The sequence below is a fragment of the Pyrus communis genome, chromosome 5, assembly GCF_041283825.1.
Source record: "Pyrus communis isolate YQ-2024b chromosome 5, ASM4128382v1, whole genome shotgun sequence".
Lineage (NCBI taxonomy): Eukaryota > Viridiplantae > Streptophyta > Magnoliopsida > Rosales > Rosaceae > Pyrus > Pyrus communis.
The window spans coordinates 7029422-7146854 of record NC_142569.1 but is presented as its reverse complement, the minus strand read 5'-3'; the positions used below and the strand labels follow the sequence as shown (position 1 = coordinate 7146854).

The window sequence follows — 117433 nt, the reverse complement described above, 5'->3', positions numbered from 1 at the left end:
CAAAATCAATTCAATGTTGTAAAATCTCCTTTTGATTTTGGTTTTCTGTTGAATTTTACTTTGCGAAGACCCTCTATCACTCTCTTAACAAAGTCCCCAGGCAAGTAGTCACTCTTCTTCTTATGTTTCTGGTTTGATTTCTCTAATTTTTTTGCATCTCTGTTTCGGAAAATTAAAGCATACGAGTTCAACTGAGAAACCCTGTTGTTATATTATATACATTCCAGACATCTAGAAAAAGGGTTTATTGATTAGTATTGTGAAATCTCATTCCCGGATTACACTGTTATAATTTATGTATTCATATTATTGAGATTTTATATTATTTTTTGAGAAAATATACTAATTTATTTGAAACTAGACTTCAATTAAACTAGTTACGAAGAGTGAAGTTTGGAAAATTATCATTTACTCGTGGATCTTTTGAAGTCACAAGTAACGTTTTTGAATAGATCTCGAACCCACGAACGCATAGGCGAAAATTGTTTTCAAGTCCGAATTATAATGGTATAGTTACAGATGTTTGAAATTGTGAACTATAAATTGTGAGAACTATTTAATTCCCGCGTGTGGGTTAGAGGTTAAGTTAGTTTAATAAAAAGGGAACCAATCAGATTTTTAAGGAAGGGAAAACAGCCCAATCAGAGAAGGGCAAGGAGAGGGAAGGAGAGAGACCCGAGTTGGATCATTTTTGACCCGCGAAACTTCAAATTTGACCCGGCCATATCTCCTTCATCCGAACTCTGTTTTGAGTGATCTTGGTGTCTATAGAAAGCCTTTGATGAGCCCTACATCTTTGTAATGTTAGATTTCCCAATTTTCAAGGTCGAAGCCACAAACCCTCGGGTGTTCCAGCGGCTTTATCCCTTTTCCCGGTGGCTGCGGAAAGTTTCACCGTCCATGACCACCACCAAAACACTCCCCTCAACCCCAGGAACAAATCCCAAGTGATGTTGGAGGCGTCGGAGTCGATTGGAAGCCGAATTCGAAGCACACACACCTTAGGGTTCCAGCGGTTTGTGGCCAGTTTGGGATGTTTTCCGGCTAAATTGGCCTTGGCCGCAGGTATAAAGTTTACTCTACTCATTGAGATCTTCATTCCTGTAAATTTTGGTAATTTTTGGAAATAGTTGGATTTTTTCGGCGAATCGGGGCGACCAACAGCCACCCACGGCGGCGCGTGGCCAGGGGGCCGTCGATGTCATTCTTAGTAGATTCCCTGAGCTCATTTTTGGTAATTGTATGACATAAGTTGATGGTTGGAACCTAAATTCTCTACGATACGTTAATTGGTAAAAGTGTGAATCGACGATCCGACCGTTGGAACGTCACCAAACTTTAACATAGGTGATATGGTTATTATCTTAATTTCTTATATTAGTATCATTTGCGAATATGAATTGGCATTATAATTATGATTTCTATTGAAATGTGAATTTTATATATTTAGCCATAGACCTATGCTAATTAACTATGATTTGGCTTGTGTATTGATGTTGTGATATATATATATATATATATATGTTTGATTAACTTTTTAATAATGTGAATGATAATTATGATGAATGTTATGACAATTATGGGATCTAAATACTATTTGATAATTATTTGGATATGTTTGCCAACTGAATACCTATGTGAACTTGGCATTATTACCTAGCATGAGATGAAGATGGAAGTCAGAAGATGAGTTGGGTACTTTATTTGATTTTTAGTAGAATTAGTAATTAAGGGAATTCCTTGTGTTGTGCTCCATATAGTTGGATGATGGTTGATATGTGGAATCAATAGCAGTTATGCGTGTAATTATGTTAATGTGTGATGATGAGATTGCACCACGTAGTTGAGGTACATGAATGGTCTTGCTTGGTATATCCGTGATGGGGGACAATACGCATTCTAGAGGTGATGATGATTAGTTGTACATGGTACATTTTTAGGCGATCATATTTGGTTTGGTTCCGTTGAGTGGTCCGGAACCAAAGGTTGTTGAATTTCGTGGAGTGGACTAAAATCTCATTATTTGGAGAAGTAGGCTTGGCCTAACTATGTAACTCTACCCTTAGTTATATATATATTTGTGTCAATGGTTTCGAGAGTCTTGTGAATTGAGTTAGAAAAGATGTTGAACGTCTGAGTGACTCCTTCGGGAGTTTTCATGATTCGATTATGATCTCATAAGATATGAATTTAGAAGATATGAGAATGATTGTTATTACTTTGATCAAATTAATTAATTAATGCGGCTAGAGAATGATTTTGTGTTTCGTCGGTTCTTAAATATGATGTATGTTGTGAATTGTGATATCATGATGAGGCATAATGATTTATATGTTGGATGGGAGAGAAATCATGTTTTCATGGGGGTTGGTTATGTAGCCTGAGTCCAGGAATTACATGTTGTCAGGTATAATAAATGATTGAGGAATGCTATGTTTCTCTACTTGAACTTAGTAGAATAAACGTCTAGTTTTGTGGAAATGAACTACAAATGGCTTGATCCCTATTTGAGAGTACATAGGCAGTCTAACGAGGAGGTTAGATGAAGCCATAAGGTAAACGAAAGATTTCTTTGCAATTTGATTCTCGAATTGTGATTGCCATATTCCTAAGACGGGGTATGTGAGTTATACGAGTATTTGGGTGACGTCACGTGTCGATCCTAGACGTATGTCGGGATCGGGGCGTGACAAGTATACCTCCGATGCTGGTATAAGGTCAGGACTGTGGTCGTCCGTCTTCGGTTTGCCTGGGTTTTTATGTTTTTTTTTTGTTTGGTTTTGTGATGGAATGGATGAATCAAGATTCTTACAGTTGGAACCAAATTTATGCACCACCATTTATGATGGAAATGATCAGGCTTGTTAACCTGTAAAAGAACAAACCGGCGTAAGCAAGCCTAGGATCACTGAAGGGAAGTGTGTTGGTCAAAGCCCGGCAGTCAAGTGTGTAAGTAATGTTAAAACTCAAGCAATAGGTAAGAGAATAAGTATGCAGAGATTGCGTTATCAGAGATAACTCTAGAAGGTGTACTTATACCAATCGAGGAAAGAACCTTTTAGAATAGTAGAATCCTTATTAAACCGGAAGAATCCTAGAGGATATCTAGGAAGTGCAGATTACATCCTCTTAGAAGTGTGAGTACTTGTGGCGCTGAGTCTATGAACAAGATGATGGTGGCACTGCTAATCCATTTAGTCAGCTCTGCAATGGAGGTTGCTGAGTCAATGACTGGACTTCTGAAGTAGGCATAATCCAATCCGTCTTACTCTGGCCCTAAAAAAATTATGTCCCACCCTTACTTTATCAAGTAAAGATTAATAATTTTTTTTCCAAACTCTCAGACTGCTTACTAGGGCTTTCCTCCAAGTGTTTCCAAAAGAGGATACATGTTATAGAGTTTCTTGCAATGATACTGAGGAGGGGTGGTGATGAAAATTATGGAACTTACAAGATAGATGTACAGTGAAGAAAGTTCATCACTATGAAATTTGCTTGGAACATAAACTGTAAAAAAGATGATATGTGTGATGTATTATATACACGTTGCCTACTATGAGGAGGAAGACAGATTAGTCAGAAAATATGCATCATGAGTAGTGAAAAGGAGAGGAATGGAGGTCTCTATTTATAATTATGTATACATAAAGCTTTAGCTCCACACATAAACTCACTCTCACTTAATTCCTTCATGTGACTAGATAATCACTTTCCGGATTCAGCATAGAAGATTATATTTTGTAGGTTACCAGGTCTCTATTAAAATTGTATTTAATTATTAGAATCACTATTCAGACAACTTATAGCAATTGTATTGATCTCAATTTTTTATTTTTGTCTTTTTGAATAAGTGGTGTTCAATTTTCATTTTTGCTATTGAAATGATATTATGCATTCTTATATCTGTTTAGGTCATTATTTCTATAGTTATAGATAGTGTTCGTGAGCATTTATAATTTGCTTGGTTGGGATATAAGTTTAGTTTAAATAATATTGATTTTTATTATTTTTTTCAATTTAATGACCTTTTGTTTTTCCTCAATATAGACAACATTAACTTGGTCAGATTGCCTCAGTTGCTCTCAATGTTCCTTTTTGTGTGTGTTTAGCGCGGTTCATTTATGAATCTACCCCTAGTATGCATGTGTTGGCAATCGTGGAAGGCAGATGAATTGTCTCACTTTCAACTTCTCTGCTTCCATTCCTTTCCTTCTTTTCTCTTCCGATTCTCTCTCTCTGCGCGACATAGTTTGACTTTTTCGTTGAATTTGGGCACGACATAGTTCAAGATCACCACTACAAAGTGGTTTTTTTCCCGTCTTCAACTCGACCTCTTCCTGGTTGCAGCCGCCCCAAAAGCTGGACATCCGGCCGCGTCGCCCCTCTCCATCCGACTTCCCCCTGTTCTCTCGCTCAGTGGGTATGACGATACAGTAGGTATGGAAAAAAGTTTGGCACTTAATTGTTCTACTTAAAACTCACATTCACACAAAGCTGAACTGCCTTGAGACCTAAAGCCTCTGGGCAGAAAATTTGTTTTGACAAGTTCCTTTTTTTTTGTGTTCTCTCAACGCCATTTTTTGAAAATTTGATTGGCCAACCAACCTCTTGTATAAAGGTTGCTAGAATGTTTTGAATAATAAGTTCATAATGTAGATGGAAATTTTTGGATGATATTTTGACATGGCTACTTTGCATTATTTTGGTTGCAGCATACCAAGAATCCTTGTTTTTTTTTTTTTTTTTTTTTTTAATCAAATGATATGCGTGTCCAAATGCATTTAAAATTTTCTACATTTACTCAAACATTTATATTTTCTGATCTCCAAATACACTTTGGATGAACTTTAGATTTTTGATATGGATGCAAATAGAATTTTATATACTTCACACGTTTAATACAGTTTTAAAACCCAAGGCATCACCCGGGTTCAATTGCTAATTATAATACTAATAGGTAAATTAGTGTATCAAAAGAATTTACATATAGGTAAATCAGTTAAATGTTTTATATTGGTAGGTAATTAATATTTTTGGGGGTTTGCAAATGTAAATTAGACAAGTATAAACAAAATATTCGTTATCAACCAAAAAAAGAGCGAAAATACTATTTAATGTTCTATCACACAAAAAAATAAAAAATAAAAATTTATGGCTAGTAATGTAATTTTACAAAACCAAATTTTGCTTTTTTTATTGGCTTTTTATCCAAAATGGTCCTTGAGATTTGCATAACACATCACTTTGGTCCCTGAGATTGAAAATCAATAGAAATGGTCCCTGAGATTGTCCACCATCCATTAATTTGTCCTTCCGTTAAAAACTCCTTTAAGTGTCTTGGAGCTCTTGGTTGAAAGTTTGGGCAATTTTCAAAGCTTCATAACTCAATCATTTTTTAACCAAATTCGACCCATAATATATTAAAATGAAGATAGGAAAGTGTAGAACAAGATTAAACCATTTGGAAGCCCAATAGTTGTCAGAGATGGCCAGAAAATAGCCTAAAAGGTGACTGACCTGCAGGAAAACTGGAAAACTCGCCAGAAACTAAGTAAACTTTAAACGTTCATAACTTCTTCAATACTCAACAAAATCGAGTGATTCAAAAATGAAAATCATATTTCTCGACGAGATGAAGAGAATGGTACCTTCTTTTTTTTTTTTTTATGGCTAAATCGCCGTGGTTTGGCCAGAAAATGACTATCTTGGTCTCAAGTTAGCCACTTTCAAGCCATTTTTCAGCCAAGCCAAGGAGAATTAGCCATCAAGAGAGGTACCATTCTCTTTGTCTCGTTGAGAAGTATGATTTTTATCTTTGAATCACTCGATTTCGTTGAGTATTGAAGAAGTTATGAACATTTAAAATTTACCCAATTTCTAGTGAGTTTTCCAGTTTTTCCTTGGACCAGTCATCTTTCAGGCTATTTTTCAGCCGTCTCTAGCAACCATTGGGCTTCCAAATAGGTATAATCTTATTCTACACTTTCCTATCTTCATTTTGATATATTATGGGTCAAATTTGTTTAAGAAACGATTGAGTTATGAAGCTTTGAAAATTGCCTAAACTTCCGGCCAAGAGATCTGGGACACTTAACGGAATGACCAAAATAATGGATGGTGAACAATCTTAAGGACCATTTCTATTGATTTCAAAGTGATGTGTTATGCAAATTTCAGGGACCATTTTGGCTAAAAAGACTTTTTGATTTAAACCTACCTACATGTAATACTAGCATATATCTAATACTAAAAAAAAACAAAAAATAAAAGACAAAGACTTCTTTCCCAACTCCCACTCCCTTTCTCCATCCTTTTTTTTATATTAAACAAACGATATTATTTATATTAAGAGAGAGAAGAGTGGGCTTAGCCTTAATGTGATTCAAATTCGCTTTCGGCGAGAATCAAACCTAAGACCTCTCACTTACAAGTGAAGAGGAATACTATTAGACCGTAGTATTAAGTGGCTCCTATTTTAAAAACAAAAGTAAAAAATGTTCACACACACAAAGTGGGTAGGCATATGGTAGTATGAGTTATAATAGGCTTTTAGTTCTCATAATTAGAGTGGGTAACTAGAATATTTGACATAATCAGGATATTGTGGTATAAGTTAAAAATATTTTGCTATAATAATAGGTCAGTTATTTGTTTATATGGCAACATAATTAAATTTCAAATTTTATTTGGATGTTTAAATATAGATGATTTTGTATTTAAATAAAAAAGAAAGAAAAGAAAAGAGTTTTACGAGCCTATACTTAAAAAGTAATGGTAGGAAGGCTAAATTTGTAGATAATATTCACAAATTAAATAATGTGTCGCCAATAACAAATAAATACGTTTATCAACGCTTAAGTAATAATTCAATTATCAACTTCCATGTCATTTTATTTACAAAATTTTGTATATATATTTAGTCTCTCTCACATTACTCATATCTAAGTAACTTCTTCTAATGGTTCTCTCAACTCCCACTTAGAAAGCCCCATGTGCCTTTCATGTGTTGAGTCTCAACCACCTCAGACCAACAAAATTTGTATTATAGCCACCGGGTCTGACCTGAACAACATCTTCTCCCAGACTCTCCCCTCAGATCCTCCTCTTGAAGGTAACTAAAATCTTTTTTCATTTATTTAGGGTTACCCGGTTTGATAAGCATTACTCATATCTATGTAACTTCTCCTAATGGTTCTCTCAGCTCCCACTTAGAAAGCCCCACGTGCCATTCACGTGTTGAGTCTCAACCACCTCAGACTACCAAAATTTGTATTAAAGCCACCGGGTCTGACCTGAACAACATCTTCTCCCAGACTCTCCCCTCAGATCCTCCTCTTGAAGGTAACTAAATATTTTTTCATTTATTTTGGGTTAGCCGGTTTGATAATCATCTCAGTTTTCAATTTTCAGTTTTCAGTTTTCATATTTTGAAAAGTGAAAACTCGTTTGGTAACTGTTTATGGTCGTTGAAGCAAAACCAGTACAATTCTTTTTGGTCGGATTTCATCTGAGTTTTAATTGATTGTTTTGTTGATCGATTACTGTAGGTGTTCTTGTATTTTTCTTAAATTTATTCATTTGGTGATTGTGACTTGTTCAATACCTGTACAGAACTGGAAACCAAATATTGAAATATGAATAGGGTTAGCTAGAACTTTTTCAAGAAAAATTATTCAGTGCGTTCAGTATTGTTACGTAGATTATCGGTTGACTACGAAGAACAGAGAGTGTGCCTTAAGTTTCATCCAACTGTCCATTAGTCAGACTTGGAAGGGTAAAATTTTCCTTTCAGTTCTTATCAAGGTTTGACAATTTCGAGTTGTAGCTGGAATGGATTGAAGACAGTAGTACGATGATATATATATACTCGAAGTCATATAATTTTGAATCAAACGATAGGAAGGGAAACTGATTTCTTCGTGTGTTTGATTCTTCAGACTGCTATCCAATGGCTCAACCTATGGAGATATCACAATCCGGTGCATTTGTGAGAGCTCCTTCTGTTTTTCGGAACTTTATTTCACGGGACCCAAATTCGCAGTTTCCGGCAGAACCTGGGAGATATCATCTCTATATATCATATCTTTGCCCTTGGGCTTGTAGGTGCCTGGCATACTTGAAACTCAAAGGACTTGAGAAAGCCATCAGCTTTACGGTAGAGCACTTTATATTAGATTATTACTTATTAGGTTTTCATTGCAAGAGACAAGTTAATCTTGTATATCTGCTTGTTTTGCTCAGTCGGTCAAACCGAAATGGGAAAGAACAAAAGAAAGTGATGAGCATATGGGGTGGGTTTTTCCTGCTTCAGATACCGAGGTAGCTGGAGCTGAACCTGACCCTTTGAACGGAGCAAAAACTATTAGAGAACTTTACGAACTTGCAAGCACACATTATACCGGAAAGTACACAGTTCCAGTATGTTCACTCATAAGTGGCCCTTTCATTTTTCTTTCCTTTCGCTTTTGTTATTCTGGTTATTGCTCTCTTCTGGAACTAAGTGATTGATCTTTTCACTTTTGTAGGTTCTATGGGATAAAAAACTTAAAACAATTGTCAACAACGAGAGTTCAGAGATTATTCGTATGTTTAATACTGAATTCAACGACATAGCTGAAAACGCATCTTTGGACTTGTGTCCTCCTCACTTGCAATCTCAGATTGATCAGACGAATGAATGGATATATGACAAGATAAATAACGGTGTCTATAAATGTGGGTTTGCGAGGAAGCAGGAGCCTTATGACGAGGTATGTTTTGCAAGCTGTAATTAGTCTCGACTGTGTAGGTTCTGGTGTTTACATTCTCTTTAAGGACTATTTGTAATTAGTTTCACTGGTTAATCTCTCTCTTCTCAGGCTGTGAAAGAATTGTTCGAAGCTTTGGATAAATGCGAGGAGATACTTAGCAAGCAACGATACTTGTGTGGGAACACGTTGTCTGAAGCAGATATTCGGCTGTTTGTCACTCTTATCAGATTCGACGAGGTACTGATACTTGTTTCCTCGATCAAGATTTTATATTGTCAGAAAATCTGCCTGTTTCTTCTGTACCGATGTTGTTTCATTGTCTTTAACGATTCAATTTTTTCCCATTGATGGCAGGCTTACGCAGTCAACTTCAAGTGCAACAAGAAACTGCTACGAGAATACCCTAATTTGTTTAACTACACGAAAGATATCTTCCAAGTTCCTGGAGTGAGCAGCACAGTCAACATAGGTCACATAAAGCAAGGCTATTACAGCATTGCTGCTATCAATCCATTCGGAATAGTTCCTATCGGCCCAAATATCGACTACTCTTCTCCTCATGACAGAGACAGGTTTTCTACATAGTTTGTGTACGCTGCAGCTTGCAGATCAAACTACATATCGTTTGTGTGTTGAGGTTGTGCGTTTTGGTTCCATTTGTAACTCGTGCTTTTGTGTTTTTGAACCTTGCATCTTAACTTTTGTCAATAAAAATTGAGCTTTATCTAGTTATATATCATGCATTTCTCTCACTCAAAATACACGTTGCTGAATACCATTAACTATGTACTCTTCATATCCGTCTTTTTGAACGAGTTTGTCATACACTTAAATATGATGGATTAGAGTTTCTAATATAAGTTGTAATTAAGACTAAAGTAGCACATGATTGTTTGGTCCAGTGGCACTCAATACAAGTAAATAAGAGGAATGACTTAACTCTAAACTCAAATTTCGTAAGAGGTAAAAGGTGTTCCAACTTTTACCAGAGTTGAACAAGAATACGATCCACAACCACAATTTCTTTCTAATAAAATGTTAATGAACCCCTACTGATTCACCTAAACAAGAATATAATGTTATGTGTTAGCCCTAATTTAACATAATTGTTGGAGATGCTCTAAGTTTTCTACATAAGATTGCATGATGGGGAGCAACTTTCATGTCAAAGGTAATAATACAATAGCATCTTGTACTCAGAGTTTGGCCGGTCGAACTCGGTGCTCACCAAGAACATCACCTTTGCTATCTCCCTTATATCCCCTTCAAGGGCAATTTAATTGCTAGTTTGATGATTGATTACTGTAAGTTGTCTTGTTCTTCCTTAATTTGATGCATTCTTCAACACGCAGTCAAATGCATTTGTGACAACTGCTTCTGTTTTTCACAGCACCCAAATTCGTAATTTCCGGCAGAACCTGGGAGGGAGAAAGCCATTAGCTTTACAGTATAGCTGGATCTGAACCTGATATGGGAAAGACCAAAGCATATGGGTCAGGTTTTTCCTGCTTCAGATCCCGACCTAGTTGGATATGAACCTGATCCTTTGAACGAAGCGAGCTAGAGCTGAACCTCACCCTTCAAACGGTTCCTGGTCAACGGTGGAGCCGCTCCTATTCGATCTGAACTCGAGTCCATCCATCAGTCTAATACGGCCCGGTCCAATCGGTTCGACCATTTTTTTCCGCGTGTTTCACTCGATCCAATCCGATTATACCGATCTGACTTGGCCGGTCCGACCCGGTTTTACCGGTCTGACTCGGCCCGATCCATCCGGTTTGACCCAACTTAATCTGTCCGACTGTCTGATTAGATCCGGTCCGGCCGGTTTTACCCCAGTCCGATCCGGTTGAGTCGAATTGACCGGTTTCTGCAGATTTCCCCAAGGCTACGTTGCGCCGCCGTGCGTGCTTGTTTGAAGACTGGGCTTTGCTCTCGAGCTCGGGGCTTGAGGCGAGTCCAACGGTGGTGGCCTCGGGACATCTACCGTTTGTTCTATCAGTAAATGTCTTTTGTCAGACCATCTGTCGTCGTGCGAACTATTATTCAGGATCTTTTGATGAGATGGAGTTCTGAAAATGCGATCTTGATTCTCAGTAATTCAGTCACACACACAAAAAGAAAAGCTTAATCCAACAAATTACATTTTTTTTCCTTTTCTTAATCTTCTTTCTAACTACGAACAAATAATTAAATAACATTTCTTCTATTGATCTGCATTTGAGCTGAGTCGGTGTTGGTGCGACGAGAGGCAGACCGAGAGCGACAGCTGAGCCTCCTGGCACTGGCTCCGCTTCAGCCCCGTTCCTCCACTCCCGCACAGGCTCCGAACCGCTTCCCACTCTTCCGGGCACGCCACCGACACCAAGCACTCCGCCAATCCCCGGTTCAGGTGCCGGCACGCCGCCTCCCGACCCCGACCCGGCCCAATCCGCTTGTGACAATCCGTTAGCGCGCGCTGCAACCTATCGCACTCCCTCAATTTCGCCGTCGTTGTCGGTTGCTTCGCTTCTGACATCGTTCGTTATCGTGACGTTCGTTTCTCGCTCGTCTTCTCGTATCCCTGCCTCCTGCGTTTTGAGCTGAGCTTACTGTGTGGCAATCGTGCCACGTCATCGATTTGAGATGGGAGAATTTGGCCAAGTGGGCTGTTCGTTAATCTCTTCCAAGTTGTAATTGGGCCTATTTGGAAACAGAACCCAAATTACAAACCGAAGCATGTTTTATGGATTTTCCCAAAAATAATGCAAAACATGGAGATAATTTAGATTTAGGCATGTAAATCGGTGGAATTTTTTTTTTTAACAAACGATATTATCTATACTAAAGGGATAATGAGGATAGGTTAAGCCTTATAATGGACTAATAATAATGTGATTTAAATTCGCCTTCGACGATAATCAAACCTAAGATACTTAAAAGTGCAAAAGAAGATCACTAAACCGTAGTACTAAGTACATTTTTGGAATTTAGAGCTTCATTGGTGAATCTTGGTTAGGGCTGCCGCATTAAGACAACTTGTTTACAGTGCTTTTGTGAGTTTGATCTAATCATTTTGACTAGACTTTTCACCATGACCGAGTATTCTCGTTTAAATTTGTAATAAAATTTTGTGCGAGATATAGTATAGATTAAGTGGTCGAGTATTGATCCTCACAACCACAGTGAAAATTTCAGTGTCAGTTCTTGAAATCTTAGAACTTTTTACCTATTTTGAATTAAGGAAATAAAAGTTTGTTTGAATTTCTTTGTTAGGGATATCAGATATGTGGAAGGTCTTCTCCCAAAATGTCCCATGTAAGGGCCCCCATGACCAAGAGAAGGAAAACGATTACAAATTGTCAGAGCACCTCTTTTTTTTTTTTTTTTTTTTTTTTTTTTTTTTTAAAGGAAAACTAATGAAATGTTTAAAAACTTGAGTTTTAATGATAAAAACAAAATAAAGGGTAAAGTGAATAGTATCATAATTGACTTTTTAGTACAAAAATGTAATTTTTTGTTCAAGTGAACAGTACAAAAAATTTTCGTTAAAGTTCCATTTTTTCTATGCTTCTTCAATCCCCTTACAGTCTCATAGAGCAAATTTGAACCCACAGCCTTCTCTTTAAAAGGGAAATATCTCACCAACAGCCCACAACCATTTATCCACTCCTATTTACAACGCAACATTCTACTTTAACTTACGAGAGTGAGAATTTAAAAACATTAACCTGAACATCTGCGGATTTTTTCTTCATCTTAGTTTGATGATGAAGGCCAAATTTATAAGAAATTGAGTCACTTTTTGAAGGAGATGGGCCTATTAATTATGCAAAAGCAAAAGACAAAAAAGAAAAGAAAATATCATCGGAGCAAAGGACTCTCAATCTCAAGGACACACTGGCTGTGAGTGCTCCTACAATTAGCAAAATCGAAATTCCATTCTGAAAAAGAAAACAAGATCATTGTGGTGGGCCCATCTTTGTGGACATTAATCAAATAATTGCATTGTAGAAATTTTTCTTTGAGGATGACATCTTATTGGAGTCTTTTGATCCCTCTCTCTCTCTCTCTCTCTCTCTCTCTCTCTCTCATGGTTGGTTGGGATTGAGCTAGCCATGCGGGGCAAGTTCATATCTTTTGCCAAATGTAGACTACAAATAAATACATGACAAAAAAGCTGACATACCCAAAATGCAATCATCCAACTTCAAAGGGCCCCAAGCAGGCCAGAAAGTGATTGCAAACTTAGCTTGCTTTGTGCTATATAAACCTCATATAATATATAGAGTATACATACACATATATATACTGCAGAACTAGTATATATACACATATATATACTAATACATGCACATATGTGTGTGTATATCAAATTGCATATCACTATCAGTCTATCAGATTATCAATTAACTTGGAAGAAGTATTAAGTCAACATTAACTTGGTCAATTGCATATCACTATCAGTCTATCAGATATGTGTGTGCGCTATATAAACCTCATATAATATATAGAGTATATATACACATATATATACTGCAGAACTAGTATATATACACATATATATACTAATATATGCACATATGTGTGTGTGTATGTGTGTGTATATCAAATTGCATATCACTATCAGTCTATCAGATTATCAATTAACTTGGAAGAAGTATTAAGTCAACATTAACTTGGTCAATTGCATATCACTATCAGTCTATCAGATATGTGTGTGCGCTATATAAACCTCATATAATATATAGAGTATATATACACATATATATACTGCAGAACTAGTATATATACACATATATATACTAATATATGCACATATGTGTGTGTGTATGTGTGTGTATATCAAATTGCATATCACTATCAGTCTATCAGATTATCAATTAACTTGGAAGAAGTATTAAGTCAGAGCAGAGTAATTAATATTATCATTATATTATAATTGAATGACGAATGAAGAAGAGATAAGTTGGTGTGGTGCAGCAGAAAAGTTGAAGATAATGCAGCAAACAAGGCATTTTTGATTTGATGTAGGGAGATAGAGACATAAGGGTTTGTCTCCAACTCTCTCTCCCTCCCACCCACATGCCCCACATCTAATCATACCCTAATGTGTCTAATTATCTATTAACCCTTAATTAACCATGGCTTAAAAACAATAACCACACTTAAAACCCAAATGAATTAAGCAAGAATAACGGAGCTTAATGTGAATTGCAATTTCTAAAGAAAAATTGAATCTTTGCTTTCACTCACCCACTCTACCCCCAACCCTATAATAGAAGATAGAGTGTGCTACTTTTGGGGAGCAAATATGGAGTCGCCCTATTCCCCACCTCCAAATTAAATATCAATGGGATCCAAAAGATGAATTTTCCTTTCTCCCCCCCATCTCTCCTCCATTAAAACATCCCACCGAGAAAATGTGATGAGGTGCAAAAAAGGAGAAAGGAAAAAGAACGAAAAATAAAAGAAAAAAGGGGGAAAAGGGTACTAAACAAATACTCAGAAAAATGGTTCTTTGTATTATTTATGAAACAATACCAGATACTAGATATTATATGCTCTCTCTCTCTCTTTACAAAGTCCAAAGAGTGGAAAGTATAAACCTTCTCATTCTCTAAACTTCAAAGCTCCTGTTTTTATATAGTAAGCTCTGGTATGGTACTGAGGTGCTTTTGAAAAAAGTGGGTATAAAAAAAAGCTAGGAGTTTTTTTATGTTTGGTAAACATTCAACTTTAGTTTTTTTTCACAGTTTTGGGTGAAAAAAAAAAAGCCAGAAACACAAAGCTACAAAACCCAGCTTTGAAAAATCGACTTTTTTTGCTTGCTCAGCTTCTGCGCAAACCGATTTTGCAAGAGGCGCTGAGACCTTTAACGAAATTTTCCAATACCCAAAATGGCCTTTAGCAATTAAATAAATTATACATTATACATGTCGACTTCGTCGCCGACCCAGCCACGTCTCTCTTCCGTCCTTTCTGACTCTGAGCTTCTTGGGATTTCTGGGACAGGAGTGGCAGGAGGTTCGTCGGATTTCTGGGTTTTGTCGAAATTTGGGGCCTTTTCGTCGGATTTCTGGGCTTTGTCAAAATCTGGGTTGCACAAAGAATGCTAGATTTGCACCCTTCTGCTGACACCCAAAATCTCAACTGGAAAGCGTCAACGCCTTCGCCTCTAACGCAGACAGTAAGTCCTGAAATCGGAGTTCATCCATCTTCCGCGAATCGGTTGATGTGACCCAGCATTCCTTTCCCCACGACCTAGCCTTCCTTAGGATCAGGCAAAGAGAGACAGAGAAAGAAAGGGGAGAGAGGGAGTGAGCGTCGGAAGATAGAATATACAAAGGTTCTGCAAAAATAAAATAAGGACAAGGTAAAGAAGAAACGATTCTTAGAGAAAATAATAGAATAAAAAAATTATAAATATCTTAATAAAAAAAGGTGAAAGTACATTCTTCAAAGCTCACAACTGTTTATAAATAGTTTATACAAATCTTATAAATATCATGACAAAAGAAAAGATAAAAAAATTATTATACAATATTCAACATCATATCTTTTTTAGTCATTTTACTAGTCGTAGTGGTTTTACATAAAAATTTATCGAACATTTTAACACTGTTTTTTTTTGCTAAAAGCACTTTTACAAAAAAAGTTTACCAAACACTCTACTGCTTTATTTCACATCTGTTTATTCTCGCAGTATAACAGAAGCAGTTTTTTTTTCGGATTAGGATTCTCTCCCCTCCTCCTTCCATCCCCTTTCATCCCCTCCTCTTACATTCTCTATTTTGTCTTTCTCTTTTTATAAGAAAAAATTAATATAAAATATTAACATGAATTAACTGTGATAGTTCAAATATGAGAAAAGAAGAGAGGAGGAAAAAAAAAAAAAAAAAAACAGAATCCTACTACTTTTTTTTAATTTATTTTTATTAAGCACAACAATACCAAACCATCTGTAAATATAACAGCTCTTTTTTCTCACTCTCTATCACTTTTTCTGTGTTTGTGGAAAAAAAAAAATACTAATCCTTTTTGCTGGATGGTATTTAGATTATTTGATGGAGTGATTGTGGCACATAATCTTGATCTTTTAGATGATGGGTGTGGGGGAAATTCTTCATTAGGGCATGAAAGTCTTCAAAGGGCTTTGCTTTGAGGCCCTCCACACCTCCACCATTGTTGATCAGTGAGCTCTCTTCTCTCTAAGTATGGCTTTTAAATTTGTTGTTATCTTTTGGTTTTGATAAAAATTCTATCTGGGTTCTGAGCAAAGGTGTGAATTTGGGGTGTTTTGCTTTCTGGGTTCGGTCTCTTCTTCTCTCATTGTGAACAATATGAACAATCTAGGTCCTTTTTCTCAGTTTACTTGAACCTATATCGTGAAACGGTGTCTGGGTCTGGGTTTTGCTCTCTCTCTCTCTCTCTCTCTCTCTCTCTCTGTATATATGTGTGTGTGTGTGTGTATATATATATATATATTTATTTTTTTTATCTCTACATCTTTCTTCTGCTTGTGGCAAGCTACCCCACCGTTTCTCCCTTTTTTGCTTTAATTTTGCTTGTTATTTCTGCATAAGAAAGGGGTGTTTTCCTTCTCATGCGTATGCATTCATTAATTTTCTTATAGTTCCAATCTTTATCATGGGATTCATTTCCTCAGATGCAATTTGAAGAGTTTGTGAACCCTTGAGCTTTGAAACAGAGAGAGTAGCTGGTATTAAATGTTTAGCTGGCATTTTCATATATTGTGCTATCCTTAAGATGATTAAATGTAGGTAAAATTGACAATTTAGATAAGTGACAGCTTAAATGTGCACTCTGTGCCATTTTCCACTTGTTAATATTCAACATTTACTCATAGGATTTTGGTTCAGATTAGATTGATCTCATCGGTCTTTAAGAACTTGCATAGTTCTTTGGCATGCTGATTCTTTTCATTGTTCTAGCTATCTCAGAGTAGTCTCTTATCTTTCCTTTCTTTTCTGTCTTTATTTCTTTCTCCCCTTCTTGTCTACTATTTTCTTTCCGGGGTTTTCTATTGACGAGCGGTTCATAATTCTTTTGTGATTGCTTCTTTTCTTTTGAATCTCAATCTTTTAAGTGTCATTAAAGGCTGAACAAGAAGAAGAATGAAGTTGTAGGTTATCTTTATGATTTGGTGCCTCTTATCACAAATATGAATCTCCTGAGAGATGCATTTATATGACGTAGGAGAGCTGGAAGATGGACAGGAACAGATTAGATTTAAGATTCCATCATCACTCTGGATTAACACAGTCTGAGGAATCTGCTCTAGACTTGGAAAGGAATTACTGCAGTCATCATCCTTATCTACCTTCATTTAGTCCATCGGCCCTCCAGCCTTTTGCATCTGGTGGTCACTCTGAGAGCAATGCTGCCTACTTCTCATGGCCTACATTTAGTCGATTAAGTGATGCAGTGGAAGATAGAGCCAACTATTTCGGAAATCTTCAGAAGGAAGATCTTCCTGAAACTTTGGGCCGGTTGCCATCAGGGAAGCAGGCTACTACCTTACTTGAGCTGATGACCATCAGGGCATTCCATAGCAAGATCTTGCGCCGGTTTAGTCTTGGCACAGCAATTGGGTTTCGGATTCAGAAGGGTGTCTTAACAGACATTCCAGCCATTCTTGTCTTTGTTGCCCGTAAAGCTCACAGGCAATGGATCAGCCATGTACAATGTCTACCTGCTTACCTTGAGGTGGAAATTTTATTGTCTTATATATTCTGTTTTTTAGATTTTATTTTGTCAATGACATTGTACTTTGTCGTTAGCTGCATAATATTTGTTTAATCATAGTCAAGTTGTTTTCTTTATTTCACAGTAATCATGATGCTGGTCAGAATGATATGCTTGTGTATTTTTCTATTGGTTGAAACTATGCTGGTCAGAATGATAAGCTTGTCAGGATATTGATTTTTTTTTTTTTTTTTTTAATGCTAATTGGTTGTTTTGATCTTTGACTAGGTTCTTGTTTTGTTTGGTTTCTGCATTTAAAAAATGGTGCAGGGGCCAGGAGGTGTATGGTGTGATGTGGATGTTGTCGAATTTTCCTACTATGGTTCCCCGGCTTCAACTCCTAAAGAACAGCTGTACACAGTGCTCGCAGATGGCTTAAGGGGAAGTGATCCATGCATTGGTTCTGGTTCCCAGGTATTTTCTTGAGAAAATTGCTGTTATCTAATTGTTTTCTGTGGTGGTTGGTAATTTGGTGTGTTGATCTGCAAGTTCAGATAGTGACTAAATAATATAGATACCAAGTACCTATTAGGTTCAGATTACGGTTACATATGTTAATGTTTACTACTTTTCTTAATTTTAATGTGATATAAGGAAAACTATTATAGTATAACTATAATGCATAAAACTGCCATTGGGAGGGCAACAATAGCCGTGCCCATAGGCTGGTTAGCCAAGGTGGAATTGACTAGAAGAGGGGGTTACGCTAGTTAGCTAGTTGATAAGGTAATAATCTTATGAGTGGCTTGTCTAAGAAGATCATTACCTATATCGGAACTGGAACGTTGCCTAGGTGTTATTGAGGTCTTTACAGCTCCATTAAAAGACTATCCAATGATGACATAATGAATGGGTGAGGTACTTTGCAATATTAAATAGAGTTATCTTTGCTTCACTTGGCTTGCTTGAGTTCAAGCGAATGGGTTTCCAGGGATGATGCCTGTCATGTAATTGGTTTGGTTCATATCCTTAAACACTTAAGAGTATGAGACTGGATCTTCTCATTTGGCCAGTAATTGGTATGCTGGATTTGATATCAAACAAAATCAGTACATAAGATTTGGATGGGTCTTATTTGGCCAGTAATTTGCTCATTACTCTTAAAAAAAAAAAGGATTTATGGTTCACTATATGCTTTCCAATTCAAGAAACTGAAACTTTTGGGAACAGTGGTAAAGTGATGAAACTTGTCAGAGTATTAAAGCGGAAGATCTTGAGTTCATATCCATTCCAGTATAACCTCTCTATGTTGAGTTTTATGTGTTGGTCTCACTAGTGCTAGGGAAAAGCCCAACATGAGGGAGCGTATTAGAATATTGGCCTGCATCTGAAGATTCCCAACTGTTTAAGCTTTAGGAATATCAGTGAATTTACAAAACTTATCATATACCCTAAATATTAAATTGTTGATCAGAGATCTGTCTGTGCATTGTGTCTCAACTTTTTAAGTTTACATAATTGATTTTCTTCTTCTTTAGGTTGCTAGCCAGGAGACGTATGGAACTCTGGGTGCTATTGTTAAAAGCCGAACAGGAAATCGACAGGTTGGTTTTCTCACAAATCGGCATGTGGCAGTTGATTTAAACTATCCAAACCAGAAAATGTTTCATCCTTTGCCACCAAGCCTTGGACCTGGGGTGTATCTTGGCGCTGTGGAGAGGGCAACATCTTTTATCACAGATGATCTTTGGTACGGCATATTTGCTGGAACAAACCCAGGTAACGGAGTTTCAAATTTTGGCCATTAGAAAAGCTTGTGTGCATCTGCCGTTGCAAATAGTCAGTAGCTATTGTTTATGAGGTTGAAAGTGTTTCTTGAAAATAGGGGAAAATTAGATAAGGACAGTAGGCACATCTTGGTACGAAAGGTTTAAGGCACAAACATACAGTTGGTCTTGTTATAAGGTTGAGTTTGATCTTCTACATATTATTTGAGCAGCACTCTGGACAAGATAATTTGTAGTTTCTCATTTTCTGCAACTTCACACTTGCTCTATTGGGTTTCTCATCAAGTTCTGACCCCGACATGTGCCTATTATGATTTGGTGCCCCTGCAGAAACATTTGTGCGAGCTGATGGTGCCTTCATTCCTTTTGCCCAAGATTTCAACATGAACAATGTAATTACAACTGTAAGAGGCATAGGTGAGATTGGTGATGTCAACACCATAGACTTGCAGTCTCCAATCAACAGTCTTATTGGAAGGCAAGTAATCAAAGTTGGGAGAAGTTCAGGCTTGACAACTGGGACCATCATGGCGTATGCCCTAGAATACAATGATGAAAAAGGGATATGTTTCTTGACTGATTTTCTTGTTGTTGGAGAGAATCAGCAGAGTTTTGATCTTGAAGGCGATAGTGGAAGCCTCATTCTATTGACTGGTCAGAATGGGGAGAAGCCACGACCGGTTGGGATCATTTGGGGTGGGACAGCTAACCGTGGTCGCTTGAAACTAAAAATTGGCCAACCGCCTGAAAATTGGACCAGTGGAGTTGATCTTGGGCGTCTTCTTCAGCTCCTTGATCTTGATCTGATAACGACCAATGAAGGCTTTCAAGGTTTGTGTTTCTAAACCATCCCATTGTTTTTTTTTTTTTTCTCCATTTTTCCCTCTTTTTTGGTTCTGCTGATTTTAGTTGAACAGTGTGCATACTCTTAAAAAACAAGTAGAGTTTTATGTTTTTACTGACCTTGGCTTTGTTCAGCACATTTTCCTGACTCCTGTCTGCTTTATGTTAACATAGCTGCTATCCAAGAGCAACGAAATGCTTCAGCTGTGGGGATTGGTTCCACAGTTGGGAAGTCATCCCCAGCTGTCCGGGGCCCTTCTAAAGATAAGCTAGAAGATGACTTTGGACCTTTGGGTTTCAATCTTCAGAAAATTCCAATTGAAGGTGAGTCCTGTCAGGGACTGATTCGATCATTCATGCACGGTGACTTTCGCATAGAAAATGGTGTTGAAACTGCTCCTAATGTAGAACACCAATTCATTCCCAGTGCCACCAACAGATCTCCAATAAATCAAAGCAATCAAGAGGAACATCCGGTATCAAAAAACCTTTTGGCATTGCAGAGTAGCTCGGATGAAGAGATTTCTGTTTCGTTGCAGTTAGGTGAACCTGAATCGAAGAGAAGAAAAAACTGCAACTCTCTCTTTAGCAGTCAAGGAACCAATTGAAGTAGGAATGGTAAATTGTCACTCTTTTGTTGGAGTACCTGTCGTACGAGGGGTTGCTTCAAAGGCAGGACTTAAAATTCTCAGTTCACTTTATGCCAGATTGCAGCTGCAGTGAACTTCATTCATCAGTTCACTTTACATTAGGTCATATATGTGGAGCATACAATGTTTTTATATAGATGTTTAGGCGTTTACCTGTACTCGTTTTTACTTTTGATTTGTACCGCTGTAGTGAATATCCTTGTAGAATTAGCACCCTGAAGTGGGAGTATAAGCAGCTGTTGTAATCCGACATAATGTAAAATGTTACATACGGGTAGCGAGGTTAGTTGTTCAGAGCCTAATTGATGGAAGGTCGCTTTTTGATGGGTAGAAAGAGGTGGGAGCATGGTGGAGTACACCATTTGTTTGTATCTCGTTAAGTCTATTAGACTAGTAGTAGTCATAATTGAACTCACATTGTGGCTATATTTGTAGAATTGATATCTTCTCTGGATCACTCTGTCCGAAGCATTTGGACAGAGATTCAGATCACATAATTTCAATCCTACGGCCTCGATTAGTTCATCCTACCGGCTCACTCACAAATCAGGGATCCAAATCTCTTTCTATTCAACGGTTCAGATCTTCGAGTCCTTAAACTCCAAACATAGAGATCCAGAAAGGTCTTGATTCATTTGTAAATGCGGCTTCAATTGATACATTGTCTTATTTGTTTGGCAATGGCATGTCCTTTTCAATCAAGCTTCTCTTAAATGGATTTGGATCCACTCCTGAGCTTAGGAGGCTGATCCTCTTGAGCAAAGCATACAGACTGTTGGATTTTGATCCACCAACTACAATTATTATAACTTTTAAAGGGTCCTCCTGTTTGTAGTCGTTGGATCAAAATCTAACGGTCTGTGTGTTTTGCTCAGGAGGCTCAGCCTCCTAAGCTCATGAGAGGATCCAAATCCTTCTTAAATACCATGGAAACTCAAAATCCTTGGATGTTGAATCTTACACTGACATATGCTCTTACGTTATCTTTTTCAAATTTTCAGCAAATTGTGGTGGATTGGAAGTAAAGTGATCCTTGTCAGTAGTGGAAGAAATTAGTTTATCATGCCAAATATGCAACAAATGTATAACATCTGCATTATTGCTTGTAAAAAGCAGATGGGATTTTTCAACGATAGTAGAAATGTTTTCCTAGTCATCAAGTGATCAAAGAATATATGATCACTTACTTTTTAGATTTGATATCAAGGGTGGAAGATGAGTAAGTGTGCTTTTTAGCGTTTTAATTTCTATTTTTGATCGAATTTAAGGGCAAGATGACCACTATGTAACAAAAAAAATGGACTTTGAAGGACACATGCATGATATTAGTTTTCAATTGTTTGATTGCTTGCACTTTTTTTTTCTTTTTTATTTTATTAAAAAAAAAAAAAAAAAAGGAAAGAGTTATAGGGACATTTCAATCTTCCATGATCTATATTTCAATTCGATTAATCACATTAACACCCTGAGGTTTAAAAATTACATTAACACTTACTAAAGTTTTAATTCAATTTCACATTACCCCTTTTAGACAAATTTAATGAATATTATAGTTATACAAGTTTTTTATTTATTAAATAATTGACCATAAAGTAAATTTGTCCTTAAAGGGATAATGTGAAATTGAATTAAAACCTTATGGGATGTTAGTGTACTTTCTCAAACTCGAAGGAGTTTTGTGAATATACGAAAAACCTCATGAGGTGTTTAGTGTAATTAACCCATGAAACTCCATCTATGCATCCCCATTCAATATGTGCGCTAGTCACTTATTTTGTCAAGACGACTTCATCAACTACTTCTACATTTGCATAAAAATCTGATGCATTTACAGTTGAGTATTTTTATTTGTTAGAAAAAAACTGAGATAAGAGAGAATGGGAAGACAAGGAGGAGAAGAATTAGGGGTTGCCACTGCCTCCAAAGCGGACGGCTAGGGATATGTTTGTTGTTGTGTTTGTATCGAGAAAGACTTGAGTTCGTTAACTCGTGTCGTTTCCTCTTCCAACTTGATTTACCATTTTTTTTTATTTAAAAAAAAAAAAAAAGCAGAAAGAGCTCGCGTCTCTCTCTCTCTCTCTCTCTCTCTGTGAAAACTGGAAGCCCTAATTCATAAAAAATCCTGGATCAAATCAAATATTTAGGTTGGATGGAGGTATGTGTGATTATGTCGTGTTTTTTCTGCTTGAATATTCATCTTGTTTCAATTAAAAAAAAAAAAAAAATATTGATCTTGCACCAGAAAGAAGACAAAAGGAGGAAGAGATGGACTACATTTTCAGAAAACATGTGACTTTGGTGAGTTCTTCAACTTCTATAGGCATTTTCATTTGTATTTCACAGCCTTCTGAAATGCATGCAAGGGTAGCTAAAATATCAATATTTCTAATTAACCACTACAAATCCAAATGCTCACCAAAGAACTTGTGTAACCCTAGAAATGAAAATACGTGAATACTAGAACCGAAAGGAGTTGAAGATCTTCATTGGGGTTTTCAACCTAGCCCTTTCATTGAAGAAAGCAAGAAGAAGAAGAAGAATAAAAAAAAAAGTTGACATGGATGGGGTGGCAAGGTTTTGCTATTTCCTGGAACACAGTGTAGCAGGTTTTTACTGTTTTCAGAAGCCAACTGCAGTTCATTTCTTGATGCATGGTCCAAGGAAAAGAACTCCAAAAATGGGAAAGAGAGAGAAGAAATGGCAGTGGAAATTCGGCCAAAAAACATGTTACATATACAGAAGGATTAATGAGTCGTTGGAGCCTCTCCATTATTACCGTGCAGTTTAGGGGAAGCTAGCTTAATTGTTTAAAATTGTTTGATCTCTTTCACTAATAAATGGAGCCCCAATAAGAAGCAGAATTATGAGTCCCCATATGCAGGTGCTTTGAAGTATTCATTGAGAGAGAGAGAGAGAGAGAGAGAGAGGTCACAAGTGTTGGTTAAGGTACATTTTGCACTGCAAACTGGGCACGATGCCAAGAACTCGCCGGCTCATTCTGTACATTTCAGTGGCCAGAAGGCGGCTGGGAGAACCCTTCCCTCCCTTACCACATCCGAGTTGATTGCAAGAAATGTAACAGAGAGATTTTGGAAGTTGGTCATCTTCCATTGTATTTATGTGCAGGTATGATGAAGATGCCCAATATCATAGAGCCTTAACTGTAAGTTCTTGCTAGCTAGTTTAGTCCTTGAGTTTTATTTGTCTCTCACATATCTCTGCTTTTGCTAAGCAAAATGCATAAGAAGGGGAGGGAAACCAATCACTGATGAAGGAGAAGAAATGGCAGTGGTGGAGATGGAGATTGTTGGCCCTTTTCATGTGCTGTGCACAAGAAGATCAAGCTGTTCTACTTTTGGTGGATGTGCAGAAAGGTAGAATTCATAATAAGAAACCTTATAAGTTCTTTCTTTGTTAGTTTCTTTTCTTAGTAAATGTGCCAATATAGGGAATTACAGTAGTAATCTTCATTTCATATACGTGTCTACAATTTGTTTGAATTCCTCACTCCGTAAATTAGAGTAGTAGTATAAAATATCAATTTGTAATCCTTGCCTATATATATGTCACAGGATGATGGCAGTGGAGAACCTGTGGGGCCTTTTTGTGTGGGAAAAAGTGGAGACTGTGCATTTAGGGTTTTAGGCGACAAATCGGATGATGAAGGTGAAATTTTGGAAATCAAAGGGATCAAAGGATGGTTCCAGGTAACGCGCCATGGGAAGAAGAGGTGAAGGGACTCTGGATCAAGGAGGCTTCCAGGACTTCCTAGGCTTGATCCGATTCTGATCCAAGTTCGGAGGATTCAGATGATTAATTCAGGTGCATTGATACATGCTTTAGGAAGGCTGTAAATATATATATAGTCAGGATCTTGTGACCTACGCTTTTTTTACACTTACTTTGTAGGACTCACTTTGTAATGTATTACAACGATCTGAATCATCTATATTTTAGTACATTATTCATAGATCATCGTTGTAAAAAATTTGACAAATCCAAAATCACCAAAACATTCATTTGTAGTGAAAATTTTGACATATATGGTTCTGCAAAGAAACATTAAATTTAATCCAACGATCATATCATCAAATGAGCCACTGAGTTTCTGTAGCAGACCACAATCTTTGATTTTTATATGCCAAGGGATGTAACCCTGCACCAAACTTGAGAGAGAGAGAGAGAGAGAGAGAGAGAGAGAGAGAGAGAGAGAAGCCAATAAAGTGTTTTGCCACTTTGCAAAGCTAATACATGTAACTACAAATGGAAAGAAAGGCCTTTGGTAGAGAGGACTTCACAGGACTTCTATTGAAGTAACAAATTAAGCTTTTACTGACTATCAGATTAATGAACAAAAGTTTTTCCCAATCTTGAGAAGATAGTCCAGTGAAAGACAGACAGATTAGGGACTTGACGGGGACATAATGATGATTACTTTCCACTTAATCATTTTGGGCAAGGATGCATGTTCAGTCGTTTCAAAAAAACAAACAGCATGCATTTCTTTAGAGATGGTACTTAAATTATGATTGAATTATGAAGATACGATGCACAATAATCAACAACTGCTGCTTTCAATACCTTAGGACTTCAGATGATAGCTAGAACTCTTCTAAGTGGTGCACTACAAGCTCATTGTGGTGAAATGGAGGTACAGTACTGATCACTGTCTCAGGCTAAAAAAACAAGTGCCGACTTTTTTTCGCTAACTTAAAAACAAAATAAACAAATTTAAAAAAATAGAATCATTAGCAAGCTACTATTCTTCGTTGATAGATAAACTGTAATTATATATACATATACACACACACACACACACACACACATACTCTACATGCAAAAACTTATTCAAAACACTAAATGAACAACAAAACATGTAAGAAATTTGTATCTCAGTTGACTAAGACAATATAATTCACCTTGCACCAAAGATCTTGAGTTCATTTTCCCTAGCTTATATAAATGCTGCGTACAAGTTCCGGCTAGGATAATTGGGAAAGATCAAACAAATTTGAAGCGCTTACAAAATCAACCGATGGATTTTTGTAATTGTATATCTGGCTTATGGGATTAGGTACTTCTATATAATATCTACATTACAAACACAAAATCTAACAGATGAATGCCAAAATTTGAATACAAGATAACATTTTAATTCCAATATCAGACTAGTTAGTAATCCATTTGAAATAAGATGAATCATACTAGTGCTCTAATTAAATTACCAAAAGCATGCATCTTTTATATATTAGCTTTCTTGAAGAACACCTAACTCTATGATCTGATCTGATGACAGTACACTAAGATTATCGCCCCACCTAAAAAACAAGTTCAATATACACTCTTAAAATTCCTTGTTTAATTTATGTCTTAAAATATGAAATTTGTTCTGCATAGCTAATTCTACGATATATACTGGCACCATCCAAGACACAGAGAAAGAAGCAGAAATAAATACCTCAAACAAAGCTGTCCTTGGGATGAGAGTAATCCTTCACCACCAGAGACCTTGTGTTCTTAGCTCAGAAACATTTTCTATTGTTGATGAATGAGTGATTGAAGCTGCCAGATGACCTGGTTGAATATCCTATATATATGTGTGTGTTTGTGTGTTATATCTAACTAATTGAAAATATGAATACAAGATTTTAAAAACAGGCTTCTGATCAATCTGTATAATTTTTTTTATTGAAAAAGAAAAAGAAAAAATTGTAATTAGCAGGATGCCAATTACTCTCTTGGTTAATTGACTAAAAATTAAAAACCCTTTTATCCAAAAGCATGAAATAATCAAGATCTGTATATAATAAAAAATGGTGGTGCAAGATCTAAGGTATATACATGCGGAACACCATTGATATATATACATATATGTGATAGCTATAGTTATGTATACCAGATCATGCTGGCAGCTTCAAGCTCTCAAACCAACAAACCAGACAAGGGAAGAAAGATGAACCAAGAAGCTGCATAAAGGTTTGGCCTTCGTTGAACTTTTTAAGGAAACAGCTGAAGCTTTTCAGAATTTCACTCTCAGCTTAGCCTACATATAGAGAGGCGTGCATATTTTAGGTAAGAGAAAGAGGGAGGAGCCTCGTGACAATCCTCCTAGCTCTCTCTCTCTCTCTCTCTCTCTCTCTCTCTCTAGATTATTCTATCTAACTAGCTAGCTTCCCTCATCTCTATATAAATGATAGCTTTTATGCACCTCTAGCTATCCCTCATCCTCTATAGCAACTTAAATGGCATCGCACAAGTAAAGCGTCACTATGACATTTCGTGCCAATAATACAATGACATGTAAAGATAAAAATTTACACATAATACGTCACATAAAATGTTATCATTGATATAAGAGGTCATGTTAATAACTTACCTGTGTCATTTAAGTCTCACTTCCTCTGTATACTCTAGCATTAAGATATTGAGTTTTTATTTTTTGAGTTTCTTTGTCCTCCTTACAGCTATAGACCTGAACCCTCTCTCTCCATTATTAGTTTATAGCACATTATAAATGAATATATTTAAAGACTAAAAAAGGGACCACGATGTTCTGTTCACAAGTGTAATATTAAAACCCTATCTTCTTATATTTTTCTTGTTTTCCCAGATTATTTTTCAAGCTCAGAGAAAATTGATTCATTGTGTAGTCAAAACTCTTGACTTATGGGGCAATATATATTCTGCTGGTTAAAGGATTAACATATCAATTTTGTTCAAATTATAAAAGAAAGAAAATATTTCTGATCAAATTATTCACGATGATTATAGAGTCTTCAAAAGGAAAGATTATAGAGTCTTTAAAAGGAAAGAAAATATTTCTGATCAAATTATTCATGATGATTATACAGTCTTTATCAATATATATAGAATGCAGCTGCAGGGAGCCAGCGATAGATGTTATACTTTCAGATTAATATTTGAGCCAAAAGAGAAGTTTGAAAAGTTAAGCGTGCTTTTCTCTTGGTCTGAAAAGTTGACGAGCAAGCATGCTCGCTTTGTTAAATTAGGCGTGTCTTTTACTCAAAGCTTGGTGTAGGCTTTCTCCATCCATAACTAGTAGGATGGTGACAATTAATAGACCTTACTCATCTCAATACATTTCTATAATCACTACCAAGTTTGTGGCATGTATGAGAAACCCTTTAAGGGCCATTTGGATGGGGATAACAAATTTAAGGATTCAGATAAATGTTTTATGGTTAAATTTTCTGTTTGGAATATTACAATTCACAAATCGAAAATTAGAGTAAGAAGAAAGGGCAGACAAGACATAAATCAATTTCGAATGAGGAATGCTAGCAAACCTTCTCATTTGAATTTTCTCTGCTCTCCATCATATTTTTCAATGTCGCATGATGATCTAAACCGTCTATTTTCTAGGTCCTTTAAAGATCAACTTTACAAAAAAAAACAACCAAATATGACATTTTCAGCTGTCTAACAAATATAAGAACCATGCTATTCTTTTAAATATTGATTTTTTTACATCATTAATCAAACATTTGAACGATTTCTGATTTAATTTAATTTTTGTAGAGATGATTATTTTTAAGGATGAACTACAAAGAAGACGATTTTGGTCATGCAAGATGAGAAGAATAATAGAGAAGGAAAAACGAGAAGGTTTGACTGAGAAATTAGCTCATTTCAAATAAGTTATTGTATGCATATAGATATTTCAAATTCATGTTACATCTACATGCTTTCCAGTTTTTGTAAATAGCAAATTTAGCATTGTTATGAAATCCCAATCCTTTCTTTCAAGTCCTCCTTCAATTGATCCTCACAATAACCAAGACTTAGTTAATGGGGTTAATTACTGATCTTCATCATCAGTTTTAGCAGCTAGTAAGAGGAAATATGTGACCATGCATGTGCTTATAGCGGTCGCTTGGTCCCTACAACAATGCAATTTCAATATCTGTTGTTCAATATTTATTTATACGAAGGGCAAGAATTGGCCCCTGGTTGGTGGAATCAGTTGATCGATCGAGTGTCCTCCTTTTGTCTTTAGCTTTGGGTGGTTCCTCTGTCTTTGGTTGACAACTACAATGACATGCAGAGAGACAAGTCCTAATGGGAAGGAAGGACCACAGCTTTTTAATATAGTGTTTATTATGAATAGGGTCACTTTCTTTTCTTTCTTTTTTTTATAAATTTAGGCTCCAAGAGTTGGTATTACTGCTTTGGAGTTGGATTCTCTCCTTTTACTTTTCTCCTTCCCTCCCTCCTCTCTCTTTCCTCACCCTCCTCGTCTCGCAATTTTCTCTTCTTCTTTTTCTCTCTATAAAAAAGGTAAAACAAGATGATGATGTGGCTTAATCTTAAGCATTCAATTAGAAGGGAAGGAAAGAAAGGAAAAATGGGACGCGGGAGAATCCAGATCCGCCGCTTCATTTCATTAAGCTTCAGGCCCCAAAAAAAAAAAAAAAAAAAAAAAAAAAAAGCAATAAGGTAGATAGCAGTGGTGGTTGTAAAATATAAAAAGCAATATATTCCAAACTTAGGGTTTTATTTGCAACTTCTGTTGCCATTTTCATGACGGAGAAGTTGTTGCATGCAGATGCAGATGCAGATGGGTTTTGTTGGTTCCCTTTTTTCTATATTATTATTAGTTTCTCTCTTATTTATTAATTAAGAGTGGTGTAGAATCATTTTCTAGATTACATTATCTCGTCTATGTACTTGAAGGTGAAAATGCTTCACAAATTGGTATATATAAAGATTCAAGCCCTTGCTGCCATATAATTACGATCGTGCATGTTTTCCCATTGAAATTTGCCTTCTGTATGTACTCAACCATTTTATTAACTGAAAATTTGATATTACCCCTTGAAACTATATTTTCCTCTATTAAAACCCATCTTCTTTTGTTTTCTTAAATAAAGCCCATTGACTAGCCTCCAACTAAACAAATTCTTTAATTAAGTTTGACTTTTCAAATTGTGTATTTTTTGAATGCCTAAACTACCCCTATTAATACTTGGATGGGGTTTTTGGATCAGTTACTTGTTATATCCATTTAATTAATTTTATATATTTTACAAAATAATTCATGCCATTCATTGTATATTCAATGTATTAACTTTCAAATTGTTATAACGTGCCAATTGAAAAATAATAATACTAATTTCATAATTTTGTGCATTACATATATAAGTTAATTTACCTACCAACACAACAATAAACCTAAAACAGCTTCGGCTAATATTCCAATCCCTAATACACAAAACAAAAGCTATACGTTCCGCACAATTCTTACCTACAAAATAGTCTAATTTACCTATTACATCAAACCAGAATTTAAAGGGTCTAGTTTACTTTCAAAATGATCTAATTTACCTACATGATTTATGTGCATTAGATTAAAAGTTTATTTAATTGCCTACAAGCATAAAACCACAACATTCGAACATTATCTAATATTACTAATTTTTTTTTTTTTTTTGGAATAGGTAAATTAATTTAAATGTAGGTAAATTAGTATAATATTAATAAGTAGTTAAATTAGTATAATATTAATACGTAGGTAAATTAGTATAATATTTTATAAGTAGGTAAATTAATTTAAATGTAGGTAAATTAGTATAATATTTGTATGTAGGTAATTACATGATTCAAAATGCAGGTTTATTAGTATAATATTTTATAAGTAGGTAAATTAATTTGTATGTAGGTAATTACATAATTCAAACAATATTATTTTTTCCGTACAAGATTGTCTTTCTCTTTTAAATTTGGTAAATTAATTTATATATGTTGCTAATATTTATGATACAAGAAAGATAAAATATCCATATGGATTTAATTGCTCATCATAATTAGGATGAGTAATAACATTTATTGACCAAATTAGGATTCTATGGCATAAGTTGTAATTGTATTGTAATAGTTGGTCATATATTTGTCTACATGGTAGGCTATTTGAAATTTGAATTTTATTTGAATGTTTAAATTTAGATGGGTTTTTATTTGGAAAATAGGAGTTTTAAGGGTCTATATCCAAAGAACCCTTTTATTAATGTGTCCTCTTTTAATCTTTTCTGTAGAAAACTAGATAAACTTCAAAGTATATCCAAGACTTGAATCCAATGCGGAGCAAACCGTATGACTAAAACGGCACACATTATTAAAATTTAAGCATATAACCCAAAGCCAAGCAAAATAACTAAAATCTTAAGTTAATTAGAATTGATCGCATCTCGCCATAAAGAAGCTTTGGAACAATTGACCGATTTATGGACTATAACTTAGTCTCCAGCGATCCAAATACACATAAAAGCGAACAAATAGATTGTAAAATTTGGAGAAAACAAAAGATTACGAAATTGAAGTTGAAATTGTCATAAACGAGGAGTACTCTCATCTTATAATAATTGAATTTCATTTTTCCTAGTTGAAATGTGGATCATGATGAAATTTCCGTGCATGAGCCAAAATCAAGTGGCACTACATGTGAACAACAGGAGATGACATGCACACATCGAATATATATGACAGGTTGTGCCACCTATATTAGTTCTTTCGTTTGTATTCCTCTTTGACATTTCTGTTCATCTTATTCATTGGAAAAATGGATTATGTTGTCTTATCTACTGATCCTGATAGGACCATTTCTCATGATCATGCTTGGAATCTTTCTCCCTTAATTTTTTGTATTAAAAAGTAACAACAACTAAAAGAGGATTAGTGTGACTTGTTACCTGCATCACAGTGACCTCTATGACTTGAGTAGTTGCTATTAATTATATAACCAAGATTGTTTAGTGAGATGGAGAGCTTAACTAACCCATATATGTAGGCAGCGCTGTAGAACTTAATTAAAGTTTCAAAGCTCTTGAGATTTACAGTCTTGTTCTCTTAGACCCTACAGTCCAAGGAAATGGAGGTCACTCACCGCCTAACTTAGTTCAATGGTAAATGATCATTTAACTTTTGTTATTATACTTTTTTCTTCATTGTTGGATTAAAATCTAATGTGACTGCCCACTATTTCTTTGAACATTAAGTCTAGGAGAATGAGACTTTGAAGTATTTCATTTTTTTTCCTTGATCACCTTGGAACTTGGCAATGAGGTGGTGCAACTACTACTTAATTAATAATCTTCAGCCTAGCATATACTATTAGTTTCGGTAAAAATAATGTGCAGAGGACCATTCTATTAGACTAGCTAAGAGCTAGCTCAGCAGCAAATAAACTCATGTGAAGAGTACAATTAAGGATTATTATTCGTTAATACAACCATCACAGCAGTGAATATAAATCGAATCATCTTGTATATATCATAATAGTTTATGATCGACTTTTTATTTTTATTTTTAACCAATGATATTATCTATACTAAGGAGGAGGAGATGTGCTTAACCTCACAATAGGTTAGCAATAATGGAGTTCAAATTCGTCTTTGACGAGAATTGAATTCAAGACCTTTCAATTACAAGTAAAAAGAAATATCACTAGACCGTAATACTATGTTGCAATAGTTTATGGTTGATTTAAAATATTGTTACGATTGCATCTAAAAGCAATAATTAAATGTTAGATAACAATGCGTAATGATCTTTTTCTAACATTAAAAAAGAAATTTCATTAAACTGAGAGAGCTATTGTTTTAGATAGCCAGAGCTAGCTAGTTTGTTTACTTGCATAAGATCCAGTCGTTTGATCACACTTAAGTTTTATTTATTTATTTAATTTTGTTTGGTTAAATTAATCAGACATGGCAATTAGTTGGTGACGTTCCATGTGTTGGGGGGCACGTATAATGTGGTTACGTTTCCATGTTTGCTATGTTAAACATATCATCATTTTGGTAATGATGGTTTATATGAGTACCACCATGGCAAACATGTTTAGTCCAAACCAACGTATGAGGTAATTATTATTAAGTGCATTAATCAAAGTGACATGGTTCGGAATAATTTGATTGCACTGTCGTCTAGGATTCGTGTCAAAACCATATGTATGCTGCTGCAAACTTTTCAACTTAGTTAGGCACATCCCGTATTCTCGTTCACTAGCCTTCATGCACGCGCGGATTCTTATCAAAATCATATGTATGCTGCTGCAAACTTTTCAACTTAGTTAGGCACATCCCGTATTCTCATTCACTAGCCTTCACGCGTGTGTAGAAGGTATTTTTTAATCATGTCGTGTTACGCGCAATTTACACGTTTTAAATGTATTTATATGCGTAAATTGACAAAAGGAAAGTCAAATATTTGAAGTAAATGAATAGTCTTAGATCATGCTAGAAGATACCCCTCATAAACCAATTAAAGCAGCTGAATTCACATAATAAAATCGATCTCTATAGAATTTACATTAAGAATAGAGAAAATAATATTTAATAAACAATTGATTGAATCACATTATTGCTAGCTCATTGTGAGGCTAAACCCACCCCATTCCCGTAGTGTAGATAATATCGTTTGTTAAAAAAAAAAAAAATCATTTGATAACTAATTTAATCACATTATTATCCGTGTGCGAAAGACCTTTTTTATAACCGGCATTACACGTCTCTTAATATGTTTTGAACGTGTTTAAAAATATAGAAAATAATATTTAATAAACAACTGATTGAATCACATTATTGTTAACCTATTGTGAGGTTAAGCCCACCCCCTCTCCCTTAGCGTAGATAATATCATTTGTTAAAAAAAAAAAAAAAAAATCATTTGACAACTAATTTAATGTAATTTAATCACATTATTATCCGCGTGCAAAAAACTTTTTTTTATAACCAGCATTACACACTTCTTAAGATGTTTTGAACATGTTTAAAAAAAGAGAAAATAATATTTAATAAAAAACTGATTAAATCACATTATTGCTAGCCCATTGTGAGGCTAAACCCATCCCGTCTCCCTTAGTTAGATAATATCGTTTGTTAAGAAATAAAAAACAATCATTTGATAACTAATTTAATTACATTATTATCCGTGTGCGAAAGACTTTTTTTATAACCAGCATTACATGCCTCTTAAGATGTTTTGAACGTGTTTAAAATAGAGAAAATAATATTTAATAAACAACTGATTGAATCATATTATTGCTAGTCCATTGTGAGGCTAACCCCACCCCTTCCCCTTAGTGTAGATAATATCGTTTGTTAAAAAAAAAAAAAAAAAAAACAATCATTTGACAATTAATTTAATCACATTATTATCCGCGTGCGAATGACTTTTTTTATAACCAACATTACATGTTTCTTAAGATGTTTTGAACGTGTTTAAAAATAGAGAAATTGAATCACATTATTGCTAGCCTCTGTGAGGTACTAATTAAAAACAAAAAACAAAAAAAACAAAAAAAATTAATTATTAAAAAAAGCGTTGTTAAAATGACGAAAATATTCCTGCCTTATTTGATGCATTATTTTGGGATGTGAAGTTTTTTGTCTTGGGGGCAATTTTGTCCAAGTATTTTTGTTGAAGCTTGATGACACCAAAATCACTATTCACCTTTTTCATTGGCTTTATATATAGATTACACCAGATATATACCCAAAAATTTCAATTAGCTTCCTCCTTTTCACATTTATTTATCTATTTTCGTTTTGGGGTTTTCCTTCTTGTAGAATTAGCATTTCTCAACATTTTTAGTGGGAAATCCCTTTTTTTCTTTCACAAGTTAATTTTAGGTTAGTATCTTTTACGAGTATAATTTATATGAAAGAATAGACCATTACTTTAATATTTCTAGTAATGATACAACGTCATGTGAAGAGAAACTTACACATATCATTGTATTATTAATACGAAATGATGTTGTGACAATATATGTATTCCATTGAAGTCCTCATCTCTTACAAGAGAACAACTTAATTACAACACATCTCTAATCTCTTTGTCTACTTATCACTTGATGTGTGAGATGTAACACTAAGGGTATGAATCAAGAGTGATAAACGACAAATGATAACCACACACATCCTTTTTTTCTCCCACATACCCTTATTAAATCTTGCTCATTGTTTTGGTTAATTTACTTAAACCGATATCTAGAAGCAAAGAAAAGTGTGTCGGAAAATAAAAATGATGCGTGTTTATATTATTTTCAGTAAAACGTGATTATCATTGTCCTTGCTATGTATTTCAATGTCTTACAGGCTTGGGACTTTTTCGATCTTGCATAATTGGGGCACAAAAGATAACTTGGGTTGGATCATCCTCCACCACTCAAACCAAGCGCATATGACTAAAAAGACAAAACCCAACCCATTCAAGCCCTCTATTTGCATTTGACATTTAGCCCACCCCAATCATTTGCCCTTTCCTTTCCCACAAAATTGTATCATAACCAATCCAACAGAAATTTCTAGTATTACCCTTGGACCAACCCACATGATAATGCGTAATTGATTTCAATAATGTAAACATGACATCCCAAGTCAGGGACGTGAGTTGGATTTGATACCGCCAGCGTAGTACTCCAAGGGTGTGAGGAAGTCATTTTCCATGAGCTAGTGCCCAAAATTAAGTCATCTTCTACTTCAATGGAAGATGTTGCAGCACAGATTGATCAAGTTAAAACTAGCAAGAATACCAATAAACAAAAGGTGAAATGTGTTTGAGTGCAGATTATTCGCTGCAGTAGCAAAGCAGAAGCTACTCTTCCAACATTTTCCATGGTCCAATTTGGAAGCAGAGGTTCCAAAATATGATCCTTATGCCTTGACAACATACATGCTTTATTTCCTAGTATGACACATCATATTATTATTTAGCGATCGATTGAGCTCGAAAAATCAATATCTCCATAGAATTAACAGGTTGTAAGAAGACTGAATCAAAACAGTGCTCGCGCTAGATATCCGTTGAAATTCCATTACAGAACTTGCAAGGGCCTTGTTTCTCATCGATTCTTCACTACAAATAGATCAGCATTAACTTGAATTCTGTCAAACTTCGGATTATGTCTACTGGTGTTCATTTTTTAATAGTTGGCATAAAGCATTCAGATTGAAATCAAGAGTCTAATAGTATATGAAAATACTCTAAATTATATGTAGTGAACATGGCATAAAGGATAAACCAACAAAGATTTCATGCCCTGAATTAGTACTGATTGAATATATGCAACTACACAAAGAAGCACTTTACCAAAAACTTGAGTCGGCATTAATTGAATTCAGAAACTCATTTGTCTTCAATTAAAATGTTCGGCCAGTTTTGATCAGCCTGTAACTTAACAAACTCAGCCAAAATCTTTATCTCTTCATCCTGCAAACGGGCTCCAAAAGTGCACTGGCCCCTTGGCGCGCATTTCTCACCAAAACCCTGCAAATTCACAGAAGATACATACACCATCTTAAGTTAGGTGCAAACATATGACGGTTAGGAGGCAAAGTTTTCAAATTAGATTTAGAAAAACTTGCCGGCATTCTTCCCTTTCCAAAGTAAGTAACACGGTATATCTCCTCTTCTGTATCAACTCCGTTTCTAGAGAAGAAACATGCTCAAATTATCAATTAATTAATTTAAGAACGATGAAAATGATATCATATTATTGCACTTGATCAATATCAATTGGTTCAAACTCTGAAACAGGTCCAAGTTATGAAAGGTGATAACGTAAAACATGGCCTTTCTTTGTTTTTTTATTTCCTTAATCAAGATGACAGGGCTGGATCAAATTGCGCATAAATGCCTTGAAACAACATCAACATACAATATTCTCCAGTGTCGATTGCAGAGAATACAAATCAGTGACTCAAGGGGTTTTGAAAGCCGTATCAGTATTGCCTTATTCATCTTCATTTTTCAGAAGCTAATTAAATCTTGTTGAAATGCATGCATCTAACTAAACAATTGACGGAGGTTGTGCCGCCTTACCTCTGTAGGTCTTTAGTAAAGAGTGTTGCACCCTGGAAAGAAGACACAGTAAGAAATAACAAAGATTTTGAGCGATAACTATATACAAGATTTGTTGGTGAATGGTGGCTCACTGGTTGTATTATGTTTCCACCTGCATCATGACATCCAATGCAAGTTCTACGAAACAATGCAGCTCCTCTTTGAACATCAATGGCTTGCGCATGCGAGACTGCACAACAACAACAACAACAAAATTCGATAGAGTATTTTATTTTAAACCATAAAAAAGCCTCTACGAGTCCAACAAAGGCAATCTACACTAATTACAATCAAGGCTCCCAATGGCAGCACTCCTAAACCCTAAAAAACAAAAGTAAAACTATGAAACCATATTCACAAGATTTACTCGTTTCGATCTCTATCATTTTACCTGTAACAGGTATTGCGTTCGAATCCCTCTCTAACACAACTATCATTAAGTAAGCACACAACTTTACATTATTTCAAATGATTAACCATGTACTGCTATATTATCTGAGACCAACTACTACCTTATCCAAGACCAAAACATTACTGCACTGGAAAAAACATGGCATCTTGGAAATTTGAGGGAAATGCAGGAGTTATTAAAGTATATATGATTAATTGGAGGGATAAAACCTACAACAAGTGATAAGTACTGTTTGGTGGTCTGTGGTCACCACTACTTGGTACTTACCAGGGGTGATTGAGAGTGGAGATAAAGTCAGAACAGCAGCCATTAAAGGAGGAGCCAAGCTCTTGAGAAACTTCCATTCTTCTTGCTTTTGAGGAATTGGGTTGTGTCCTCCTCCTTGCTTCACTGCACCCTGTATATAAGAACACACTCTACTTTCTCAAAATTCAGAATTTTCATCTGCCAATTCGAGAGAGAGAGAGAGAGAGAGAGAGAGAGAGATTACCCTTGGGAGGCAAAAGGTACCATTAGGGCTATTAGACACCAGAGATGTAAGCTGCATTTCTCGCTCTAGTGGATGACAAAGTTGAAAGTGTAGTTGCAACTTGCAGCCACAAATGCAAAATACCACAAATATATATATATATATATATATATATATATATATATATATATATATATGCTTACTTTTTTCCCCCTCTTTTCCTATTAGAATTTTTCTAAGTTTGATGAATTTTTATCTTTTTTATTTGTTGGAATTCATATTAAAAATTTAAAGCTATACGCTACATTCTATAGGAAAATGGTTACCGCCAATATGATAAATTTCTTGGAAATAAAAATTAATGTCTTGCCACTTAATATTATGGTCTAGTGATATTTTTATTTACTTAGAAAGGAGAGATCTTAGGTTCAAATCTCGTAGATAATGAATTCGATACAAAATTAGGCTGCCCATTATGTGACTTAATCGAACTTCTCATTCTTTTAGTGTAAAAATATCAATGTACAAAAAAAAAAAAAAAAAAAAAAATTAATGTCTCAATATTCTTATTATGAATGTTATTGTCATACCGTTGCGTCACTATTCTTTTGTGGATTAAAATAAAGAGTATTAATAGTCTTTTTTTTAATTATTATTATAAAAACCAAAAAATTAAATCTTATATTTTGACATAATATTTTATAATACTTTAAGGTGTCAAACTGTAGTCCCCAGCATTTTTCTTTTTGAAATTTTTTCATATAGTTGAGAAGAGTAGATTTAAGTATTTTATTGGGACAAGAACTCACAAGTAGAAGTGTATAAGAAGTGAAATTATTTTCAAAATACATACAGACTAAACCCTGAATCCTGTCAACTTTTACTAATCGGTATGTCCACCTCATCCACATATGAACACTCAATGACCATGAGATGATCATCTTAGGATCATCCTTTTGTGACGGATGCTCCTATTGCACTTGTAATCTCTGAAGGATTAGAACCAATTATGTGACATCTATATCGAGAATTCAAATGTTATCTACGTTATTAGACTGATCCTTAGAGCAGTTCTTATTCTAGAAAAATGCGCCAGCACCCAGCTTATTTAATCCACTTAGTGAACAGTGATAGACCCCAATGAACAGTAATATACCAAATGCATCTCCACCCCTAACAAAAAATAACCTAATCAATTTTATTAAAATATTATTATTTTTATTATAAAATAATAAAAATAATAATTTTATTTTAAAAAAGGTAAGTCTGCAACCTCCCTGCATTTCTCTCTCCCTCTCTCTCCCCTTTCGGATTTGGAGGAGCTCTACACCAAGAACCCGAAATCAACCTCAGCCCCGAGGAGCTTTGCACCAAGAACCCGGAATCAACCTCCCCATTCAGATTTGGAAAAGCTTTGCACCTGGAACCCAGAATCTCCCTCTGCCCCATAATCAACCTCAGCCCCGAGGAGCTCTGCACCAAGAACCCGGAATCAACTTCAGCCTTGAGGAGCTCTGCACCAAGATCTCTCTGCGACGCATTGATCGTGTGGGAGGTTGATGGCCCGGTTGACGTCAGATGGCCCGGCATGTGGGTCTGTCGATTTTAGGCCGATCTCTTACCTGGCTTGGGCTGGGTGCCGGTCAAAATGCTGGGCTGGAGTGGATAGCCTAGATGTCGGGCTATTTTTTTGTCCGGTGCTGGCCTATCATTTCCCCGATGGAATTGCTCTTAGTAACTTCAAAACACATGCGTATTTGTATGACTAACTTCTTTTCTACAAGGTTGATTAGTAATTTTAATCTAAAATAACAAAATTTAATAATTTTATTACAAGTGATGTCATAGATAGGTTACTAGTGTTGTCAATGCCAGCTTTTATAGGTTTAAAGAGTTGTCAGTACACAAATTAATGAAAAGCTTATCCAACTTTATACGTCGTCGTGACTCGTGTGAGCGTAAATAGAAGGTGTTAAAGTAATTTTGCCACGTTGTCGTTTTGCGAGTTCCATATCTTTTTATCTTGTCATCGTCTTCCGTACTTATCGCGGAATTGCGTACCGTCCTAACGCTTTTGCTGTTCCCTTTAGCTTCGCGCCTCAGGAGCCCTAAATTTCCCAAGTTTCATCAAATTTCAGGCTCCAATTGAAAAATTCGACCTCTGAACAAATTGAAATTCGAAATTTAGCACTTTGATTGGGGGAAAATGGCGATGCTTTTGGAGGATATTCTGAAGTCGGTGGAGCTCTGGTTAAAGCTGATCAAGAAGCCCCAGCCTTACGTGGACCCCAATCTCGACCCGGTTCTGCTAGTTCCGGGCATCGCCGGTTCGGTCTTGAACGCCGTCGATGAAGAGAGTGGTGCGGAGGAGCGCGTTTGGGTTCGAATCCTCGGTGCCGACCACACGTTCCGGACCAAGCTTTGGTCTCGTTTCGATCCTTCAACAGGTAAAATCATTGAAAATTTTGAAATTTCTGGGAAGAAAATTTGGTGGCTTTGTGTTTGGTTGCTGAGGAAATTGTAGAATTAGGAGACCGAAAAATCTGCTATTTGTAATTAAATGATGAAGTTTCCTGTTATTGATCATGTATATGAGTTGTCACATAGTTCAATTTAGTTTCTGAAGCTGAATTGTGTATAGTGGTTAAATATTTAAGGTAGAAATATTGTTTCTTTTCGATTTACAAATACATAAAAAGGTCGCAAAAGTGAAATTTGAAGGCCAGCTCCGGCAATCTGTTGGTTAACTTTTAAGGAATGTCAATTCGATTTATGTGTGTCGCAATGCGCCCTTCCCGCAATGGTTTACGGCAGGGCACAAATACACATCAGCTCTAGCTCGAATGATATGAATGCATTGGTCATATAGTCATGTAGTAAGCATGCTTGCAGTCCCTCACGTGCATATAGGAAAGTCGGTTTTCGATTGGAATGATATGAATGCATTTTATATAGTTACGCATGAGTTTCTATGGAACAATAGAAATAATTATCTGTTTGTAGAACAGGTAAAACTGAGTCTATGGATCCAAACACAAGGATAGTGGTTCCTGAAGGTAGATGTGGACTTGAGGCAATCGACGCCTTGGACCCTGACATGGTATGAAGCATAACTACTTAAAGAAGCCAACTTCGATTTTTTTTTTAATTTTTTTTATGCATGATTTTTATTATAGATTTCTTTTGAGGTTTCCTTGTTTCTTCTCGCTTCCTCATTTATTGGTCAGCTGTACTGTTCATCATTTTAACTCCAAATTTTTTTGCTCCTTTCCTTGTTAATTTGCTACACCAAATGAAACTCCTTTTCTTCCCAACTAGAGTTTAGAACCTTCCAATAACCATCCACTGAGTCTGAGATTTCTTTGCTTTCTAGCAATTGTGGAAGCTCTTTCTTTGGCTACTTATTTCATAAGTAGATGATTCGGATCATGCCAAACTGATATAGTAGTGTGGTTTTAGTGAATAGTTATAATAATAATTGAAACTTATCAGAATTTGGTACAGTATTTAATGCTTATATTTCTTATTTTTGGAACTCTTATCTCATTGATTCTTGAGTAGTTTTCAGGAAGTGATTGAACCAATGATAAAGTTCTATTGACGGTTTGTCTCATGCAGGTCATTGGACAGGAGTGTGTATATTATTTCCATGACATGATTGTTGAATTGACCAAGTGGGGTTTCCAAGAGGGAACGACACTTTTTGGGTTTGGTTATGATTTCCGCCAAAGCAACAGGTATCTGGTTTATTTGAATGCCACTTAGAAGTCTAAAAGCTTTATTTGTGAAGGTTATGCTTTGTTTAGGTAATCACTGTGGTCAAGGTTTTCAATATGGTTATGCTTTGTTTTTGTTTAGGTTGCAGGAGACATTGGATCGCTTAGCTGCAAAACTAGAGGCAGTGTATAATGCTTCTGGAGGGAAAAAGATAACCATCATAACTCATTCTATGGGGGGCCTTCTAGTGAAATGTTTCATGTGCTTGCATAGTGATGTATGGCGTCTACCCCGCTTTTTGAGTAATAATTATTCTTGTATTTTTCTTATTTTGCTCAGGTCAACCCCTTTCCAATTTATTGAATCAAATACAGCTTAACAATATGGTCTAATTTGTGTGTTGCGAATTATATCCTATAATTTGATGCCATTTGTTTCACAGGTTTTTGAGAAATATGTGAACAAGTGGATTGCAATTGCTGCACCATTCCAGGGTAATTGATCATGTACACTTATCATTTGTATAACAAAATGTAAACTGAAGTTTAGTTTGAAGTCAACCTCTAATAGTTTGTATAATCTCAGTTATATGCTGCTCCCAGATTCCTTTGTAAAGGTTTAACTATTAAGGTGAAAAATTAAACAAAAGCTAATTTGTGACTTTTCATTGTTGTGCAGGTGCGCCTGGATACATCACATCTACTTTTTTAAATGGAATGTCATTTGTTGACGGGTGGGAACATAATTTTTTTATATCAAAATGGAGCATGCACCAACTGGTATGAGTCCATTTCTATGGGCAATTAACATTCTAGACCTTAAGCTCACACACCCCATTTTTGGAATTTGGAACAAAAATGTCATCTTTTTACGGGGTGAAGAAAGTTATATGTTAGAAGAGAGAATATTTTTAAATTAAAACAAAAAATAACATAAGATGGTAGAAGTATTTGATGGTAAAGCATTTCACAGACATTTATTTTTTCCTTTGCATCCATTTTTTTCTTACTGAGGTTTGTTGCAATGTTCCAGCTTATTGAGTGCCCATCAGTATATGAATTGATGGCTTGTCTTGATTTTCAATGGGAACATCCTCCGCTTCTGGAAATGTGGAGAGGTAGGCCAGATGGTGATGAGAAATCTCAAATTCTGCTAGAATCTTACCCCCTGGTAGAGAGCGTACAGATTTTTACGGAAGCTCTTGCAAATAATACGGTAAGCGCCACCATATGTATTTGGTGCTCTTTTAAAATGTAATTTAAAGTTAAAAAGTTTGCTTGCATGGTCTCTTCTCTCCTATGAGATGAGGTTGCTTGGTCTCCTCTCCTAGATATTATTTTTATTATTCTCTTGAGAAAGTAATAGTAACATCTTAAACTTACACTGCATGTTTTCATAATTTCAGGTCAATTATAACGGTGAAGATATTCCCCTACCATTTAATATGGAAATCTTGAAATGGGCTAATGAAACACGCAACATTATATCTCGGGCGAAACTTCCTCCTCAAGTTAAATTCTACAATATATATGGGATGAATCTTGAGACACCTCATAGTGTTTGGTAATCCTCCATGAAATCTTTAAAATCTCTCTTCTGCTTGCCTGCTATTTTAGATAATTCTCGGATAAAAGTTTCAAGTCATACTAAAAATGCTTCCAGATACGAATTTCTTTTATCATCGTGGCTTAATTTAACATCCAAGTCAACTACTCTGCAGCTATGGAAATGAGGAAACCCCTGTCACAGATCTACAACAGCTACGTTTTTTCCAGGTTATTATCTTTTAATGGAGGTGCTACCACGATATGTTGTACGATTTTTTCTAGGAGATTACAATCACAAGGCTAACTCATTTTTGCATTGAATCAGCCTAAGTATGTATGCGTCGATGGTGATGGGACAGTTCCAGTAGAATCAGCTAAGGTTTGTCGACTCCCCTGTCCATACTCTTAACCGGCCTTCCACTCATTCAAATTTGTTTCGGTCAATACGAGTTGCCAACGTTCATATTCTTCCCTTGTGAATTCCAGGCAGATGGTCTCGATGCTGTAGCAAGGGTTGGAGTCCCTGGCGATCACCGAGGAATTCTCTGCGAGCACCATGTGTTCCGGATACTCAAGCACTGGTTGAAGGCGGACCATGACCCGTACTACAACCCCGTAAACGACTACGTGATTCTACCCACTGCATTCGAAATGGAGAGGCACAAAGAAAAAGGTCGAGAAGTAACATCTGTAAAAGAGGAGTGGGAAATCATCTCCGAATGCCAGGACGCCGATGCAAAGCCTGTGGTGAGTTCCATATCGGTTTCGGACGCCCGAGCCGAGGCCCGCGCAACTCTCACTGTTCACCCTCGGAACGAGGGAAAGCAACATGTGGAGCTGAATGCTCGAAGCGTCTCAGTCGATGCATGAATATAAGAACAGAGCTGCATTGGATATTGCAGGTGCCTTTGTATATAAAACAAGATCTTAAATTATAATTAATCCTAAAAAATAATTTTAATTAGATATTAAACATCTCCTTAAATACTATGAAGTTGGCAAAAAACTAAAGGGGTGTATTCAATTGGGATTTTGAGAGATTTTAATTCTTTTAGGGGGTGTAGTCAAACTAATATGTTAAAGGATTTTAAAGGATTTTAAAGGATTTTAAAAGTGATAGATTTGATAGGATTTAAGAGGATTAAAGACTCCTACAAAATTCATGTGGATTTTAAAGAATTTGAATGAATTGTGGTGGATTGTGGTGGAAGGATTTGAAATCCTTGGGGGTAGGGTTGGATTCTTTTTACTCTTGGTTATATATATTTTTTACTCCCAAATTTCACAAAATCCACAACTTATTGAAATCCTCAAAATCTTAATTTTTTTAATACACTTAGATTTGGATAGATTTTAAAATACTTTAAAATCTTTTAATTGACTACATCTAGATTTGAATGGATTCTAAAATCTTTAAATTGACTATACCTAGATTTGAATGGATTATAAAATCTTTTAATTGACTATACTAGAATTTTAAAATTTTTTAAAATCTTCTCAAATCCGAGTTACTTTAAAATCCTCTCAAACCCGCCCTGGAGGAGGAGCACCGCCTTGTTCTGCTTCAGAAAACTCACCACTTTCAAAAGAAAAATGGCGGCTGCCCGGTGGAGGAGGAGCCATGTCGTAGCGATTAGGGTTTATATTATGTATGGTCTTAGGTTTTTTTGGGTCAAATAATATGAGCCTAAAAAGGGCCAAAATGCCTATGGCAGCAGAAGCCAGAAAAGCCCAAACGATGATATAGTACGGTCTCAGGTTTTTTTTAGAAATTTATTATTTTTATTTAAACACGTGATAAATATTGATTGGTTGGATGACAAATATTAATTGGTTGGGTGAGGCTGCTGGGATCATGCGTGGTTGCAAAAATGAATTTCTCCAACCCAAAGAGTCCAAAGGATCCTATATAGAAACATTCTAGTAACATTCACTATCATGTGATTATATCAATTTATTTATGTTAATATTGTCTATAAAACGTGAACTTATGCAATAGGGTTTTTTTTATTATTTTATTATTTTTTTAATTTTAACCAACAATATTATCAACATTAAAAAGGAAGGGGTGGGCTTAGCCACTATGGACTAGCAATAATGTGTTTTAAACTCGCATTTGACGATAATCGAATTTAAAAACTCTCACTTACAAGTGAAGAAGACCACTAGACTATGATACTAAGTGACAAAATTAATGGAATTAGTGTTGCTGTTTTTTTTGTAGCATCTTTGTGTTATTTTGGTAATTTTCTGCGCCACTTGACTTTGTCAATTGTGTCATCCTTACGATACTTAGACATTCTCTAACTCTGGGCTAAAACTTAAATTTCTACTTCCATTCCCCCTCAAAACTCAACCCAACCCAATGCTAAAATGTGGCATAAAACCTAAAACTCAAATGAAAACCAAATTTAGCTAGGATTGGCCCACCATATATGTATATTTTATTTAGTTCTATATTTATAAATACATTGAATTCAACAGTTAAGATCTAATTTGATGAAATTCAATGGTTAAAAAAAAAAAAAAAATTAACGGTCCAAATTTAAATCTAAAGGCTAAAGTAATTAATAAAAAATCTTTCATTTGTTTCATATTTTTTCACAGTGTTTAATGAGTTTCATGCTGTCAGTTAGTGATTTTTCAGTATTTGTCAGAATCTAAATATTTTTAGGTTAAAATGTTCATAAAATTAAATTAGGATAGTCTACATAATTTTTTTATTTTTAAAAAGTTAATTTAAGAAAAAAAATTAGTCTAAATTCATTCTTTAATAATCTGAGGCCAAAATTTTAGGTTAGAAGGGTTGGAGTAGAAAAACTTTTTCTGGGTTAAAACCTAAATTTTCTAGTCTAAAAATTTGAGATTTTAGACCAAGAGTTTGAGATGGTACATTGCAATTAGACACAAACTCAGACACCAAACTTGTGGTGGCCGAGTCCACATAATATTGCGATGCAACATACGAAATCTCGCAAACATTGGCATATGTATTTGTTGCATGTTAATTAACTATTGCAAATCTTTGCACATATGAGAATGTACTGCGGAATCAACATCGACAGAATTAAGGAAGTATTATTGAGGGACGGGTCGGTGCACGTACGAACCAGATACAAATCAAATATATAGTTACAAACAATTCATAATCTTCTGAAATTAAGATCAAACTACTGCGCAGGGCAAGCAGCACAGGTCGCAGAGGCAGCAGCAAAACATGGCAGAACAACTGCAGGATATACACATAAGAAATAGTTAGTTGCCAGAGAAATTAATTAATTAGGAGGATTAAGAGAGAATGTTTAATCACCATCCTGCCCAAAATCCACCACCTCTCTGTTGGTGATGAGATTTTGGTGGCTGTTGCTGCTGCTGATAGGGAGCTGCCTCTTGGGGGTATCCAGCTGGAGGTCCATCACTTTTCATAGGGTAATTAACTGGTGGTGCAACAACAACATACGGATCACCTTGAGTTCTAGTGCTGTATCCTTGCTGAACTTCTGGTGGCGGCGGGTACGACGGCGGCAGATGCCCTTGATATGCACCGGCCGGTGGCGGAAGGTATGAAGTGGGCGGAGCCTGATGATGATTGTAGTGACTCATGGTAAAGATTTTAAGAGAAAAATATATGAATTTAGGGTATTGAGAGAATGTTTATCTCTGCTCAATGAAAAATCTTTTCTTGATTAATTATGATTAGCTTACAACATATGGTTTTATGTATATATAAAACTGTTTTGTCCTTACAGATATTTTTTCAAACTTGGCGGGCCTTAAACGCGTGATTATCTGATGTTCAGTAGTTACCTCCGTTTCAGCACAACGTATGCAGTCTGTCTTGGAAAATATACCATCACTCCTTCAGTCTTATACAATGGGAAGATATCCATCCAGATCTCTCTCACCAAATTCTAGAGATTTGGAGATCCGGATCCTTAAAATTTGATCGAACGGTTATAAACAGGGAGCCTTTCTAAAAATTATAATACTTGTAGCCGTTAGATCAAATTTCAAAAGTTCGGATCTCCGGATCCCTAGAATTTAGTGGGAGAGATCCGGATAAGATCTCTTCCCCAAAACTCATGCAAACCTATCAGTTACCGACACATGGCATATTGACCAACTCCTTTGTTGGGTAGTTAGCTAGGTCAAAGAAGAAGCTTCTCTGCTTCATTTCAAAGTTCAAACTGTCAAGTCTTGAAGATGGTGGCGATTAAAACAAGCACTCTAGGAGACTATTTGCCACTTATAAATTTGCTCTTCTAGATGGACTGCAAGAAACATATGCTTAATATCTTATAGTTTATATATAATAGATAAAATCCTTAGGTATACTTTGCTCCTAGTTGGGTATTGATATATAGGATTTTCTAGTATCAACATTCAATCATCTAACCATTTATTACCCGTTGTATGTGATAATACCGGAGCATATAATATAGAATTTTTGTGATACATAACATCAAACAAATTCCCTAACTTAACGCTTCATGTCTAAAAGCAAAATTGACTATATTTAGAGCATCTATAATGAGTTCTCTGAATGAACTCCTAACTAGAATTTAGGGATGATTTCAGAAGAAAAAAAAAATCAACTCCAATTATGCTTCCTTTCCACCTTTTAATATAAGAATTCATCTAGGAGCTCTTAAATATAGGGAGGGAAGGGAGCTCCTAGTGGTTCTCTTAATTAATGTTAAATTGTTTTAATATTATTTTAAATAAATCATTAAATCTTATTGGCTTATTATTGATTCATAGCCATTATGACTCAAGTCATCGTTTACTGCGTATGGTGTGAGCGGAATAACCGTATCTTCAACAACTGTAGAAAATCTTTTGCTACAGTTCTTCATTTGATCACCAATATCATTTGGTGTCGATTGTGCACTTTGAAAGTTAAGCCTTCCACCATTAACATAAGGGTCTTCCATAACTAGAATGTCGGTGATAATTTATGATTGGTGCTGCATTGTTAGAACTCACACGACAAAACGTTTAAAATATAAGAAAGGCATAAGATTTTTTTTATATGCCAAAATTGGCAGCACACAATTTTTATGACAATTCACGTAGAATTGATATATCGAATAGAATTTTTATCTATCTTCAAATTACGTGACATTCTATTTAAAATTTAACATCTCTTTCAAAGACACTTTTAACTTATTTGGATTATATTTATATGAGAATTTTAATGAAAAATTTTCGGTACTGTTCACTTTAACGAAAAATCACATTTTTACACTAAAAAGTCAATCATGATACTACTCACTTTACACTTTATTTTTTCTTTATCGTTAAAATTCAAAATTTTTAAAATATTTTTATTAGTTTTTATTAGTTTTTATTATATTTAATGGTGAAAATTGAAGTATGCTCAAATAAATGTTACAAACCGATGTCAGCAAAAGAAAGAAAACGGTAAAAGTTGAAAAATGGGATGAACAAGTGTCCAAAGTGTGTGGAACACAAAAAGATGCTTCCCCCTTCATCACCGGTACCCTTGACCTTTAGCAAATTTCGTGGCAGACACCCACTGCAAAGTAATACTGACGAATAACAGCACCTAATCTTCATACAGTTCAAATGGGCAGGTCCCTGGTTTTCTCCACAAACGTTCCTCTCAGAATTTCTCAAATACCCAGATCAATTTTACCTCCCAATCGACCAAGTTACTCACTTTTTCTGAATCCAAAGCAAAAATTGCAATATGGGTTTCAAAGATTTGGACTTTCGATTGCCAAACCGACGAGAAAACTCTGCACAAAGGCCGTGTTGTCTGGAATTCCAAACCACGAGCTGTATGTGAAAGTTGGCGCCAAATCAACCGGACCAATTCCAATTGGTCAGCTCGTTGGAGTGGTTGAGAAGGCCGCTAAGACTGGCGCTGAGGTTTGCTCTTTAGCTCTGTTTTTGTAATTCTTTCAATGTGCCGGCATTGCGTAAAAAATTTAATTTGAAGAAGAATCCATGTGGAATTTGCTTTTGATTCTTGTGGGGAATGCTTGAATTTTGTCTGTTTTAAATCCTGTTGAGTATGGTAATTTGATTTTGGAAGCATTGTTGGCTTTTGGTCATGCCTTTGCTTACTCTGAGAGTGTGTTATTTTACTCTGGCAACGCCTTTTTTTCCCGCTTAATATATGTTTAGGGAATGAAAGTTGTTAAATTTCATCCTGATAGGAGTTGGCAACTACACATGGTCAAAATATTTTCACAAAAAAGAGGTATTAGAGGATAAAAACATTGCCGGTGTGATATAATATGATATAGTTTTGCTGCTAGAAAGTAGGTTGATTCGTCGCGTTATGTGTAACACTTGCCGTGTTGTCCATTACTGAATCATCATGAACTTCTTATAGCTTATGTTATCTCCGTCTCTTTTCAGGTTGTGATGAATGCTGTTAATAAGCCTCGGAATATCACCTATAAAGGAGTAGCGGACTTGGTCACTGAGTAAGAACTGAATCGACCTGCTTTCATTAGTGTGTATGTTTTGATGCTTCAATTGACTTGTAGTGATAACACTATCTAGAATGGCGTAGAAGTTTGACTCTTTACATGTAGAGGTTGAAACTTACATGTAAAGGTCGAACCTTTTACAAGCAAGGTTCACTAATCATGAAGGAATATTCACTTATCGTGTGTTCCATTCTCATTCTTAAAAAGTATAACAGCCTAGCATGAATTTTCATGTGATATGAAGACTATTTGCAGCACAGATAAAAAGAGTGAAGCCACAATTTTAGCAGTTCTGAGAAAGAACTTTGAAGATCACCTTATTCTTGGAGAGGAGGGTGGAATAACTGGGGATGCATCATCTGATTATATGTGGTGCATTGATCCTTTAGGTTAGTATCTTCTAAGGTGCAGTATAGCTGTGCTTGTGCATATTGGGTTTTTCAAGACTCCATCTAGTATGATATGGTTTCATGAAATTGGTGTTTCGGAACATGATTTACTGTAAAATTTTCAGCCTTCATAATTCTTGTCTCAATACTTTTGACTTTTACTTTTTCCATAACTAATAGTAGCAAAATTACTTAATTAGTAAATATATGTTTTTGTATATAGCCGGAAGTTCATATACTCATACATATAGGAATGTTTAGAGATGAACTTTCTGATGGCTGTTATGAAATTGGAATGAGCTATTAGGGTGGTGCTGGGGTAGCGTTTTATATCCAGATACCTTTTATAAGAGTAACCTGACAATTCTTAGTTTTGTCTTATCTAACCTCTGATATCTTTGTAGATGGAACAACAAATTTCGCACATGGTTATCCTAGCTTTGCAGTTTCTGTTGGAGTTTTATTTCGAGGAAAACCTGTTGCTGCTGCCGTGGTACTGATCACATATAGTAGATTTTATTGGACATGTTGCTTGCATGATTCCATGATATGTTAAGATGTCTATTTGATTTTCCAGTACTCCCCTTCACATGTGGGCCTCATTAGTAGAGTCAAAAGTGTCATCAACTTACATAGCAAGGTTGCTATGCAATGATTTGAGCTCAGGATCTCTTACTCTGTTGCCATGTTTACCATTATTTTCAAAAGCTTGAACTGTTAGGTTGTGGACCAAAAATCATCTAATACTATAATGTCTATGACTGACACAGTGGAAAATTAACATGTTGATTTTCCGTTTATATTTTCAGGTTGAGTTCGTTGGGGGCCCTATGTGTTGGAATACCCGCATTTTTTCTGCTAGTGCTGGTACGAAAGTTCTGTCTAAATAGTTGCCTTAGCCTTATTTGATTTTCTATCTGTCTAAATAGTTGCCTTAGGCTTATTTGATTTTCTAAGTGTACTATTGACGTTGAGCTTCGATTGATAATCTGTGTTATGATAGGAGGGGGAGCATTTTGTAATGGCCAAAAAATTCACGTGAGCCAAACTGATGAGGTTAGTATTTCTTTTATTAGAAGAAAAAAAATTTTAAAATCTATAACCATGCTGAATCATGTTACTTTCCATTGATGACTAAGTCTGATCTTATGGGATGCTAGAATATTTGCAGTGGTATCTTGATTAACACTTATTGCTATTCCTTCATACTAGAATGCAATAAATAAAAGTACAAAACCATAACATACCTTAGGCTGTGATTATTTTTACCCCCTTTTCTTCAGAAATTCCAACAACCACCAGAGTGTTAGGCATAAAGGTAGCAAGTTAGAAACTAGAAAAGGTATAATAGAGAAATATGAGCAATCTCATGTGTTTCGTATACTCTGTAAAGGAGAAACCATTTTATATTTTACTGAGGCTCATACTCTTCCATATTTTAGGTGGGACGGTCTCTTCTTGTTACTGGATTTGGTTATGAACATGATGACGTATGGATCACCAACATAGAGTTATTTAAAGAGTTCACCGACATCAGCAGGGTAATAACGTTTTTTTTATTTTAGTGCTAAGCAATTTTTATTTGAGCTTTAGCTTTAGGATTAATAAACTTCCTATATCCATCTCTCACTTCATGTTTATGACTTTTAACTCTTTTTCCCTCTTGGTTTTATCCCTACATTGTAATGGTTAGGGTGTTAGAAGGCTCGGTGCAGCTTCAGTAGACATGTGCCATGTAGCTCTTGGGATTGTAGAAGCTTACTGGGAATATCGACTAAAGCCATGGGATATGGCAGCTGGTGTTTTGGTAATATTTTGTTTTCTCACAAACTCATGTGTTAGGTATTTGTGTAATAATAATATTTGGAAGTCTATTGTTATAATACTCAATTGAATACCTTTCATGTTTTGTTTTTGTTGAAACATAATACATCGGCAGAGAATTTTGTATTCTCTCTCAATTTTAGTTTTTTTCCCCAAAGCAATTCTGTCTGATTTTTTATTTGCATTATATAATATATTGTTCTGGTTTTTCTTTTCAATATGTTTTTGTTTTTACTTAGTTACGAGAGCCTAACTAATAATTGATACTTTCTTACACATGGGTTAGTTCTTTTTAATTTTTCTAGTTGAACTTAATACTTGGAAAGAGTTGTGATAACTCAAAGTATCCATCGGAAATCAAGCACGTAACAAAATAATAAACCAATTGACAGTTCAGTTCCAGTATGAATAGTTTATACGGGAAGAACATACAAATAATAGACTTTCTGTCATTAGACATATCCTTTACGTTTGTATGGCAAGTATTTGGAAGTGCTGCTTCAGACAATCTTGTGACAAGATGCTTAAACTGATGCATGAAAATTATAGTTCACTTGTCTTTCAGCAGAATCATGGTGACCAGATGTGTGATTTCAATTATTCATAGAATTTGGTATTGCAATTTTGAGCAGATAGTTGAAGAGGCTGGAGGAAAGGTTACGTGCATGGATGGCGGAAAATTTTCTGTATTTGATAGATCTGTCTTGGTATCCAATGGTGTGCTGCATGGCAAGGTTAGTCTTCTGCTTTATCCAGAATCTAATTACAGAATCTCAAGTTTTAAGATCAAACCATGGTTACATATGCATGATCTTAACTTTTCATTGCCTTTCCATTACTACCACTAATCTTGTTCACTAGTTATATAACCATTAACGAAGAGTCAAGGGCTAATTCAGTTTACTTAACTTGATGTATGTTTCTACTAATGAAGTGGCAAGCTTTCCTTTCCCTTTCTCCAATTTTTGGGTTAGGGTAGGTCAGGGGGAGTGAGTAGTAGAGCAGATGCTTACTGTAAGTCTGTAACAGAGCTCTGAGTAGTACTATAGTTTCTTGTAAAAGATGACGTAGATTGTAATCATTTTAAATGTACTAGTGCTTTTAAATAAAAAAAATCTAGAAATTAATTCTTGTAAAATGCAGCTTTTAGAGAGGATTGCACCTGCAACAGAGAAGTTGAAGAGCAAAGAAATTGATTTCTCATTGTGGTACAAGCCCGAAGATTACACAACAGACATTTGATGCACCTCTCAGTTCTTTTTTCTTTGTTTTTGCCAATCATGCCAAGAACATATCTGCCACAGGATGGTGGTCTCTCATTGTTGCATTGGTGACGTTCGCTGTAAGTCACATTTCAAGCGCACATAATATAAATCATCGCAGCATGTCTTCCTTTACTGATATGAATATTGCTTCAGGGTTTTAATCACAGCATAGCATATTTTCCTATGTTGCTTTAGGCAAGTGGAATAGTTTTGAATTGATCTAATTCAGAAATAATCGTTGATAATGTTCATGGTTCGATCTTTTTCGTCAAGAATTGATCCTCTGTGAAGTCACTGCATTTACTCTACTGAAGCAGAAAGAAAAATGTGAATTTTGGGCTGTATTTAAAACTGTATCTTCCTTTCATTTTTCTGTTCCCATCATTTCTTACATATGCATTCCTTTAATTTTGCTTCTTAAAAAAAATAATAATAATAATAACTAGAACGTTATTTCTCTGCTCATAAGCAAAGTTGCCAAGTACTCTGCAACTTACTTTATAGTTTTAGGACGAATTTCGGCACCCTTGATAACAAGCCCTTTCTTCCACTGCCCACCAAGTTGACGGAGCGAAAAAATCATGTTGCCATACTGCTCAGGCGATGCTCTAAGTTCGCCGGCTGGGATCTCAACCCATTTTCCTCTCTGCTTTTGCATCAGATCAACATTACGAGTGTGCTTGTCACCAGCAGGGATTTTGAGAGTGAATTCGACTGGTTCTTCCCATCCATATTCTTTAGCATTCAGCTTGACCACAAATACAACTTCATAGAGAGTTTCGGGTGACAGGTATGCGGTATCAAGCTTTCCGTACATTTCTAGCCTACATACATCTAACAGTTCAGCAACATCAATAACCAATTGTGATATACGGATTGAAGTTTTTGATACCCGTCTTCTACGGTGTTCCAGCGCCAGTAACGATTGTCTCCGCTCCAAGTGATCGAGAAATCTCTTGCATACACCGTAAAACAGTTGTTGGAATTTTTATCAACCCAATATTTCTGCAATAACAATTTGTTCATATTTTCAAGTTGTACTAAGAGTTGATATTTTGCTATATTTAAGGCAATGATCTTCGCACACCCATTTTTTTCTTTTGCACACCCTGTTTTATTTATGTCCTTTGATTCCCCTTCGGTTGATACAAATATTCAAAGGCATTATAAACAAACAAGTGTGTCCAAGGGGAGAAAATGAGCGTGCAAAAATCATTTCTCGATGACTTGCAGCTTAAGTTTTGATCATTTGGAGCTACCCTTTACTAAGAATTAGAATAATTTCACGCAGTAACTGGAAAACAAAGAGGAAAAATAATTTAAAATTGTCAGAAAGTTGGATGCAGGAATTTCACCTTTTTCGTTTTGTCTTAGAAAATTCCTTTTTGGAGCTCCTTAAGGAGTTCTCTAGGGGAGGGCTTGTTGATAGGTGAGTGAATCTTTTACAATGGCTTTATGGTTATATGGGAGCTGCTTCACCTGCTGTGCTCTTGTGACTGCGAGGTTAGAGGGAGTTGGCTTTGCTTCTGGTGCGGTCGCGGGGTTAAGGGAAATTGGCTTTACTTCTGGTGAAGCCACAGGGTTAGGGGGAGTTAGCTTTGCTTTTGTTGCAACCGTGATGGTAGAGGGAGTCGACTTTGCTTTTGGTGCGGCCGCAGGGTTAAGGGGAGTTGACTTTGCTTCTAGTGTGGTTGCAAGGTTAGGGGGAGTCAGCTTTGCTTCTTGTTTGGTCGCGGGGTTAGAGGGAGTTGACTTCGCTTTTGGTTCGGTTGCAGGGTTAAGGGGAGTTGGCTTTTGGTTCGACTGCAGGGTTAGGGGGAGTCGGTTTCGCTTCTGGTTCAGACGAGGGGTTAGAGGGAGTCGGCTTGGCTTTTGGTGCAGGGCGGTGGTTAGGTGTGGGCGGAGGGTTAGAGGGAGTCGGCTTAGCTTCTGGTGCAGGCGGGGGGTGGAGGTGGGGGTGGGGGTGGGGGAGGCGGGGGCGGAGGGTTAGAGGGAGTCGGCTTAGCTTCTGGTGCAGGTGGGGGAGGCGGGGGCGGAGGTGGGGGTGGTGGCGGGGGCGAGGGTGGCGGTGGTGGGGGCGGTGGGCAAGAGTGTTGACGCCAAGAGCGCCTAGTCCCCATCTCTTTATGTAGTTATTCAATCATGTTTTAACTTTATATAGATAGGAAGTCAAGGCTAAACTAGTCAATTCCACAAGTCACCAAAGGACAAGATTGGCATGAACTCTCTTTCTTTTACTTTGGAATTTCGACCATGTGGGAAAGCATGATATCAAGCATGAATTCCTTTTCTTTGAATTTGGAATTTCGACCATGTGGGAAAGCACTAGATTGGACTAAGAATTTTTTGCTAAAGTTTTTGGATTCCCAACTTTTTGTATTTGATATGTATAAAAAGAATTTGTTAAATACATAAAAAAGTTTATTTCTACATTAAATATCATTAAAAATTAATATTAAAAAAAAGATATACAAATATTACTTAAATATTATCCATCTCACATTTTTTGACGCAAATGTACTAAGTGTTTGCAGTCATAAGTCTAAGATTGAATGTGAAATCCCGTTTCTAGATTTCACTGTTATAATCTACGTATTTGTATTATTGAGATTTTATATTATTTTTCGAGAATTTATATTAATTTATTTGAAATTAAATTTCAATTAAACTAGTTACGAAAAGTGAAGTTTGGAAAATTATTATTTACTCGTTGACCTTTCAAGGTCACAAGTAACATTTTCGAATACGTCTCGAAGCCACGAGCGCATAGGCGAAAGCCGTTTGCGAGTTCGGGTTATAACGGTATAGTTATAGACATCTGAAGTGGTGTTTCTAAACTATAGACTTTATTTTGCTTTAAAACCCCCACCGGTGGGAAGGGGAACCAATGTAAGGCTTGGTTTTTGGCCCAATCACTTAAGGAAGAAAGGAAGGACCAAGAGGGAAAAAAAAGAGAGGGATATTTTCCCCTCCATTCCCGTGGACCCATTTACTCGCGCTAACCTGGAGTGGTTTTTGGCCACTTCCACCATTCTTTCAGGTACAATTCAACTATACATCACCTGCAACCTCTTCCACCATCTCCCATCTTCCATTTCCACCCCAAGTTGAGGGTTTTTAGGTCCAAAACCATGTAAAAACCGTGTGGGTGACCCATGGAGCTTTGACGGCGATTCCGCCATTCCAGTGAGTTTCACCACCCACCACCACCCTTAGTCAGCTCCTCTTGGACCCAGGAACAAGACCCAACATGTTGTAGGGGCGTTGGGACACTGAGGAAGTCGAATTGAGAAACACCCACCTTAGGGTTCCGGCGGTTTGTGTCCAGTTTGGGGTGTTTTCCGGCCAAATTGGCCTTGGCCACAAGTATAAAGTTTACTCTACTTGTTGAGATCTTAATTCTTGTGAAATTTGAGAATTTTTGGAAAAAGTCGAATTTTCCGGTATGTAACATTTGATTTATGAAATGCTGTTGGTTGAGTATATTTTCGATAAGGTCCGCCGCTTGAATATTCTAACAATTGACGATCTTACCATTGAATTGACACCAAATTTTAGTATGCTATTGTAGATATGGTTTACGGACCTTAGGGTATTACTAGTGAAAATGTAGTGGGCTTATATTGGTTTGATAGCGACTTGAATATATGAGACATGATTATTATCTTAATTTCTTATATTAGTATCATTTGTGAATATGAATTGGTCTTATAATTATAATTTCTATTGAAATATGATTTTTATATATTTAGCCATAGACCTATGCTTATTAATTAGGATTTGGCTTGTGCATTGAAGATGTTTGGGACATATATGTGTTTAATTATCTTTTTAATAATGTGAATGATAATAATGATGAATGTTATGACAACTATGGGATCTAAGTATTGTTTGATAATTATTTGGTTATGCTTGCCAACTGAATACCTATTTGAACTTGGCATTACTACCTAGCATGAGATGGAGATGGAAGTCAAGAGATAAGTTAGGTACTTTATTAGATTTTTAGTAGAAATATTAATTAAGGGAATTCCTTATATTGTGCTCCATCTGACTTGATGCTGGTTGATATGTGGAATCGATGGCATGCATACGTATAATTATGTTTAATGTGTGATGATGAGATTGCACCACGTAGTTATGGTACATGGATGGTCTAGCTTGGTATATCCGCGATGGGGGGACCATATGTATTCAGGAGTGATCATGCTTGGTATATTCGCGATGGGTGATCACTGCCTGCACGATGAGTTTATGCCTATGGTCCTGCTTGGTATACCCGCGATGGGGGACCATACGCATTCTAGAGGTGATGATGACTAGTTGTACATGGTACATTTTTAGGCGATCATATTTGGTTTGGTTTCGTTGAGTGGTCCAGAACTCGGGGTTGTTGGATTTTGTAGAGTGGTCTGAAATCCCATTATTTGGAGAAGTAGGCTTGGCCTAACTGTGTCACTCTAGCCTTAGTTTTTTATATATTTGTGTCAATGGTTTCGAGAATCTTGTGAATTGAGTTAGAAAAGATGTTGAACGTCTGGGTGACTCGTTCGGAATTTTCTACGATTCGATTATGATTTCATAAGGTATGAATTTAGAATATATGAGAATGATTGTTATTACTTTGATCAAATTAATTAATTAATGTGGCTAGAGAATGGTTTTGTGTTTCATCGGTTCTTAAATATGATGTATGTTGTGAATTGTGATATCATGATGAGACGTAATGATTTATATGTTGGATGAGAGAGGAATCATGTTTTCATGGGGATTGGTTATGTAGCCTGAGTCCAGGAATTACATGTTGTCAGGTTATATTGAACGATTGAGGAATACTATGCTTTTCTGCTTGAACTTAGTGGAATAAATGTTTGATTTTGTGATAATGAACTACGAACGGCTTGATCCCTATTAAGGGTACGTATGCAGTCTAACGAGGAGGTTAGATGCAGCCATAAGGTAAACGAAAAAATTTCTTTGCAATTTGTTTCTCGAATTGTGATTTGCCATATCCCGGAGACGGGGTATGTGAGATATACGAGTATTTGGTGACGTCACGTGTCGATCCTGGACGTATGTCGGGATCGGGGCGTGACATTGAAAGTGCAAAGCAATAAAAACTTGATAATCAAGAGAATAAAGAACAATAAAACTTGATTGAAGAAAATAATAAATTCAACAACGTTAATGAGTTCTTTTATTATTATTATTATTATTATTATTATTATTATTATTATTATTATTAAGGAGGGGAGGGTTCAAAACTATTACAATAATTTAGGGGACGGGAGAAGTTTCGAACCCGAGGACAAGATTGGCATGAACTCTCTTTCTTTTACTGGAATTTCGACCATGTGGGAAAGTATGAATTCCTTTTCTTTTAATTTGGAATTTCGACCATGTGGGAAAGCATTAGATTGGCCTAAGAATTTTTTGCTAAAGTTTTTGGATCCCCAACTTTTTGTATTTGATATGTATAAAATGAATTTGTTAAATACATAAAAGTGCTTATTTCTACATTAAATATCATTAAAAATTAATATTAAAAAATGATATACAAATATTACTTAAATATTATCCATCTCACATTTTTATACGCAAATGTACTAAGTGTTTGCAGTCATAAGTTTACGATTGAGAGTGCATAGCAATAAAACTTGATAATCAAGAGAATAAAGAATAATAAAACTTGATTGAAGAAAATAATAAATTCAACAACGTTAATGAGTTCTCTTGATTTTTTATTTTTTTTTTATAAAAAAATTATTATTATTATTATTAAGGAGGGGAGGGTTCAAAACTATTACAATAATTTAGGGGACGAGAGAAGTTTTGAACCTGGGGGGCATGATTGGAAACCCAACACCCTATTCACTAGGATATTAGACCACATGCAATTAGTTATCTTGTTTTCTTTCTAAAATCAACACCAACCAACGAACTAAGTGTTAGAATAATCTAGCTGAATAATAAATTTTTGAATGCTACCTCAAATTACAATGTTCAAGACTTCAAAACCATGTGATTGTTGATTTAAACATTCAATAAAAATAAAAATATTGGGAAGCTAAAAGAAAAATAGATTGCAAAGAGACATAGGTTTTTGTAACTTTATATGTTGAGAAGAAAGAGGGAGAGAAGGGGGGGGGGGGGGGACGATTCCCACCGCACCAACAACTCGATTATGACATTTTTTTTTATTGGAAAGTACTTTCAAATGAAGCCGTTATTCTATATGCTAAAACTTTTGTTTATTTACCTTATATATTCCATTTAATAGCCTTCATTTTTTGATAAGACATCATATTCCATATATTATTCTCATTTATAAATTAATATTTAAATTTGTAAGAGATTATTGCATTAGTAAAAATTATTCGTCTTCAATTTTAATGAATTTGTATATATAAAATAATTAAACATCTTAATCGATGACCACACGTTTTAAGTGTGGGAGATTTGACCAATAAATTTTGGGATGTGATATCCACACATCCCATTTTACTTCTCACACACCTTTTTAATTTTCGGCTATCGGATCGGATGAATTGAAGAAGATCAACGGACAGAAATTATCAAAAAATACGTGAAAAGTAAAATAAAACGTGTGGATAGCACGTTCCTAAATTTTTGATGGTTAAGTCAGTTTTTCTGCTCAAATAAATGTTGCAAACCGATGGAAGCAAAAGAAAGAAAAGAAACAGGTAAAAATAAAAAAAATGGGATGAACAAGTGTCCGTAGTGTGTGGAACACAAAAAGATGCTTCCATCTTCATCACCCGATACCCTTAAGCAAATTTCGTGGCAGAAACACACTGCGAAATAATAAAACAGGAATACCAACACCTTAATCTTCATTCAGTTAAAATAGGCAGGTCCCTGGTTTCTCCACAAACGTTCTTCTCAGAATTTCTCAAATACCCAGATCAACTTTACCGCCCAATCGACCAAGTTTTGGACTTTTGATTGCCAAACCGACGAGAAGTCTCTGCACAAAGGCTGTGTTATCTGGAATTCCAAACCGGGAGGTGTATGTGAAAGTTGGCGCCAAATCAACCGGACCAATTCCAATTGGTCAGCTCGTTGGAGTGGTTGAGAGAAGGCCGCTAAGACTGGCGCTGAGGTTTGCTCTTTAGCTCTGCTTTTGTAATTCTTTGAATGTGCCGGCATTGCGTAAATAATGTAATTTGAAGAACAATCCAGATGGAATTTGCATTTGATTCTTGTGGGGTATGCTTGAATTTTTTTTTTCTTTTCTGTTTTTAATCCTGTTGAGTATGTTAATTTGGTTTTGGAAGCATTGTTGGCTTTTGGTCATGCCTTTGTTTACTTGAGATTTAAGGTGAGGAAGAGGAGGGCAGACTGAAGGTATGGGTTTTAGGTGAAACGAAATTAATGGGTGATAAGGATGTTTGTGGAAGTTGGGATGTAGGTCTGGCCATTAATGAGGTCTCGTGGAGGTTACGTTATGGGTCTGGGCATTAATGCTGATTGGGTAACGGAAGGGGAGGGGTAGATTATAGCTAGGGTGGGCACTTAGAACCGAAAACCGAAACCGAAACACGAACCAAATTGAACCGCATCGAACGGTTTGATTTTACGATTTTGAAACCGAACCGCAACATAAAAAACGGTTTGGTTTTGGCTTTTGAAAACCGTACCGAAATCGAATCGCATCGCAAATATTAATAAATATTTAATTAAATGTTCATATTAGATTTCATGTTTTAATTGGTTGTTTATTAGAATCTATACACTTAGTATGGACTCAACCATACTAGAATATCATCATTCATCACTTTTTTTCGTTCAATAACTTGAAGGACCTTTGTTATTTTATACCATCACACACACATATATGTACAAGGGTGGACTAATATTGTTAATTTAATGAAGTCCACTCATTTGAAGCATGATATCACATATTCTAGTATGAAAGTTTCACTTACGTTTAATGAATTCAAATTTATTCAACTTGTTTTATGATAAACATTGTAAGCAACACCCTTTTGTTGCACAAACATGTTTTAACATCACAACTGCATGTAACATGCTAATTATTTACATAACAAATATCTTTTTCCTATTGCTATTGGGAAATGCTTATTAATATGTTAAATTGCAAATTGTACATTTTTTCTTAAAAACCAAACTGAAACTGTTTGAAACCGCACCGAACCAAATCAAACGGTTTGGTTTCATTTTGGTTTTGGCTTCAAAACTGCACCGAACCGAACCGCAAAAAATTTCAGTTTCGGTTTCAGTTTCACTCAAAACCGCACCAAACCAAACCATGCCCATCCCTAATTATAGCTGATGACAGAAAGAGGTGAACCTTCACAGAGAAGGAAAGTTCACTCACAGGGGAGAGAGCTCTCACAGAGGAGAGAAAAAAAACTTTTTAAGTTCGAGGTTTGTTTTGCATTGATGGTTGGATACTTTAGACTAAAGTAAATTGGAAAAGAGGTATTGGTTGATTTTCCCTGTGAACTTGTATGGAGCTGCCAATTTCCTTATTGAACTTTAATTTTAGCCGTTTACCCCTTGAACTTTCTTAATTAGCCAATTTTCTCCTTGAACTTTAATTTTAGTTCAAGGGAGTAATCGGTTAAAATTAAAGTTTAGGAGGAAAATTGGCAACTCCATACAAGTTCAGGGACAAATCGACAAATATGCCCTTGGAAAAATTATGAGCATCTGAGCCACAAACTGATTAGTAGTGAATGATTATATCATACATCTTCAATTTAGTAGCACCTTTTGGTATCTCATCTTGCTCTTTAGTCCTACTCTTTTTTGGTCTTCTAGTTTGCTTGCGGTAATAAGGAGGCTTAATATTGTTGGTATTCTAAAGAGTTTGCTAACTCAATACCAAAATATGTGGGTGATAAGTTTACAAACTCTATCACACCTCTCACTTTCACTCTCAATAAAATTGGACAAGGAAAGAAATAGAGAAATAGAGAAATAGAGAAAGGAGGGAAGCAACAAGCTTTGGTAAAACACTTGCACTTAGATATATGAAAAGAGAGTTTACAAACTCAATAGCTTACAAGCTGAAATTAAATGAATGGGAAATGGGATTCGGATGGGATGCTCTAAAGCTTAGCAAGATGGCTTATTTATACAAAACAGAAATTAATAAACAATGCAACAACACATGCAATGAATGGGGTGTTTAACATCTTTACACCCTTTAAAACACATGCAGGAACTTTGGACAGTCTAGCACACATATGCAGCTATCTTTCCAGCTTGCAATCAACACTCTTTCGGCTAATACATCACATGGCAGCACACTGCTGTCTTGTAATCAGCTTTCGGCTAACAGATGGAGGGAGCAATGATCTTTGTAGTTGCTGGAAACAACCTGGAAAGAAACTAACAACTTGCTTTAACCATTAACAACCTGTTTTGATTTGATTTTCCAACACACCTCCTCAAATTAAAACGCCTTTATGCCTAGCATTTCACGTAGCAACTTGAATGGCTCAACTGGCAGTGGCTTTGTGAATATGTCAGCCACTTGTTCCTTGGTGTGGCAATAGACAAGCTCAATTGTCTTTTGCTTCACATGATCCCTCAAAAAATGGAACCTGGTATCGATGTGCTTACTCCTTCCATGTTGGACTGGATTCCTAGCAAGCTTGATAGCTGAGATGTTATCCACATGAATCACAGTCGATTCCACTTGTGGATGACACACTGACTTCAACAGATTTCTTAACCAAATTGCCTCACATACGGTTGAGGCTACAACAACGTACTCGGCTTCACACGATGACAAAGCAACAATTGATTGCTTCTTTGAAGTCCATGAGAAAGCTGTTGATCCTAGAAAAAACACATAGCCAGTTGTGCTTTTCCTTTCATCTTGGTCACCTCCCCAATCACTATCTGAATAACTAAATAATTTTGCATCTTCACCAAAATTATAAAATAGACCATAGTTTAGAGTACCTCTTATGTACCTCAAAATTCTCTTGGCGGCCAGCCAATGAGACTCCCTTGGTGTTTCCATGTATCGACTCACGAGTCCAACACCATAAACTATATCAGGTCTTGTGATTGTAAGGTACCTTAGGCTTCCAACCAAGCTTTTGTACACGGTTGAGTTTACAAACTCACCTTCTCCTTCCTTGGACAGCTTCAATCCAGTTGCAACTGGAGTGTTGACAATATTGCACTTATCCATATTGAATTTCTCCAATATATCTCTCATGTACTTTTGTTGAGAGATGTAGATACCGTCACTTTCTTGCTTCACCTCTATGCCAAGAAAGTATGACATTAATCCATTGTCAGTCATCTCGAATTCACTGAACATGGATTGCTTGAACTCACAGAACATTGCTTCATTATTTCCTGTAAACAACAAGTCATCTACATAGAGACAAATAATTAAGAACTCCCCTTTTGCACCATTCTTCATGTAAACTGAATGCTCGTATGGACATTTCTGAAATCCATTTTGGTGAAGGTAGTTATCAATCCTTGAGTTCCAAGCTCGTGGTGCTTGCTTAAGGCCATACAAAGCTTTCTTCAAACGATACACCTTATCTTCTTTTCCTTGTACTTGGAAGCCTTCTGGTTGTTCCACGTACACTTCTTCCTCAAGAACTCCATTAAGGAAGGTTGACTTGACATTTAGTTGATAAATTTTCCATTTATGATGAGCGGCAAGAGAGATTAGCAATCTTACCGTGTCAAGTCTTGCAACTGGAGCATAGACTTCATCATAGTCCACTCCATACTTCTGTTTGTAGCCCTTTGCTACAAGCCTTGATTTGTACCGATCTACACTCCCATCTGCAGTGCGTTTGATCTTGTACACCCACTTAACACCAATAGCCTTCTGATTTGGTGGAAGCTTTGTCAACTTCCAAGTGTCATTTTTCTCGATAGCATGGATTTCTTCCTCCATGGCTATTCTCCAACGATCTTCTTCCACAACTTCATTGAATGAGAGAGGCTCGTGGTCTGCATACAAGCAGAAAAAATTGGTTTCTTCTTCTTCTTGTCCATAAATCTCTGTGAGACTCCTTAACCTCACTGGAGTTGATGAGCTGCTTTCTTCACTCGATGTAGGACCATTCCTTGCAATTCTGTGCACTGGAGTTGTTGTGATTGTTTGAGCAGGCTGTTGCTCAATAGGTGGTACAACTTCTGGTTCTTCAAAATCAGTGGAGACGATCTTCTCTTTACTGACTTCTTTGTTGTTCCACTTCCATGTCTCTTCCTCACTGAAGATGACATCTCTACTAACCACTAGTTTGCCAGTTAGTGGGTTGTAGAGCTTGTATGCCTTGGACTCTTCACTATAGCCCACAAACACACACTTCTCACCTCTATCATCAAGTTTCCTCCTCTTGGCTTCTGGAACTTGAGCATATGCAACACACCCAAAAACTCTTAGGTGTGCAACATTCGGCTTGTACCCACTCCAAGCCTCTTGTGGTGTCATCCTCTTGACACTCTTTGTTGGACATCGATTCAACAAATAAATCGAACAAGCTACAGCTTCTGCCCACAATTCTTTTGGCAAATTCTTCTCCTTAAGCATGTACCTTGTCATGTCAAGGATGGTTCGATTCTTTCTTTCGGCTATCCCATTTTGTTGTGGGGTATAGGCAGCAGTAAGTTGATGCCTAATTCCTTGCTCATTGCAGTATGCTTGGAAAGCATTGGAGGTGTACTCTCCACCTCTATCTGATCTCACAGCCACAAGCCTTTCAGCCTCTGTGAGTGCCTTGAACTCCTTGAAGATTTTTAGGGCAGCCGACTTCTCCTTGAGAAAATAAACCCAAGTCTTCCTACTAAAATCATCAATGAAAGTAATAAAATACCTATTACCTCCATAAGACATGGGATCCAATGGACCACATATATCTGTGTGCACCAACTGCAGTGGTGCCTTTGCTCTCCATGTATCACCAACAGGGAACGATAGTCGTGCTTGCTTGCCAAGCACACAACCTTCACATACTTGGCGTGTGGCTTCAATTTGGGGTAGACCACGAACCATTCCTCCACTTGACAGCAACTTTAGGCCATTGAAATGAAGATGGCCAAATCGAAGATGCCATTTCCATGACTCATCTTCCATTACACCGATGTTGCAGCTTCCAATCTTTGTGTTCAACTTCAACGGGAACATTCGGTTTTTTGACATTTGAACACGTGCAATAAGCTTTCTTCTTGCATTCCTGAGAGTGAGAAACATATCCTCCATATGTATAACATACCCTTTCTGGAGCAGTTGACCAATGCTCAAAATGTTGCTCTTCATACCTGGTATGTAGTAGGTATCGGAGATGTATTCTTCTTTACCATCCTTCTGGATGATTTTGATCTTTCCTTTTCCTTCAACTGGAAACTTTGAGGAGTCACCAAGACTCACAGATCCATAAGGCCCATCTTTGAGTTCGGCAAAAAACTCTTTCTTTCCACACATGTGGTTGCTTGCACCAGAGTCTAAATACCAGACATCTTGTTGGCTACTGATATCATGGTGTGCTAGTAAGACTGTAAGTTTTTCACCAGCATTTCCACTTGATTCTGCCATGTTGACATGCTCACCATTTTTATGTGAACATTCATTGGCATAATGTCCATATTGTTTACAGTTGTGACACTGGATATGCGCATTTCCTCGAGTAGATCTCCACTCCTGAGACTGACCTTGATTTTGTGCATAGCCTCGACCTCTTCCTCGGGCTCGTCCTCGGCTACGGTTGGATGAACTCCCACGACGTGAGTTCCACTGCCCACGACCTCCATTTGGTTTGTCAATATTCAACCTTGACTCCAAAGCTTGCTCTAGCGTTGTGGGGCTTGCATTCTTCTGAATGCGTTGCTCGTGAACTATGAGGGATCCTAGTAGCTCCTCTGCGCTCATCGCCTCCAAATCCTTGGATTCCTCAATGGCAGTCACCACATGCTCAAACTTAGATGTGAGTGACCGGAGTATCTTCTCCACAACTCGTACTTCATCGAGTCTCTTGCCATTTCTCCTCATCTGATTTACTATCACAATGAGCCTTGAGTGATAGTCGGAGATGCTCTCTCCTTCATTCATGTGAGCAGTTTCAAAATCTGCTCGAAGTGACTGTAATCTCACTTTCTTGACCCGATCTACTCCTTTGTAGATTGTACTGAGTGTGTCCCATACTTGCTTGCTCGTTGTTGCTTCTGCAACCTTCTCGAACGTTGAATCTTCTAATCCTTGATAAAGAAGATACAACGCCTTCTGGTCCTTCTTTCGTAAATCCTTGAGAGTGTTCCTTTGATCTGCAGTATATGTGGCTTCTTGCTCGGTAGTGGGTACAACATACCCATTACTGACAACTTCCCATAGCTCTTGTGATCCAAACAATGCTTTGAATTGGATGCACCATCTTTCATAATTTTCTTTCTTCAATGTGGGAACTTGGAGCTGCACTAAGTTGGATGCCATAACTGCTGCACTTGCCAGAATGGTATTCTGGCTCTGATACCAATTGTTGGTATTCTAAAGAGTTTGCTAACTCAATACCAAAATATGTGGGTGATAAGTTTACAAACTCTATCACACCTCTCACTTTCACTCTCAATAAAATTGGACAAGGAAAGAAATAGAGAAATAGAGAAATAGAGAAAGGAGGGAAGCAACAAGCTTTGGTAAAACACTTGCACTTAGATATATGAAAAGAGAGTTTACAAACTCAATAGCTTACAAGCTGAAATTAAATGAATGGGAAATGGGATTCGGATGGGATGCTCTAAAGCTTAGCAAGATGGCCTATTTATACAAAACAGAAATTAATAAACAATGCAACAACACATGCAATGAATGGGGTGTTTAACATCTTTACACCCTTTAAAACACATGCAGGAACTTTGGACAGTCTAGCACACATATGCAGCTATCTTTCCAGCTTGCAATCAACACTCTTTCGGCTAATACATCACATGGCAGCACACTGCTGTCTTGTAATCAGCTTTCGGCTAACAGATGGAGGGAGCAATGATCTTTGTAGTTGCTGGAAACAACCTGGAAAGAAACTAACAGCTTGCTTTAACCATTAACAACCTGTTTTGATTTGATTTTCCAACAAATATGTCTATTACCATTTTTTTTCCCGCAAATCTTGGCCAGGCACTGGGGAGATAAATTTCCCATAAGCTCTGTACTATGCTTCTCTTTTGTATACTGGGTTTACATAGTCGATCGGACTCCTCTGTTGTCTTGTAATTGCGGCCAAGGCATGACAACAAGGAATACCACATAGATCTCATTTTCTGCATGAGCATGAATGTCTATTTAAATCCACTGCATATTGCGCCCCGTACATGTGTGTCACTTGAAACTTGCCTCCCCGGCATTTTGAGCAAGGCATGATCCACTCTCTTGAGCAATCTTTTCCAAAATCTAAACAATTTTAGGTCCAACCTTCCGATGCCATTTATCTTCTCTCTTTACATCAAGTAACTATGAATTTTCTGTAGCATTATCAATATAGGCATGTTCCTTGCTTCTAGAGTTTTAGAATTGAAGCATTACACAAATTATTTAGCAAAATACCACACTTAGAACCTATGGAGAAGTGTGACCTGCTCCAATTTTTAGCTGGCCTTTTTACCAACCAGTTATGTGCACTTTCAGATAGCACCAAGATCTTATCCATCTTTGCTTGCCGTGTAGGAACAGTAGTGGCCCTAGCTGCAGCCCCTAGCCTTTGTTTTAGTGCCTAATACAATGTCTATCCTCTGCATTAGAGATTAAGTTCTCAATAGCTAGTCCCAAGCCCTTCTGCTTGTCTGTAATAAATATCCATCCATTTCCATGCAATATGCCAACATCTTCAAAAAAAAAAAAAAAAAAAAAGAAAAATCAAGAAACCAAGTCCAGGTCTCTTGATGTTGCAGCCATCACACCCAACCACAGTCCTACACTCTTCTATGAATCCCTTCCTGCAAGCATCGTAGCATATATACATCCTCTAAAAGGCAGGATCATCACCCCTCAATGCTTCCTTGTATTTTTGCAGTAGCAAATGACTTAGCCTTGTAAACTTGATCCTAAGACTGGCGCTGAGGTTTGCTCTTTAGCTCTGTCTTTGTAATTCTTTGGATGTGTCGGCATTGCGTAAATAATGTAATTTGAAGAAGAATCCAGATGGAACTTGCATTTGATTCTTGTGGGGAATGCTTGAATTTTGGGCAGTAGTTAAAACTATATCTTCCTTTCATTGTTCTGGTCCCATCATTTCTTACATATGCATTCCTCTAATTTTGCTTCATTAATTAAAAAAAAAAAAAAACCTAGAACGTTATTTCGCTGCTCATAAGCAAAGTTGCCGAGTACTATGCATCTTATTTTTCAGTTTTAGGACGAATTTCGGCACCCTTGATAACAAGCCCTTTCTTCCACTGCCCACCAAGTTGACGGAGCGAAAAAATCATGTTGCCATACTGCTCAGGCGATGCTCTAAATTCGCCGGCTGGGATCTCAACCCATTTTCCTCTCTGCTTTTGCATCAGATCAACATTACGAGTGTTCTTGTCACCAGCTGGGGTTTCGAGAGTGAATTCGACTGGTTCTTCCCATCCATATTCTATAGCATTCAGCTTGAGCACAAATACAACTTCATAGAGAGTTCCGGGTGACAGGTATGCGGTATCAAGCTTTCCGTACACTTCTAGCCTACATACATCTAACAGTTCAGCAACATCAATGCGGTCACCACTGCATTTAAACCCTAAGTTAGGACCGATTACTATATAGCAGTTATCAACAACCAATTGTGATATACGGATTGAAGTTTTTGATACCCGTCTTCTACGGTGTTCCAGCGCCAGTAACGGCTGTCTCCGCTCCAAGTGATCGAGAGGTCTCTTGCATACACCGTAAAACAATTGTTGGAATTCTTATCAACCCAATATTTCTGCAGTAGGAATTGGAACAATTTCATGCAGTAACTGGAAAACAAAGAGGAAATAGAATTTAAAATTGTAGGAAAGTTGGATGCATGGATTTCACCTTTTTCATTTCGTCTAAGAAAATTCCTTTTTGAAGCTCCTCAAGGAGTTCTGTAGGGGAGGGCTCCTTGATAGGTGAGTCAGAATCCTTTATAATGGCTTTATAGTTATGTGGGAGCTGCTTCACTTGCTGTGCTCCTGTGGCAGCGGGGTTAGAGGGCGTCGATGCGGGCGGGGGGCTAGAGGGAGTCGATGGGGGCGGGGGGCTAGAGGGAATCGATGCAGGCGGGGGGTTAGATGGGGGTGGGGGATTAGAGGGAGTAGATGGGGGCGGGGGGTTAGTGGGAGTATATGCGGGCGGGGGGTCAGAGGGAGTCGATGCAGGCGGGGGATTAGAGGGAGTCGATGCGGGCGGGGGGCTAGACGGGGGCGGGGGTTTAGAGGGAGTCGATGCGGGCGGGGGGCTAGACGGGGGCGGGGGTTTAGAGGGTCTCGATGCGGGCGGGGGGTTATAGGGAGTCGATGCGGGCGGGGGGTTAGAGGGTCGACTGCGAGATTTCTTTTGCCCCATCTCTTTTATGTGGTTCTTTAATTTTGTTTTTACTTTATATAGATAGACAGAGATAAAGAGATGGGGGCTGTAAATATTTTAACCACGTGGGAAAGCATGAATTCCTTTTCTTTTACTTTGGAATTTCGACCATGAGGGAAAGCACTAGATTGGCCTAAGAATTTTTTGCTAAAGTTTTTGGATTCCCGACTTTTTGTATTTGATATGTATAAAAAGTATTTGTTAATTACTTTTGTTTGTTTATCGTATATATTCCATTTAATAGCCTTCATTCTCAGATAAGACATCACATCCCATATATTATTCTCATTTATAAAGTAATATTTAAATTTGTAAGTGATTATTGCATTAGCAAAAATCATTCGTCTTCAGTTTTGATGAATTTGCATATACAAAATAATCAAACACCTAAATCAATGACCATACGCCCAAAAAGGTTTTTTTTTTTTTTTTTTTTTTTTAATTATTTTTGTTTTTAATCCTGTTGGGTATGTTAATTTGGTTTTGGAAGCATTGTTGGCGATCATGCCTTTGTTTACTCTGAGAGTGTTAGTTTACTCCGGCAACGCCTTTTTTTTCCGTTAAATATATGTTTAGGGAATGAAAGTTGTTAAATTTCATCCTGATAGGAGTTGGCAACTACACATGGTCAAAATATTTTCACAAAAAAGAGGTATTAAAGGAGAAATTTTTTGCCGGTGTTATATAATGATATTGTTTTGCTGCTAGAAAGCATGTTTTCATTGCGTTATGTGTAATACTTGCCGTGTCTCCCATTACTGAATCATCATGAACTTCATATAGCTTATCTGCGTCTCTTTCCAGGTTGTGATGTATGCTGTTAAGAAGCCTCGGAATATCACCCATAAAGGACTAACGGACTTGGTCACTGAGTAAGAACTGAATCGACATGCTTTCACTAGTGTGTGTTTATGACGCTTCAATTGACTTGTAGTGGTAACACTTTCTAGAATGGAGTAGAAGTTTGACTCTCTACATGTAGAGGTTGAAAGTTACATGTAAAGGTCGAACCTTTTACAAGCAAGATTCACTAATCATGAAGGAAAATTCACTTATCATGTGTTCCGTTCTCATTCTTAAAAAGTATAACAGCCTAGCATGAATTTTCATGTGATATGAAAACTATTTGCAGCACAGATAAAAAGAGTGAAGCACAATTTTAGAAGTTGTGAGAAAGAACTTCGTATATCACCTTATTCTTGGAGAGGAGGGTGGAATAACTGGAGATGTATCATCTAATTATATGTGGTGCATTGATCCTATCTGGGGTGTGATATCCACACACCCTATTTTACTTCTCACACACCTTTTTAATTTTCGGTTGTCGGATCAGATAAATTGAAGAAGATCAACGAACATAAATTATCAAGGGGTGTGTGAGAAGTAAAATGGGATGTGTGGATAGCACACCCCTATCTTCTAAGGTGCACTATAGGTGTGCTTGTGCATATTGGGTTTTTCCAATACTCCATCAAGTATGATATGGTTTCATGATATTAGTGTTTCGGAACATGATTTACTGTAAATTTTTCAGCCTTCATAATTCTCACCTCAATACTTTTGACTTTGACATTTTCAGAACCAATGGTAGCAATAATTAGTAAATATTATGTTTATGTATATAGCCGGAAGTTCATATACTCATATATATATATATATATATATATATATGAATGTTTAGAGACGAACTTTCTGATGGCTGATATGAAATTGGAAAGAGCTATTAGGGTGGTAGCTGGGGTAGCGTTTTATATCCCCACCTTTTTAGAGTAACCTGACAATTCTTTGTTTTGTCTTATCTAACCTCTGATATCTTCGTAGATGGAGCAACAAATTTTGCACATGGTTATACTAGCTTTGCTGTTTCTGTTGGAGTTTTATTTTGAGGAAAACCTGTTGCTGCTGCAGTGGTGCTGATCACATATAGTAGATTTTATTTGACATGTTGCTTGCATGATTCCATGATATGTTAAGATGTCTATTTGATTTTCCAGTACTCCCCTTCACATGTGGGCCTCATTATTAGCGTCAAAGTGTCTTCAATTTATAGAGCAAGGTTACGATGCAATGATTTGAGCTTAAGATCTCTTACTCTGTTACCGTGATAAATATTATTGATTTACCATTATTTTCAAAAGCTTGAAACTGTTAGGATGTGGACCAAAAATCATCTTATACCGTACATCCATGAATGATATAGTGGGGAAATAACATGTTGGCTTTCCATCTATATTTTCAGGTCGAGTTCGTTGGGGGCCCTATGTGTTGGAATACCCGCATTTTTTCTGCTAGTGCTGGTATGGAAGTTCGGTCTATATAGTTGCTTCTGCCTTAAATGATTTTCTAAGTTTACTATTGACGTTGAGCTTCAATTGATAATCTGTGTTATATTAGGAGGGGGAGCATTTTGTAATGGCCAAAAAATTCATGTGAGCCAAACTGATGAGGTTAGTATTTCTTATACTAGAAGAAAAAGAAAAAGAAAATTGAAATCTATAACTATGCCGAATCATGTTATTTTCGGTCGATGACTGAGTCTGATCTTATGGGATGCTAGAATATTTGCAGTGGTATCTTGATTAACACTTATTGTTTTTCCTTCATATTAATATACAGACTTTCATATTAACACTTATTTGCAGTATGAATAGTTTACGCGGGAAGAATATACATAGACTTTCTGTCATAAGACTCATCCTTTACGTTTTTATGGCAAGTATTTGAAAGGGTTGCTTCCGGCAATCTCTTATGACAAGGTGCTTAAACTGATGCATGAAAATTGTAGTTCACTTTTCTCTCAGCAAAATCCTGGTGATCAGATGTGTGATTTCCATTATTCATAGAATTTGGTATTGCAATTTTGAACAGATAATTGAAGAGGCTGGAGGAAAGGTTATATGCATGGATGGCGGAAAATTTTCTGTATTTGATAGATCTGTCTTGGTATCCAATGATGTGCTGCACGGCAAGGTTAGTTTTCTGCTTTATCCAGAATCCAATTACAAAACCTTATGTGTTAAGATCGAACCACGGTTCTATAACGCATGATCTTAACTTTTCATTGCCTTTCCGTTACTGCCACTAATCTTGTTCACAATTTATATAACCATTTACGAAGAGTCAAAAGCCAATTCAGTTCCCCTAACTTGATGTATGTTTCTACTCATGAAGTGGCAAGATTTCCTTTCCCCTTCCATTTTTTTCGCTCCAATTTTTGTGTTAGGGTAGGTTGAGGCGAGTGAGTAGAGCAGATGGTATTGTAAGTCCGTAACAGAGCTCAAAGTAATGCTATGATTTCCTGTAAAAGACGCCGTAGATTGTAATCATATTAAATGCACTAATGGTTTAAAATGAATAATTCTTGAATTTCATTTTTGTAAAATGCAGCTTTTAGAGAGGATTGCACCTGCAACAGAGAAATTGAAGAGCAAAGGAACAAGCCCGAAGGTTACACAACAGACATTTGATGCACCTGACGGTTCTTTTTTCTTTGTTTTTGCCAATCGTGCTGAGAACATATCTTCCACCGGAAGATGGTCTCTCATTGTTTCATTGGTGACGTTCACTGTAAAGTACATTTCAAGCGCACGTGATATATGTTGTAAAATCGACGATGTGTGTACAGTGGAATAAATAAAACAAGACACAAAATTTACGAGGTTCCTCTACAGTCAGTGTGACTGGAGTACGTCCTCGGGCAGCAGTGATGCTTTTATTATAATTTGGAATAATAGGAGTACAAAGATAACTCTATGTATTCTCTCCTCTTCTCTTCCTCTCTTTCTTTTTCTGCTCTCTTTCTCTGTGTTCTATCTTCAAAGCATACGGAGTGCTCTATTTATAGAGCAACTCCAAGCACACATCTTTGACAATATAATCTCCACATATCAATATTCTGCCAAAGTTTTCAACCCTTTGGCAATGTTTTCAATGTTGTGGCAGGTATTCAATACTGTGGGCATTCATTACCCACTAGTATTTTCAACACTCCCCCTTGGATGCCCACATATCAACATTAGTTGCCTCGTTAAAATCTTGATCTATTTTTGGATGCTCCCCCTTGATGAGTTTCTCCCCCTGATTTCAAATTCTTTAGGCTGATCATTGATCCTGCTGCTTTAGTCATTTAGCGGTGATAGTTGCCGAATGAGGTGTTTCACTTGTTGTTAACTTTCCACAGACTTGTTCTTGAACTGGGTTTGAGGGCCTTCTGCTAGACTTCCTCCAAATGTCTGAATTTACCTATTTTATCTGGAGCTGAATTTGATTCAAGGGTGGTGGACACTTAATCTTGAATCGGACTTGTGATTTCTTCAAAGGCCGTCTAGGCTTGATCTTGAATGAAATTGGACCATGAGAAGCTTCATGTGACAAGTGATCTTAGGCTTTGTCGGGGATGAACTGACATGTGTTTGTTGTGGTTGTCTCCACATACTTCAATGTATCATTTTCACTTGCCTTACTTGCTCATTTTGCAGAAGTGGTATTTTCCTTATGCAGGTTTGACATCTTCTCGTGTAGTATTTGTCATCTGATACAGGAGTGGGATGCAAACCTTGTATTTGAATGGACCATCACTTCTTGGTGGCAGCGAAAGTTTGAGTGGAGGTTCCGACATATTGTTTTCTTTGTCCTTGTCTTGGTAGGTAAGAACAAGGACAAAGAAAATGACAGGGAGATTGCATGATATGAGATACTCTTCCTCTCGTCCCTGATGATATGAGATACTCTTACTCTGGTATGACTTGTTTGTAGAGGTATTCTTGGAGAGGAAGAAAACTGAGTATTTCGAGATACTTTGTGAAAGATGCATTCTCGGAGATGAGGAAGAGTTAGATATTTTTCAGTTCTGCCTTGCCATGGAGGACATAGGTTGACATATATATGGATTTCCCAATAGCAGGTAGTAGTGCTGTGCCTTTACTCTTGTCAGCAACTGTGGTGTAATTAGAACAGTAAGATTCACGCGTTTTCAACTTTATCAGAGATCTTTGACAAAGTTGCACGTGATATCCAAGAGCTGAGATTGCGTCTGAGAAATGTTGACAGAAGTCATGCAGGGAAATCCGGCTTTTGAAATTCGAAAATCGGTGTCTCTTCGATTTTTGAATAAGTGGTCCTGTTGCCCCTCCTTTTATAGAGATATCAATTTTGTTCAGAAACACTCAGAAATTGTTGCTTGTAGAAATTTTCCTTTCTTGCACTTCTGAGATTTTATCTGACTTCCTTCATCATTTCTGAAAATGGCTTGCCCATCTAACATTTGCTTAGATTTGAGTCTCAGGATTGATACAGACGAGCAGCGTCAGGATAACATATGGCGCCCGTCCTTCTCATCTTCTAATGGTCCTCTTACGGTTGGGGACTCTGTGATGAAGGATAACATAACTGCTACAGTGGTAGCCAGGAATCTTCTCACTCCAAAGGACAACAAAATCCTTTCAAACCGGTCTGATGAGGCGGCCGTTCAAGACTCATTGGCTCTCAGTGTTCAATGTGCGGGCTCTGTATCCAATATGGGCCAGCGCTTACTTGCTCGAACTCACCAAGTTGAATCATTAATGGCTGAGGTGGCAAGTCTTAAACAAGAGATTAGAGGGCTTAAACATGAGAATAAAGTGTTACACATGCTTACAAATAATTACTCTACGAGCATGAAAAGAAAGCTCGACCAGCTACTGGAATCCGAAGGTCGGACTCAAAATGACAATCGGGGGTTCGAGTCTTTATTCCAAAGACATCCATTGTCTTAACTGTCTGGAGTTTTACCAAGTATTGAGACTTCAAATAATCAACTTCTGGTGTCTTCCCCTTCTGGGGTACTTCCGAGTACTGAGGCTTCACATGAGCAACCTTTGTGAAGGTTCCCTTTTGTTTGTTTTAACTCATGTGTCTGTAATTTCTCGGAGATATTAATATATAAGCTTTATTTCATTCAGTGTATTGTGTTAAATACAATAAAGCATATATTTCACTAAGATGTGGTACTTCTGGACCAAATATCAATTTATCTTTACCCCTCGCGAAGATAAATGATTATTCTCAGTGTCTAAATCATTTGAGTATTCAACTCATAATCTTCAATCCATATAATTCTTTAATGTCATAAACATCATGGATAAGATTCGTGTTGGCATATTGTTCGATTCTGCAGTTCGAGACAATATTTCTCTCAACACTTTATAATCTTTCTTGACTCTTCAGGACTCCCAATTTAATATCATCAACTCTTGCAAGAGATTTTAGTATGTTGCAACAATATCATAATGGAAGTACTTACTAAGGCAATTTATACCATCCATTGGTATTGAGTACATATTTCATGCTTTACCCTTCCGGGGCTTACTTCAAGCAATTTAAATCATTCAGGGATTTTCTACACTTCATGGCACATTTTCCCTTAGAATTTATACAGAGCAATTCGCTTCCATGTATATTTGAGGGATTTACTTATGGAGATATGATGTGGGCGACTCATAACCCTTCGTATATAATTCTCCATTTATACGAACTCGTTTCCAACCTTGTGCCATATCATGTGAGTGTATTTCACAGTATTACAAATGCTCATATGTAACCTTTTAGGTTCAACATCTTTTGGCTATTTGTATTGTATCCAAGTATATAGGTCTATTTTTCTACGTTCTTACAAAATTATAATGGAATTTGCCTTTCTCCATTTTTGGCCCATAATTTTGTTGATGAAAAAAAACGGGACTCAATATCACCACAGCTCATTGATGAATTTAGTAGCTACTGGTAAAAACCAAAATTACCATTGGTTATCATCAATCTGTGATCCCATATTCTCATGTGCATGCGCATGCATAAAAGCTTTTCATTTCTTTTGGATATCCATTGCCTCTTCAAGGGCATTACACTATCTCTTCCAGGATAGTTATAATTTAGAGAATGCGGATCATAACCTCATTTTGAGCGTTATAGAGCTTGGATTTTAATATCCACTTCGGGAGTTGAGTCATTGGAACCTATACGTCTATCATGCTTCATGCATGAGACATCAATATTCCCATGTCCGCGGATTGACCTTTTCGGGACAAGTATCCTTGCAACAACTGTCATGCGTCTGGCATGCGACAGTTATGCAATAGTTCAGTAGTGCCATATTCTTCTTCTTTCGAAGGACTGAACCTTTTGAGTCTGAGGGTCTGCCACGCTTCAGGCGTGCAACAGATAAATCATTTGCTGCCATATTATTTTGTCCAACAGGGACATTAATTCTTGTAGGCACATTTGCAGCAAGCATATGTGATTTTATCACTTTCGTTTCATCATTAAATGCATCATTCAATTATTCTCACTTTGTTTGTATATTGATTGCTTCATGAATCAAAATAAGACAAATTCTCTTCGTTCTTCTGGAACGGTTTTTTCTTATCATTCTTCTGGAATGATATTTGTTCATCGTTCTTCTGAAACGAAGTTATTTTCTCCCCCTAACGGCGGGAAAATTGTCTTATCAAAATGACAGTCCGCAAACCACGCGGTAAATATATCCCCAGTCAAGGGTTTTAAATATTGAATGATAGATGATGTCCAACATCAATGCCTAATCCGCAATGATGCTTCATTTCAGTATGTTGTGGCAGTGCAATAGGCACATAGATAACACAACCAAAAACTCGTAAATGTATAATGTTTGGCTGGTTCCCAAACACGAGTTGTACTAAGAAGTATTGATGGTTGTCAACAGGTCTCAACCAAATCAATAATGTATCATGTAAAATGACATGTACCCATGTAAAAACTGGCAATTTTATTTTCATCAGCAAAACGCGGGTAATCAATTTCATCCGTTTAATAAATGCTTTTGCTAAACCATTTTTGAGTATGGACATAAGGAACTTCTGGTCCTTATTTAATAGTCTGCAGACTGAGACTCTTATGACTTTTATTGCAATTAAGTTGAGGCACTGCGACACTTCAAACTTAAGGTACTTATCAAGGAACTTCATGTCCTGATCTTTTTGTTTGATGGAACTTTAGGTCCAATCATTTTTATTTGATGAGGATCAAGAAATTGCAGGTTCTGATCTGATCAAGGAACTTCGGGTCCAGTATGTACTCATCGTAACAAAAAGAAGTACAATAAATAAATTAAAACAATAGGCGGTAATTCCAGCCAGAATGAATAAATTGCATTTAAGTAAATAAAGCTTGTGACAATGGCTTTAATTTAGCACCATTCACATAAATCAAAACTTAAAACGGTAGGCGGTAAAACCGTCCATGATAAATAAATTGCTTTAAAGGAAATAGAACTTGTGAAAGGGTTTTAAACCAACACCAATTCACATAAATAACAAGAAGTATCATACCTCCTTTTATTTATTATTTTTCTTTCTTTTTTGTCAGCACTTATTCAAACCTTACTTTTCTTATTTCTGTAGCATGGTGCCATGCACCAACAGAAACCATTTATATCATTTTGACTAAATGGTGTCATGCACCATTCTGCACCATTCAAATCCTTTATATATATATATATATATATATATATATATATATATATATATATATATATATATATTTTTTTTTTTCTTAGGTTGCAGTCAACATCTCCCTTTTTTTTTCTTCTCCACATGTGCCTTGCCATTCCATCAATCCCCCTTTTCTATTATTTTTCTTCCTTCTCTGTCTCTGCCAGTCTCGAAACAAAAAGCCAGCTGGGTAGTTATGGAGGTTGCCCAAATTCAATTCAGAGACTGGCGTTGTTCTTGCATGACCCAGGGAACATGGCATCGTTAAGCAAGAACCTCCTTACAGAGACATAGATGACAGTGGGGTTGACGAAGGCACAAGAGAGGGAGGCCTGTGTGGATTCATTCTTGCCATCACCATCTCAAACAACCAAGTATTCATGGGAGTTTTCAAGATCCGTCGAAAACAACGTGATCTGGGTTTCCAAGTCTGATGAGATTCTTCTGGATCTCTGGAAACCAGTTGTCAAGTACGAGTTTTCTCATCTCGTGACGACTTCAGGTCGTAAATTTCAATTCTCACTGGAATTCGGTGGGGCGCTTCTGGCGCAGTGGGAGAGACGAAAAATAGACATACCATTTATTCTGTGAGATTTTAGATGACTGAAGTGAGAGGTGGATAGTGCTTCACCGGATTTATGGCGTTGTGCTTTCCACTGACATGAGAGCTTCTCGTGCTGATAACGTGTTGTAAAATCGACGATGTGTGTACAGTGGAATAAATAAAACAAGACACAAAATTTACGAGGTTCCTCTACAGTCAGTGTGACTGGAGTACGTCCTCGGGCAGCAGTGATGCTTTTATTATAATTTGGAATAATAGGAGTACAAAGATAACTCTATGTATTCTCTCCTCTTCTCTTCCTCTCTTTCTTTTTCTGCTCTCTTTCTCTGTGTTCTATCTTCAAAGCATACGGAGTGCTCTATTTATAGAGCAACTCCAAGCACACATCTTTGACAATATAATCTCCACATATCAATATTCTGCCAAGGTTTTCAACCCTTTGGCAATATTTTCAATGTTGTGGCAGGTATTCAATACTGTGGGCATTCATTACCCACTAGTATTTTCAACAATATATATATTATAGGGTAAATTACATTTTTTTCAAACTTGACATCAATTTTAATTTTTTACAACATTTTTAAAACATTTTAATTTCATTTCATATATTTACTTGTCATTTTATTTCAATTTCATACAACAGTTAAAAAATTTGTTACGTTAACCGTTGAGTGATGACGTGGCAAATATATGGTCCCTATTTATGTTGATGTTACTGCTATATTTGTGACACGTGGCTAAACATTTAATAAAAAAAATTAAAAATTAAAAAAAAATAATTAAAGAAAAGTATTTATAAAAAAAAACCCTGAACCGCTTCATCTTCCCGACCCGAGCAGCCCTCCACCCCACCATCCCCTCCACGGCTCCACCCCTCTCTTCGGGCATGTTATGTGCAACCTGGCAGCAAGCAATGCAAGCTCTCGCCTTTACCTCTCTTCTGCAACACCAACACCATCCTCATCTTCTTCCTCCTTTTCACTCCCATTTTCTTCAATTCCAAACCTCCTAACCCCACAAATCCCCCAACTGGGTCTCCCCATTCCCATTCAATCCCCAATTCTCCCCCCAAAAGTCCCAATCTTTCTCCACCACTGATTGAAAATTTCAGAGAGATTTGAACCACCCCAATTGGGTTCCCAAAGGAACCAAATATCCCACACAATGTAAGAACCTTTGAAAACCCAGTGCTGCAAAACCTCTGATTTTTTTCTTCAATCAACAGAGTGCAGCGAAAGGCGTTGAGCTTTGAGGGAGAGAGGGACTTCGAGAGAAAAATGAAAGGGAGCCAGAAAGATCAAGACAAAGTGATTTGGATCTCAGATGCGGAGCTCCACAGGGACCCCAATTCCTGGACCCGACTCCCAATCTCAAGCCACCCCTAAACTCCTCGTCTAGTTCCTCCTCTTCGTCCCTCTCACTTACATTGTCTACACTCTCAAGGTCGTCTCCACCTCACGCGCCGCCCGCTCCGACGACAACGACCCTTTCACCCCTCTCCGCCTCTCTTCCTCCTCCTCCACCGGCAACACCACTACCGCCCAAGCTCGGACTTCCCAGATGCTCCACCTCAAAACCCAACAACCGGATAAAGCAAACCAGCCGACGGGGATAAACGACATCGTTTTCGGCATTGCCGCCTCCGCCAAGCTCTGGAAACAGAGGAAGAACTACATCAAGCTCTGGTACAAGCCCAAGTCGATGCGCGGGATAATCTGGCTGGACCGCGAAGTAGAGGATAAAAACCCGGAAGACGACGGTCTCCGGCGACACCTCCGGGTTCGCCTACACGAACAAACAGGGCCACCGGTCCGCGATTCGAATATCCCGGATCGTGAGCGAAACGGGTGGGGAATTCGAAGGGGTTTGGGTTTTGGTTTTTTTTTTTTTTTTTCTAATATTTTTCTTTAATTAATTATTTTAATATTTTAAATTTTTTTATTAAGTTTTTAGTCACGTGACACAAATGTAGCAGTCATGTCAGCACAAATGAGGATCACATATTTGTCACATCATCATTAAACAGTTAACTTAATAGATTTTTTAACGGTCGTATGAAATTAAAATAAAATGATAAGTAAATGTATGAAATTAAAATGTTTTAAAGATATTGTAAGAAATTGAAATCGAACACAAACCTAATACGGTAAAATGTAATTTAGCCTATATTATATCTCAGCATGTGTTCCCTTACTGACATGAATATTGCTTTAGGGGTTTAATTACAGCATAGCATGTTTTCCTATGTTGCTTTAGGCAAATGGAATAGGTTTGAATTGTTCTAATTCAGAAATAATCGTCGATAATGATCATCATCGATCTTTCTCGTCAAGAATTGATCCTGTCTGGAGTCACCGTACTCACTTTACTGAAGCAGAAAGAAAAATGCGGAATTTGGGCAGTAGTTAAAAGTGGATCATCGTTTCATTATTCTGTTCGGACCATTTCTTACATAAGCACTTCTCTCATTTCTGCTTTATTAGAAAGAAAAAAAAAAAACCGGAACTTTATTTCTCAGCTCGTAAGCGAAGTTGCTGAGTACTGTGCAACTTGGTTTTTAGGACGAATGACGACACCCTTGATAACAAGCCCTTTCTTCCAGTTCCCGCTGTCATATTCATACATCGAAAACTCCATGTCGCCAGATTTCTCAGGCGATGCTTTAAACTCGCCAACTGGGATCTCGACCCATTGTCCTCTTGGGGTTTGCATCAGATTAACTTTACGGCACTGCCTGGTACCATCAGGGAGAGTGAGCCTGAAATTGACTGGAACTTCCCATCCATAATCTGCAGCATTCAGCTTGACCACAAATGCAACTTCATAAAGAGTTCCGGGTGACAGGTTTGCGGTTTCAAACTTCCCGTGCACTTCTAGCCAACATACATTCAACAGTTCAGCAGCATCAATGAAGACGTCACTGCAATTAAACCCTAAGTTAGGACCGATTTCTATATATATATAGCAGTAACCAACAATCAATTGTGATATACGGATTGAAGATTTTGCTACCTGGTTTCTTGCAGGGAGTACCAGTGCCAGTAACGATTGTCTTCGGCCCAAGTGATTGAGAGATCTCTTGCATACACCATAAAACAGTTGTTGGACTTTTTATCAACCCAATACTTCTGCAATAACAATTAAATTGCTAATGATAGTCAAGAAAAAAAATGGATAAACATGATTGTTGATATTTCAAGTCCTATTAAGAGTTGATCTTTTGATATATTTAAGGAAATGGTTTCCGCACACCCGTTTACTTCTTTTGCACACCCTGTTTATTGCTGCCCTTGAAGTGATTCTCCTTTGGTTTATACAAATAGTCAAATGCTATAAACAAACACGAGTGTCCAGAGGGAGAAAAGCAGTGTGCAAAAATCATTTCCAGATAAGTTGCTTTAGTTTTGATCATTTGGAGTTAAATTTCAGTAAGAATTAGAACAATTTCACATTTCTGAAGCATGTTTGATAATTTCACACAATAACTGAAAAAAAAATAGGAAAAATAATTTAAAATTGTCAGAAAGTTAGATGCAGGGATTTCACCTTTTTCTTTTGGTTTAAGACAACTCCTGCTTGGAGCTGCTGAAAGAGGTTTTCAATTGAGGACTTGTTTATTGGTGTGTCAGCATCTTTCACAAGGGCTTCATAGTTATGTGGGAACTGCTGCTGCCTAACTTGCTGTGCTGCTGTCCTTTTCTCTATTTCCTTGACTTCTTTCGCTGCTGCGGCTACCTGGTTGTTATTCGCCGAGGGCTTGGCCTGATGATCAGCAGCTGTTCTCTCTACCACTGTGGGTTTAGAGACAGTCGGCTTTGCTTCTGTTTCTTTCTCTGCCGCTACCTTATTATTAGTCGGTTGCTCACTAGGCGGCTGCGACCGTGACTGTGAGGCCTCATCTTGTGACCACCCAGTCCCCATATCTGCATGCAGTTCTTCAAACCGGTGATGTTTTTACTTTATATATATAGATAGCAAGGCGGCTAAACAAGTAATTTCCACGAGTCACCGCAACGTGCGGACGAGAACGAGAGTTGTAGCTTGAAACCCAAGAAAGATGCCTTGCGAACCTTTTATTCTCTAGTTTTCGGTTATGTTGATATAAAGCATGAATTAGCAAGCAATGGCTTGGAAACTTTGGAATTTCGAACATGTAGGAAAGCACTATATCGGAAAGCACTTTTGGAAAAAGTTTTTATGCCAATAAGTAAAACTTTTGTTTGTTTATCAAAATATATTCCATTCTGTAGAAAAATAGCTTTATTCTCAAATAAGGCATCACATCCGATGTATTATTCCCGTTTATAAAGTAATCTTTGAATTTGCAACCGATCACGATTGTCTTAAATTCTTGTTTTACTTTAGAAAATCGATTTGAGTAAATCCCGTTTCTAAAGTAATCTTCAAATTTGCAACCGATCACGATCATCTTAAATTCTTGTTTTACTTTGGAAAATCGATTTGAGAAGCTTCCTTTACTGGTTTACAATATGTTTGAAAGCCATCTTCTTTTCTTTCCTACGCATTATAGAAGTTGGAAATCTACCCTCTAGAATTTAAATTGAAGACCACCAAAGGTCCGGAACAACCTTCAACGTGACGAAAAAATTTCCTAGGTGACTGGCACATTAGCTTACGTGGAGTTCCCAACCAATGAAACATTATCATGTGTCAATGTTATTGTTGAAAATAAAAAATTTGCCACGTTTTGTTATTTATGATAGGCATTAAATAAATTGGTCAATAAAATTCCTAATATACCCCTAACATAATAGTTGAAAGAGAAAGACGTCAGAAAACTCTTCGACTTCCTCCTTCCCCGCCGACCACCCACCCTATCAGAAATCACTCACCCCCATCACCGCCCTGTGATTCCACCGGCGACACCTTTCTTCCTCTTTTTGTTTCTCCTCTTCTCTCTCGCTGAGGTGTGTGTTCCAATTACATGGAAAATTTTCTCCAAAATGACCCCAATTTCTACAGTCAGTATCTCTCTTTTTGGAGGTGAGTTTTTGGGTTAGGGATTTGCTGTCCCTAAATTTGTGTCTCCTTTCATGTCCTTTAATTTAACTTGTAATTCAACAGTGTCATGTTTGATAAGGGTTTTTTTTTTCGTCAAAATAATAAGGTTAAATAAATAAAAACTAAAAGTTAAAAAATTAAAACCAACAGCCACTCAAATTCCCATCAACACCAATTCGACAGCCAACAACACCGGTCTGTCATCGGAGAACTCCACGGCTGGCGAAACCTCCTTTTCTCTCTGTTCGCCATTATTTTCTCCGTTCAAATACCCAATCATGATCGACTCAGCCCGTCAAACATCAAATTTTATGTAAATTTTGGTTTGAGGAAGCAAGGAAGAAATCTGGTCAATCTATACAAACGAGATTTGAATCGACTCGATGACAATAAACGGCGAGATCATAATATACGGGAAGGTTCGCCTCAATCATCCTACGGGACTTTGCTGGGGAGATATAGAAGGAGAGAGTGAAATGGAAGCTTCAACAGCCGTGTGAATTGCCGCCAACTGAGATTGGAGGGAGTTGCAGACTTTCGGACTTCCAGTTGGGATTTGCTTTCTTTTTGTTCTGATTTTCAATTTTCTTTAGTGAATCAGTTTTTGTATTTAAATAAATATTAATTAAGAAAAGTTGACACCGTTAAATTGGGAGTTAAGTTAATGGCATAATTAGAAGGAGACATGGCAGGAGACGCAAAGTTCGGGACAGCAGATCCCTGGCCGAGTTTTTGCTCCCGCAGTTGGAAGGTTGTCGCTAAGTTCCTTTCTTGTTAGTGACTCAGAATTCACAAAGGACCGAAAGGGTTACGATAATCATGCGAACTTATGAACCTGAGTTCTATAGATGTTTAAAATGAGTTTTCTTTAGTTAACTACATAATCATGATTTATCGTATGTAAACTCACTTTTGTTCAGTACCGAGAAGAAGATAAACGGCCTCTATATCTGTCCTAATTAACGAATAACATTACACAGAAACTGGGAATTAATTGCAGCTTCAACACATCTGTATGTAAGTATAGTTCCCATAGCTCATAAGAACGTGCGCTATATGTTTAAATTCGGTGAGAAGCGATTGATTGCCTTGATGGAATTTCAGCCTTCTGAGTTCTGAGTGTTTTAGTGCATCCCCTTGAAAATTTGGAGATAAAACTGCCCACATATACTTGTGTGCGTATAGACATATACGCATTTCATTAATTGGCTCTCAATATATATATAAGAAAGAATTTATTCATTTTTGAGATACAAATACATGCTGTAGTAGCAAATACTTCATATATGGTATACAAATCATCTTATATGAGACCTGTTCTCATTATTAAATAGTCACATATATAAAACCCAACGACGTAGAAAATATTTCAATACATACGTGTACTGTATACATAGAAAATACCGCGTGAACCGTACGTGGACTAATTAAGTTATTTCGGAGTTACATCTTTCACAAATGCTTGATGAATTTTCAAGCCCCCCTTCCATTTTCCACTCCAGACTTCATACAGACCAAAATGAAGCGTGTTATCCGGAGCATTCTGCGGAACTTCAATTCTCATTCGCGGGCCGTTGTCATCAGGAATTGTGAATCTACTGTCTTTTGGATCCTGTGCTGCAACTTTAACTTTGGTCCAAGTGTACTTACCCTTTTTCCCTACCTTGGCCATCAAGAAAGCTTGTATGTCTCTCCAACCAAATGCATCAGGTGCCAGTTCTACGTCGAAACTAATTTCATATTTTTTCGCAGGTGTTAAACCATATGAGCCGGTTACTTCCAGCCAAGAAACCTGTATCAGCTCCGCAGGTTCAGTAGGTTCATCCTTAGATTGCCTGCAAAATGTATAGTATGTAGTAAATTATTCATATAGGCGAAGCCGAACATAATTCAATGCATCTTCTATTCACACTCTGAATATGTCATTCTGCACTCTAAAATCATTATTTTGTTATTCTATTAAACCTTAACAAGTGCAAAATAACAAACTGAGACTGTCTAAACATTACATTTACCAAAAACACGTATCTCAGAAGGCAGAACAAGCACGCATAAGTGGAGTAGCCGTGTAGATTCCATACTTATGAGAAATGAGATGAGCATTTATGGCATATTTCTCTTTTACCGGTTGTAAACAACCGATTACATCTAAGGTAACCGATTATATCTAAGGTTTTCCACGTAGTTCAGATAATTGATTCCTTACTTCTTGTTAGGTAACTTCCAGTAGCGTTCATCATTGCCCCATACAATGCTAAGTCCCCGTGGTCTGAAGATGTAATTATTTCCCTGTAAACACGAATATACAGTTAATCTCTTTTTTACAGAAACGAATTAGATATATGCGAAAGATTGTTTTCCGATGTTAACAAGACATTTAGCAATGAATTAAGCAATTTGTGAGGCCTTATAACATGAATAATCACCTCCTGTTTTATTTCATCTTGCTCTGCTTGGAAATGAGGTTTAGTTGTCATAGACATTTCGAAACCTAACTGGGTTTTCTTCTTCTTCTTCTTCTTCTTTCTTCTTCTGCTGCAATTATGTTCTCTTGTTTTCTGTCTCTATGTTTCTCTTGGCGCAGTTTTGAAGATAGAGAACCTCTAGTCTAACCTAGCCTTTTTATAAATCCATGATCCATTGGGAAGAAAAGAATCTAATGCCTACCACAAAACAAAACAAATTGATAATAAAATTGAATTATGTATAGAGAATAAAGTGATTGCTTTGGACTTATGCTGAAGGTTCTTTGCCTTTTATTTTGGCAAAAAGGTTCCTTATTAGCTTTTTAAAAGAAGAATATATGTGTGTGTCTGTGTGTGTGTGTCAGATTGCTAGTAAATGGTATTAAATGTTCCAACGTGAGACATGTTCATAAAAATTTGTCAATTTATTTTCTTCGATTACTATGTAAAATATAAATTAGTATTAGAATTAAGCATTGATATTTATGGGATAAAGGCCAATTGCAAGATCTGAGACGACCCATAAAGCATTTGATCATGATCAATTCTGTAAGCCTACTTGAGTACTAAAAACATATATAACTCCAAGGCATAAATAAGGGTCAATAAGGGTTACTGGCTACTAACAAACGCGCGCGGTGTGGAATCGCAATTGGCTTTGCATGCATGCTACGTACGTGCAGCTGGCTTTTGCCAAACAAGTCCACTCACATTGACACGTCACATATATAGAGGGAACCGGATCCCCTCCTAAGCTTAGGAGGCTAAGCCTCCTGAGTAAAGGACATGGACAGTCTAAAGATTTTTGAGGCCCGGGGCGACGTCAAAAAAATGTGCCTTCATTTCATATAAAAAAAATATTTGTTTTCACAAGTAAGACATCGATAAAATTATATTTAGAAAAACACTTCAAACTCAATAATTTATAAACACAGAATAATTAATTTATTTTGTATCAAGAGAAGAAACTAAAAAACTTCGGACTTTCAAGTAGATAGATTATGAGTTTTGCTTTCCATCTGAACTTTTAAAGTGTTTTTGTATAAATCGTGAGTTATTTTTTCTTATTTACTAGCCTCGTCAATATAAGACTGAAAAAATATTAATGATTTTGAGTCTTTAAGGATATGTATAAGTAATGAATGAACACTAAATTAAACATTTTGATGACACGTAATATTATTTGCAAATTTGGTCTACGCATTATTCTTTGTAGAAGATTAGACTTGAATTGGAATGGATATTTAAAAATAGCAACGCACATAGCTACTAGCTAGTAAATAAATTAACAACCAAACAAAAATTTGTAAAAATTGAAAACAATAAACATGCACATAGCATTTTGAACTTCGGACCTCTAGTTAATTTTAGGGGCTTTTAGATCCAGGTCCAAAAATATAGATGGTTTTTAGGAGTGAGTCAAATTACCTAATTATATGTATTTATTTTTTTTAATGCTCATTTATATTTTCTAAAAATATTAAAAATCAATTAAAATCTTCTAATATTATGCATTTTCAACCCCAAAAAATATAATTAATATCTTATAACAAAAAAAAATATATATTGACATAAATCTATCTGCAAATCATTCTACCCTAAGTCAAGTAACAAATATATGAATGTATATCATACCTATAAGTAATATATGAAACCTAACTAAAAGGTAGAAAAAACATAATATATCTAAAAGCAAGACACATGAATCTTACTTGATTATAAAAAGAATCTGTCATATAGGTAGATAAATATAATTAACCTGTGATATAGGTTGATTATAATAAAAATAAAAAATAAAATCTATAAATGAGGTTTAAAACGCGATAAAGAACAAGAAAGAACAAAAATAAATAAATAATCAAAGAGATAATTAGGAAGAAATTTGATTTTTATAATAAATCTTATCGTTGAAGAAATAATTATTGATAATAAAATAATAAGATTTAAGGAATTGGACTTATTTAATAAATTGGACTATTCTTACTATTGGCTCAAAAAATTGGACCTATATCAAGTTTCTCCTTAATTTTAAACATAAAAAATCATTGCTTCTAATTAAACTTCTTAATCATTTAGCCAAATTTTATAAATTTATATTGTTATGAAAAGAATTTGTAAAAATTGGAATGTAAATAAGCACACATGGTGTTTTGAACCTAAGACCTCCTTATTCATTTTAAACAACAAAACCATTAGTTCTCGTTAAATTTCTTTGTCATCAAACCAAATTTTATAAATTTATACTCTTATAAAAACATATATAAATATACCACCCTAATAATTTTGGTACCCCCAATTTTTTTGGGCCCCGGACCGTCGCCCTGCCCGCACTGGGCCTGGGCCGGGCCTGGTAAATGATCTGAGCCGTTGAAATTTGATCCAATGGCTACAAATATGGAATCCCTCTAAAAGTTATAATAATTATAACCGTTTGATCAAATTTCAACGGCTCAGATCATTTGCTCAGTAGGCTCAGCCTCCTAAGCTCAGGAGGGGATCCGGTTCCTATATAGAGCTTATCTTGATCAACTTGATCTCAATGTTCATTGGTAGCCTCCACTTCATCAAGAAACGGACATCCATAACAAGTACGTACAAGAATAATTTTAAGAATAGATTGTTTCGTAGCTTTCATTGCCTTTACGCTTTCGGGAAGTTACCACGAAACGCATAATTGTGACAGAAGAGAAACTGGAATAATTCTTCCCTTAACGACGCCCCGCCCGCGCGCCCACCACCCCCCCCCAAAACCCCAACCCCAACGGCTATTGGTTAATTCTTTTCCAAGGGTATATGTTTTGCAACTTATGTACACTTTTGGTGACGCAAACCACTTTGAAATGGATTCCCTCAAATATCAATCTCTAGGTGCCAACCGCATCGCGGAAGAATTCAAATTTGGAACCTCGTGTTATATTATATGGTGCACTGAATTTAGCGTAACGTATAAATATTGCCAATAGTGAAGGTCAATGAGTTAAAGAATGGTCAAACATCAAACTTATAAGTGGAGAAAACTACCATTAAACTGTAGTTCTGGTATTGCTAATAGTTGTAAACTTTTAAACTATTTATTATATGAAGGAAAGTGAAAGCAAAGTTAAACTTCTTTCAAGCACACATTAGTGATATTACATGAAGGTCGGCACTCATTGGTCGATTGGAATCCAATATGCAATTTGGGTTTCATTCTTTGATGTTATATCTGTGTCCAGCTAGAAAGACGTCATATTCCCTTGTGATTTTTCTAATTCCCAAATGTGCAAGGATTTTCAGCCATGTCAAACTAAGGTATTAAATTTTGGTGGTGACAAAAACATCGCCCGTAGAAAGTAAGAAAACGGCAGTTTATTCGTTTTTATTTTTATTCTTTCGAATTTCTTCCAACTAAAATAGCAACTTTCTGATTTTGTGTAAGCTGTAACAAAAAACGTCGAATGCTAATAACGTATTATATTAGCAAAATTTCAAGTGCTTCTGCAAAAAATCAAGGTAACACTGCTCTACATGTTACAGGAGACCTTGACCTATATTCCAAATTATTTTTTGTAATGTAAACTTTGACTATACCCTTGTTTTCCTATATCTCTCAGCTCTTTCATTGCTCCCTACGAGATTTACAAAATAGTATAGACTGGCTTTCCGGAAAATGAGACCAACTCTGTTTCAAGAGCTGCCATATTGTAATTGATTCTTAGTTATGAAAATTATTTGGTTCCTCTTCCTGTTAACAAGTTAATTCATAAGGGGCAGGGGGAATAAATTGGTTACGAACATATACGAGATTCGAACCTAAAACCGTTCACTTATAAATGAAGAAAAATGTCACTAAACTGTAGTAGCAAGTGACTAATAGATGGACCTTTAACATCCACATAAGAAATTCTTGCCCGAGAAGACATGAATTGCGAGCATGTCAGATGCCCCACGCACATATTGTTGTTTCGTTAAACACACAATGAAAATTTCCATGATGTATCACTGTCCAAAAGAATGAATATGTTATGAAATATAGTTACCTAACAATCACACTTATCCAGCAAACTAGTGTATTAATATGAAATACATGTAAAGTCCACATGAATTGCTCCACTTTTATTCATAGTGATTGAGATTTTTACCACAAGTAAATAGGGTTAAAATCACTGAAAATACTTGCAAGAATACAAGGTAATTGTAGTATAATTGCTCATGCAAGGTCATTGTCCACAAAGATTGTTTGATTATTAATTCATAATTAAATCAACTCTTAATTAACTATTGAAACAGATTTTTATCAAAGATTTGAGATTTTTGAGTTTGAAAATGTTGAATTAACAATTAAAGAACCTAGAAGTTAGAAAATAAAGGCAGCAAACATAAAAACGTTTTTTAATTAAAACAATTTAGGGAAAGACTAGGGTTAAACCGTCACCGTTACAATCCTATGCAATTCTATCAATTACTTATAAATTTCCACATCCACGCTTTGAATGTTAGGTTTTCCTAACGCATATTTTCCTTTTGATGTTTAAGCGAAAACGTATATCTAACATGCAATCCGTCTGTGATGTTCAGATTAAATATAAACATGCAAGACTCATTAAACTTCGTGAAAACCCTTTGAAAAACCATGCAACCCTTAAGAGCGTGATGTTCGTCTTAAGTGAACTTACAATTACTAATCACAAGAAGCCCTCCTCAATTTCAGGGTGATGTTCCAACAAAAATTGCATCAAATAACTTGTCTAAATACCCTAATGGTGATCAATCATTAAAATATATAGATAGATTTAATCGTGATGATTAATAATTCAAAGCAAACATGCATCCATTCATAAGCAAATTAATAAAATTACATATTCATGCTACGGTTCATGGCCTAACCCTAGCAAAAGAATTAGTTACGCATACTCATAATAAAAATCAAAGGAAATATCATTCAAATGAGTCAAAGGAATGAAAACACCTTAAAGTAGAAAATATCCACGAAGCCCCGCAATCACTCTTTTTCTCCCCATTTTATTTAAGAACGGCCAAGCAATATAATTGCTGAGCCCCCCCTACAAACCCTAAAACATAGGTCTCTTATTCCAACTAGGGAAGTAAATAATAAAAATAAAATACTTAGAAAATAAAATCCTAATTAAACTAGGAAAAACTGCAAGGGAACTGTCCAGCCACGTTTTAGCCTTAGAAATTCTCCAAATCCGGCCCATAAGAGCTTGTTTTAAAGATCGGGACGTTCTGAACACATCTCCAAAGGGCCACAAACCCATCCAAGGTCATCTTGGACTTCAAAAATGCAATTCAAGCCCAAAACGTCACAATTCCAGCACTGCGCATTGCTCATTTATTTTATCGCCAGAAAATAACCACTTGGTAGAAAATTCTGATATTTTGATACAATCAAGCCAAGTGACTCACGAACATTCTCCAACTAGAATTACTCCAAAATTCGTCCATTTAATTATGTTTTTCTCCAGAGGAAGTCGAAAGTCCTAAATTAGAAATACAATTCAAAGTATCAAAATTCTTTCAAAATATTAACCAAAATATACCAAGAATAGGGTTAAATATATACTCTCATCAGTCTTGTTACTCGATTTAAGATATTATATTTACTGTCTTTCATCTTCCAGATGCACTAATATAGAGGGTGTCGTTGGACGGTCAACAAATTTTCTAGACTTGAATGCACGTTGGCAATTAGAGTTGATGATGGATAGTGGCTAGTTGCTTCGAGATCAAATCTTATGCACCTAAAGTGGATGTGGCCTTTTCCCCAATAAATATCTAACACATATTAAATTTATGACAACAAAATTAAGAAAAGTTAAGATAATGAATACGTGTCAGACATTTATTGGGGTCACAGAGAGGCCACATCTATTTTGGATGCAGAAGATTTGATATCAGTTGCTTCGGCCACAACCTAGTCAGCAACCATCCATGAATTTAATTGGCAACTTACATTCAAGTGTAAAAGGTTTGCTGGCCATGTTATAGTTCGTCCAACGGTACTCCCAAGATTGGACAAATGTAAGACGACGGATGAGACATCTTGAATTACGTAACCTCTCGACAATGTTCTCCGATAAATGAAGGGTGTGGTATCCACACTCTTTTTTATTTTTCACACATCCTGTTAATTTTCGATCATCAGATCAGATGAATTGAAGAATATCAAATGACATAAATTAACGAGGGGTGTGTGAGAAGTAAAAAAGGGTGTGTGGACAGCACACCCCTAAATGAATTAGGTAGTTTGCACAAATATTTACTTTAACGTTAATCTAAATTGATTACTTGTCGACCCTTGTTTTTGGAATCCAATATGCAATTTGAGTTTCATTCTTTGGTGATTACTTGTCGACCCTTGTTTTTAGAATCCAATATACAATTTGAGTTTCATTCTTTGGTGATATGTATATGTCCAGCTAGAAGGGATCTTATTCCTTAATGATAGACATTAGATATTCTCATTGATAGAAACATATACCGGTGCGGAAGGGAGAAAAAGGGAGTTTCAGTATGTTCGTTTTTGCTTTGACTTTTAGAATTCTTCCCGACTAAGATAGCAAAGTTATGATCTTTTTTGACTTCGCATTCAAGGCTGCAGAAGAACAAAAAAGTTTATCAAGCCTTGCTACTCACAATGTGTCTGTTCAGACGAAAAAAAGAACCGAGTTATCCCAAATTAATTAAAAAGAATCTTGCCTAGCATACACAGAAACATGTGTTCCGTCTCGCAAGCGTATACTTCACTTGTAAGTGTATTCAGTAGCTAATGTAATCAAGCTTCAATTTCAAGATGAGGTTCATCAAACTTTCAAGGACAAGTTAAATTAGATTTCAACCGCCAATACAACATATATTAATTATGTTACAAACCTACAAGTATTCAAAATACAAAGATGCTAATTTCTACCAGGAGAGAGTTATAAGTACTTTGAGATTTTTGGCTTTTTTTTTTAGTACAAAGAACACGAGGGGAAAGAGTAATCAGTTCATCTTTTCCAAAGCAGCTGCTGCAGAAACCAAATCTTCGGCCGTTGCTGGTTTGTGCATCTGCAGCCATAAGCAAATATCTGGTGTAAAGTGACCGGAAGAACAGGTGATTACCCTTCAAATAGTAAACTAGTAATATTTTTCAACAAGATCCAAAAGCCAATAAGAAAAGGGGGGGATTTCAGTTTTTAAAAAGCAAAAGACTTCGTGGAAACGTAAATATTGGAAGCTAATCATAACTATTCCAGATTAAATATGTACTGATCGATCAACAATAATACATGAAAACGAAACCATGCCAAGTTGCCAACAGACAAAACACATGGCCATAGAGTAATGTAACAAAGATTCATGAACCACCATATTGTCGAGCACAAACTTACAGATTTTGCCACAGAAAGCCAGTGAAAACAACGCAAGAATGCATCATCCTGTGAAGGAAGGCTGTCGTGATTCCAATATGTGATGCTTTTATATTTCGCATTCATCTCCCAACAGTTCGAGCTCCCATCAGAATTATCGGAAAGATTTCTCTTGCCAAGACTCTTCTTCCCTAGAACAAATCCTGCAAAGAAATTACTACAGAGGAACTCTTAGAAAATTGAAAGTGAATTTAGTCATTTACATCATTCGAAAACAACATACAAAGAGAGCCCTTCTGTTGTCACACATATATACAACACCACCATGTTGAATTAACAAGGGTATCTCCCTTCCCATGAAATTGTAGCCTCTCCCGACCACACCTGTCTCCAAGCCCCTAAGAAATCTATTTCGTTTTGCTGAAGAAAAATTTGGTAGATGGAGGTGGTAACTGCTGACATACAACTCAATGGGTGGGATCAGTTATAGGACACAACAAAAGTCAACACTATCAAAACAAGAAACGATTGCTCGCCATTTCTCTGTTATATTGAAGTCCCAAAGGTCAGCTCACAATATCAAATGGTTAAAAAACCATGATTTGGTTATTGGCCTGTGGAGTCACTGATTAAAAAGGGTAATGTTTACAATTTAAGGTAAGTTAGCTTTCCGAAAATCTCAGACCTAAAGTCAGAATCTTTATTCGGTGCTATAAAATCCCAACTCTAAACATCAATACAGAAGCACCGAGGTCTAAATAAGCCGGAAAATGATGAAGAAATCGATAAAGATAAGGCGTCAACAACCAGAACTCATACAATACAATAAAAAGGTACTGAATTTACTGACTGAAACTGCAATGATATACCAGAATACCCATCTGGAACCGAAATCGAAGCTCCTTGCAACTTCCTTCCTCTGAAACAAGCTTCCTGCGTCCTTAAACCCTCCGATTCGATTCCTTCAACTCCAAGAAAAATCCCATTACTCAATTACGCCATGTAAATTGTATGTAAGAAAAAAGGGCAGATTCTTTACCAGTTGGTTTGGGATTGAAGTATTGGGAGACATTGGAAGGGCCATTGAATTTGATGGAGCGGGGGAGGAGGTGCACCTGACCACTCAAGTCCACCACTCTTTCTTCGCCTTCCTGTGACTCTTCCCTTCCATGTCTTCTCACAACTATGTTGCCTTGGGTGCCCTGCTCCATTTGATTTGCCCCCAATTTTGTTCAGGTAAAAACCCTAATTTCTGTATCAATGTTTCAGTCTCTCTCTCCCTCGTTTTGCTTTCTTCAAATTTGGCCACGTATTGGCCACCTTTCCCGCCCTTTTTTATATCTTAGTTTACGATTTGGTCCAAGGTGATTATATATAGGCCTAGCCCAACCTCATATCTTGGGTTCTTTTTTTTTTTTTTTTTTTTTTTTTTCTCTTTCTTCTTCTTCTTCTTCTTTTGGGAAACTACATATCTTGGGTCTTTAGTGTAGGGCTATTTAGTCCATTTTCATATTTTATTTTGTGATACAAGCAACCGTGGGAGGAAGAAGAATCTAACTTAAGACCTTATGTGCTGACATGCATGCTTCCAACGACTTGAGCTAAGCTCTAGTAATTTCCAACATTCTTTTCAACATCCAAAATTCAATAAGAAACTCCCATAAATACCTCTCACATGAGGTTATTTACTTTTATTCAAGCAATATTCTAACTTAATTCTAGCTCCATCTTTGAAAGAGATTCACCGATTAAGGTTGTGATTCTTTAATCTAATTATATATATAGCAATTGGAAAGGATAACCAATGGATACCCCTGAAGCTCCCCAATCAAAATGACAAATTGGTCACGAGACAACGCGGAAACGGGTGCTGCAACTCCTTTCTCTTGTTGGAAAATATTAGTATTTTATGATTATTTGGATTTTCTTGTTAGTTTAAGTATATGGGCTTAGCCCATATGAATTAGGGTTTATAGGTTCTGCTTTATGTAAATATAACTTATAGTTTAATATGAATAATAAGCTAGTAGTCTCTTTGGATTTTGTAGACGTCTCGGCAATCTTGTTTCTTGTTTATTAAATATATGCTTATTATTTTGGAATCCGGATCCTTGTCGGATCCTCTTTGTAAGGATCCCGGGAATCTGTGAATCGTGTCTGTTTGTCATACAACGTGCGATCAGAAATCATTTTAAATAGTTTTATTTAAAAATAAACATAAACAGTACTTGACAAAAGCTGACCGCACGATGTACGATGAACGGACACGATTCACAGATCCCTAGGATTCTCATCGAAAGGATCCAGAGAGGATCCTGTTGGATTATTTTGTAGTCTTGTTTATTGTGCACTCTGATGTTTCTCTTGGACCAGATAAAGAGTTGGAAGGGGCTGCTCATTTGTTAGAATTTATTAGAGACGGACAGGATTCATATCTAGAAGTTCAATCTTTCAGTGAGTCGTGTGGCTAAAGATGAGGAGGTACTCCGATGTGCACCAACGTCCAACTTCCATATGTATCATAATGAACTGCACGCATAGATATTGGTGTTCGAAAAGGAAAAACTCTTGTTTACAACATCCAAACCTGAGCACATGGTCAAAAATTGCCAAAACTTCTTCCGGCTACTCCATTAGATTGCATTCCTCCTCCACAGTGTGTATGCATGAAATGCCTCCCGAGTCCCAACGACTCTTGGCCACCCAAGAAACACTCACCAATACATTAGAAAGTCATATACCTCTTGTGACAATCACGAGATCCTTCTTGAAAGGTTCCTTAACCCAGAGCCAACACACCTAAGTATAACGGTCCCTGTAGATGGGTCGGGCTTAATGACAAATTTAACTCCGAGAAAGTCTTTGATGTTTCTGAGTGTTTCTATTCCGTGAGGGGAGAGCTTTCCAACACGAACCTTTGAAACATCTTGTGGACATAGTGCACAGAGAAGAAACAACAAGCCCTACAAGCCAAAATGACAGCAAACTATGAGGAGATAGACAAAATTCATAAAGGGACAAAAACGGAACCTGTAACCAAATACTGTATCTATTTCTTATAAGAATGCCTTTTAGTAATTTTACCACTGTCATAGCACAAGCTGTTAACAAAATTGAAAAAAGGAGACAATAGTCATCATACTTGCATCATTCGATTTTTAGGACTACATTTAAATCAACATTAAATCGTATTTCGGGAATACTATATGAATCAAGATCACAAAATCCGTCTATAAACAAAACCCAAGTTTCCTTTTCTTGCTTTACAAAAAAAGAATTCCATGTGAAATTGCATTCACAACCAACATGATAATGTGTCAAACTCAGCCAGTAAGGAAGTAAAATACATCCACGAACCTGATGTGTTGAATCTACCACTCCACCCTGCTCAATCTCCCCAAGCAGAACATTAGCAATTTGCACACCAACATCCTCTGGAGGCATAAGCTCTTTCTTCCCCTCATCTTCAAGCTCAGCTGTATTTTCCCCTCGAGAATAATAAATTGCTGTATCAGCAGAGATACAGCAACCAGAAGTTGTTTCTGCAACCAGTGAAATTCCATAACCAGGTGAACTGCCACAAAATCATTATTGTCTATATGAGCCTAAGTGACCACTTTAATATGACCAAACCTCAAAACAAAATAAAGAAAACTTCAAACTTCTAAAATGTCTCTCTACAAAAAAAAAAATAATGATATTTGGTAAAAATTGAGAACATACTGTCCAGCTTGTGGGCCACTTCTATGGTCTGTAAATATGTGAACATCTGGGAGTAAGAGATTAAAGATTCCACGAGCGGCATACACCATGGTATTTTCAAACTGTGTGGACACTCTTGTTGAGAATGTAATCCCTCTAATCCTCTTAACCATCCCTTCATCAGTCCAGTTGACTGCCTATAGAGCAAAACATAAAACAATAATGGATCCAAAACTGAAAAAAATGGTGAAAAACATATATAGTATCCCAAAAGTCTCAGAAACTCACAGTTAGACTTTGAACAATTGGAATTGACAAGAACACTTCGCCACCACCTTGAGGAGCAGATCCACGACTCTGTATTTTGAGGTCTAGCCCTTCTGAGGGAACTCCAAAGTGTTTTAACATGGGCAAAGTAGCAGACCGGAATGTATCAACAGATGGGTCCTCGGAATCATTTGTAATTCCTAACAGAAAAATATGAAACACTCATAAAGTGGAAGCACCTTCTTAAAGCTCAAATGGACACCCACGAAAGATTTACTGTGCTCTATCCACCTTGATATGGGGAGAGCCCCTTTTCGGTTACTGATTGGGGTCAGGTCATTTGTTCATAAGTAGTAAGGTAATTAGTCGGAATACGAAACAGAATAGAGATATTTTAGAACTATCAGAAATTAGCTTTTCTGTTCCCATGTTAATCTGTGAAACAATATTAAGACCAGTACCATAAACATCAAGGAATTGTCTTGAATTCAATAGGCAACTTTCGCGACCGGGAGATTGTTGATAAAAGAAAATAACGATGTTACATCATGAAAATGTTATAAATTTATGTTCCTTACTCGGATCAAAACCAGAACCATAAATTTGAGGCTTTTAATTCTACAAGAACACCAATAGAAAACAACAACTAAACGAAAATAAAAGTGCGGAGAAGATTAGCAACAACGAAAGCAGTTACCTTTAAGCGTAATGGTAAGCGGCTTTTTGGCAAAGAGACCAAGCACAATCAATGGCTCCAAGAAATACCCAACCGCCCGACTGAGCCCGCAATCGTGCACCAAATTCCTCCCACCCATCACTATCCCCGGCTTGAACTTCAATTTTGTACCTGCTCACAAACCCAAAACACAATCTCTCAAAAACCCTAAACCCCGAAGCAAAATTGGAACTTCAATTTTTCGCTAAATTCGAAAAAAGGCGAGTGCCTTTGTGTTTGGAAACAGCTAGTAGGAGTACCAGTCTCGTTGATTTCGACGACGCAGTCATCGGAGACCTTCTCGAGCAGGCGGAGGAAGGAGACCTCGTGGGGGCGGAGGCCGGGCCATGTCTCCTCTGCGCGAATGTCCTCGATAAGAACCGGTGTGGACGCAACCGCCGCCAGTACGAGCCGTTGCCTTAGGTTTTGGCTTCCGGTTAACCTCTTGTAGCATGCTTTCCCCATTTTCGCTTCTCTCTGGTCTGTCAGTTTCTCTGCGCTCGGTGGCGGGGACGGGGGTTTTGCAAATTGCTTGCAGGGCAGCAATCAAATTTTTTATTTTTACCTTCTTGGGTTTTATTACAAATGGTTTTTTTATCTTATGCTAAGTCATGATTTTAGTCGTCATTTAGTTTACTGTTTAGTAGTATTTATCTTTACTTAATTTGGAGGTTTTCAATTATCATAAAAAACAATTTGAATCACATTATTGTAAGTTCATTGTAAGACTTAACTCAGTCTCTCATCATAAATAATATTATTTGTTAAAACAAAATAAAAAATCATAATTTTGATCTTTTTATGTTTTAAACATTTCATTCTTCATCTATTAAATCACTCAACAATGTGGTCTTCAATTTCGTTAGACAACTTAATTAGTGTGCTAACGTAAGAGAAATTTTTCAGTATCTTCAAAATATTAATATACCACATGTCTTTAAATAAATGGAGGGACACTTGAAAAATAAAATTTTCCTTTACTCATGTAATGACATTTGGTATACACCACGTATTCCGGCACACCAAAAAATTTATGAAGCCACAAAACCAATCACAAAAGGAGAATGCTAGGAAGCGATGATTGAATTATTACTTTTAAAAGCTGATTAACGTGCTTATCTCTTATTGGTGACATATCTTTAATTTAAAAATTTAATCTACATAACATTACTCCTATGTTGAAAAAAAAAAAAACCATTGATATATGGCTAATTAGTACAGATTTTATTGCTCTTTACCTAAATAACCTTTATATTAAATGCTTTGTGTATATTTGATTATATATATATATATATTAAATTGTGAAAATTTCCTTAAATCGTTTACTATGTACTTGTATCTGCATTGACCTTTATATTGGGAGGATAATAAGCACTATCCTTATTGGGACTCCCTCTCTCTCTCCCGTGCGTCCCTTCCTCTCCTTTTACTAGGGTTACAAAATGGTTTACTTACAAGTAATTCACAACTACATCTTTTTAACAAGCACAAGACCAAACCTTTTCCCCTATGAAAAATGTTTGAACTGTTCAGATTTTTGGTACGTTTCAGGCTACTCACTCGGACTTCTCTTTCTCTTTCTACATCGATTTGATATTCTATCGTGTTCATACCTCTCATTTCCTTAAACTCGTGACTATAATTCTTTCTTGTGCAGGAAGGAAGCTAAATGCAAGCCTTCTTTTTTTTTGGGGCTACGACCTTGTGTCTGGATATAGCTAGGTATTGATGTCTTCTTTTGAAGGTGGAAATCGTTCAACGATGACAAGCGACCAACTTTATACGCCCCGATTTCAACCCAACGACCAAGAAATAGTTACATATTTTCTGAACAAAAAAAATCTCTGGCGATCCTCTGCTGGTGAACGGGATCATTGAAGAATTGAAGTTTTATGACTACAGCCCTATGCAACCCTCCGGTGAATTATCTTGTTTTGGTTTCTTTTTTCAATTTATGTGGTATCTTTTATCTTTCTTCTTTTGCAGTTTCGATTCGCATTTAAAGTTTGTCATAGGAGTGTAGGAAGTAGGATGACATCAATGCCTTGAATATGATTTTTTTCTTTCTCGAACCCTAGGGATGTATGGATTAGCAGACCAAAAAGATTTGTATTTCTTCACCCGTCGAAACTGTGTCCCAAAGCGTAAAGCCGGCAATGGGTATTGGAAATCAATTAGATCATATGAAGGAATCAAACAGGGAATGAGATAATTGGATACAAAAAACTGTTACGATTTTGCCAAAGGAGCAGTCGAAAAAGTTCAACAACTACTGACTGGTATATGATCGAGTACAAGAGTGGTGTAATGGCACCATAAGCAACTGGGGCTGTAAGCAACTTTTTTCTTCATTCCTTACTCATGTAGTACTTTAATATGGATTCGAATTTATGGTTATGTGGTTTTAATTCTTCTGCGCAGTTGCATGCCTGGGTTTTGTGTAGAGTGCATGAAAATATGACGAATGCTAAGAACGTATTTTATTCCCAAGATCAAGGCAACGGTGCTCTACATGTTACAGGAGACTTTCACCTACATGTAAGTTTCTCTAATAAGTACTTTGCACAAATATTTGCTTCAACACTAATGCAAAATTATTTGTTCTTATTAATGTGAGACAGAAACCTAGTTATATTCATTGGTTTAAGTTCTTTCTTGTCAAATCAGCTAGCATTCTTCCTATATGTTACAAACTTAAAAGTTATAACATTCTGCAGAAATCTCAAAAAATGACATCAGATCTTCCCATTGAAATCGTCGCTGAGATTTTGAGCTGGTTGCCTGTAAAGTCTTTGATGAGGTTCAAGGGTGTGTCCAAGCAATGGTGTTTCTTTATAGATCAAGACAGCAAGTTTAAAGCAAAGCATTACGACCAAGCCAGTCCTCTGGAATTTTCTTACATATACGTGTGGGAAACTAACAGTAAAGCGGCCAACACGATTTTTGATGAAAATTTCATGTATTACTCAAATTTCAGTGGCTTGTTTCTTGAGAAGAATCGTACTAGGTCACAAGTTTTCCAGGTCAGAAATCCTGCAATGCACCAAGAACTTTACTTGCCTGATACACATGAGGGTATCAGAGGAATAGACTTTGCTCTTAATTTATTCACCGGTGAGTGCAAAGCGGCATGCTTTTACATGAAAAATGTGACTTTTTTGGCACTGAAGTAGGTTTTGAAGTTATAACTATTGGAAAGGATGACCGATGGAGACCCTTGAAGCTCCCCAAGCAAAATGGCAAATTGGAGCAGGGAAAACGTGGGAAACATGTGCTTCGAAGACGTACTTTTGGACCAGATAAGTTGAAGGGGGGGCTCATTTGGTAGAAGTTATTTGGGATGGACATCAATCGTACCTAGAAGTTCAATTTTTTGATGTATGGAGTGAATGTTTCACTGTTACTACTCTGCCCCCGGGAGTTTTCTCAGACTTAACAAAAGTTTTTTCTCTTCGTTGGAATCATTTTCTAGCTGTTGCTGATATAACAGACGAAACACGTAACGCCTTGGTTCTCAAAAACTTCAAGGAGCACAAGTGGAGTAAAAAAAAGATCGTCGTTCCCTTGAAGTTCTTAAAGGAAAAGCCACATTTGAAGGGTCGAATTAGGCCTTGGGCAGGTGAACATCATTGTGAAGGCAAGTTGCACAATGGAGTGGAATATATAACTTTCTTTGAGCAAGATAATGGATACTTTTTTTATGATATAAACACGGAGGAAATAGGGGCGCTCGCTAAACAGCATTATGAGGGGAAATCAATTACAAATTACAAGAAGACAAGCCTGATAACTCTTAAGGGAATGATAAGAGAAAATGTTTAAGACTTAAGAATGAAGACGAGCAATTTCAATTTCCGTTGCATACATCATGTCTTTTATAGTGTACTACAGAGAAATTTGAACTTTTGGTTATCCTTATTTTACCAGATGCTGCACGGCATCTTATATGCGAATTTTTTGATTAGACTTTTGTTGGATCCGGCTTCTCTTCTAATCTATTTTTGTGGAGGTGTTGTTCAATATGTATGTGAAGTATGAGCACTCTAGCTATCACCTAATGAGTGAGATTTGAATCTTTTTGAGTTCATTTTCCTTTCAAAAATCATAAATGTCTGGTTTCAAGCTTAATCCTTTGAAATCCAGAAAGTGGAGGCGGAAGAACTCATGACTAATTTGGTACATAATTTAATCTCAAAAGTCTTCCAAAGTTGACAAAACTCAATCAAATTTTTTAATACTTGTACACACCTAGAGTGTTTAATCTGTTCAGAAGAAAATTTGAACAACGATGCAAGACGGTGTGCACAAGGCCTTGACCATTTAGCCTAACTCATCCACATTAATCTTTATATTGGGATCCTGCTTCTTATCTTCTTGATTCTTTCTCTCCAAAGCTTTCCTAAAGATCCAATCCCTGGACCTTGAATAAGACTTCTCTTTTTACGGAATAAAATCTTGTCATTTGATCTTTTTTAATTCAGTCGATTTGACAGCAAGAGCGTGTGTATGAAGTAAAAAATGGTGTGTGGATAGCACACCTTTTTTTTCCTTTCTTGTTAATAGGGATGGGTATTTCTTCACCCGTCGAATGTGTACAAATTCTAAGGATTAACTTGCATTTTTACTAAGAATTGGTTCTAAAAATATTTTTTGTAAAACCGCTTTCAATTATTTAGCAGCACTTCCCAAATGAGCCCTGTATCTTGAGGAAGTAAATGATTAAAGAGGGATGTAAATCTTACCAGTATCATCAAAGTACCTTCAACAAATAAATTATGCAGTAGTCTTTTGAGATCCCTCTTCAATTAATACACCCTCTAAAGATACAGTCACACAGTTGACGTTACTTAACTATATATAAGTCACTCCTTCAAGACCGCTTGCTACCTCACCGATGCGGTAAGCTTTATAGGCAGCTCCATTTCCATCCTCCCCGAGTATTTCGTGGGACGCCTCCTGACTCACAACAAGAACCATTCCAATGCCCATGTTAAAAGTTCGTCTCATCTCAGCATCTTTAACCCTTCCGGCTTCTTGGATCCATTTGAAAACAGGTGGGACTTCCCATGAATCTTTATAAATGACAGCTCCTAGGCCTTTCGGGAACACTCGAGGTATATTTTCTGTGAGACCACCCCCTGTGATATGAGCTACTCCTTTGACGCCTCCCTTCCTTATTAAGTCGAGCACCTGCACTGCATGTTTTTAGTGCAACGCAATAATAAAGAGCGCCTCAATGAAGGGAACACTTTCATTTTCAGCAGCTAGTTAATTAGTTAAACACAACAAGAGAATGAACATACGCACACACACATATATAACAAAATGGACAAGCAAGGTTTGATCGATGCCAACCTACCTGCTTAACGTATATCACAGTTGGGACCATCAAAGCTTCACCTAATGTGATAGCTTCTCCACCAGGTAGTTGGTCCTTGAGAGAAAGCCCACTATCAGCCAGAACCCTATAAGATATATAGAAACATCAATAGTACGGTAGGAAGTTTTCCATGAGTAGTCAAGAGATATAAAATTTAATTGCATAAATTGCAAGGAATTTGCATCTATTACATTATAAATCAGAAGTTAACGTTTCTTTAAGCAGCTACAACCAACCTTCTCACAAGAGAGAAACCATTAGAATGAACCCCACTAGACGGTAGGCCAATGAGAACATCTCCAGCAACAATGTTTTTCCCATCAATGATAGATCCCTTTTTCACAACTCCAACAGCAGAGCCACCCAGGTCATACTCGCCATCCTTATAAAAACCTGGCATCTCGGCAGTCTGAAAACATACGAAAACATTATGAAACAACATTGTGTCTGTAAAGAAAAAACTAACCAGGCATAAGATAGAATATTCACATATCATAGGGCAGTGAGAGTTCAAAACAACTAATTAGTTTAGAATACCTCTCCGCCCGAAAGTTTACAGCCAGATTGTTTGCAACCATTACGAATACCTTTTATAACCTAAAAAGAACAAAAGAAAAACAAATAAGCTATGCTGTAGAGGTATCTGTCTATGCAATCCAAGAAGCTCAGGCATACTGAACTCTACCTTTGCAGCAATATCAACATCAAGGCGGCCTGTAGCAAAGTAATCTTGAAAAGATACTGGCTTGGCCCCAAGAGTAACAATATCATTGACATTCATGGCAACCTGAGAGTTCAATGAGTGAACAAACCTCGTAGGAAAAGCAATTATCTAAATTCAAGTAAAAATCATATTTTTGAAACAAATGCTAGAAATATTACCAAATCAATACCAATGGTTTCATGATTTCCAGTCTCAAATGCAAGCTTAAGTTTCGTTCCAACACCGTCTGTACCATGAACAAGGCATACATCATCTGTTGATCACCATACAGTTAATTAAATTGATGAGCCCAAATAATGATATCAGACAACCATATATAAATATAGCACAACCACACAAAAAATATATAAACACAAATTAGTTAATTGTCACATATTATATATGTAGTCCTTCTACTTTGCAATTAACTGCACTTGACGACACAGGTTCAAAGACATAATATTGACAACCATATATCAATCACATTTTTCCAACGGTGTCACATTTTCTTCATGTTGATATGATTTCTATATCATACATATGTAATCATACCGAGAATCTCGTCTTGGACAATACCCCCAAATGACCCAATTTCAGGATCCTCCTGTTTAATTATATCAACAAGTGCCATCCCAGCATCTATATCTACACCAGCATCCTTGTACGTCCAACTGTCATCACCACGTCGGCTAGCGCTAAAATCATTGGAGGACTCGTTGTTCTTCGACACTGACATTACGCGTCTGCTCTGTGAAATATTACCGGCCGAAGTCAGAGAGAGACCGGAGGAGAAGTTGTTGAAGGGAAGTCCGATTGGCAGTCTGCATAGTTGGGCTTCATTAGGGTTGGCTTTGGAGGAGGAGGGTCTTAGCGAAGATTTAACACAACGAGACAACTCTGTGTTTGCCTTGAAGGCGGTGGTCATGGCATTGGCAGCCATTGAAACCCTAAAACACGAGCAACGCAAGGTCTCTCACTCCTCACAATCACAAATCAGAAACCCTATGTAATGTGCAGCTGGCCCTACTGGTGGACGAGAGTTAGGGTTCAAGTCGAACACAGCTTGCATAAATTTGTGATAAACTTGGAAACTATGTATTATCTGCGGGCATGACCATGGTTAGAACCGGTGTGCACGCCACCGCAGCCAATATGTGTCCAAAGCTAAAATATAATTTAGAAGCGATCCTAGGTGTTGCAATTTTACTGGGTTTAACACTTTGGATGTGTTTGTGTCTTTACTGTAAGTTTTCCTAGTTACTAGATACCCTTAAAGGCTTAAACCCAAAACCCTATGCCCTAAAAATAAACGTTACTCACTCACGCGTTCTTCTTGCCTTCTACTTTGATTAGTTATATAACTCTTCCTTGTGAAGAATGCAAGGTTATTCCAATTTCCTTTTAGGGCTGAAGTTCATGAAACCCTAAACTTCTTTTGTAAAACCCTAAATTTAACCTTTTGACCTGGCGTGCAAGCCTGTGAGTCTGTGACTTTACATTAGGGCTATAAATATACAATGAGGTAGAGACCTAGAAGGAGTCTTAATACCTAACAAAATTACAACGGATAACAAGATACAAATATTTGGAATTTCAAATATGAAACAGCAACCCTTATCCGAGAGCAACAGCCATTATCTTCTCTTATCAACAATGCCTAATATATGCCCCCGTGCTAGGTGCTGGTGGCTTCGTCACGACGCTCTGGGAAGACTCATAGAGGTACTTTAGCTTCCCATTGTACCATCGTGCGATCAATGTTTGAAATATCCTAGATATGTTCGATATTTCCACGGAAATATCCAAAAATTCAAGGAACGATATGGAAAGGGGGGTGAAGTCTAAACTTCACTCCATACCCACAATATTTCCAGAAATCAGTCAATTTCTTTTATATTTTCGATATTTTCAGGAAATATCCAGTCTTTGTAGATGATTTGCAAAAAGTTTGCAGGAAATATCCATGAGCCTATGTATTCTTTATTTTTTTTTAAATTTATTTCTTTAAGGTATTAGTTTACTTCAATAAAACTTATGTTGCTTTCTTGACAAAAATTTCAATTAAGATATGTATAATTTATTTTTTCTAGTGAAATGCTTTATTTTATTACTTGTCATTATAAGGAGTTTTTCTTCTCAGATATCACTTACTTATTGTTTACACAGTATCTAATCATTAATTCTTGAATTCTTGATTCATACGTGTGTTGTGGCTTCATATGACATTCCTAAAAATTAATTTAAAATTTCCATGTTTTTGAGCAAATTTCCATCATTTCCATCGAAGGCAATTGATATCGATATATGATACATCCATTGATATTTCTACAAATTTGCCTATCAATATTTCCACCGATACAGATATTTGAAACACTGCATGTGGTTCACCAGCGTCAGAAATCGAACTCAGGATGTGTCGTGTAAAGTACATATCTGAAATTCGTTCCCAACCATTGGGCCACCCCGTGGTAGTTGATAGTTTATTCTTCTGTTAAGTGTTGTGTCTGATCATATTATTTATATATATTTGGGACGTGAAGTTTGGTAAGTGGTGTAGGTCACATGGATGCAGCTGCGTCCTTTCACCAAACAACACAATGGGTTCTATATAAACCCAAACAAATTCTACCGTACAGGAGAGGAGAGGCTTTGCCAGTTAATATAGAACCCAAATAAAAGGATTACGGCGACAAGCACGAAGATTAGAATTTGATTTGAACATTGTAATCTTTAAACCAGAAGTTAAACTGCATCTTTTATGTGCTAAAGCTCAGAATTGCTTTATAAGACAAATAACATATCTTATGGATTAGGATTCCTGTTCCATTTGGTTATACTGCTAACATCACAACGTCTTGAGCTAATGTAGGATCTGCTTCTGCTCAAGAACCTACCTGGCTTAGCTCAAAATCTCGTGCGTTACCGGACTGGAGAAGATCATTTTTGGAAGAACGATGACTCACTACTGAGCAGCTCTAGCCAGGGCGAAGGGAAACGAACGTAATCTAGCCTACCATGAGTTGCATAGTTGTAATGCCTAAGAAGATTGGCTCCGGTTATGCCGGTGATACTAAAGCTACGGATTAGGCCCCTGGGAAGAATTCAAACAGCCCTACTCTTAGCGACATGCTTGAGGGTCTGTGACCTGCTTTTCATATATCAATACTACAATGTACACTAATTTTAATAATTTCATAACGCTACAAGAACATTGTCAACATACTTCCTACAAAACAACCTCCCTTTTTATTGTTTCCTTCTGATGGGCGGGAAAAAGTTTTCAACCCTCTGAATCGTCGAAATGCTTTGGACTGTCAAGTTCACCCATAGTTGCAGAGGCAAAAGACTCTGAAGAATCTATACTTGAAAGGGAAGAGACAGAATCATTTGAATCCAATACAATGTCATCATGAAGAGCGATGTTATCTTCATCAATCTCGGATGTCTCTGACCCCTCTGCTCCCAAAAGTAGTTTGTTTATCGCCGACTTTGCAGTTTCAACAAACCACTCATCCTCGGAGAGTGCACTATTAAACCAGAAGAATTTTAGTTGTGGATTGTGTTGGATAAAAAAGGAAAAATACGCCCACCCACATGTACACAACTTACCTTTGTACTTCTATGCCTCTAGCAGAAAAAGCCCTTATAGCACGAGCAATTATAGCTGATGCAATCTGGTGCACGTGCCTTGATGGGTAACCCGCAAAACGTGCAATTTCAACAGTGAAGTGCATATCAAGAATTAACTGCAACAACAAAGTTGATTATCCGCTAACTGTGAAGTTAAATTGTGAATATAGAAAGTATGGAATGGAAGGATATAAGTACCTGCTGCAACCCAAGTGGCTGAAGTGGACCTGTATCATCCTCAAACACAGCCCAAAACTCTTGTTCATCGGACAACCACATTACAACTGTCTCAGTTATCCTAGCAAGCAAAATTTTCTGAATTCTCTCTTTTCCAAGTAACACATCTCCAGCCACGGTTGCTAATTGCTGCAGCTTTGCAAATAATGCCTGCAACGATAGGACAATCTCATTACTTGTACCACAAAATATCCAGCAACAAGATGTGCATATACTGTGGAGAAAGTCATGTCTAAATGCACGGCCATGACCATTTTGGACAGTACATACCACATTGAGGAAAATAAACTCAACTTTCTAGCAAGTTCCTCAAACCTTTTTCTAAACTGTGTAAAGACGGCCAAATGAACAACAGGGTGCGTCCAGACAGCCAAACAACCCAGATTAAACATACTACGACAAAGCAATATTTGGAAATATAAAATCAAGCAATTTAGAGTGAAGGGTTTAAAATACTCAGAATACCATAGGGCAATAAGTTCCATAAACCAAACGTACAGGCATCAAGCAATCACGCAGATAGCAATCATAAGTTTTGAAAAAGATTTAGACATAAAATTTAAAATAAATAATATGATTACATAAAAACCGTGTACATGGAGAGCATATAGAGGAAGAAACAAGACCTGAAATGGAAGCGAAGGCAAAGGGGCTGAGTCCCAATACAAATCATCACCATTCCCATTTAAATATATTTGGGCATCCAGTCGTGTCTGTCCTTCTCTTGAATAAATGAAGCTCAAGACATACTGCCGACAGAAATGGTCTCTTAGCTTGTCAAATGAATGCTGAAGACGACGCCTCCAATCCTTTAACTCTGTAGAAGTACTTGGAATAGGTGTGACATTTTCAGCAAGTCCACTTTTTGGTTCCCCACTTTCAGTCTGCTGCTTCCAGAGGGTCATTACAGCATTCGGCAGTAGTTCATCCAAGATGGTAAATGCAATTCCCAAAAGGGTAAGCTGTTCTGAATCTGTTTCAGCTCTAAAAGATACAAACTCCTTCAGCTCAGTAAGACTGTCATCATCAGATGGACCTGGTAGGGCTTTAATTAAAGCATCCATGTATTTATCAAAAAGTTGTCCGATCCTACTCAGTATGTTTCCACCAAAATGCAAAATGGTCAAGGGGGTCAACTGTTCCAATATATCCTGTGAAATTTTTACCAATATAGCATTATGAACTGATAGTTGAGTCATTACTTGCAAATTAGTAACATCGATAAACTTGGCATTACTAATTTACTAGTGAACAATACGTATTCAAAATTTCAAATGCACATGCACAGACAGACGTAGAAAAGTATTCTGCAGAAACTAATTGCTTACTTATCAGGTGTGCCCATATCACATGAAAGCACACACAGAAAAGTAGAAGGCACCTGCATACTTAATTACATTGGAAGTGTGTGTATAATTGTATAATTATATTTACCTCAATATTTATCACACATCCAAAACTCCTCAAGTCCAGCTGAGCGTAAGGGAAACCTTTCCCAAGAAAATAATGAAGACATAATTTGGAGAATTTTAAAATTTTTGTTCTCAGAGTAGTTAGAATAAAGGCTTGTTAAATCGACTTAATATAAGTTCAAGCATTCTATGGCATATTCAGAATAGGTCTGAAATCTTGCTATCATCCTAATTTCTCAAGTTCAATCCTCAACATAAAACCTAACAAGTCCAGCATAAGTTAATATAATGCTTGTATCAGTACAAAGACATGAAAATAAAAATTATTTGTAGAAAGATTAGAATGGTCCTAACTTACTTCAACAATGCACATAAATCTTATCCCACTATCAGCAATCAAACTATGTGATGATGTTGTGAATGCAGACAGAGGAGGTGCAAAGCTAGGTGAAAATGGCATGCACTCATCAGCTTCTACCAAGTCAAGGACAACTTTTCTTGCCCGTCTAAATTTCAACTCTAAAACTTCTTCAATAAAAGGCCGCAACAACACCAGAATCAATTTTGACAGTTTCAGCCCTTGTCGTTCCAGCATCAAAGAGTAGTTGAGACTAGCCTGAACACAAATGCTAGCTGCACGTAAAGCAGACACTGTGTCAGAAGATGGTGCATTCTCTTTCACCAACCGTACAAAGTATTCGATTTCCCACTCTGCCCATTGGACTACTCTATTGGTATAAACACGATCATCACCAAATATTAAACCAGACTTCGTCGTTGCCAGTGAGATTGTTGAAAATACAAGCTTAGACAATGTTGCTGGATATGTCTTTGGACAGATAGAAGAAGAAGGAAATAGAACTTCGGTGCTCTTCTCAATATGGGACCCATAAAATTTGAGCAGTAACTGGTGTGCCAAAGGACCTTTTCCAAGCTTTATTAGCCCACTTAAGGCCTTCTTCAACTCAACAAAACTAATAAAAGGCTGTCCAGTAATCTCAACCAGCTGATCCTCGAGCAGTGCTTTTCTTTTCAAGAAATCGGATCTGTATGAGGATCCATCAGTTGTTGAAGTATCTCCCGAGCTTTTCAGCTCTGGAGAGTTTCTCTCTTCAGCATCTAGAGCCTCTAATGCTTCTTCTACTTTATGTTCAGCTAAGAGAACATCAACTTTCTCCAAAAAAATCTTGTGATCGTCTGTTTCAATTGGCAATGGATCTTGAAGTTCACAAATATCACGGTTTGGCTCGACTTCACTTGTAGACCGATTCCACTGTTCCAATTGATGGCATACACCAGTCATCAAATCCTGCACAAGAATCCCTTGAGCTGAAATATGCTTTCGGAGCTCAACCAACTCGTGCTCCATTTCTACAGCCTCCTCAGATATCCTGCAATTAGCAGTAACATTAGACCATACATGCATGGATAAGCAGGATTAATGAACTTATTGAAATTAACTGAAATTCAAAACAGTTTACACCTGTTCAGAAAGCAAAACAGCTTTGGGCCATTTTGGGACCACGTTTCAGGGTTCGGGATGGCAAAAACCCAAATAGACCTCAAAAGATGTTTTTCTTGACATAGAGGATTTCAAGATAATCAATGAACCATAGGAGAGATATCAAAGATGCATAGTTTTGAGAAATAAAAACATAGGTTAATAAGAATCGTTCATGCCCTTCTGGGGTTTCAAACAGTGTTTCTCCAGAAAATTGAGGTGGGACACTTGACCAGTCCTGTAAAACCCTTCAGGGCTATGTTGGAGAAGCTCCCACACATGGCATGCAATTATCAAAAAGGAAAATGGTAGGGATGCATGTTAACTTCTGTTCAGTCAATAAACCGTTACCACGCACATACAGAGACATTGACACAAATTTCCTGTTACATTAAATTATGCTAGCATCTTCCTGCCCAAGAATCATGCCTATGAAACATTTTGCTCGAAATGGTATGATGGTCGCAGCAATGATTAAAACACAATTTTTATCATTATGAGGTGAAATATTTCAATGTTATATGTGCAAAAGTTTTCTAAGCTTCGAGTTATAAATCTACAAAGCAGTTGAGCTTTCACATCCCCTTCATGACCGCCAGTACTTCAAGTTGTCAAACTTGTTGGCCTAGTAACATAATCAAACTAAGTAGTTTCGCTTCCCAAAAAGTTTTTCTTACATGCAGTTAATATGTTTCTATTACTGCTTTAGTCTTTATGAAATTCTCATCAAGGGATCACTGATCGATGTTCTTGTCGTGCATAATACAAAGAAATTTTCATGTGGCAGACTGTTCCTTAATCTTTTTCCTGTATTCTCTTCCCCTGTGCCCAAAAGTTCAAATAGTAGATCATAAGCATGAACCATTTCAAACTTGCGAACTTCTTGCATGAACAAATTTGTATAGTTTTTATCTTTTCAGGTAGGAAACTAATCATATATACACTTATTAATGCTTTATTGTTTAACAAACACACAAATGATTCGGTATTATTGACTTACCTCAAAAAAGCCAAATACTTTGTTCTCATATTCCCACATAAGTTCTCCACTGCATCCTTTAAATCTAACAGCTCGCAGCATAGCTTTCTAATTCCCTGCATAATCAACATATATGTATTAAGTTATAGGAATGTCGTTATCGTCCTTCACAGATATATGTATGGTTCAAAGTGATAGTAACCATAACAATTGCTTTCTGAAACAATACAAAAGAAGCGTCGTCAATAAAGTCTATAAGAATCTCAACAGTAATACAATTCTTGCAGCTGCCAATCTGAGACAGAAACTACTGTCCCAATGGTGGCGAAGTCCATAGTTTTTTTACCCCAAACAAGCTTACAAAAAACATATGGATTACTACATGTTCCCAAGAAGTGCATACATTAATCATTTTTATATCAATATATGATTCGCTTCTAATGAGCATTGTGCCCCTCGCATCATATGTCTCCATTAAAAGGTATATGTATGACCCTCGCATCATATGTCTCCATTAAAAGGTAGATCTACCACACATATGGACAATGTCAACATACTATTACATTTTTCGAAGAGAGTATAATTCTAAACAGATTGCAATGAGCCATTCCTATTGCCAGATATTAATACTATTGTAACCAAACTCTTAACTGTTAACCACCTTAACTAAAAACCCTTAAGGGCTCGTAAACTTAAGGCCTACGAGAATGCATTCGGAAAGCAAACACAAGTACAAATGCACCAACCTACAACGTAAAATCCATTGCAGTAATCTTTTCAGTAAATGTAATCATTTTTATATGCAATTGATAAAAATTAGAAGAAAGATGAGCCCTTTTGGTGTTGGATTGCAACAGGGAACAATCCAATCACTAAGTACAAATCGATCAATAACGCGAAATCGTCACTGTGCATGAAATTGCTGGCCAATGACGTTTTTTTTTTTTTTTTGCAAATTCGGTCTTTTACAGCATTAAATAGACCTTAACCCAGATGGGAAATAAAACAACTGTTCACTCAAATTGTACATAAGAAAGTGAAAATCCAGATCAAAAAGATACAAATTCAGGTAATAATGTATGAAAAATCATAATTACACTCAAAAGTATTGATTAATTTGGAATGGGCAATTCTCAATGGTCGAATAAACGGGCAAATGGCGGAGGAAGAAGAAGAAGAAGAAACCTTTTCAGAGCGGGATTGGTGAAGAGAGTCGACTTTGGACTGGGGAGTGATGCTCTCGATCGATGGAAAGTCGTCGTCTTCTTCGCTGCTCTCCATTTTCGACTGATCTCTGCGTTTGCCTTTGCTCTCTCTGCCGGCTTCACCCTCAGTTTACTGAAGTAGATGTTAGAGACAGCTTGTCCGAGAGAGAGAGAGAGAGAGAGAGAGAGAGAGAGAGCGGGAGAGAGAGAGACGGCAAAAGGTCGAAAAGACAGGTAGTAAAGGAATAGTAAATCGTAAATTTATTTTTTCTTTTATTTTTTATGTTGCACAAAAAATGCTATTTTTCATATCAATTTTTTTTAGCAAATTACATTAAATACCTTAATTATAAGTTGTACCACTTAACATTTTTCAAATTACAATGTCATACCTTATCTTACAAATTTATTACAATATTAAACCTTTGTCAGTTTATCGATTAATTTATCTGTTAAATGATGACGTAGCTTGAGACCAATTCTTAACCCAATTTTGAATAAAAATATTAATTAAATATTTAAAAATAATAACAAACTTTTATTAATTTTTTGTCCATGTGGCTCAAACATGATATCCGTATCAACAAAGTATAGGGTCTACATCTATCACATCATCATTTAATAGAAAAATTAACAGAGATATTGCATTACAATAAATTCTTAAGTTAACATATGACATTACAGTGTTTAAAAAATAAGGTATGAAATTGTTATGCGACACAAAGTTAAAGTCATAAAATATAATTTACTCTTTTTCTAACTTACTATTCAAAAACATAGTATTAATCGGTAATTTTCAAAATGTCATATAGATCCATACACTTCTATTAGTTGTCATTTAAATTAAAATTTTAAGCAATCATTTTTTATGTTAACTTTCTAAAATCATTAATTTACCACATACCCTTGACTCCGTTAGATTTCCATCCACTTTAGCTCGGAAAGCTCCACCGTTTGAAAGACGTTTATAAGAAAAGAGGCATTCCATATCAAAACATTGTACAACAGCGTAACATCAAGTATCCAGAAGCAGCATCAGCTCATACATGGTAATTAAAACGCTATAACATTAACATTACACGCGCTCGAATTAGTACATAGCATTCCTTTCCCTTCCGAAAAAAGGGAAGAGATGAAGGTGATAGAATTACACCCCGGACTTCTGCTCTGTCACTGCGGTATCCTTCAAATCGTAAGCAGCATCCGCGGAAGAGGTGTCAATGTCATTCAGACCCAATTCTTCGTTTTGCTCCCATGACCTCTCGTATTCCTCAACTGTATTCGGCCAGCACCGAAGAAAATAACGTCAAGCATAAGAAAGAAATAACTAGCGTCGTCGTAATCAGGTAAAGGAATGAACAAGCAGTATAATATAAGGAACTCGTTAACGAAAATTAAAATCAAATGCTAAGGAAAAGAACTGGTAAAGATAAGAGGTCTGCTTGTCACGCAAGCATTTACCAGAGATATATGACTTGACAAGCATTATCGCACTCGAAGATTATAATAGAGAGTAATACAATTCTATGAAGTCCAAGATAATACTTTCTTCCATACAAATTTCCGTTAAAGTTTCAATTCCATCAGATTTTATCATTATTACACTCGTAGGTTATCTGCAAGAACTGTAAAATCGGCCAGAAACAGATAACCGATTTCATTGGTGGTGGACAAGGGAGCTAAAACTGCTTAACTGCATACCAGGTAAGGTTTGTGGGACACCACACAACCTGAGATGCATACAGCGACACAGAACTGATGTAGTTCTAAGAAAGTATCTTGCAAAGAATATGTAGTGACAATGTAGAAAATCAACTCAATTACATAGACGTTGCGGAATCTAGATGAACAGACAAAAATATCCTCTCTTAACCCAACTAAGGAATAAAAAAGATCGCTTATTGGTAAAACCCAATTTCCCTCAAACACAGTCTTGATGGTCAGCAATCATCCTCTACTAATGTAACGTTAACTATGGCATTTTCTCTCAGGCAAAAATACGAGGAACCATGAATTTTTAAAGTACACTTGAGATGAAAGAAAGAAGTCTTACACATCAACTGATGGTCATCTTTTATATCGTCAGTTGCCGGTGCAATAAAAGAATTAGCCAATGCATCATCAAGAATTAAAGTCCAAGGCTCTTCTAAACAAAGAAGCTGCAGCAAAGGGAGAGATGTTAAGGGAAAAAATGATAATTGTCTGTGGAAAAAGTAAAAGCCACCATAATTATACATAAAAAGACAACCAAAATAAAAGATAGAATAAAGCGAACTAATTTTCCGCAGCCGTTACGAAAAGAAAAAAAAAAACAACCATATTTATAAATTTTTGCCATCTTTACAATGTTCAAAATAAATTTCTTGCACGTATATTTTTTTTTCCATCTATGTTACATGCACAAATGAAAAAGAATATTACAGAAATTAAAAGCTCAGACCGCATATTTCTTTTCTATATTCCAGTTAGAGGCCATCTAGTACCTTTTTCAGGCTTGTATGGAACTTTAGCCACTTGCTTCTCTTATTCTCGTCAAGACTGTCCCCAAAACTAAATCCATGCACTCTTTCAAGACCTGCAAAACCAATGATAAAGGCACTCTCTCAAAACCATAACACAGGTGAGCCATATCAATTCCGGGTAATTAGAAGAAATAGCGAAATACCAATGTTAAATTCCACTCTCTGAGAGGTAGGTACTCAAAAGGAATTAAACAAATCATATACTAGAAATCACAGCATGTCATAGACGGCAGAGGCGGAAATATCAGCACTTACTTTCACTAAGTTTCATTATCAAGCCTTCAATAGTTGTAACAACCCCTCCCAGAGTGCCACTAGCCAGCTCCAACTCAATTTCTGGAATTATCACGCTCGCTGTATCGGACTGATCCAGCATGATAGTTTGTTAGACTACGGTTGGAACTTTATAATAAAAATAAAGGTAAGATCTCATGGACGCGCAATCAACACACATTTATTCCCATCCAAGTTGTCATCCTCCACATTCAGGATGCTTGTTTGTATACAACTATATGAACAGGCAAAACAGAACAAACAAACAAAAATCTTTTCCTTCCCAAAAAGAAAAATACACTTTTTGTCACATTCTTATGGTATATATCTGTACATCACTTAGCACTACAAGCAACAGCAAAACAAAACTACAGAATTGATAAACCAATAAACCAGTCCAGACTCCCCATCCCTTTCACAATTTTCTGTCTGATGGAAATCTAAAGTTCCATATTCTTGTGCATTTGTGCAGAAATTGCAGCAAAATTTTTTCTCTAATATTAAGCCAACAACCACTCTAATCAGAACCATTAGAACAAGTCAACTTTAGGAAAGCAATGTCAAGTGCTACATGTTACTGGTATGAGGGAAAATGGAAGTAGTATATCAACAGATAATAAGATAAAGACAAGAAATGATTGTAATAACATCATCAGATAAAGACAAGATATGATAAAAACAGGGTTATAGACCTTTATTACATCACGACTAAGATCCTTAACATTCTTCACACGAAGAATAATTTTCTTCCCTTTCTCAGGAACTCGTCCACCAGGCTTCAACTGCACAAGAGAGCATAATTTAACAACAAAGCATGGAAGAGAAAAAACAAATCTACAAAATAAGAAGATTAGTACATACCTCAGAATTGCGGTAACCACAGGCATCACAAGTGGATGCCATAACAATTACTTCTTGAAAGTATGGAATGTCTGTAAATGGTTAAGAAGAAAAAGATATTGCATAAAGAAGTTCTAGAGGTAAAGGGGACTTCTAGTTGCACGTCCTAAGTTTCTTTAACAACCAACTGGATTGTTTTAATACTTGCTTTGGATGTGTTCTTTTCTAGTTATTGTCGGATCTACAGATAGGCCATTGTGATATATGTAAAGCAGAAGGTTCATTTTCACAAGATTAAAAACAGTTCCAGGTCAGCTGTAAAAGAGAGCCAACTTATTGACTTAAATATCTGAAGACTGATAACAGACGCAAAGGGATACTGGTGACAAACATTCGAGTTTCACACCTAGCAGTACAAACTCCGCATGTCGATGGGAAAGTCATCACCTGTCAAACAGTAGAAATATTCACTAAATATTTCAAAATCTATAAATGTGGATAATGCATAGAGTAATTAATAAATGTGTACCTCCTCTGGAGCTGTGTATCGAAACAAAGATTCAGCAATTTCAGCACTATTACTCTGAGCAATGGCCCGATGACCAGCTGCTGCTCCAATTGAGCCATGTGGGACTCTTTGTACTTGGTCAGAAGTGCTAACTGCTTCTGTCGATGCTGCATCAACAACATACCCTAATGCTGTTTGTTGCTCTGGAGTTCGCTCATAGAACTTTATACTCAATGATGGATCAGGGGATGGAGCAAACCTGCACACATAATATTCTTTACCCTCTGTCAGTGAAAAGTCCAAACAAAAAGCAAATTAAGTTTCAAATTATAGCGACAAGAAATGAAGACAAATTCAAAGTCCAACACAAATGTAAGTCACTTATGAGACATTAGCTGCATTCCTTTTAAAAGTGACTCCAACTTAAACAGTA

The 117433-nt window shown here is 36.6% G+C and overlaps 14 protein-coding genes and 4 pseudogenes across 22 annotated transcripts in view; 6 read left to right on the top strand and 12 right to left on the bottom strand.

The window, feature by feature from the left end:
- The first annotated feature begins 7180 nt into the window (after positions 1 to 7180).
- Positions 7181 to 9482, top strand: LOC137726491 (uncharacterized). Its single transcript, XM_088694000.1, has 6 exons — positions 7181 to 7341; positions 7938 to 8155; positions 8242 to 8418; positions 8526 to 8750; positions 8859 to 8987; positions 9105 to 9482. The coding sequence occupies exons 2-6, from the start codon at positions 7949 to 7951 to the stop codon at positions 9333 to 9335; spliced, it is 969 nt and encodes a 322-aa protein (XP_088550126.1). The 5' UTR covers positions 7181 to 7341; positions 7938 to 7948; the 3' UTR covers positions 9336 to 9482.
- A 1338-nt stretch (positions 9483 to 10820) lies between these two features.
- Positions 10821 to 11415, bottom strand: LOC137723638 (uncharacterized). Its single transcript, XM_068462838.2, has one exon. The coding sequence runs from the start codon at positions 11266 to 11268 to the stop codon at positions 10957 to 10959; it is 312 nt and encodes a 103-aa protein (XP_068318939.2). The 5' UTR covers positions 11269 to 11415; the 3' UTR covers positions 10821 to 10956.
- A 4266-nt stretch (positions 11416 to 15681) lies between these two features.
- LOC137725638 (protein NARROW LEAF 1) lies at positions 15682 to 21243 on the top strand. 5 transcript variants are annotated; one of them, XM_068464392.2, is made up of 6 exons: positions 15682 to 15924; positions 16950 to 17459; positions 17769 to 17912; positions 18977 to 19217; positions 19556 to 20056; positions 20243 to 21243. In XM_068464392.2, exons 2-6 carry the CDS (start codon positions 16962 to 16964, stop codon positions 20674 to 20676), a joined length of 1818 nt encoding a protein of 605 aa, XP_068320493.2. In that variant the 5' UTR covers positions 15682 to 15924; positions 16950 to 16961; the 3' UTR covers positions 20677 to 21243. The 5 variants fall into 5 exon arrangements, with proteins under 5 accessions (XP_068320493.2, XP_088550123.1, XP_088550124.1 ...); XM_088693997.1 differs by having other exon boundaries at positions 15690 to 15924; positions 16840 to 17459; XM_088693998.1 differs by having other exon boundaries at positions 15729 to 15924; positions 16851 to 17459.
- Positions 21244 to 23581: 2338 nt separating this feature from the next.
- LOC148696646 (uncharacterized) lies at positions 23582 to 26878 on the top strand (annotated as a pseudogene). Its single transcript, XR_015962124.1, has 4 exons — positions 23582 to 23599; positions 23730 to 23844; positions 23951 to 24092; positions 24291 to 26878. The product of XR_015962124.1 is annotated as an uncharacterized LOC148696646 (transcript).
- An 8878-nt stretch (positions 26879 to 35756) lies between these two features.
- Positions 35757 to 37599, bottom strand: LOC137726562 (cytochrome c6, chloroplastic). Of its 2 annotated transcripts, none has more exons than XM_088693996.1 (6): positions 37485 to 37599; positions 37262 to 37410; positions 36675 to 36772; positions 36562 to 36593; positions 36105 to 36168; positions 35757 to 36006 (listed from the first exon to the last, which is right to left on the bottom strand). In XM_088693996.1, the coding sequence occupies exons 1-6, from the start codon at positions 37505 to 37507 to the stop codon at positions 35866 to 35868; spliced, it is 507 nt and encodes a 168-aa protein (XP_088550122.1). In that variant the 5' UTR covers positions 37508 to 37599; the 3' UTR covers positions 35757 to 35865. The 2 variants fall into 2 exon arrangements, with proteins under 2 accessions (XP_088550122.1, XP_068321598.2); XM_068465497.2 differs by having other exon boundaries at positions 37262 to 37391.
- A 1908-nt stretch (positions 37600 to 39507) lies between these two features.
- Positions 39508 to 43700, top strand: LOC137725752 (lecithin-cholesterol acyltransferase-like 4). The gene is made up of 11 exons (XM_068464530.2): positions 39508 to 39910; positions 40472 to 40563; positions 41082 to 41200; positions 41322 to 41457; positions 41623 to 41674; positions 41859 to 41959; positions 42213 to 42395; positions 42586 to 42743; positions 42901 to 42955; positions 43053 to 43106; positions 43214 to 43700. The coding sequence occupies exons 1-11, from the start codon at positions 39670 to 39672 to the stop codon at positions 43595 to 43597; spliced, it is 1575 nt and encodes a 524-aa protein (XP_068320631.2). The 5' UTR covers positions 39508 to 39669; the 3' UTR covers positions 43598 to 43700.
- A 4480-nt stretch (positions 43701 to 48180) lies between these two features.
- Positions 48181 to 53732, top strand: LOC137725766 (phosphatase IMPL1, chloroplastic). 2 transcript variants are annotated; one of them, XR_015962442.1, is made up of 11 exons: positions 48185 to 48622; positions 49118 to 49185; positions 49447 to 49580; positions 49985 to 50073; positions 50390 to 50447; positions 50584 to 50636; positions 51023 to 51121; positions 51274 to 51387; positions 52037 to 52138; positions 52548 to 52746; positions 53180 to 53732. XR_015962442.1 is itself a non-coding variant. In XM_088693994.1 (10 exons), the coding sequence occupies exons 1-10, from the start codon at positions 48317 to 48319 to the stop codon at positions 52644 to 52646; spliced, it is 1122 nt and encodes a 373-aa protein (XP_088550120.1). In that variant the 5' UTR covers positions 48181 to 48316; the 3' UTR covers positions 52647 to 52801. The 2 variants fall into 2 exon arrangements, 1 of the variants encoding a protein (XP_088550120.1); XM_088693994.1 differs by lacking the exon at positions 53180 to 53732 and having other exon boundaries at positions 48181 to 48622; positions 52548 to 52801.
- Positions 53010 to 53695, bottom strand: LOC148696645 (protein PHLOEM PROTEIN 2-LIKE A2-like; annotated as a pseudogene).
- A 384-nt stretch (positions 53733 to 54116) lies between the features above and the next one.
- On the top strand, positions 54117 to 80696 carry LOC137724657 (uncharacterized; annotated as a pseudogene).
- Positions 66322 to 67517, bottom strand: LOC148696644 (uncharacterized; annotated as a pseudogene).
- LOC137726784 (lectin) lies at positions 67874 to 69200 on the bottom strand. Its single transcript, XM_068465744.2, has 3 exons — positions 68691 to 69200; positions 68483 to 68595; positions 67874 to 68396 (listed from the first exon to the last, which is right to left on the bottom strand). Exons 1-3 carry the CDS (start codon positions 69198 to 69200, stop codon positions 68024 to 68026), a joined length of 996 nt encoding a protein of 331 aa, XP_068321845.2. The 3' UTR covers positions 67874 to 68023.
- On the bottom strand, positions 80690 to 82239 carry LOC137726288 (protein PHLOEM PROTEIN 2-LIKE A1). Its single transcript, XM_068465196.2, has 3 exons — positions 81834 to 82239; positions 81300 to 81415; positions 80690 to 81207 (listed from the first exon to the last, which is right to left on the bottom strand). Exons 1-3 carry the CDS (start codon positions 82206 to 82208, stop codon positions 80802 to 80804), a joined length of 897 nt encoding a protein of 298 aa, XP_068321297.2. The 5' UTR covers positions 82209 to 82239; the 3' UTR covers positions 80690 to 80801.
- A 2288-nt stretch (positions 82240 to 84527) lies between these two features.
- Positions 84528 to 85984, bottom strand: LOC137726509 (protein PHLOEM PROTEIN 2-LIKE A9). Its single transcript, XM_068465443.2, has 3 exons — positions 85736 to 85984; positions 85516 to 85598; positions 84528 to 85144 (listed from the first exon to the last, which is right to left on the bottom strand). Exons 1-3 carry the CDS (start codon positions 85790 to 85792, stop codon positions 84742 to 84744), a joined length of 543 nt encoding a protein of 180 aa, XP_068321544.2. The 5' UTR covers positions 85793 to 85984; the 3' UTR covers positions 84528 to 84741.
- A 6622-nt stretch (positions 85985 to 92606) lies between these two features.
- Positions 92607 to 94484, bottom strand: LOC137724375 (uncharacterized). Its single transcript, XM_088693240.1, has 4 exons — positions 94166 to 94484; positions 93996 to 94088; positions 93148 to 93329; positions 92607 to 92824 (listed from the first exon to the last, which is right to left on the bottom strand). Exons 1-4 carry the CDS (start codon positions 94335 to 94337, stop codon positions 92759 to 92761), a joined length of 513 nt encoding a protein of 170 aa, XP_088549366.1. The 5' UTR covers positions 94338 to 94484; the 3' UTR covers positions 92607 to 92758.
- Positions 94485 to 95618: 1134 nt separating this feature from the next.
- On the bottom strand, positions 95619 to 98376 carry LOC137726568 (putative RNA 3'-terminal phosphate cyclase-like protein). Of its 2 annotated transcripts, none has more exons than XM_088693991.1 (6): positions 98071 to 98376; positions 97793 to 97942; positions 97117 to 97295; positions 96850 to 97025; positions 96484 to 96700; positions 95619 to 96089 (listed from the first exon to the last, which is right to left on the bottom strand). In XM_088693991.1, exons 1-6 carry the CDS (start codon positions 98273 to 98275, stop codon positions 95880 to 95882), a joined length of 1137 nt encoding a protein of 378 aa, XP_088550117.1. In that variant the 5' UTR covers positions 98276 to 98376; the 3' UTR covers positions 95619 to 95879. The 2 variants fall into 2 exon arrangements, with proteins under 2 accessions (XP_088550117.1, XP_088550119.1); XM_088693993.1 differs by having other exon boundaries at positions 96484 to 96668; positions 96850 to 97021; positions 98071 to 98369.
- Positions 98377 to 102555: 4179 nt separating this feature from the next.
- On the bottom strand, positions 102556 to 104953 carry LOC137722493 (phosphoribosylformylglycinamidine cyclo-ligase, chloroplastic/mitochondrial). The gene is made up of 7 exons (XM_068461511.2): positions 104446 to 104953; positions 104073 to 104167; positions 103876 to 103977; positions 103728 to 103787; positions 103427 to 103599; positions 103170 to 103275; positions 102556 to 103000 (listed from the first exon to the last, which is right to left on the bottom strand). Exons 1-7 carry the CDS (start codon positions 104831 to 104833, stop codon positions 102662 to 102664), a joined length of 1263 nt encoding a protein of 420 aa, XP_068317612.2. The 5' UTR covers positions 104834 to 104953; the 3' UTR covers positions 102556 to 102661.
- Positions 104954 to 106991: 2038 nt separating this feature from the next.
- On the bottom strand, positions 106992 to 113093 carry LOC137725713 (exocyst complex component EXO84C-like). Its single transcript, XM_068464481.2, has 7 exons — positions 112838 to 113093; positions 111674 to 111768; positions 109531 to 110563; positions 108387 to 108911; positions 107722 to 107910; positions 107503 to 107639; positions 106992 to 107420 (listed from the first exon to the last, which is right to left on the bottom strand). Exons 1-7 carry the CDS (start codon positions 112931 to 112933, stop codon positions 107174 to 107176), a joined length of 2322 nt encoding a protein of 773 aa, XP_068320582.2. The 5' UTR covers positions 112934 to 113093; the 3' UTR covers positions 106992 to 107173.
- A 728-nt stretch (positions 113094 to 113821) lies between these two features.
- The window catches only part of LOC137726544 (uncharacterized), a 6005-nt gene continuing 2393 nt past the window's right edge, over positions 113822 to 117433 (bottom strand). The window contains exons 9-16 of the mRNA XM_068465476.2: positions 117022 to 117259; positions 116873 to 116939; positions 116514 to 116584; positions 116345 to 116434; positions 115635 to 115743; positions 115341 to 115432; positions 114911 to 115016; positions 113822 to 114132 (exon numbers count right to left, since the gene is read on the bottom strand). Of these exons, the coding sequence (XP_068321577.2) occupies positions 114005 to 114132; positions 114911 to 115016; positions 115341 to 115432; positions 115635 to 115743; positions 116345 to 116434; positions 116514 to 116584; positions 116873 to 116939; positions 117022 to 117259 (901 nt within the window). The 3' untranslated portion in view covers positions 113822 to 114004. The remainder of the gene's footprint in view (positions 114133 to 114910; positions 115017 to 115340; positions 115433 to 115634; positions 115744 to 116344; positions 116435 to 116513; positions 116585 to 116872; positions 116940 to 117021; positions 117260 to 117433) is intronic.

What these genes read in the sequence shown, in the direction of transcription:
- LOC137726562 (XM_068465497.2), bottom strand. Translation starts at nt 37,541, where the DNA reads ATGCAGCTTACATCTCTGGTGTCTAATAGCCCTAATGGTACCTTTTGC. An exon ending in GTGGAAACATAATACAACCA is followed by an intron (nt 36,594 to 36,674) that starts GTGAGCCACCAT and finishes TCTTCTTTCCAG; the next exon opens with GGTGCAACACTCTTTACTAA. An exon ending in TTTACTAAAGACCTACAGAG is followed by an intron (nt 36,169 to 36,561) that starts GTAAGGCGGCAC and finishes TTTCTTCTCTAG; the next exon opens with AAACGGAGTTGATACAGAAG.
- LOC137725713 (XM_068464481.2), bottom strand. Translation starts at nt 112,933, where the DNA reads ATGGAGAGCAGCGAAGAAGACGACGACTTTCCATCGATCGAGAGCATC. An exon ending in GATTTATGTGCATTGTTGAA is followed by an intron (nt 108,912 to 109,530) that starts GTAAGTTAGGAC and finishes AAAATTTCACAG; the next exon opens with GATATATTGGAACAGTTGAC. An exon ending in AGAGGCATAGAAGTACAAAG is followed by an intron (nt 107,421 to 107,502) that starts GTAAGTTGTGTA and finishes CTGGTTTAATAG; the next exon opens with TGCACTCTCCGAGGATGAGT.
- LOC137726491 (XM_088694000.1), top strand. Translation starts at nt 7,949, where the DNA reads ATGGCTCAACCTATGGAGATATCACAATCCGGTGCATTTGTGAGAGCT. An exon ending in CCGGAAAGTACACAGTTCCA is followed by an intron (nt 8,419 to 8,525) that starts GTATGTTCACTC and finishes TCACTTTTGTAG; the next exon opens with GTTCTATGGGATAAAAAACT. An exon ending in AGCAGGAGCCTTATGACGAG is followed by an intron (nt 8,751 to 8,858) that starts GTATGTTTTGCA and finishes CTCTCTTCTCAG; the next exon opens with GCTGTGAAAGAATTGTTCGA.
- LOC137722493 (XM_068461511.2), bottom strand. Translation starts at nt 104,833, where the DNA reads ATGGCTGCCAATGCCATGACCACCGCCTTCAAGGCAAACACAGAGTTG. An exon ending in AAACCATTGGTATTGATTTG is followed by an intron (nt 103,978 to 104,072) that starts GTAATATTTCTA and finishes TTGAACTCTCAG; the next exon opens with GTTGCCATGAATGTCAATGA. An exon ending in ATGTTGATATTGCTGCAAAG is followed by an intron (nt 103,788 to 103,875) that starts GTAGAGTTCAGT and finishes TGTTCTTTTTAG; the next exon opens with GTTATAAAAGGTATTCGTAA.
- LOC137726288 (XM_068465196.2), bottom strand. Translation starts at nt 82,208, where the DNA reads ATGGGGACTGGGTGGTCACAAGATGAGGCCTCACAGTCACGGTCGCAG. An exon ending in TCTTAAACCAAAAGAAAAAG is followed by an intron (nt 81,416 to 81,833) that starts GTGAAATCCCTG and finishes TTGTTATTGCAG; the next exon opens with AAGTATTGGGTTGATAAAAA. An exon ending in TACTCCCTGCAAGAAACCAG is followed by an intron (nt 81,208 to 81,299) that starts GTAGCAAAATCT and finishes GTTTAATTGCAG; the next exon opens with TGACGTCTTCATTGATGCTG.
- LOC137725766 (XM_088693994.1), top strand. Translation starts at nt 48,317, where the DNA reads ATGGGCAGGTCCCTGGTTTTCTCCACAAACGTTCCTCTCAGAATTTCT. An exon ending in CCGCTAAGACTGGCGCTGAG is followed by an intron (nt 48,623 to 49,117) that starts GTTTGCTCTTTA and finishes GTCTCTTTTCAG; the next exon opens with GTTGTGATGAATGCTGTTAA. An exon ending in GTAGCGGACTTGGTCACTGA is followed by an intron (nt 49,186 to 49,446) that starts GTAAGAACTGAA and finishes GACTATTTGCAG; the next exon opens with CACAGATAAAAAGAGTGAAG.
- LOC137726568 (XM_088693991.1), bottom strand. Translation starts at nt 98,275, where the DNA reads ATGGGGAAAGCATGCTACAAGAGGTTAACCGGAAGCCAAAACCTAAGG. An exon ending in CAATTGTTCAAAGTCTAACT is followed by an intron (nt 97,026 to 97,116) that starts GTGAGTTTCTGA and finishes TTTGCTCTATAG; the next exon opens with GCAGTCAACTGGACTGATGA. An exon ending in AGTGGCCCACAAGCTGGACA is followed by an intron (nt 96,701 to 96,849) that starts GTATGTTCTCAA and finishes ATTTTGTGGCAG; the next exon opens with TTCACCTGGTTATGGAATTT.
- LOC137724375 (XM_088693240.1), bottom strand. Translation starts at nt 94,337, where the DNA reads ATGGAGCAGGGCACCCAAGGCAACATAGTTGTGAGAAGACATGGAAGG. An exon ending in GGTTCCAGATGGGTATTCTG is followed by an intron (nt 93,330 to 93,995) that starts GTATATCATTGC and finishes ATTTCTTTGCAG; the next exon opens with GATTTGTTCTAGGGAAGAAG. An exon ending in GGCTTTCTGTGGCAAAATCT is followed by an intron (nt 92,825 to 93,147) that starts GTAAGTTTGTGC and finishes TTATGGCTGCAG; the next exon opens with ATGCACAAACCAGCAACGGC.
- LOC137723638 (XM_068462838.2), bottom strand. Translation starts at nt 11,268, where the DNA reads ATGTCAGAAGCGAAGCAACCGACAACGACGGCGAAATTGAGGGAGTGC.
- LOC137726509 (XM_068465443.2), bottom strand. Translation starts at nt 85,792, where the DNA reads ATGTCTATGACAACTAAACCTCATTTCCAAGCAGAGCAAGATGAAATA. An exon ending in AAGATGAAATAAAACAGGAG is followed by an intron (nt 85,599 to 85,735) that starts GTGATTATTCAT and finishes TCGTGTTTACAG; the next exon opens with GGAAATAATTACATCTTCAG. An exon ending in TGGAAGTTACCTAACAAGAA is followed by an intron (nt 85,145 to 85,515) that starts GTAAGGAATCAA and finishes TACATTTTGCAG; the next exon opens with GCAATCTAAGGATGAACCTA.
- LOC137726784 (XM_068465744.2), bottom strand. Translation starts at nt 69,200, where the DNA reads ATGGGGCAAAAGAAATCTCGCAGTCGACCCTCTAACCCCCCGCCCGCA. An exon ending in TCTTAGACGAAATGAAAAAG is followed by an intron (nt 68,596 to 68,690) that starts GTGAAATCCATG and finishes TTCCTACTGCAG; the next exon opens with AAATATTGGGTTGATAAGAA. An exon ending in TGGAACACCGTAGAAGACGG is followed by an intron (nt 68,397 to 68,482) that starts GTATCAAAAACT and finishes GTTTAAATGCAG; the next exon opens with TGGTGACCGCATTGATGTTG.
- LOC137725752 (XM_068464530.2), top strand. Translation starts at nt 39,670, where the DNA reads ATGGCGATGCTTTTGGAGGATATTCTGAAGTCGGTGGAGCTCTGGTTA. An exon ending in TCGTTTCGATCCTTCAACAG is followed by an intron (nt 39,911 to 40,471) that starts GTAAAATCATTG and finishes TTTGTAGAACAG; the next exon opens with GTAAAACTGAGTCTATGGAT. An exon ending in ACGCCTTGGACCCTGACATG is followed by an intron (nt 40,564 to 41,081) that starts GTATGAAGCATA and finishes TGTCTCATGCAG; the next exon opens with GTCATTGGACAGGAGTGTGT.
- LOC137725638 (XM_068464392.2), top strand. Translation starts at nt 16,962, where the DNA reads ATGGACAGGAACAGATTAGATTTAAGATTCCATCATCACTCTGGATTA. An exon ending in GTCTACCTGCTTACCTTGAG is followed by an intron (nt 17,460 to 17,768) that starts GTGGAAATTTTA and finishes AAAATGGTGCAG; the next exon opens with GGGCCAGGAGGTGTATGGTG. An exon ending in GCATTGGTTCTGGTTCCCAG is followed by an intron (nt 17,913 to 18,976) that starts GTATTTTCTTGA and finishes CTTCTTCTTTAG; the next exon opens with GTTGCTAGCCAGGAGACGTA.